Below are 144,179 nucleotides of genomic sequence, written 5' to 3'. Positions count from 1 at the left end.
TTGACTGTGATATTCCTGCTGCCAAGCCCACTGTCACTTGGAAAGAACCAGTTGCCAGGAAATGGAGCTCTGAAACAACTTGCACAAGAGAGGGGATCCCAGTGGGATGATGGATAGCTGATATCAGATCAGGATCCAATTGGGCACACAGCTCTGTGATTGTGGCCCTGTCTAGTCTATAGGTGAGTATTATGGGGGTCATTCTGACCCTGGCGGTAAATACCGCCAGGGCCGGGGTCGGCGGTAGCACCGCCAACAGGCTGGCGGTGCTCCGCCGGGCATTCTGACCGCGGCGGTACAGCCGCGGCCAGAAGCGGAAAGCCGGCGGTGTACCGCCGACTTTCCGCTGCCCATGGGAATCCGCCATGGCGGCGCAGCTTGCTGCGCCGCCATGGGGATTCTGACAGCCCATACCGCCATCCTGTTCCTGGCGGTTCACCCGCCAGGAACAAGATGGCGGTATGGGGTGTCGTGGGGCCCCTGGGGGCCCCTGCAGTGCCCATGCCAATGGCATGGGCACTGCAGGGGCCCCCGTAAGAGGGCCCCACAAAGAATTTCAGTGTCAACTGCACCCGTCGCACCTTCCCACTCCGCCGGCTCCATTCTGAGCCGGCTTCCTCGTGGGAATGGTGTTTCCCGCTGGGCTGGCGGGCGGCCTTTTGGCGGTCACCCGCCAGCCCAGTGGGAAACCCAGAGTGACCGCCGCGGTCTTTTGACCGCGGTACGGTCTTCTGGCGGTTCCCGCTTGGCGGGCGGCTCCTGCCGCCCGCCAAGCTTAGAATCAGGGCCTATGTGCCTATCCTCCAGTGTAGCCAAGTCCACAAGGGGTCTGTACACAGGCGCTTGTCTCCTCCTCCTATTCATCCGCAGTGGTAGGTATATAAGGGATACGAGAGTGAGTAGGCTGTCACAATTTGAACAATGGAACCACCACCTCTGTGTACAAAGAGCATTAATGTGCATTATTGTGCAGTGGGACAGTGGGAATGGCAATGTACGTGCAATCATCAGCAATTACGCAGTTATGGATTATCTGAATGTTGTTCACCACCATTAAATGGTGACCCAATGGGGATCAATGGCGGCGGTGACGATGTACACTGCCAAGGACGTGACCGCCATTTTCTATCTAAATCCTCACTTGATTCCTGACTTTCCACAGGGCAATACCTGCACTGTGTGTACTGCAGTGACCTGTGTCTGGAACCTAGCATGGACCATGTGACCGGGGAAAGGGCCCCTGCCTTCTCTTCGGAGGAGTTGGAGCGTTTGGTGGAAGGGGTCCTACCCCAGTATGGACTGCTGTATGGGCCTCCAGACCAACAGGTGATTACACCTTAAGCACAATGCATGTGACAAGGTTGCATGTAGATGTGTGTGAAAGCATCATGTCATTTGATGGTATGTCTGTTGGTAGTGTACATGGTGGGTGCCGGGTGATGTGTGTGCAAATGCAGATGGAAATAGGATTTGTGGGCCATATGTGTGACAGGCTGGATTGTATGTGTAATGGTGTCCTCCTGTCTGTATTGCCTCTGCAGGTCAGCGCCCATCAGAAGAAGGGATTGTGGCGTGCCATTGCCAAGGACGTGCGGACCATGGCGGTCTACAGGAGGCGGAGCACCCACTGTAGGAAAAGGTGGGAGGACCTGAGATGCTGGGCACAGAAGACTGTGGAGGCCTTGCTGGGGATGGCCTCCCAATGAGGAAGGGGTGCCTGTCGGAGCCTGACCCCTCTGATTGCTTGCATACTGGTGGTGGCCTACCCAGAGCTGGGTGGGCGCTTGAGGGCATCACAGCAGCCACAAGGGGGTGAGTAGAGTGGGCTTAACTACAATCATTGGTAGGTGGCAGGGGATCTGGGTGGTGGGTGTAAGTCAGTGGGTGCCCCTTAATGCCAGGTCAGACATTGCAGCGTGACCGAGCTCAAGGGTAATGGGAGTATAGCAAATTCACATAACCTAGCTAGGTTGTATTCCATGTCGGACAGGACTTAGTGGGTCCCAGGAGGGCTGCAATTCGTGGTGTCTGGCCCTCATCTTCCTGTGGCACTTAGCCAATTGATTGCCAGTGTGGTGCATAGTGCTCAATCCTGAACCCTCTGTGTGATGGTATTGTGTAAGCCAACTGTGGTGTTGGTGCTGTAATTGACCCTTTCCCTTTCTCTCTCTCCCCCTTTTTTCTTCTGTCATTCTGTCCATGTGTGCATTAGCATCATCTGGCGGTGCAGCAGGGGCACCAGCGACTGAGGGAGCTGCATCCCACAGGACCCAGAAGACAGAGTCCACCGACGCCAAGGGAACCAGTGGGACGGAGGGCGAGGGGAGCACCATGGTGAAGACAGGAGTTGACAACACTGACTCCTCTGACGGGAGCTCCCTGGTGGTGGTGGACACCTCTGGGACCACCCCAGCTGCAAGTACAGCTAACACCCCCATACCAGCACCGGCCTCCCAGTTGCCCCTCACTGAGTTGCCCGTGCCCGCTCACCCAGAAGGGTGGGCATCTCCTTCGTCCCAGGCACATCAGGCCCTGCCCTAGTGAGCCCTTCTGCCCTGAGTGTGAAGGCTAGTGACCTCCTGAGAACCATCTCTGTAGGGCAGTCAACCATAGGAAATGCCTTCCAAGGGCTGGCATCCCAGATGCATCAATTCAGTGCATTCCTGGAGGGCATCAACGGTGGATTGGCGGCCCTACGGAGATCGTTTCAGGCTCTGGCCTCCTCTCTGATGGCAGCCACTGTCCCTGTTCCTACCTTCCCCCCTCCAACTACCACTTCCCAGTCCCAGTCTCCTCAACACCAACTCATTCCATGCACATATACAGACAAGCATGCACACAAAACTTCAGACAAGAGTAGCACAGTCAAACACAGGCAACACATGTCAGGCCACAAGCACTCACACAAACAACAGACAGTTGCACACACAACAACATGCACTGCCTCCACTGTCTCCCCCACCTCTTCCTCCCACACAGTCACATCCGCACTCACACCTGCATGCACTGCTTCAACAGCCAGCACCACCATCACCACACCATGTAGAACACACACCTCACTAGCAGACACCTCCACAATATCCATCAACGTGTCCCCTTTGTCCTCTCCCACCCTGTTTGTTCCCTCTCCTAAGGGACACAAACGCAGGCACTCAGACACCCAACAGCCATTCACCTCACATCAGCACACTGCCTATGCACCTGCACCCAAGTCCAGCAGACGTACTCCTCCAACCCAACAACCACTCCCTCAACCTCCACTCCCATCTTTCCTCCCTCCTCCCTTATCCCACCCCACCATCCGTAAGAAGCTTTTCCTTGCCCAACTTGACATCTTCCCTTCCCCCCACCCCCCGTTCTGCCAGTAAGAGCAGGGTCCCAATGACCCAGCCCAGCACCTCAGCCAAACAGTCCACAGGGACAATCAAGGCACCTCTTAGTCGTGAAGGCGATAAAGTGAAGGATCCTTCTCCACCTGCCAGGAAAGTGAACGATCCCACTCCACCAGGCAGGAAAGCGAAGGATCCAACTCCACCAGCCAGGAAAGGGAAGGATCCCACTCCACTAGCCAGGAAGTGAAGGATTCCACTCCACCATCAGGAAAGGGAAGGATCCCACTTCACCAGCCAGGAAAGTGAAGATTCTCACTCCACCAGCCAGGAAAGGGATGGATCCCAGTCCACCAGCCAGTAAGGGAAAGGTTCCCACTCAAGCACCAAGGACAGGAGCGGTTCCCACTAAACCACCAATGACAGCAGCTGTTCTCACTCAAACGCCAATGACAGGAGAGGTACCCACTTAACCACCAATAACAGGAATGTTTCCCACTCAGCCACCACCTAAAGGCAAGAAGCACTCACCTCCAGCTGAGACACACCAGCCCTCACCTCCAGCAGAGGATGCCCAGGAGACACCTCCCCCAGCAGAGACAATGTAGTCCTCACCTCTAGCAGTGGCTGCCCAGCGGACACCTCCCCCAGCAGAGACAATGCAGCCCTCACCTCCAGTAGAGGCTGCCCAGGGGACACCTCCCCCAGCAGAGACAATGCAGCCCTCACCTACAGCAGAGGGCATGTAGGCCCCTCCACGGACTGTTGGACGAGGAGGCCCCTCCAGAAGCAGTAGGTGAGTTCCCCACCTCAGAGATTGTGACCTTGTACTCCCCAGCATTGGGAAATGGGCATGAAGCCCCCTCCAGAAGCAGTGGGCGAGTTCCCCACCTCAGAAACTGCGACCTTGCAATCCCCAGCATTGGGAAATGGGCATGGAGCCCCCTCCAGAACAAGTGGGCAAGTTCCCCACTTCAGCTGAGGTGCCCCCTACCCCCTTCCTCCTGAGGTGCCTGCCCACTTCCAACATGTTGCCCCAGCACAGTTTGGTGTGGAGAATGTCAGTATCAAGTTGGGGCTTGGACGGTGCCCCGTGGCCATGTGGGCCTTTTGTACTTTGGACTGGGCATTGGCCCTTTCTGGACAATTGTTAATACATATTATTTATTACTTTGGTACTTATGGTGGTTGTTGACATGCAAATACATTTTTAATTCTGCCTTACTGTTGTCCTTGCATTATTATGAGGTGTGTCCTATTACATTGTTTTCGTCTGCAGCTGGTTCTGTGTATGGTGTGTGTGTGAATGGTGTGTGTTGTGCATGTGTGTGTCACTCTCCATTTCCTCCCTCTCTCCCTTGTGTGATAGGCGGCTGTACTCACTGTAGTCATCTTCGTCGGCGATGGTGTTCCAGATGGAGCATGGCATAGAAAAACATCGGGAAGACCTGCAGTTCCTGTTCCATGACACCGTTGATCTTCTCTGTGTCTCAGATGGTGAGTCTTTGGTCTTCTGTGTAGTGTTTCCGCCAGGCTTTTGATGTTGTTGGTACCGCCAAGGAAATCATGGTGGTGTGCTGTGTCATAATATGGTGGGTGTTACCTTGTCTTTCACCTGACTGTTGATGGCTACCTCTGTGGTGAGGGGTGTTAATGCCCTGGCAGATGGTGTGGTACATTGGCTCTCTATCGGAGTTATCACCGCCATGGTCTTAATTTGGCAGTAATTGCCGCCAGCCTGTTGGGGGTATTACCACCACTTTAACAGTCACCGTCAATGTCAAAATGACCACCATAGTTACGAATATCTAAGTAACAATGTACCAAATCATTGAATGTTGGCTTTTTCCACTTCACAGGTGGCCAAGGATATGTTTTGCAGAAAATGGCCATAACCCCATTTCAAAATCCCCAGACGGATGGCCAGAAAAATTTAACTCAGCTCTGAACAAAAAGCGAAATCTAGTGGAGCGATTGTTTGTGGTCCTAAAGTCCTGTTTCTGTTGCCTGAACAAATTAGGCGGAGGACTTCTGTACTTGCCTCCTGTGGTCTGTGAGATCAGTTTTAGTCTGTTCAATATTGCATAGCAGCTGTCTCAAACCAAATGTGACATGGGATTCTGAGGCTGGAATCCGACCAGCACATGAAGAGGAATCAAATGCAGATATGAAGCACACAATGGCAGGTTGTGTGAGGCAGGACCAAATTGTTGCTAATTGTTTTCTCAAACTTTGTAGAATGAATAGTCACTCTGCCATGATTTTTGAGTGGTACAAATACATCACTTTCCAAACATCAAAAACTCTTCATTTTTGCAATATTTAAATTTGTTAGAAAATGTTGACCTAATCGCTGTCAAAAGATGTGAAGTTTATCGGACAACCATGTGACCTAATCTGGTAAATTTGTACAGGAAATAAACTGAAGTTCATATATGTGTGACATCAGATTCACAATCAGCACTCCGTCCATCATCCTTTTGTGTTGCTAAAGGTGCCCTAAGTGGGAAGGGTATGCCCAGACATGGGTCCCGTGCTCACTGTCTCACTGGATTCAAGCTAGCCCGGCTGATGAAGGGTGATACCCTTAAACCGGTCCCAGGATGCTTGTTTCCAGTCCAGGGAGGACCTGGCCTGGCAGTTCGGGCTGGATTGGTCCCATGAGTAACAGGGTCAAGACTCATTTGCATATGGCTGTGTCCAAACTGGAGTGGCATGGTGAGCAAAAGAACGATGGATTGAACCCAGATGTGTGACTGGGGGTGAGTGTTTGCATTGTTCAGAACTCCGTCCATCATCCTCTTGTGTTGCCACAGTCAACAAATACTGTTTGGAATGGCCATGCATATGAACCAACAGAAATACAACAGAAATACATGGTCATCAATGTATGGTTCTTAAAAAATATTATCCAATCACATCACCATGACTGTTCAGCTGTCAGTGCTTCGATATACAAGTTCTATTTGCATCATGGCTGTGTAACGACTGGAACTTTGTCTAAGCATGAAATACCTCTAAAATATGTCCACATGTGACCTTTCAAACATATGACATTCATAGAAAATCATGGCCCACTCAGATTGACACATATAACAATCAGCAGTGTACTGTAGCGATTGTCACAAAGATGCTATATGAGAAGGCATATTACCCAATGAGCAATATAGATGTGTGTGCATCCATCTGTACATATCCATGTTGAAAGTGATCAAGTAATGGATACCACACCAAGGTATGAGGACAATGTATAGTGCAAAATCTACACTAGTGGAGGAGTACACATAACATTAACTTAAAACGCACAAAGTACCACTATAGCTGTATCATGCAAAGACACTAATAATCATTGAAGTCAAAAGAAGACAAATGTACATGTACAAAGTTATACATATACCATGTTGTGCATACCTACTGACTCACAATCAATACCTATTGTATACTGGTAATCACACTCAACAAAAAAAAAGTTGAGATACAAGCAGTGGTATTACATTTAATCTGAGTGATGAGAAAGCTTGGGAATTCAGAGGATCAACCAAAAACATCACAGTCTTTCGTCTGACAACAAATCACATTTGCTAAAGTTACATATACCACCATATAGGTGCAGGTATGGATTTGGAACCACCACCAGATGAACAAATATTGCGAGACTACGTAATGTATCCTAGTTGTACAACTCCTCACCAGAGGTGCATGCGGGTAACATACTTCATTGTCTCAACCTTGTTCGCACTGTCTAAATTTGCGGCATTCAGTAGCATACTTGCAAATGAGAACATACCACATAGGTGTCCATATGTGCTGGATGGTGTACTTTTCTGCAACAAAAATAACCTGCCTGCAAGGCAGGCACACTTGTAACAATATGGAATGATGGTGCAAGGTAACCAAAACTGTAGCAGCCCTAGGAAAGGACAGGAATGCTACATATAAGTAAGAATATGGAGCATCCTGGCCCTTCCCATTTCACACACTGCAGGCTAGCAATGTGGTTTGCAATGTTGTGTTGCATGTATGTATTAAACATTTGGGTCTGTGTGTGCATGACTGTGCAGACACACAGGTACATCTGCAATATATATCCATACCCATATATATTACAGTTTTTAATTTACTACTAAACTATATTGCTGAAAACCATTTACACATATTATTGGATCCTTCCATTTGAAGGTAAATCAGACATCATAATCATACATGAGCTGGGTGGACCTTAGCTTTGCTGTAGTTTGGCCACTGCTTGGCCTGTTGTGTTGCTGTAGTTGGGCCACAGCGTGGCACTTCCCATTGCTGTAGTCGGTCACTTCGTGGCCTCTAGCAATGCTGTAGTTGGGCCACTGTGCAGGCATTTACTTTGCTGTGTAATTGCATGGCTATGTTCCTTGCAACAGATAGGCCACTACGTACGTAACATATGTGTTGTGTGGCTATTTGTGGCTCATTATATAGGCCATTGCTTGTCTCTTGGCATTGCTGCATAATAAGTGCTTCAGCATGCCTATGTGCCTTGCACTATATAGGCCACTGCACAGATAACATATGTATTCCGTGGCTCTTTGTGGCACAAGATATAGGCCATTGCGTGTCCCTTAGCATTGTTACATGTGTTACTACATGGCAATGTGCCTGCCGCTACATAGGCCTTTGCGTAGGTAACATATGTATTGCATGGCTATTTATGGTGCAATATATAGGCCATTGCGTGTCCCTTGGCTTTGCTGCACAAGTGCTACTGCGTGGCTATGTACCTTGCGCTATATAGCCCCCTGTGTAGGTAACATAGGTGTTGTGTGGTTATTTGCAAAGAAATATATAAGCCACTCTATAGATATAGCATCAGTCTTTGTGTTGTTTGGGTGGCAGTATAGCCTAAAGTAATGTACATTTGTGTAGCAATACCTCTTAAAAATCGACCCAAGTTATGACAATCTGCCTGTCACACCCAGAAAATGATGCAATTGGTGTGGCTGCATACCAAGAAGTGTAAATGCTACTTTTCTTTTTCTGTTAATGTCTGTTGGCTGGTGCTGGTGGTGTGAGGAGTGCTGTGTGATTTTGTTGGATTTTTGGCTGTTTCTGGAGGAATCTGTTTCTAATCTGTCCTTGTTAAATATATTTTGTGTCTAAGTGTTGTTTTTTGTATTTGTATTTGTATGTATATTGTCGGGTGTTTGTCTAATTTTGGGTAGTATTCACTTAGGTTTGATAGGAGTTTAAGGATATTTTCTTATTTTTTGAGTTAAGGATAGATATGGCTTGTGCCGTTGTGGTCATGTCTGGGAAGGGGAGAGGGAAAGAATTCACAGGGGGGAGAAGTTGGTGCTTTGATCTAGATGGTCATGCACTTTCTCCTCCAGATGCTGACTGCAGGAGGAAGGGTCGGCAAAGGTTACAGACCAAGGATTGTAAGGATCGTTGAGAGCAGGTGCAGAAGCACATGGCCAAGGTGGCCTCTGAGGAACGATCCATGTTACCGCTAAAGCATTGTTGGGTGAAAGTACTTTCCCACGAGGTTACTGTGCTGGACCTGTTGGGTTTGGATATTGGAGGCCCCAAAGGTATATATTAATGCAAGTAATAATGTGGATAAGGTAGTCATGGTAAATAACAGTATCAAAATGTAGTTGCAATGTGTGAATGCCTTGTGACACACAAGGCAAGACAGAGTGACACCATGTGGCAGATGGAACAACTGTCACACAAACCAGTACACCCGGCATAAATGCTGTGCTGCTTTACATGGAGCTAGCACTCTTGACACCAAGTAATGCAAAGCAGGTCTTTCCCAAATGAGGGTTACTAGTTAGCAATACCCAACACTGAATAAGGTCTGGGCTCATAAATGTAATAGAATTTATCATTTATTGCTGTTTCCTTCACTCATGTTATGCAAACACTGCACAATAGTTAGCTAAATCAGCTCCTATGGCTAGATTCACAATACAGATTATCATCCACACTACACAAGGTATGTATCTAGCTAGGGGCACATTTATCAATATTTCACGAAGCACAGCAAGTCACTGAGCTGCGCTGAATGAAAAGGCAGTAATATGTTGTATATCACATATTATGGTGCATTGCTCTCCTTTCCTAGTGCTGGCACACTTTGAGCTGCCTAGTGCCCATGCTGGGACCCTTGCATCATGGTGCAAGGGGGCCGGTGATGAAACTGCCCAGTAGTTCTTACTACATCACATACATGAGGCCTGACTATCATATGAGGTAAGACATTTCTGACCTTTCACCTCTGGACAGATCATCCCTGCAAGGTGACTAGCTGTGTTTCATGGTCTGAAAATGTATACATATGTATGTAAGGGTGTCTAAATGTGCTATTACACTGGTATGTCATAGTGCTTAGTTTAGATTTAGAAAGTGTGTGTAGTTGATCTAACTTTAAATGCCATTTTTCAATTCTGTTTTGCAAGGGGACATTGCTCATTTGCACAAGGTGAAATTGACAGCTTCAGCGATCCTGATGCAGAAAGTAAGTGTCATGACTACATGGTTATAGCTCTGTGACAAATATGGAAGATCCATGATAGTTGTAACAGTGTGATGTACAGGGAGGTATTCATCACCTACAATCAAATCACTCACATTTACTGAGCAAACACAACATCACATGTTTAAACAGATAGTAAAATAAACAAGGAGGCATGTTAATGTGATTGGACTTTCAATATAAGTGTAGTTAAATATGTCTGAAGTACCCGCCTTGAAATATGGGGATGCTATACCTGTAACAGTACCTGTGTGTCATAACTAACAACACTTTGCATAGACATACATGAGTGTCACCAGCTCAGCCATTACATTGTAATCATTGCACAACAGATAGATGCTGGAAATGTGCTAGTTACAGCTAACTTTCGGTGTACCTTTAAAATAAAAGCACACATCAAAATTACAATTGACATCACAAAATGTGCTGCTGCAGGGGTGTGAGCCATTTGCATGAAGTCAACACATTCCCTCAGTATTACCACTTACCTGCGGTATTTATGTTGTAATCCTATCTCAGGGGTGACTGACCCTCACACAGAGGTGTCCATGTCAGACCTATGTAGAATGGAGTGACAGTGGCCCCATTACGCTGATGCCCTGGAGGCTGCGCAGGTGTATGGCACCTAATGTATCACCCCAAGGTTTCCTTAAAAACAATAGCTTTCAGCCTGTCTAATGCACACCGTGAGAGTAGATATCCACATGGCAGGAAACTTGTGCTGTGGCCTAGCAACTGTATTGTGGATGGCAGCCTGTATATCTCAGTTATATATGCATGTGTAGAGCACAGAGTGGCAATTTCATTGTTTTAAAGCATATGTTACCCTAGTAGGCTTCACTGCATGGAGACAAAGTCAGTATCCTAATTTTGGTCAGCAGGACAAATGAACTAGAATACCCATTTATTGACGTATCAATGCCAGCTTCATGGGCAGTATCTAACCTATGTGGCATTTATGTCAAGCTTTCATGCAGTGAAACTTGGCAAGCAACTCTGCTGCACTGCGTAGAAGGGCAGGAATGCACAGTGGTTCCATGATACAGTGCACTCTTGTCCTTTCCTACTCGTGGTATAGATTTGCCCTGCCTAGCCCCAACAGACACACCCTTGCATCATGGTGCAAGGGTGACTGCAATGTAGGCAAAATAGTTCTTTGGCAGGTAAGAACACCTGCCTGCATAAATACGCTACCGGGAGGCTTTTTGCTCTTTTTGTGTGCTGCAGAATGAGGATGAGGTAACAGAAATGTGCAAGTAGATTCTTTCTTCTAGTTTAGGTTCACCTATTAACTTGATGCATTATTACACATTTCCAGGTCTAGCACTGATGCTAAATTTGTGTAGTTATCAAAATAAAGGTGCTGGTGGGGTGAGACTCCATCTATAGAATGACTCCCAGCCGCAGAGTAAGGCAAGTCAGCAATGTTTACTACCTTGCATAATTCCAGATTACTGAAGACAAGCAGAGCCACACAAGTTGCTATTACATACCTTTACTCATCTCACGTTTTACCTTGACCTTGCCCCCCCTTGCATGATGCTAGACCAACCGCAAAAGTGCATCTATCTGGTCCATAGGTATTATTTTCCATTGACACATCAGAATGAGTGGGGATCACTGGTATGAGTGAAATACATGGTTCTGTATTGTGCCTACGTTTTGTACACCTACTCTGACCTTACTTGGGTTAGTTTGACATATTGTAATTGGAGAAGTCATTGTAATGAAGGTATATTGTACATTTCTCTGTGACAAAAAAGATGTTGGCATAGGCTGGCACTTATGGTTGCTTAACAATGCCAGTTATATGTTATAATATGTGATTTACATATAATACTTACCCTATACGAGGTAAACTTTTCTTCATAGCTACATGACACCAGACATGGCAGAAACTGTGCTTTGAGACAGGCATGTGGTGGCGCATTTGAAAGACACCCCACTGGTTCCAAAGAATGGGCTGCAAATATAAGGCAAAGTTTGCTGGCATTTAGGAAGAACCAACATGTTCTCAGATGCAGAAGTCCCTCGCCACTGCAGCACCTCAGCTGCCAGTCAGCAGCTTTCGCCACTGCTGCACCTCAGCTGCCACTCAGCAGCAAAGCACATCACACCCCACCCCTGGGCCCTCAGGTGGACAGCTACTTAAAGCCACAGATCAAAACGAGAATGGAAGTTCAGCATGGCAAAAGTCCATGTTTTGCTTAATGAGGTTGCATTGTAAGGACTAGAGGATTGCCCAAATTGAAAAGGAGCAGATGCACCAGGGAGAGATTTTGTTGAAGTGCAAGGAGGCACTCCAGAGCATTGCTGCCAAAATGAGCTTCCTCCACTCTCCCTCTGGACATACTTTCACTGTTTTAAACAGTTAATTGTAGTATCTTAAGGGTGCAGAGCTATAGTTAGTGTTGAGTGTAGGTTTATGGAGAAGTGTGGCTCAATGGTTAGAGCAGCAGACCCTGAAGCAGAGATCTGGCTTAAGACCAGGGTTCAAGTCCCGCTTCGGCAGGTCTTGGGCTCAATTCCCCTTGACCAGATAATTCTCGCCTTGGTGCCTAATCTAATTCAAGGGTCCCACTCTGCAACTCTGGGCAGTAGCTTGCTTAATCTCCACAACGGCCCCAACAGTGCTTGGATGCCTGGCTTCACCCTGGGGGTGCTCAGGAGTGGGCGCCTCACAGGGAAAAGCCAGGAGGGGTTCCATAGCGGTATGAGTACAGTGCCTTGAGACCCTAACGGGTGAGTAGTGCGCTATACAAGTGCTAATTTACATTTACATAGGTTTAGGTTAGTTACAGTTAGGGTAGATGTATTATATTATTAGTATGTTTTTATTATAGTAGGTTTTTAAGTGGGTGGGGTTTGATGTTCGTTTGTGTTTTAACAAAGGAAAACATACAACAAAAAATATAAATTTGTTTAGGCTTCTATGTATAGGTAGTATATGGGTAGGATGTAGTTAATATTTGCATTGCATTGACCTATGTGTATTAAGAGAGGTGGGGGTTGATGTTTAACTAGTCATGTGTAAATAGTGGTTAAGATAGGTTAAGTGTCAGATAAGGTAGTATAGGTTAGTGTTAGTAAAAGTGTAGGTTACGTAAGGTAAGGTAGTGTTTTCAGATATTAGGTTTTCCATTTCAATAAATTAATCACTGTTCTCTACTTGGATGGTATTTATTTGTCTTGAGTTGGTACTGTTGTGTTAGGTGAGTACATCTGTTCAATTAGTCCTGACTGCTCTGTACAACTGTAGGTCTTCCTCACATTACAGTTATGTATGGACCCATTTCCATACTGTAGACACTGTAAGTGGGGCTGAGTATTTGATTTTACACACAGCACAACATAGGTTGTCTCCTTACTATAACGTCCTGTGTGAAAGGGAGAGGGCAGGTAAGTGTTGGATTTGACATAAAACTACAGATTGCTGATCCCTGCCTGCGCTGGGATGCGAGCTGCTAGCTAGCACTAATGCAGGCACACTTGCACAACACTGTTACTACAGAATGCTGCTCCCTGCCTGTGCTAGTGCACAAACCGCTGGATAGCACAAACATACTCCCCGTTGCACCATAAGCAAGGGGGTCTGCATTGTTGGGTGGTTTATTTTTGTAAAGGAAGTCACACATGCCTGGACGAAATCAATAGCCATTGCCATAAACTTCTTGCTAAGTGTGCTACATCATGCACCTCACTTAGAAGGAGGATAGCACAAGACGCTTTGCCCATAAATCTACTATTTTGCTCTCCCCTGGAGAGGCATCACATTTTTACAGGTTCCCTGGTTTGCCACTTATGCAAAATAGTATGTGCAAATGATTTAATATGTAGATATGTGAATGTACTCACACTCAGCAAAGGTAACATCACTCTGGGGCAGAGTAACAATAGTGTGCTGTTTTGGCTTGTTTTGCATTACTCTATATTTATCAGAATACACAGGGCCAGGCATGGTGCCCTTGCATGTCTTAGTTACTGCCATTTTTCAAGGTATTGGATTGCCCTTGTGCATCCTTGTATGGCTTAAGTACAATGCAAACCCATGAGAACTATAGACATGAGTATCTGGCTAGTATTGGTACAACCATCCAGAGTCATATATTGTTGATAAACATTTGTGTGAGTAGTGAGGTATTCACATTGGGTAATGATGTTGTCATATTTAGTTTTCGAACATTTATGTGGATCAGTGAAACAGTGTTTTGGCTCACATACCGCACACACCTCACACATCCCATTTATAGGTTGTAAATAGTTTTGCACTTTGCAAAACTCTCATTGTGTGCCCATCAAGAAAATGCGTCTTGTTGATTCACTCTAATGTTGCATAGGGAAACTACACATTGCTCATTATACTATGGCAATGGATGCCATTGTTGTAGAAGCACATGCAAGACTTCATGTGCAATTAACTTTAGGTCACTCTTCTTCAGCTTCAATGCAGAGTTTGTGTTTTTGATTCACATTATGTATGAAGCCTTTTGAGAACCAACCATACAAATCTCGTAATGGTATTTTTTTTTATTTTTTATTATAACACAGGTTCCGATCCTCAATTACATGTCACCAGTATATTTTTTACAATCAACACATAGGCCCTCATTATGAGGCTGGCAGTGAGTGATAAAGTGGCGGTAATACCACTAACAGGCTGGCGGTAACTAAAGTCAAATTATGACCATGGCAGTGACAACTCCCATAGACAGCCAATGTACCACACCAACCGCCAAGGAGGAAACAACACTCACCATGGCGGTAGCCATCAACAGCCAGGCGGAAGACAAAGTACCACCCACCATATTATAACACAGCACACTGTCACCTTTTCCGTATCAGTACCAACGCCATCAAAAGCCTAGTGGAAACACATCATACAAGAGAAAGGACTCACCATCGAAGACACAGAAAGAACAACGCCACCATGGAACCCGAACTGCAAGTTTTCCCGATGATCTTCTACGTTATGCTCCACCTGGAACACCAACGTGGACGAAGACGATGACGGTGAGTACAGCTGCCTAGAGCACAAGGGAGGGAGGGAGGGAGGAAAACGAGACTGACACACACACGCACAACACACACCATCCTCACACACACCATGCACACAACCAGCTGCACACGAAAAACAATTTGTCCCCGAAAAACGGCAGGATAATGCAAGGGCAACTGGAATGGATGAAAGTGATTGTAATCAAATCAACATCTAAAAAACTTATTTGATTTGTCAGATATGTACACATGTACAAAGGGCCCAAATGGCCACAGGGCACAGTCTAAGGCCCAACACAAATTCTGACCTCATCCGGATAGGTCTCTGCAGGGGCATCAGTTTGCAAATGGGCAGGCACCTCGGGGGAAGGGAGAGGGAGAACCTCAGCCGGATGCGGGAACAAGCCCACTGGTCCTGGATGGGGCTCCATGCCCAATGCTATGTCCTGGGGAGTGCAAGGCAACAGTCTCTGGAGTGGGTGACTTTCCCACCGGTTCTGGATGGGGCTCCATGCCCATTCCTCTGTCCTGGGGAGTGCAAGGCCACAGTCTCTGGAGTGGGTGACTTCCCACTGGTTCTGGAGGGGGCTCCATGCAAATTGATCTGTCCTGGGGAGTGCAAGGCCACAGTCAGTCTCTGGAGTGGGTTACTTTCCCACTGGTTCTGGAGGGGGCTCCATGCCCGTTGCTCTGTCCTGGGGAGTGCAAGTCCACAGTCTCTGGAGTGGGTGACTTCCCCACTGGTTCTGGAGGGGGCAACCTGTACAGCAGCCCCTGGAGGGTGGCCTACATGGTGTCTGCTGGCGGTGACGGCTGCAGTGTGTTGGTGGATGGAGGTGCCTCCTCGGCAGCCTCTGCAGTTGCTGATGGCTGCAATTCATCAGCTGTCAGTGGGGGCCCCGTGACAGCTGGTGGTGGTGGAGGTGTCACCCTGACAGCCTCCGCTGGAGTAGAGGGCTTCGTCTCCTCCATTACATGGGACGTGGATCCCTTACCCTTCCTGGCAGGGGTGGATGGCCTCTTCCCCTTCCTGGATGGAGGTGCAGCCTCCTTCCTCTTCTTGCCTGGTGGCGAAGACTCCTTCCCCTTCTTGCCTATAGGTGAAGCCTCTTTCCCCTTCTTTGATGGAGGTGTGGTATCCTGTCAACATCTGAGCAGTGCGTGCTCTATGGGCGACTGGAATGCAAAAACCCAGCACTTCCAAGATAACGTAATTCATGCATTAGTTCTGATGTGCTGTTGTTTAACCTTTTGCATTGCAGAGTTTAATCCTGAAGACTTATATTCAAGGTGCTTATAAATACTGTTCATTTGCAATGTATTGCTGCAGGTTTTCAGAGTGTGTCAGGGTGTGGTCCCTTTCCAGGGCTTTCTAGAAGCTTCCTCTGCAGCATGACTGGGTGTGGTTGTGGGCTGGGCCAAGACTCTATATAAGGGAGCCAGCCCAGCTCCACGTGCTCAATATTCAGAGGTCCCGGTGCAGAGCAGCAGCAACTTCCTGAGCTCCTGTTCCAGAGGCCTACTTTGATCTTCCAGGCCGTGCCCTTCACTTTGTTGGTGATTCTTGATCAGGGCGGTAAGACGGAGGTCAGGCTGGGCCTCCGATCCCGTTCTTCAAGGCTTTCGAGTTCTTGGGCCTAATTTTCATGATAAATGATTTTACCTTGTGCGTGTGAATGTGCGCTTGGCTTTTTCATGGCATTTACTAGGTAGCATTCGAATCGTCAAGACGCGCGATTCATTTCTTGTGCTCAATCCATGTTATTCATTGTGCGCTACCATTTCATGGCATTTACAAGGTAGCATTCGAATCAGCAAGACGTGCAATTCATTTCTTGTGCTAAATCCATGTTATTCATTGTGCGCTACCATTTCATGGCATTTACAAGGTAGCATTCGAATCGGCAAGACGCGCGATTCATTTCTTGTGCTTAACTCATGATATTCATTGTACGCTACCATGTCATGGCATTTACAAGGTAGCATTCGAATCGGCAAGACGTGCGATTCATTTTTTGTGCTTAATTCATGTTATTCATTGTGAGCTAACATTTCATGGCATTTACATAGTGGCATTCGAATCTGCAAGACGCGCAATTCATTTCTTGTGCTTAACTCATGATATTCATTGTGTGCAACCATTTAATGGCGTTTACATATTCTTGTGGAAATCAGCAATGTGCGCAATTCATGTTTCTGCATTTAAAAACTAAGGGCCATATTTATACTTTTTGACGCACAACTGCGCCAACGCAGTTGTGCGTCAAAAATGTTAACGCCGGCTAACGCCATTCCAAAGCGCCATGTGGGCGCCTTATTTATGGAATGACGTTAGCCGGCGCAGCTGACTGGTGTGCGTCAAAAAAAATGACCCACACCAGGCAGCGCCGGCGTAGGGGAAAATGGAGCTTGGGCGTCAAAAAATGGGGCAAGTCAGGTCTGAGGCAAAATATTGGCCTCAACCCGATTAGCACCATTTTTTTTTACTCCCAACCCCCATTGAAATGACCCCTGTCTTAGCACAGACAGGAGTCATGCCCCCTTGCCCAATGGCCATGCCCAGGGGACTTATGTCCCCTGGGCATGGTCATTGGGCATAGTGGCATGTAGGGGGGCACAAATCAGGCCCCCCTATTCCACAAAAAATAAAATAAAATACTTACCTGAACTTACCTTAAGTTCCCTGGGATGGGTCCCTCCATCCTTAGGCATCCTCCTGGGGTGGGCAAGGGTGGCAGGGGGTGTCCCTGGGGGCATGGGAGGGCACCTCTGGGCTCCTTCCGAGCCCACAGGTCCCTTAACGCCTGCCCTGACCAGGCGTTAAAAAATGACACAAAAGCGGCTGGCCGTAATTTTTTTTGACCCGCCCACTCCTGTGCGTCATTTTTGCACGGGAGTTTAAATAAGGCGCACATGCCTTGGAGTCATTTTTTAGACGGGAACGCCTACCTTGCATATCATTAACACAAGGTAGGTGTCCACGCTAAAAAATGACGCAAACTCCAAGATCTTTGGCGCTAGACGGGTCTAACGCCAAAGTATAAATATGGAGTTTGCTTTGCGTCGGATTTGCGTCAAAACAAACGACGCAATTCCGGCGCAAACAGAGTATAAATATGCCCCTAAGTGTTAGAATTCTAGCTGTTACATTCTATGTGCATAATAAGCCCCTTAATACAACTCCTATGGTGTTCCAGAAAACGTTCAGATTATTTCCTTGTCCTCATGCAAAAAGATTGTGTTTGATTCTGAAGACATAATGCTAAAGGGTTTTTATGTTTCTATTCCAATCCAATCAGTAACTTTATTTCGGCTAAAAGCCATAAAAGTGAACAGTAGAACACCATAGCATAATTGTGCAACATAAGAAAGAGAAAATAGCAAAGAGGTAACACAGTTTGCTTTAAGATCTCTGAATAAGTTATAAGATCGCATAGTTGTAAAAAAAACAGTGCAAAACATGCATTATTATTAAAATCTTAAAAACCCAAAATATTAAATATAAAATATTAGATCATTCTGTCTTGACTCCAATCAATTAAAACTTGTTATGTTGGATAAATATAATCTAAGACCAATATGTGAAAAAACACACGATTATAGCAATTCTCTAGTTCTTATAGCCCATATATTCTGCAAGTACCTCGCAGCTGGGGGAACTGTTTTGTCATTTGTATCAGTTGTTGAGTATAAGAAAGAGGAATTAGGCAAAGCACACCACAATTTACTTTAAGAGCCCTAGATAAGTTATAGAATCACAAAGTTGTAAGAAACTGAGCAAACAATCATTTTTCTTAAAATCTTAGGATCCAGAATAAAAATATAAAATATTAGGCCATTTTGTCTTAACTCCAACCAGTTAAGAGTTGCTATGTTAAATAAATAAAATCTAAGACTAATGTGTTAAAAGCACACTATTATAGCAATTCTCTGGTTCTTATGGCCCATGCACTTTGCAAGTACCTCGCAACTGGAAAAACTATTTTGTCATTTGTGTCAGTTATCAAAAGACGTAATGCTGTATTCCATTCCCTTATCCCAACTGACCTACATAACGGAGCAATCCACTTCTTCCTAGGTACCAAATATCTAGGACAGAAAAACATAAAGTGCGCGAGTGTCTCTTTTGTCATTTGACAATGATGGCAGTATATTAAGTTACGGTCCTCCATCCTCCATTGCGCTGTAAATGTCTTGAGCGGGAGGGTCCCTAATCTGAACTTGATGAATAATGTTTTAGTATAGGGAGGATTTACATTATCCATGTAGGCCTCAAATTTGGGGCTACATTTATGGTCTAGGAACTGTAAGGTCCGACTGCCATGATTTTTAGACCAAGTTTGAGCCAAGATGTTCTCCCAATAGCACCTTTTTACACGCTCTTTTACTTCCTTGGTCAAATTATGAGGAGCACTCCACACCTCCTCCATCTTGAGAAATTTACACGTATCTCTAATATGTCTAAACCAAGGGATCTTTAGTGCACTGTCACTTACAAGAAACTCATCTAATGCTACGTGGAGGGTGGACAAATTCTCCGATGACCAAAGACGAATCCAATACATGAGTGGTCTTAATGCAATTTCGTTATGGATCTCGTTTAGGGATAGGTCAAATCTCAGGGGGGTGAGAGGGGTGCTCATCGGCAGCCTCAACAAATTTCGTATAAAACGGTTTTCTACTGTGGTCAGACACCTGGAGTTAATGTGTCCCCAAAGCTCAGCGCCATAAGTTGAAGCTGCAACTGCCGCTGCTTTATAAACAGTGATGGCAGGTGATATCTCCCCTTCCAAAGTATTGGCAATTTTCCTCCCTATCACTGTTGCCCTCTGCCTAAGTGCTGTCAGACTCTTCCCGATCTGTGACGACCAATGTTGGTCATCACTTAGCCTGATCCCCAAATAATCAAATTTGCTGACTCTCTCCACTGGTTGGCCTGCTATAGTCATTTTCCCCCTAAACAGTTTATGCGGGTTAAAGGTCATGAACTTCGATTTTGTTGGATTTATTTCAAGTCCTCTTTTAAAACAAAAGTTATAAAAAGCATCCAATTCATTTTGTAAGCCCATGGGTGTTCTTGAGATTAGTAAAGTATCATCGGCGAACATTAAAATGGGGATGGGGGATCCAGCTAGCCTTGGGGCATCGTGGTTGCAGTGTAACAGTTGGTCCGCGGCACCATTGATGTAAAGGTTAAACAGTGTTGGTGCCAAAATGCACCCCTGACTAACCACCGTATTGACAGGTATGGCTTCCGTTAGATCGCCACTTTCTGACCAGCGAACATGAGCATAAGTCCCTTCATGCAGGTATCTAATCAATCTTAGTAGTTCTCCATCAAGTTGATAACTCTCCATAACTTTCCATAGTATCTCCCGAGGTACCATGTCAAAGGCAGCTTTTAGATCAATAAAGGCTACATACAAATGGCTCTTATTGAGTGACAAATATTTCCAACAGAGAAGGTTAAACCTAAAAACCTGGTCTATTGTACTCTTTCCTTTTCTAAAACCTGCCTGGGAGTCGGAGAGAATTTGAGAATCCTCTATCCATATCTGTAGTCTATTTAGTACCTGCTTGCTGAATATCTTTTGACTAACATCAATTAGACTAATAGGCCTATAGTTGGTAGGTTGTTCCCTCGGCCCTTTCTTATAAATAGGGACTATGATTGCTCCTTGCCACGTGGTAGGAAGTCCTCCCCCCCTCAATATCTCATTACTGAGCGCATTTAGATACAGAGACCAGGTTGTCGGTCGGGACAAATATAAATCACCTGGGATGCCATCAAGACCAGGGGCCTTCCCTTTACGTAATGATTGAAGAGCCAGTGTTGTTTCTTTTAGGGAGAAAAGGTCCAGGTCAAATTTGGGTGGTATAACTCGCCCACCCGTAGAGGTGTTTGCAAAAAGGACATTAGGTTTTAAAGGAGGAATAGCAGTACTGCTAAAATGAGGTTTTCTGTATACATTTGAAAAATGCATCACCCAAGTTTCTGGCTGGATTACAGGGTAGTTCTCCACACTTTGGGAACTACTTTTGTCTGCCACTAATTTCCAGAATAAATTAAAATCCTTCTCGTGAAGTGCATCAACCATCCTATTCCAATATCTGGTTACCCACTCTTATTTTGCGTTTTTAAGTACAATTTTGTATGCAGCCCTAGATTTACTTATCTCTCGGCAGTTCCCTTCCGTAAGTGCTCCCAATAGCTGTATTTTGGCCTGACGACAAGTGTTAGTGAACCACCTCGATACTCTAATCCCAGTCTCTGTCTGCCTCCTTACTATCTGGAAATGTGCTTTTAACCGGGTCATCAGAATGCTATGCAGATTGATCAGATCCACCAATATCATATTTGTATGCTTCAATGGGGAAAGCGTTGTTACAACTATTCTATAGATTAGTAGCTGGAAGTTTACATCATCTTCCACCCATTCCCATTTCACATTTTTACAATCATTAGTCCTGGTTAGGACACTATTTTGGTCCCATGTTGTCAATGTCTTACAGCTGAATAGAATAGTAGAAAAGGAGGTACTCAAAGCTTGATGGTCACTATCAATACGAGGGAGAACAAACATGTCAATAAGAGATTTCCAGAGAGCGTAATCTACTAGAACGTAGTCCAGGTGGCTAAAATATTGACCTCTCCTGTATGTAGGCGACGCCGGGGTATCTGATCTGGTGTTTCCATTTACTATTTTTAGTCCCTTCATTTTTATTTGATCTTCGAATAGTTCTAATGCACCTCCTCCTTTCATAGATGTGGCTTGCACCGGCCCAGATCTATCCCATGCATCTGCAAACTGGATTTCTCTTTGCTGGTTATCGTCTCTGCAACTCAATTGCATATTGAAATCTCCTGCGACAATTAAGCCCCGCCCTCCAGGAAGGCAGTTAAGAAAATCTGATAGCGTACTCATCTGAGCAGTCTGGGTCCTTTGGGTGCCAGGTCTGACATATATATTTACAATTATTATACTAACAGGACCCCTAGCAGTACTAATTTCAACCATGACGGCTAATAGATCCCTCGTAGGGGTTGCTATCTCCTTTCCCTTTGGAAACAAATCATGTTTTAGCCAGATTATCAAACCACCTGAATCCCTGCCTGATGGTGATGGAAGCGCAGTCTTCTGGAAGGTCCAATAACTTTCTCTGTTTATTGCAGATGAAGCCCATGTCTCCTGTAATAAAATAATATGGTGTTGATCTATAAAACTACACCAGTCAGGGTTAGCTGTCTTCTGAGTCAGTCCTGCCACATTCCAAGATAAAATCCTGATCGGTAGATCATGACCATCCCCCTTTTCTGGCAGCTTCTCTCTAGTCTCATTTAAACAAGGTATTACTCCCTGGACCTTCTCCTTTAGTAAGTTGCTACAATGCACTTTTGACTCCGCTCCCAAGGTATATAGTGTGTGGTTGTTTGGCATAAGAGGATCGAGACTGGGCATGCCATCTCTCCCGACCTTCACCGTGGGGGCTACACGTCAATCTATAGCTGAAGTTGGACTGTGCTTTTGGTCCCTTCTATAGGTGCATGTATGCTGGGCCATTATGGTATTATTTCTCTCTTGGGAAAACAGATTTGTCAGTGATTGGGGGAGTTTATGGGCAAGTGCCACTTGGGATAAGGCACCGGGTCTCACTCTTTCATCAAGTGCCAGAAGGCCCTTAACTAGGCTCTGGCTGGTCAATTTTAGCCCTATAAGATCTGTTGCTGATCCTACTCTTGTGTGTCTCTGTGCAGTAACTATGTCGTCCCTTATAATGGACCTGCACTTCTTTGTTCACCTTATCCAATGGATTACTTTATTTTTAAGAGATTCTCCTTGCTCTAGTTGACCATTACTTAGCTTGGGGACATTTATCATGTATATATCGTAATCACTATGTCTAATCTGACTTTGGGGGGTATTTCTCGGAAAGCATATAGGCCTTTTATCTAAGAGTTCATCCCTGTGCATCTCACAGTTGGCTCCCTTGTCCCAAATTTTATCGCATTTGTTAGAAACACCCGCTACAGGAGGTGCACTATCGCCCCGTGAATGATCTGAGTTAATACTCCAGCCCTTTGACCCCTACACCTCTTTGTCATGGATGTCTCGGCTATTAGGATTGGTTTTATCAAGGAGTTAGGGTCAGATTTTAATGATGACTTCCTTATGTCCCCAATTACCGCAGATATACCATCCAGCTTCTCATATATCATACGGGTAAAGGATGTAAGGTGCTCTCTAAGACTCAGAATTTCAGCTCTTATCTGTACTAACTGTGAATCAGCAGGGTGTTCCTTCTGAGTGGTTGAAACTGGTATTAACTCCTCAATTCCCCTTGACATAGTTCTCTCTAATTCAGATGGCTCCAATAAGGCAAGAGGTGAGAAGCGGTTATTACAATTTATAAGGGGGGACACACCATCTTGCCGTCTAAGCGGACTTAGTTTGGGGCTCTCTATTCGAGTATTTGAATTTTTTGTCCTATTAGATTCTAAATTAGAACCCTGAGATATAGGTATCTGTGATTCTCTATTCACAGGGGCGAAAAAGGATTTTATGTCATTCGAAGTGACAAAGGCATCTTTCCTACGGGATTTTGAGGGCTTAGTGGCTAACAGACTCTCCACTTCCTCTATAAGATCATCAATTTGGGTCAGTGTGCAATTTTCAGCCGCATGTCGAGGTACTTTCTTTGTCCCTCCCTGCTCGGTGGGATTGCTGGTGGCTTTCCTTTTCCCCATCCTGGTAAGTTGTTGTCCTCAGGCAAGTTGTTACAAAAGGAAGAAGGGGAGAATATAGGTGCCTCAACAGATATGTTTCAAAGGCCAGGCACCCCTGGTTGTAATAGCAAGACGGTGGTGGTTTTAGTTTGGCTTTATTTAGTGCTAAAAGTCAAATCCAATCGCAGGGTGATAAAGGAAGTTAAAAAAAAAAACGAAACACCAACACAGTACCTTCAGGCAGCCACGCGCTTGTGAGCTGCCTAATCCAGAAGTCTTTGGAAGGATGTCAGGGGGGTGGCCCTGCCCGGCCTCTTCCTGGCAATGACGGGCAAGGACGGGCCCGCCCTTGGCCCGGGCGCCGCCCGCGCGCATCCCGCGACGACGGGAGCGCGAACAAAATTTAAAAGGCTCCTGCCCCTAGCTCCTGGGTCCCGGCAGCACCAGTGCGCTTCCCGCGACGGTGGGAGCGCGAACAAAATTTAAAGGGCTCCTGCCCCTAGCTCCTGGCAGCACCAGCGCGCTTCCCACGACGGCGGGAGCGCGAACAAAATTTAAAGGGCTCCTGCCCCTAGCTCCTGGGTCCCGGCAGCACCAGCGTGCTTCCCGCGATGGCGGGAGCGCAAACAAGATTTAAAGGGCTCCTGCCCCTAGCTCCTGGGTCCCGGCAGCACCAGCGCGCTTCCCCTTATGTTTCTAGTCAATGTGTAACAATTCATTAAGAGGTTTTATTGAGAAGTTGTATTAATCATTCTTAATTTCTTCCCAGGTAACCGGACGTCTTGAGGCCTAGTTAATTAGTCCATGCTTAAGTTATCCATGGTTACAATATGACAATGCTTAGAAATCATAGTCTAGTAAAGATTAATATGATATAATTTTGATATTGTGTGTTTTAACCTTTTGCTTCCTACAGGTCTCCTTCCGAGCTCTTCCCTACCTAATCCCCTTTTCCCCACTTGGACTCTCTTAGACTCTGTGACATTCTAATCAGAGTATTGGAGCTGTCTTGTGGTGGACATGTTGGGAACGTGCGCAGACCCCGAGGATCTGGTGACTCTGACATATCCTTACCACCACGAGTAGGTGGTGCTACCACAGTCCCCGTGGACTGTTTGGCTGAGGTGCTGGGCTGGGTCTTTGGTACCAGGCTCATACGGGCAGGACGGGGTGGGAGCGGGAGGGAAGAGGTCAAGTAGGGAAGGGAAAAGCTTTTTAGGGACGTTGGGGCGGGAGGACGGTAGAGTGATGGGATTTGAGGTTGAGGGAATGGTTCTAGGAGGTGTGTGTCTGCTGGGTTTGGGTGCAGGTGCATGGGCTGTATGCTGATGTGAGGTGGATGGCTTTTTGGTGTGTGAGTGCTTGCGTTTGTGTAGGAGGGGGACTGACAGGGTGGGAGAGGAAAGAGGGGACTTGTGCATGAATGTTGTGGAGGTGTCTGACAGTGAGGTGTGTGTTCTGCTTAGTGTGGTGATGCTGGTAGTGGATGTTGATGTAATGCATGCAGGTGTGAGTTTTGACGTGACTGGGAGGGAGCTGGAGGAGGAGGAAGAGCGGGAGACAGTGGAGGCCGTGGATGTTGTAGTGTCTGCAATTGTATGGTGTTTGCGTGAGTGCTTGTCTTATGAAGTGTGGTGCTTGTGTTTGCCTGTGACACTCTTGGGTGTTGTCTTGTGTGCATGCTCGTCTGTATGTGTGCCTGGGATGGGTTGGGGTTGAGGAGAATGGGACTGGGAAGTGGAAGTTGGAGGGGGAATGGTAGAAACAGGGCCAATGGCTGCCATCAGAGAGGATGCCAGAGCCTGAAACGATCTCTGTTCGGCTGCCAATCCACCGTGAATGCCCTCTAGGAATTAAATGCATTGCTGCATCTGGGATGCCAGACCCTGGATGGCATTCACAATGGTTCACTGCCCTACAGAGATGGATGTCAGGAGGTCAATAGCCTCCTCACTCAGGGCAGCAGGGCTCACCAGGGCAGGGCCCAAGGTGCCTGGGGCGAAGGAGATGCCCACCCTTCTGGGTGAGCGGGCACGGGCAACTCGCTGAGGGGCTGCTGGGAGGGTAGTTCTGGTACAGGGTGGTGGCTGTACCTGCAGCTGGGGTGGTTACAGAGGTGTCCACCACAACCAGGGAGCTCCCATGGGAGGAGGTATCTGAGTCCCTGTTGTCTCCTCCAGTCTCCACCGTGGTGCTCCCCTTGCCCTCTGTCTCAAAGGTTCCTTCGGCGTCGGTGGACTCTGCCTCCTGGGTCCTGTGGGATGCAGCTCCCTCTGTCACCGGTGCCCCTGCTCCTCTGCCAGATGATGCTAATGCACACAAGTGCAGGATGACAAAACAAGAAAGGGGGGGGAGAGACAAAGGAGACACTGGGTCAATGACTGCACCAACACCACTATTGGCATAAACATCACCGTCACACACAGGGAACAGACTTCAGCACTATGCATTGCACTACCAGTGATATGGCTAGTCACTAAGACAAGATGAGGAGCACACACCACCAACTGCAGCACTCCTGGGACCCACAATGCCCTGGCTGAAATTGACTGCTAACAAGCTAGGTTACCTGTATTTGCCATAAACCCATTACCCTTCAGATGACCCACGCTGCAATGTCTGGCCTATCCTTAGGGGCACCCATTAACACACATGCAACACCTGGATAAGACCCCACCAGCCAAAATATATATTGATACCCACTGTACTCACCCTCTTGTGGCTGCTGTGATTCCCTCAAGCTCTCATCCAGCTCAGGGTAGGCCACCGTCAGTATGCAGGCCATCAGGGGGGTCAGGGTCTGACGGGCACCCCTTCCTCGTTGGGAGGCCACCCCCAGCTGGGCCTCCGTGGTCTTCCGTGCCCAGCATCTCAGGTCCTCCCACTGTTTCCGACAGTGGGGCTCCTCATGCCATGGACCCCCAGGGTCCGCATGCCCTTGGCCATGGCACGCCATATTCCTTTCTTTTGATGGGCGGTGACCTGCAGAGGCAATACAGACAGGAGAACACCATTAAACAAACAGTTGAGCGTGTGACACAAAGGGCCCACCATACCCATTTCCATCGACAATTACTGCGTCACAGATTAGATTGGCACAAAGTTTCCATTAACACTGTCCCAATACATGAGTGTACCATGTGGACTGTAGTTGTGGTTTTGGTGTTCCAATTGTGACAGAATACTCACTCTTGTGTCCCTTAGATACCTACCGCTGCGGATGAATAGGGGGTGGAGACATACCCCTGTGTACAGACCCCTGGTGGGCTTAGCTACACTGAAGGACCTGCACATTATACTCACATATAGACTGGACAGGGCCACAATCACAGAGCTGGGTGCCCAGTTGGAGCCTGACCTGATCTCATCCGACTGGGATGTCCCCTCTTGTGCAAGTGCTATCAGTGCTCCATTTCCTGGCAACAGGTTCTTTCCAAGTGGCAGTGGGCTTGGCAGCAGGAATGTCACAGCCAATGTTCTCAATCGTGGTGACAAGAGTGTTGTCTGCCCTGATAAAACACATGTGCAGCTACATTGCTTTCCCCCTGGTGGAAGATTTGGCCACTGTGAAGACTGGATTCTATGCAATGGGACACATCCCCGATATTATTGGGGAGACTGATGGACCCATATTGCATTTGTCCCCCCCCGCCAGAATGAACAGGTGTACAGGAATCGTAAGAGTTTTCACTCACTGAATGTGCAGATGGTGTGCCTAGCGGACCAGCACATCTCCCACATCAATGCTAAGTATCTTGGGTCGGTACATGATGCCTTTGTCCTTAGGAATAGCAGCATCCCAAATGTGATGGCCCAACTACAGAGGCACACGGTGTGGCTAATAGATGAGCCTTGGTCCCCACTCAGTGTATGTTAGTGTATGCCTCTGGTGTTTACTCCATAGGATTGTGTGTGGCTAAATGTTGTCCCTCAATACCTGCAGGTGACTCTGGCTACCCAAACCTATTGTGGCTGCTGAACCCTGTGAGGAATGCCAGGACAAGGGCTGAAGAATGGTATAATGAGGCACATGGACGAACCAGACGGATCATCAAGAGGACCTTCGGCCTCCTGAAGGCCAGGTTTAGGTGCCCCCATCTGGTAGATCCCTGTGCTACTCACCTGAGAATGTCTGCCAGATAGTAGTGGCATACTGCATGTTGCACAACCTGGCCCTCAGGTGCCATGTACCCTTTCTGCAGGAGGAGGAGACAGGAGATGCCCCTCTGGAAGCAGTAGACCCTGATGACATTGAGGATGAAAAGGCCGAGGATGAGGATTTGGACAGCAGAACATCAGTTATCCATTAGTACTTCCAATGACACACAGGTGAGACGGTGCAACTTCACATTTCTATGGCTATTAGTGTATTCTGTGTGGCTGCGGCATGATGGCATTAACTTCCTTTTACTTCTATTTACTGTCACCTATGGTTTGTCATTTTACAGATGTTTGTGCTATAACAATTGTGTACTGATGTGCTGACTACAGCCAGCTACAGGTCATTACTTCTGTGCTCTCACAATGTACAGTTCATTTGCAATGGATGTAACTGTTTCCATAAATACACATTTTCAACACATGACATACAAGTAGTCCAGTTGTGTTCAAGGGTGTTTATTGTAGTGCTAAGAAATTTAGGGGAAGGTGCAATGGAATAGGGTGATGATGGAGGAAAGTCCAGGGTATTGCTCCAGTCTGTTTGTAGCACAGCTCCAGTGTCCAAGGGGCCATAGGAAGGGGAGCAACTGCAGTTCAAGGTGGACAAGGTGACAAGTCCTGTCCACGATCCTCCTCCATAGCTCCATCTTCCTTGCAATGGATATTTGCTGTACCTGTGCTCCAAACAGCTGTGGCTCTACCCTGACAATTTCCACCACCATGACCCTTAACTCCTCCTCAGTGAAACTGGGGTGCCTTTGTGGGGACATGAGTGTTATGTGGTGTGTGTTGGTGAGAGTGTGTTGAGTAACGTGGTAGGGTGTGTAATGTGGGTGTGTGAAGGATGTATGGGTGTAAGTGATGTGTGTCTAGTTCTGTAAGTGGTCTTGGTGGCAGTCTGGTGGCAATGATTTGTAATTGTAAAGGGTTGTGGGTAATATCGGTGTGTGTTTTATAGTGGTGGAAGTGTGTGTGTGTGGTGTGTGTATGGGTGTCAGGTGTGTGTTTTTCGTATTGGCCAATGTGGTGTTGTTTTGTATGTGAGTGTCCATTCTGAGCGTGGCGATATGTACCGCCAATGGTTTACCACCATTAAATGTCCGCCGTGGTGATCCGTGGGTCATAATGTGGTGGGCATTGTTCTGTTGGCGTAACGGTAAGGGTGTTGGGACCGCCACTTTTGCACTGACATTTGGGCTGGCGAATTTGTGTATGTGGCAGTATTCTGTCACATTGGTGTGTGTGTGTCATAATATTCGCCACCACGGCGGTATGTTGGCAGCCGTCGGTGTGTCTGTAGGCGGCATTTACTGCCAATGTCATAATGAGGGCAATAGTGCCAAATGAAAATGTTTTGTGGCTCCAAACACATTTGGATAGGCATGTGACTTCCCATTTACATGTGTCTTTTGAGATAAGTGTGGATGAACAAATTACCATTACCAAATGTAACAGATTTTTGGAGCACAGGTGGAGAAGATAAACCTCTGTATAAACAAAGCACAGTGCTGGGTTTCAAAGAAGGGGACATGATGTCTTACATAGGACAGAAGGAGAAACTGGCCAGGGGGCATTCACAAATGTTAATCAGGAAGTTTTTCTTCAGAAACTGGAGCAATATACTGCTTCCTCCTCTGATTAATGTTCTGCCTCCCCTGGAAGTTGTGGTGTTCGCATGGTAGGCAGCTGAGTTATGTTACTAGGTTCAGGCACACAAACATCAGTGGCAGAAATTGTCATTCCCATGTTCCCAATAACATTTGTGAATGCCAGTAAGGCAGCATGGTAGTCCCTGGCAAGGGTTTGCTGGTTGGTCAACAAAGCAATGACATTGCTATTGAGGTCACTCGTTGGTGATATGAAGGAGTCAATATTGATCTCCAGGGACTGGATGGATTTATTGTTGGCTCCTAGCTGCCTGATAAGATCACTCATATCGGATATAGAAGGCTGGTGTTGTTTATCCTTCTGCATCATGACATCAGCAATGTCAGCTAGGAAGTCATCAATCCCATGGAGCCAAGTGTAGGTGCCTGTGATTTCCTTTGCCAACACTTATTAGGGCTAAGACACCTACAGACTCTTTCAAGAGTGCCTGCTTTGGTGTCCATCCCCAAGTGCACTTAGTTAGACATTTGCTGCTGGACTCCTACCACTTGCCATTGAAACGTAACTTGGAGGTCCTCAGAGTCCCCAGTGGTTATATATATTGTTGATTGCCCATGTCCAGTCTTCGTTGGCTCCTCTAGAGAATTCACAATGTTGTCTTCCTGTCACCAGATCCTCGGGGTCTGTGCACGTTCCCAACACTTCCACCACAAGACAGCTCCAATACTCTGATTAGATTTATCACAGAGACTAAGAGAGTCCAAGTGGGGAAAAGGGGATTAGGACGGGAACAGCTGGGAAGGAGACCTGTAGGAAGCAAAAGGTTAAAACACAACATCAAAATTACATCTCATGAAATCAGTACCATGCTACAACTCTAAGCTTCGTCTTTTCCGAAAAAAACATGAACAACCCTAGAACAGACCTAAAACTGACTAGGCTTTAGATGACCGAATACCTGAGGAGGAAACAGGAAAAGTTAAATAGGACTTTCAGATTCAAATACTTTCTTTAGCATGAAATCAGGAAACACTCTGAGCAATTTCTAAACAACCATATGAATCTCCTTTTAAGAATACATATCAGGAACACACAGCATTACATCTAGAACTCTGGTATTGTTGTGTTCATCTCAGAAAAAACATTGGAAAGTGAATTGCGCACATTGCAGATTTTTATATGAGTATTAAACACCGTAAAGGATTGTGCACCATGAAATCTCACAACGTAGATTCAAGGAATAAATCACACGACGTGTCAACTTGAAATGCTACCAAGAAAATGTCTTAGAATGGTAGCGCACAGTAATTTACATTATTTATACACGAGGAAAGAATTGCGCGTCTTGCCGATTCAAATGCCACCATACAAATGCCAAGAAATGGTAGCGCACAATGAACAACATGAAAAGCACTCAGGAAAAAAATTGCGCGTCTTGTCGATTCAAATGCCACCATGTAAATGCCAGAAAATGGTAGTGGACAATGAACAGCATGAATTACACACGAGAAGTGAGCCACCATGTAAATGTCAAGAAAAGGTAGCGCGCAATGAACAACAAAATTAAATGCTCATGAAACGAGTTGCACGTCTTGCCAACTCGTAAAACATCATGTAAATGTCAAGAAATATCAGCGCACAATGAACAACAATGTAATAACAAAGTCAAATCTTTATGGAATAAATTGTGCGTCCTCCCTATTTGCAAACCACCATACAAATGTCAAAAAATGGCAGCGCACAAGTAATCTGTTATTCATTTAAGAATTAAAATCAAGAATATGAAAATTCTCAATTACGGTGTTGGAAAATGTCCAAACACCGTCTTACCGCCTGGAAACAGTGATCATCAATGAGAGATGAGTGCAGAAGACTGGAAAATCCAAATAGGCCGCCGGGACAGGAGCTCAGGAAGAAGCTGCTGCTCTGCACCGGGACCTCTGAATAGTGAGCACTGGAAGTTGGGCTGACTCTCTTTTATAGAGTCTTGGCCCAGCCTAGAACCACGCCCAGGCATGTTGCAGGGAGTCTCTAGAAGGCCCTGGAAAGGGACCACACCCTAACACACTCTGAATGTCTGCAGCAATACATTGCAAATGTACAGTATTTATAAGCACCTTAAAAATGAATCTTTTGGATGGAATTCTGCAATGCAAAAGGTTACACAATAACATATCATCACAATGCATAAATTACATTATCTTGCGAGTGTTGGTTTTTTGCATTCTAGATGCCCGTAGAGCGCGCACTGTCCTGGTGTTGACACTTCCCTTGCCAATACTGGAGGGGAAGCTTCAAAAGTGCCCAAGAGCTGTTGAAAGGTGTCTTCATTCATGGGAGGCAGGATGATGTGATCAACAGGTTGGACATCACAGACAGGGTGATCTCCAGGAGATGTTGTGTGTCCCTTCAGAAAGAAATAGAAATATTTTACAAAGACTCCATGATTGAATATGACATAAGTGATTTGTCTTACATTCAGACAGTATTTTTCTTCACTTTCAAGTACAGAGGGCTATCAGGGACATATTTTTCTGTGAGTGAATATGTCTGCGTTGTACTGTTCTTGCTTTTCATGTGGCATCACATATACATTGATCACCCAACCTCAGTATTTACTAGCGGGCCTATTTGTGTTAATTTTACACAAAGCAAATCAGCTAGGCAGCTTGCGCCCTGCCTTGCATGAAAGAGTGAGTGCAAGAGAGGACCACATTTCACATGTTATGTTGCATTACTGTAGGAATGGTGCCTGCATTTGCTCTAGCCATCCGTTTGTGCCCCATCACTAGCCAAGCACCATATGTTGTTATACCTCACACATTCCTACACCCTACCTCTCACACAGCACAACACACTAAGCTGTCTTGTGGTACTGTGCATCATGCAATTTGTGCATTATTGTGCCCTAGGGGCCATATTGCAGAAACATACACAACACTACACAGCAAGACACCTTTCTGCAGTGCATGTAACGGGAAGACCGTGTATTTGTCATAATACACAATTTGCAGGGGAATCCTGTAATTTCCTAGCACACACATAATCATCTCCAGACTCCACAATAGAAAGGAAGGGCCATTTCTGAAGTGGATAGCCTCCTTCATAACTGGAAGCATGCAACAGCTCAAGCTTACTCCATTCCCTCAGAACCCAATGAGCACATCTGCAGAGTCCCACAAGGCTCTTCACTCAGTCCCACTATCTAAAAATTATACATGGTTCCTCTACCATGCATCATTCAGACCCAGGGACTCTACATCATCTCTTACACTGATGACATCCAGATCATACAATAACTCTCAAGAGACCAACACCACTGCCAGTTCAAGGTGCTATCCCACACTTACAAAACAATACACTACCAGCGACCCACCTAGCTTACCCACTATCTATACTTCCACCAACCAATCCTGAACCTCCACTCTGCATCACTTGCACTCACCCACCCCCCCAATATCCATGTAAGCAGGAAAGGAGTGGATGTTCTCCTACATGACAGGCCACACCTAGAACAACCTCACCAAGAACATCAGGACAGCTATGTCAAAGATAGATTTTGTGGAAGAAACTGTACAAATGTCTCTTAAAGTGATCCTACCTGCAGAGCATGCACCTACTCAACTCCTAGATACCCTCTTGGGTAAGAAGGTGACCATCTACAAAGCCACATTAACTGAATGTGTGTTAGAGTACACTTTTGGCTGCCTAGCCTCAACACAAGCACACTTGCGTCATGGTGCAAGGGGGTCTGCATTGGCACTTGCATATCTGCCAAGTTTCCAAGGTCCAGGTATGATGTGCTGCTCCAGTCCAGGTTTTTTTATTTTGTAGGCTGGGACTTGTAGTCCCGTTCTATATTCGAATAAATTATACTACAAGTCCCAGTATTCAAAGGAAAAACCTGCACTGGGGCAGCACATCACGGATAGACCAGAGAAATTTGGCAGGGCTGGACTAGGCTGGAAAAATTGGTACTGCCCAAGGAAAAGACAGTCATGAGAAGGATGAGTTAACATGTGGGGTATTCCTGCTCTTTCACACAGTGCAGCAAAATGTCTTGCTGCGTTGCACTGTATGACAATTTAAAAAGTACGATCCCTTGTTTTCACTCACCCTGTAGTTTTTACTGGTCCTCTACATCAGTACTGTCCTGGCCTTCCAATCCAGCTACCAACTCTATTTCAATGTGGGATGCCATCTGCTCCTCCAGTGGGTTCAACTCCTCGTAGACATCAGGTCCTCATGGCTGCCTTAAGATTCCTGGCCATTTTTTCTTTGTTCATGTGTTTGTAGTCACGCCATCTCTTACACTCCAGGACAGTCCTTTTGTCTTGTGTAATGCAGTTTATCTTGTCCACTGTGGGTTGCCAAATGGCATCCTTCCTTGCTAATGGCAATTTTTAGGTGACAAATGAGAGGTGTTCATTCTTTGTCATCTTACTGATAAGTATCTGGTTCTGTTCCTCATTGAAGTAGGACTTCCTCTTCCTTTTCCCCTGGGATGATGGTAGGTCTTCAGGGTAGGGATCGTTGCCCTCCTGGCCTATTATTGAGGCTCCTTCCATGCTTCTCTGTATTTTGGAGTATGGGTTGTGTGCATTGTGTTGCTTTTTCAAACATTTCCCTGATGCAAAGCACTCCTGCATGATACAATGCTGTTTTGCAGCATCAAAATGTAAGTTACAACATACAAATGAACTTTGCCTCAAGTAGCTAGTTCTTGTGTTGCATCACTATGCACCATTCTTGTAATGGGTGTATTTCAATTGTGGTTGCAATTAGTGGTGCTTCTCAGAACCTTGAGCCATTGTGCGCCTTCCCATAAATATGGCGTATCCAAGGCGCAGGGAAATGCCGCAACACAATGCAGAAATATCTGATGCAACATTGCACAATGCAACGTTGCGTCAGTAAGGATAAATATGCCCTCGCCTCTAATGCATTTCAGTACACTTCACAATGCCTCTAAACTGCATATCTTATAGATTAGTATGGGTCAATTATATATTACGACCCTTACGATTATATTTTTTATACAAAACTACTTCATACGATTGGTGATCTTTAGAAAATCACTTATAGCATTACCACTAGAGTGGTTGGTTCCTTTTACAATATATGAGTAAATACATCGATCCACAGTATATACACAACCCTCACATTTGGAAGCAACTCACAATCAAAATCCAACAACTTATGCTTATCCAGGCTACATGAAAGAAAAGCATGAATGGACCATATATGGAGCAAATGTGAATGATGTCATCAACAAGCTACAATGGCATATTTAGGCAGGCTCCTTTATGTGTGTAAATTTGAAGTTTTAGGGTGGTTTACATGTAGCCTTTTGATTACCTCAGATCACAGAAAGAGGAAAAAGGACACTCTATAACAAAGATGATATTAGGGGTAAACAAGTCCGACCAGTTAGGATAAGTTCACATGTCTGATGTTATGTGGTTGTGGCCTGCTGGAGCTAGCCATTTCTTTAGAAAGTCAGTCTGTATAATTCAGTTTTTAAGTATTTTTTCCTGAAAGAGAAGACTTTCACTGTACTCACTAAAGACTCCAGGACCAACAGCCGAATCAGGGTATAGTATCGAATATTGTGAAAAAGATGATGTGGTAACTTAATATTCTAGCCAATTTATCGAAGAGAAAAATATTGAAAGGTAAGTGCATATATGGAAGTATAGATTTACTATTCTTACTCCACATCTATGGGCTTTGAAGATATTCATATCTTCAAGATATTTAAAGTTATTAACAGGCAATCTATGCATCATCATCCGTTCATATTTTTGTCCTCAAAAGTTTGCCTATGATATTAAGGTGCCCTGATATTCCCTATTTGATATTCCATACTCACATTCTCAATCCGTTGTCATTGATTGATTCAAGAATAGACATAGTTAACTACAGTAGTTAAAATAATGAAGAGGGTGTTGCAACACACTGAAAGTAGTCAGCCTTTGGGAGGGATGAAGCAAATGTTACTCCACACCATCCCTCAGAGTCTCTTCTCTTTCACACAAATGATCCATCTTCACTGCTTGACGAAAAAGGAGCAAGCAGACACAGAGTGGGGGCAGTTAGGGTGACATACCCACAACAATAATGAAACAATAAAATAACCCAACAAATAATTGCCAATAAAATAGATGGAGGCAAATATTTATTTAAAGGCTCCAGTATAAAATGAATTAATACATTGGAATAAATGCAAGGTTATAATTGCAAGTAAATATTATGAGAGTGTACAATTAAAAAGGAAGAAAGAACAGTTTGATGCAGATTGGGGTAAGTGAGAGGTTGCAGCTGCTCACATGGATAATGAAAGGTTATGGAAGATAATCAAGGGATTCTGTAAGAGGATAGCCCCATCAAATATTTTGCGTTGCAGCATGCAGCATGACTAGTTAGCGAGTGGGTTTCCATTTCCATTCTATCTATAAAGCAAAGGAGGACAGGGTTTAACACAGTTACCAGCAAGTAGGCTGGAGGGAGCCACCCTTTTGTTGCTGTCAATCCCTGAAGGTACCCTGTCTATTAAGCAAAGCACAGGGTCAAGGCACCAGGGCCCAACCGTATGCCCGTTGATTTGATTAAGTGTTTAATATTTTCTTGAGCAATAGGCTATCTATGTCTGGGCAGTGTCTGTGATCATACCGATTTTCAAGAAGGGAGATTTAAATGCCCCTAGATGCTACAGGTGCATTTCTTTACTCAATAGTACTGTAAAGATTATATTAATGTGTGTTTTCGTGCTTCAAATTATTGGTTGAAGATAACAACACCATAAACCCCTGTCAGTATGGTTTTAGGGCAGGGCTGGGCACAGAGGAGCAGTGCTTGAATTTACATCTGATTTTGGGTAAATAGACTTGCCAAGTGTTGCACTCTATGTCTAGCGTTGATGGGCCTGCCTACCATCTTTGAATGCATCAGTCGAACAAAGTTGTAGCTGCTTTTGTTGGATTCAAAGGTTGAGGTTTAATTGGTCAGCTTTCTTTACACACTTGGCAATTTGGAGGAAATTGTGAGGCTCTTGCCACCTTTCTCTGGGAGTATGCCAAAGCTGTATCTTGGTCCCAACATTGTTTACTCCGTACATTAATGTCTCATTCCCCAATTAATGAATGCCTCTGATGATATCACTGTGATGGAAGCTTCAGGTGTCCCTGCTTTGCTATACACGGATGATGCAGCACTAATTGCCAGCACACCAAATGCCCATCATAAATTAGTAGGTTCTTCTGTATTGTTTTTGGGTGAATGAGAATTAGTTTTGAGCTTTAGCAAATTACACATTATGGCCAGTGGCCTGAGCAAAATTAAAAATTGTAATTTTCAAATTGGCAGTAACATCTTGACCAGGGCCAATCGTTTTCTGTATTTAGGGACGTTTTTGACTCTTCAGGAACTTGGAACCCCCAGGTTAGAAATGTTTGCTTTTGAAAACGTCTAGTTCAACAGGTCCAACATTTAAGCTGCTGCATCCGCAAGAGCGCACAAAAATGTTACCTTTAATGTCAATCTACGGAGTGCAGTGTGTTCCTGCTACTTTATATGTCGTTGATTTCCCAGTTTAGGACGGGATCAGTCTGGCGTTTATTATGTGTTCCTCTTGGGTCGGATTTGTACAGTAAGAGTTTGCCTCCTTGTTCATTTGATCACACATGTCTTCTAAGGCATTATTACGGTAAATTTTTTAAATAAATATTTTGGGCTGTATTTTAACTTATATTTAAAGCCCTTTTGAAAAAATAAAAGTCACAGCATTCAGACAGTGCTGAATATCCTTGGTTTATCTGCAACTTTTACATAATGTTGAGGTATGCGTCAGGTTTATCAGCTTTTTAAAAGCAGCAGTAAGAGCACATCAATCGACAGTGCTCACTCTATAAGAACGTATTCAAAGAGACACTATTGATCAAAAAAACAAGGTCTGAAGGTCAATCTACCCCCAGCCTTCATACTCTGCATATCAAGCACCTGTACATAGGTTACTACCTGGGGCACACAGTCTTCTATCTTATGTAGAAATTGTCATGCTGAGTCAAATTTGTATAAATACTTAAGGCTTTTTACAATACTTAGGGGGTCTTTATGAGTTTGGCAGACAGAGAAGGTCGTTCGCCAAACTCCTGCTGTCAGGTTACTGCCAGTGCAGTCCCCTTCTGTGGGCCCATTAAGAGTTTCCGGCTGGGTCACCGGGAGGAAACATAGTTTCCTCACCTGGCCCAGAGGGGAAATGGCCTACAACATTGATGCGGCTCATAAAAGAGCCAGCGGCTATGGTGTAGTGCGTGGGGTGCACCAGCAGCCATTGCGATTTTCACTGTCTGCAAAGCAGCCAGTGAAACTTGCAATGGGGCTGGCCAGGGGGGTCCAGCACCGTGCACCCTGTTTCCGCCAGCCTTTACATGACGCAGCTGCCGCATGTATTCTCCAGCGGAGAAGGGAGTCCGGATCCCCAGGGCAGCATTGCTTGTAGCACTGCCCTGGAGGATTATGACCACCAGCACCACCAGCCCCCCTGTGGAGGAGAACTGGCGGTCCGACCGTGGTGCAACCGCCACAGTTGTAATGTGGCTAATGGCTGCTGCATTGGCGGCGGTCCGACCACCACCGTGGCCCTGGAGGTCCTAAGACTGCAAGGGTCATAATGAGGACCTTAGTACCTACTAAGTAGAATCTAAGCCCTATTGAAAAGTTTTTCTGCAGAACCAAAAAACTTGTGTGGAACATACTGGACACAAGTTGGGGACTATCACCTGCACACAGGTTACTCCAAAATGCAAAATTTATAAAGTGTTCTATACCCCTACACACCTATGATGCATTATGAGCAAATACGTTTTGTAAACACTTACACCTGTTGGCTGGATATAGGCTGAACAAAATTAGATAAAGCAGTGACATGGTAGTTTCCTGCCACTGCGTATACTATAAAAAAAACTAACACACTCATTAGATGATGACATTGATGGTGTCATCAATGATGTATTTCGAGATGCCATCAGTGATGTCATAAATGATGTCATAGGATATGTTGTGATTGCTGTAATATGTGAGGTCATAAACAGTGTATGGTGGGGCACCAGTTATAGATAGCTCTACTAACTACAACTGGTAATGTTTTTTTTTAGTTCAAAACATTATGTTGGCACTGACATAACCACCTAACTATAATGCCACTTTATCCTTAGATTTTTTCAGTGAATTTCAAAGTTTAAAAAAAATGTAAAATAGAATATAATAATAATTCCTAACTATAAGGTCACCTTAACCTTTTTTTCAGTGAATTTCTAGGTTTAACTTTGTTACCAATGTAAATCCAATTTCTGCCGCGCATGACTTCTGGTCGCCGAGGCCCTGTGTCCCCCCCCCTGCAGGCAGCCAACCCCATGATGCACATGGCCTTTGGCCATGCTCATGGTGGTTGGCCATTCGGCCACAGCCCCTCCGAGAGCCTTATTTGATCCCGGGTACCCCATCCCCGGTACCAAATTCCATAATAAATGAGAGGGGCCATGTTCTTATCCTCCCCAAAACTTATTAGGCCCTGGGGACCCCATTCCCTGGGCCTGAATTTCATAAAAAGGGTAGGGGGGCACAAGGCCGCCTCCCCAAGCCTGATCAGGCCTCTGGGGACCCCATCCCTAGGGGCCACAGGTGGGTGCCCAGGGCCCACTCAGGCACCCACAAAGCTCATGTTGAAGGTCACAGGAAGGAGTCCCTGGGCCCTGCAGCCCCAGCTGGGTGGCCACATAGTGCAAGAGTCAGTCGTGGTGCTGCCCAGAAGGAGCAGCTAAATGTGCATGTTCTCTCTGGGCAGGAGCAATATCTGTTCTATTTAACTGCCTGCAGGAGTGGGCTGGAAGCAAGCTTTCCTTCGTTGGCCACACTAGTATAGGCAGGGAAGGCATGTTTGCTTCTGTTTGGTGGGAGATTTAATAATGGTCCCACCAGTTGGGCTCAAACATATTTCCCTGCCAATGCCTGTGTGGGTGAGAAAATACTGTGTCCCGGGGTTGGGCTCCCTGGTCACAGTAACTGAGCCAAGGATGGGGTCTACAGGGCCTTTCAACTTAGCTGGGGTTCAGGGACCTACAATGGTTTGCGGCCCCCTCCCCAATCTTTTTCATCAATAGGTCCCGGGGATGGGGTCGCGGTTGCCAGTAGGTGGTTATAGGTAGGACCTAGTTTCCATAGGAAAAGAGCTTTTAATTTTGCCAATAACTTTGGCACTTTTTGAGAAATCTTCACAAAATTATCAAAAGTTGTATGACAGTTCAGCTGCTGTCTTGAATGCTTTGGGGTGATTTATCAAGTGGAGGCCCCAAAAAAGCGGGGGTCCTTAAATGCATTTTTCTCCATGCAATTTTCCATAGGGATTTTGAATTTGGCTGCAGCCCGAACTAAGCGGAATTACACTAAGGGGCACATTACAACCCCAGCGGTAAAACCCACCTACAGCCCCGGCGATGGCCACCAAAAGACCATTTCAGCAGCTACCAGCCGTCCGCCCTACTATGACCACAGCCGGATTTCCGCCAGAAGCATGGCAGAAATCTGGCTGTGGCCATGCTGCCGGATGACGGTAAGGAGGCGCTGCTGCCATCTGCAGTGCCATGTCAGTAGACCTCCGCAGACCATATCATGACCCATGATACCACCTGGCGGTGTTCTGATGGCTGACGCTGCTGCTGGCAGCAGCTCCCCGTCCCATCTCCTGCTGGAGGACCCCCTCACAACAGGTAAGTCAGGTGCTCCGACAGGGGCGGGGGCTGGGGAGTGTTCTGTGTGTGTGGGTGTATGTGTGTATGTCTGTGCGTGCTTGTATGCAGGTGTGTGTTGCATGTTGTATGTGTGCGCATCTATGGATGTGTGAGTGCGTGTATTTGTGTTGTGTGAATGCTTGTGTGCCTGTACGTATGTCAGTGTGTGTGGATGTGTATGTGAATGGATGTTTGCATGAGTGGATGAATGTGGGAATGAGTGTGTGTATGCGTGTGTGCGTGTATGAAGGAAGGTGCGTGTTTGTAGTGGGGGGCTCTAGAGAGGAAGGGGGCTGAGGGGAGTATCTGAGGAGGGGAGGGGGGGAAGACCCCTATCAGTGATAGGTAAGGGATTCCCTGTCACTGATAGTGCCTACTGCCATGGTTTTCGAAGCGGAAAGGTTGCCATGAAAACCATGGCAGTAGGCGGGGTCATAATCCAGCAGGCGGGCAAGTGACGGCTGCCGGGCTGGAGACTGAAGTCAGTGTGATACATTGGGGGTTTAAACCGCCAATGTCTTAATATGGAGGAAAGTACCGCCAGCCTGTTGGCAGTACTTTCCTCCATATTAACGCTGACCGCTGGGTCATAATGACCCCCTAAATTTGGCAGAAAGGTAGCCCTTGGTCTAGAAAGAGCCCTTTTTTAGGTTGATCATAGCAGCGCTCAAGCACTGCTTTTCTGACGTGTTGGTATGTATCCAGGCTTTTAACAATGCCCACATCACGCCCATCACTACCATTTGTTCGTGGACTTGCCCTTCAAAAACTCCTTCGATGACATTGGTAAATGGCTTGAGTTTGTCCCTCCTTGGGGAGGTTTTATTACCGCCTTGGCCATCGCCCCTGTTACACAGCTAATTGCACTTTTGCCGATAAGTATGACTGCAAGGAAACTTCTTTTTCCCTTTGTGTGTCTCTTCATGCTGTTGCTCCTGGAGGCCTGTCGCTGTGAATTGGCTTGCTTATGTGAAACTGTTTTACTTTTAATTTTCTATTTATGTGGCAAGATAAGTCTGGTTAGGAGTTTACAGCGCTAACAGCTCTAACTCAAGCAAATGAGAGACCTGTTGCATTGCAAATGCTTGTGTTATTTTGTATGAATCCATTCAGTAGTTTTAGAGTTTGTATATCTGGGGATGCGGAGGATCTGGAGATCCCAGAGATCTCATTCTGAGATCTGATTTGCTGCCAACACTTCAACCAGGAAGTGTTGGCAGCCATTTTGGGACCTGGCCTCAGCGAAGTCCCCCAAAAAAACATGAAAAAAAGAAAGAAGGCAGGGTAGGAATACCCTAACCCCCTAGCTTTGGTGCTTAGGTTCCCTGGGACCCTGCCAGGGCAACAAAGTATTTTTGCTGAAAATCGTAGAGGATCCACAAATTTGGTGAAAATTATAAAAACAAAAAACAAGCGTGGCCCCAGGGAGAGCCAGGTGCTAGGTTCATGGGGCAATGTAAAATAAATTTAGGGGGAGCATGGGGCACCACTCAAAGGGCTCTTTTGAGTCCCGGGGGCTACCACCTCTCGAGGGCTTTCCCCAAATATTGGAGAGGGACTGTGTGGCCCCCTTCCATAGAGCTCTTAAGAACCCCAGGGACCACCACCCCCCAGGTGATTTAATATTTGTATGGTAGGGGGCCACATGGATTCTCCTCCTGTGGCTGTTAGAAACCCTGGTGACCACCTCCTCTCCAACATAGAAGAGGGGCAAGGCAGACATCCTGGGCCCCAGGAACCATTACCTTCACCGGGCCTGTAAATCAATTAAAAGTGTGAGGGGGTCATACCCCCCTCTCATGCCATATACAGCCCGGAGACCACCACCACCCTGGGTAGGCCCTATGATATTAAAGGAGGGCAATTGCACTGTTGTGGGTTTCCCTGAGTACCTAGGTTGGGCACCCCATTTTAGCTCTAGGTTTGTAAATTGTGCCCTTTTTACACACACACACACACACACACGTTCTATTAATTTTATTATTTTCATACATTTTACTATAGTCAGCTTTTAGCTTGTTGTTTTTATATTGTAATCCTTTTCAGAAAAGACATCATCTTCATCTACATCATCATCATTTAGCATTATTTCGGTAATAAAAGTACCATCAAAGCTCATCCTACAATACACACGTAAGAATAAATAAGAGCCATAGTATAAAACACTTTGGGGGTTATTCTAACTTTGGAGGAGTGTTAATCCGTCCCAAAAGTGACGGTAAAGTGACGGATATACCACCAGCCGTATTACGAGTTCCATAGGATATAATGGACTCGTAATACGGCTCGTGGTAAATCCGTCACTTTTCCGTCACTTTTGGGACGGATTAACACCTCCTCCAAAGTTAGAATAACCCCCTTTATCTAGAAAATGGTCAAAAAAAGAACAATTAAAATGCGAAGTGCAAAGTTCTAAAACATAATCAGAATAATGAGAATCCATCAGTGTAAAAAAACAATAATATAAAAGCCTTCACCCAATAAGCTAAAAATACAAAGAAATAAAAAGCACAATATGACAATTTTAGAACTAATATCAAATGTTCCCTATAAGAGTAGCATATCCAGTTTTGTCTACAGACTTAAGCTTGTTTTAATGTAATACATTGGGAGCTGCCCCTAGACATTTTGCTCTTACGTGCCAAATTGCATCTAAAAATCTAGCCAACGCACATACCACAATGCCATGGGTATTAGTTTTGCAGATCCTAAGAGCTAAGAGCTGGTTGTTAATGCCCATGGATCTGCATAGGGGTATAATCCATTGAATCTGCTGTTTAGCATTTGCGGGGCAATGAAATAACACATGAGCAATGCATTCAGATAACCCACAGCCCATTGGGCATAGGTCTTGTTGGATATCCTGTTGGGACCACCTGCAAGTAAGAGTGCGTAATGGTAACGATCCCAACCTAAACCTAATGTAAAGTGCACGTGCTCGAGGGGATAAAATCAAGTCCACATAGTTTTTGAATTCATAGTGGCATTTGACTGATATAAACCTATCTGTCAAGCTGGGCGAAGGCACCTCAGCTAGCTTACCTATTTTTGAGTTTAACCAATATGCATCCTTGACAACTTGTGCTGCATTTTTTGGAAGACCGTAAGGGTCTATCCAAAACTGGGCCAACCCTAAATTAGTCAAACTGTTTTCAACGTAATTACACCATGGGATTTTTCTTATTATATGTGTACTGAGCAGGGCATTCAGCCATGTTCTATATGGGCCGAGAATATCCCAGGACCAAATCCTGATCCAATACAATATTGGTCTTAGAGTGGCTATATGGGTGATGGAGTCTAAGTTTAGGTCCATCCGGATAGGCAGCGTGGGAGAACTAGTAGGTATTTTTAGCAAGGCCTTTATAAATGAATATTTGGCAAGCTCTAAGGGCCAGATGTAGCAAGCCGTTTGCATATCGCAAACTGCGAAAATCGCAGTTTGCGCCATGCAAACGGCCTCACCGTTGCTCATTCCCAAATTGGGAGTTGGTACCGACTCGCAATTTGGGAATGCGACTCGCAAATAGGAAGGGGTGTCCCTTCCTATTTGCGACTCGCATCGCAATTCAGAGTTGCTTTGTGACCGCGAATGCGGTCGCAAACCAACTTGCAGTTACCACCAGTGTCACACTGGTGGTAACTCATTCGAGTTACCCATGGGACCCCTTCCCCTTTGTGAATGTCGACAAAAATATTTTTTCAGAGCATGCCTACTCTGAAAAAAACGAAACCAAATGGTTTCGGTATTTTTTTCATTTTGCAACTCGTTTTCCTTTAAGGAAAACGGGGTGCAAAATGAAAAAAAAAAACTGCTTTATTTTAAAAGCAGTCACAGACATGGGGGACTGCTGACTACAGCAGGCCACCAAAATGCGACCCACCTCATGAATATTGATGAGGTGGGTCTTTGCGACCCCATAGCGAGTCGCAGACGGTGTCTGAGACACCGTTCTGCATCCGAGATTGCGACTCGGAAATTGCGAGTCGGACTGACTCGCAATTTCCGAATCGCAATCTCGGACTTTCCTACATGTGGCCCTAAGTCCCTAAAATTGCCATGCCCCCATAGCTCTGCTCCATACAAGGCACCCCCTCTAGTTTGTATTTAATATATGTCTATTGTGGGGGAGATTGCAAATCTAGGAGATCTGTTGGCAAATCTCAAGACACCCCCCTAGTTCTGTTTCAGTCTCATGTGTGCCTTTGATAAATGGGCCTGTCATTTGTGTGTGTCCTCTAATCTAACTCCCAAATAGTCAAAATCGGCGACTCTCTCTAACACTTCCCCATCCAATAGGATCGTCCTTCTTATTTTGCGTTTTTTGTCACCAAGAATCATGTATTTAGTTTATTAGATATTAACTTCAAGGCCATGGTCCTTACAATAGAACGTGAACTTCACAAGTAAATTAGCAAGGCCAGAGGCAGTTTGAGATAATAACAGAGTATCATCCGCAAATAGTGAACACAGAATCTTTGCCCCATCTAATTTTGGTGCATCATTATCACAGTCCAATAAGTAAGGAATACATGCATTAATAAACATTGAAAACAGTGTGGGGGCCAACACACATCCCTGCCTCACCCCTCTTTTAATCGGTATCTCGCATGTTACCTCCCCATTTACTCCCCATCGAATATTTGCAAAACTCTCAGTATATAAACTTTTTATTAAGTTTAATAAGGGGCTCGGAAAGCCAACTCTGTCCAATACCTCCCACAGTTTACAGCGCGGGACCAGATCAAATGCAGATTTAAGATCCACAAAGGCCACAAAAAGGTTCCCTGCGTCCAGGTCTACAATCTTCCATTTGATCGTGAGGAACCTAAATATCTGGTCAATTGTGATAATTTTCTGTCTGAAACCTGCTTGGAGATCACTGAGCACTTGAGTCTCTTCTAACCATTCTTTAACCCTTATCAGAACCTGATAGCAGAATATTTTTGGGAGATTTTCTGTAATTCGCAGGAGCGGCCCTACTCCCCTTTTTATAAATAGGTACAATAATTGCACCCTTTCAAGAGCGGGATAGATTCAACTAGCCAGGACAGCATTTGATACATTATTAACATAGAGGCCCCACATATCTAGATCAGATCTATATAAATCGGCAGGTATACCGTCTAGACCAGGGGTTTTTCCAGATTTTTGGGCTATGATGGCCATCCTAGTTTCATTCAGTGAAAACGGAGTCAGGCTATTGATGGGGGAGGAGTCTAATCCAGTTGCAATACTACTATTGATTTCAACGTCATACAGCTTTGTGAAATGGGCCACCCAATTTTCCATTGAGATATAACAATCTGGTCTAGAGTTTTCATTTCGCCCATTGGAAGCCACCAAGGACCAAAAACGTTTTGAGTGCTTCTCCTTAGCTACTGTCAGCAAATCCTGCCATGACTCTGCTTCCCAATTATTTTCACAGGTCTCTATTGCAAGTGCATAGTCACGCCAAGCACTAGTTATCAAAAGTCTATCTTTAGATTTGATTGCCTTTATCAAGCTGCTCTTGGACTCCCTACATGCTTTACCAAACCACCGATGATGGGGTCCAGCTACTGGACACTTGTTTTCCCTAACAGTTCTATAAAAAAGGTCCTTCAAAGTAGAAAAGAGATCCGTGTGCAAAGCCATGACCTCATTGGGGGAATATGAACAAGAATCCTCCACTAATTGGTGGGTTGATACTAAATCAAGCATGTTCTTCCACAATTTTCTTGAATTTTTGAAACAATCCCATTTCAGGACACGCCTATTTGAAGAAACTACTATATGGGAATAGTTTCATTGCGGTTTTGCACATCTATTCTTTTGGAAATAAGCCCATCGCATGTGACTAAAATTGGGGCATGATCGCTGTTGTACTGATTTCTTACGCAAATATCTTGAATAGTATGCCATATCCTCTCATCAATGACCACGTAATATAGTGTACTACTATAAAACCTTCTGAAAAACGTGGGTTTTGCAGGAGAATCCGAAGGAAAACACCCATTTCCTGGGCGAAGACCATGTGTTATCATAAGGTCTACAATCTGCAAAACCCTACTACTTAGTTTAGACTGCATCTTCAAAGAAGAAAAAGAAGGAATATTCCATGATGCATCTTCTAACTGCGTGATCTCAGAAAATGAAGAATTTGGTTCAAGTGTCGCATTTAGTTCCCCAGCAACAAAAATCAAGTGCAATGTTATGTAATCTGACACCAAAGCATTCAGCACCTGAATAGTTTTTGACAATTGGTAAGAGGGGCCTGGTCTGTTATAAACATTAACACACAGCAGGGGAAAACCTTGCTTTTGCTGAATGGATAAAGCCAGAATATCCTCTGAGTCCACAAAAATGTCTCTAATATTGCCCAGATCTGAGTTCCTTGTTCATATAACAAGCCCCCCTGCCGCTCTCCCCGACAGAGATGGTCTGGCTTCTTTGCAGAATGAGTTGAACCCCTGTCTAAAAACATTAGTAGTTGACCAAGTTTCCTGGAACAAACAAATATCAAATTTCTCGATAAACTCCCCCCAATCTGGGTCATCTAATTTATTGCGAATTCCAGCCAAGTTCCATGTCAGGAGCTTTGGGGTTAAAGTCTCCCGAGTTGTGAGGTCCTTCCCAGAAGATACCAAACTACATTGTCTAACATGGATATTTCTAGGTGATAATTTGACCATAGATACCTCTGGTACAACAGATGGAGACCCCCTAATCCTGGGGGAAGAGAACTCTAGATCTGGCACCCCCTCTACCTGTGAATGAGCAATACAAAACAATCCACTATTATTCCGGTCAATTCAAGACAAGGAAAGTCAATCAGTGTCTAGGGCAACAGGTACTTGTGCCAACCTCCTTGAAGTAGTCGTCACATTCTGACAAACGCGCTCCTTCTTATTAGCTAGGACAGGGGTCTCCTCAGAGGTGGTTAAAGATTTTTCTCTCTCAGATCGAGGACTATGATTTGGGGAAGGGAAGTTTAACCTTGTTGAAGAATCATCTGCAGGCCAACAACTTTTGAAACAGATATTTGAAGCACTTTGCAAGGGGTTCCGCATTTCTAAGGATAATAAGCCCCTTACCAACTCAGGCGCAGACAATACTAACTTTATTGTATCCAAATGGTCCTTGCTCTCTGTATAGCGCTGTGCAGATATTATATCTTAATGAATAATGGAACAGCATTGTCTGGTATGCCGTATCCAATGTGTGACCTTATTTATAAGAGACACACTATCTTCGTATGCATTAGGCGCTAAAGGAGGGACTCTGCACATGAAGATTGGGTATCCACTACCCTTAGACTGATATAAGGTTTGCACAGTAGGCGGTTCCCATACCACTTTGGTATGAGGTCAAGAAATCATTGGGGCACAGGGGTGACTTTTTGCGCTAGAAGGACTAATGAGACTAATCTGTGAGTCTATAGTGGCCTGGTCAAGATTGCTATTTGCACAGGATAAAGTCTTCTTCCTACGAACAAGTTCTTTAGTGGAAGTAGTATTAACGTTTGACTCTGGCTTGTGCACAAAAGCAGTTTCCCTTCGCTGACTGTTAGAGTGGAGGAGGGTCAAGACCTCTGCCATTAGTGTCTTTAGGTCTTTCACCTCTTCTTTTAAATCTGTGACAAGGGCAATCAGATCCTCCTGAGAATGGGATGTGATAGGATGATGACTTGTAAGTCGTACACTCGGATTAAAATTACCCAGTTCTTCTGCTTGGCCCTGGGACTCCAATGGTGAAAAACAATTAGAACAGGGGATGTCATGTACGGTCACACTACCTACAAAGGGTTCTATGGGCTTGTCTGGGATATACATAATTCCCTAGCACTTATATTTGTTCCTTCAGCCTGTGCTGTCAAAAGCCTCATGGTGACACCACTGTCGGGAATATTTCCCTTGCCACGAGATTTAGCTAACAGAAAAGGGGCAAGTGAACCATTTTTCAATCATTTCTGGGGGTCTTTTTTCTTTTTAGTCAACAAGGTCTCCACTTCCTCGATCAAATTATCAATTTCAGCAGTCACAAAACTAGATGAAATGTGTAGCTCTTGATGCAGTTTAGGAATTTTTGTCTGGGCGATGCCCGCAGGCGGACTACTCCTTGCCTTGTGCTTCCCCATTTAAAACAACTCAGTACTACAAAAAACAACTATGTGTCAAGTTCCAATAGTTTTGTGGTGCAATGCTTCAATATGTCGCAGGGATAACTCCTACCTAAGAGCCACGAGGGATTGCCCAGCCCAGCCTCTTGACGGTATCTGACGGGCGCAGACAGGCAGAAGCGCCCGCAAGATCCAATCCAGCCCCCAGGATGCCGCCGAGATCCCTGGGACACCGAGTCCCTTTTGTTGAAGACAGTGGCAGTGGCAGTAACAAGGCTGCTGGGCAACGCGGCGCGCTATAAGCCCCCGCGAGATCCAATCCAGCCCCCAGCAAGCCACCGAGATCCCTGGGACACCGAGTCCCTGTTGTTGAAGACAGTGGCAGTAACAAGGTTGCGGGCAACGCGGCACGCTATAAGCGCCCGCGAGATCCAATCCAGCCCCCAGCAAGCCACCGAGATCCCTGGGACACCGAGTCCCTGTTGTTGAAGACAGTGGCAGTGGCAATAACAAGGCTGCGGGGCAATGCGGCGCGCTCTAAGCGCCCGCAAGATCCAATCCAGCCCCCAGCAAGCCGCCGAGATCCCTGGGACACCGAGTCCCTGTTGTTGAAGACAGTGGCAGTAACAAGGCTGCCTGGCAACACGGCGCGCTATAAGCGCCCGCGAGATCCAATCCAGCCCCCAGCAAGCCGCTGAGATCCCTGGGACACCGAGTCCCTGTTGTTGAAGACAGTGGCAGTGGCAGTGACAAGGCTGCGGGGAAACGCGGCGCGCTATAAGCGCCCGCAAGATGCAATCCAGCCCCCAGCAAGCCGCCGAGATCCCTGGGACACCGAGTCCCTGTTGTTGAAGACAGTGGCAGTGGCAGTAACCTGAAAAGACATAGTTGTACACGTTGCACATTGTATCAGCACTTTGCATGCATTTCACTCTGTGCACTGCTCAAGGCTGTTGTGTTCGGTACATGATTTTCTAACTAGTATTGCTGCTCCAGGGGTTACGGGTAAACCCTTCAATTTAGACATAATATCACTTCAGGTCTGTTCTCAGAACATGATTCAATTTGTTATATAAACAACACATGGGCCTAAGGAGGGTAGAGGGAATTCCAATCATGGCTGTCCTGCGACATGCAGCATTTCCTTGACAGCTTTGCTGATCCTGGCACTAACTCTTTAGCCAACTGGAAGAACTGCCAGCAGGCAACAGGCAGACCCTTGCCCGTCTTGCAGTTATGGAGTCATGGCTCTTCCTATAGACCGGGATAGGCAGAACACCACTATGTGCTCAGGTTTTAGACATTAGGGTGTACGTAGGAATTTCTCGGTTTAATGATCATACCAAACTGGTGGGATTGTTTATTTTGTTCACTCTAATGGCAACAATAATCACTGTATTATGCTTCATGTGCCTAATCATCACAGCTCATGCTTTTATAATCAGATTCAATAGCTTTAATATTGAAACTTATTTTGTATCTCCTCGTCTGCCTTGGCATGTGTGAGACTTTGTGCAACTGAGAGAAAAGGCTATGATCTGATCACCACAACTTACTTGAGAAGTCAGAATGTCATGCTTTGAGGCTGCCACAAATCACATTCACTTTCCAGGTTTGGGTGAGGTGCTACAAGCTAGCATGAAGAAGGAAGGCTGACAGCTTCTAGATGGTGAGGACTGACTCAGTTACCCACACTCTGTGGTGCTGCTGCCCTAAACTATGCATTCTTCTCACCAAGGTAAGAGTCCTACAACAGCTCGGTCCCCCTCCTGAAGCCATTAATGGCCCTTGGGACTGCCACCCCCCAGGGTCAGCTCTTGCCACTTCCGAGGTGCCCACCCTCTAGGAGATAGCTGTTTGCTTCTGCTTGGCAGGAGTTTTGTCAGATCCTGCTAAGTGAGAGCAAACAGTAACTCTGCTCCCAGCAAGCAGGAGCAGAAAAACTTCTTCCGCTCACTGGGAGCCGAAGTTTCAAATGTTTCCCTCCCTACTGTGAAGTGGGCAGAGAAATAGATGAAATGATTGCTGCTGCATGCAAGAAGTTGCATATTTAACAGTTCTCTGCATGCTGGAGAAATGTTGGTTCCTGCAGGGGAACGGGAGCCAGCTGGGTCTGTGGGGACATTCAGGCTCCCCTCGTGGTCCCCATCAAAGCACATTGGGTGCCCTGGGTAGGGTACAAGTTGTAAAGCCCCAGGGGTTGCCCCCCTCTTTTAATTATTAGCCAGGCTCCAGGGTATTGCATCCCTAGGGAGAAAATTGGCCCAAGGAGGCGGCTGGCATGGCCCCCTCCCCCTGTTGATCATTGTCTGGACTCTGGTGGGTGGGGCCTGCTGAGCCAAAATTGGCCCAGGGAGGGAGGGGCACATGTTCCCCCTCCTCAAATAATAATTTGCCAGGCCTGAGGGATGGAGGTAATCGGACAAAAATTGGCCCAGGTAGGGGCGCCGCATGGCCCATCCCCCTTTTTATGATTGGCTGGGTTCTAGGGAAAAGGGTCCCCAGGGCTAAAATTGGCCCACAATGGGGGCTACATGGTTCCCCCTCTCCTTCTAATATTTATCTGGTCCCTGAGGGTTGGTGTCCCCAGGGCCAAAATCGGCCTGCCAGCCTGGAAAGGTGTAACTGCGCAGCCTTCCTCTCTTAAAAGGATTGGGTAGGGCCCATGGGATTAGGACTCCTGGGTGAAAATCACCCAGGGGAGGGGGACAATGTAGCCTCCCTCTCTCTTTCAATAATTGGCCAGGCTCTGGGTAATGGGAGCATGGGACCGCAATCGGGCAGGAAAAGGGGCCCTATGGAGGGATGGCCTGCAGCCAGCCCTGCGACCAAGCTTCACCACTCACAGCCAAAGGTCATGTGTGACATGGGGATGGGTGCTTATGGAGGGTTGACTGCAGGGACTGGCCACAGGCCAGGCCCTGCTTCCAATGTTCGGAAATGCGAGGTGGTGGTTGGATTAACGTAAAATAAATATGATTTCATGTTAAGAAAACACAGAGATTCACTGAAAAAACAAAGGTTACAGGAACATTATAGTTAGGAAGTAGAATTAAAAAAAACACAGAAATTAACTTAAAAAAAACAAAGGTTACAAAGACATTGTAGTTAGGTTCACATTTTACTTGCACAAAACTAGAAATTCAACAGTTATAGTTATGGCTTTCTCAAGTAACTTTAAATCCTTTCCTAAGGTAACTATATTTTGTGCCCTCGTCATGCACTGCTAATTACTTCAGATGTTATAACACTTATCACATCCTCTTTAACATAATTATTATTTATATCATTGTAGCGTTTTCAGTAAAATTATCGATGAAATGACTGTGCATGGTGGTTGCGCGAGTTATAGTTACCCTTGGGCACGAGTTATAGTTACTTGAAATTTTATACATATATATATTTTTTTTTCCACTGGGTCTTTTTGAGTTTACAAAAAGAAAACCGCACTCTGAAGTTGTTTGTTCGTTTTCATGCCTTTACGAGCTCAAAGGCAATCCCTCTTATTACATCACAAAATATATTAAACTTTCATCAATATGGGAAACTCTATTAAAAAATATACAATTTTTTTTTAAAGTTTCCTTACTTTTTCCTAATGCATTTGCAATGACTTCTGGTTAATGTAGTTACCAATTTTGTATGTTAAGTCAAACAATTACATAAATCAGAGTTAATTTATATTACCGCATTAATTGACCTCATATATCAGAAAGTACTTATCAATCGTATATATAGTTAGGCTAAAACCTCTGCGATCTCAGGATTTATGTCTACATTGTGTCTGTGTATCAAGGGATTTTTTTGTGCAAATGCATTAGGAAAAAGTAAGGAAACTTTTTTTAAAAATTGTATATTTTTCAATAGAGTTTCCCATATTGATGAAAGTTTAATATATTTTGTGACATAACAAGAGGGATTTAGGTTAGTTTTACCTTTTGTTTTTGTGGTTTCTGTTGCATATTGAAAGTGGTAGAGGGGTGCACAGGAAGTACATGTGAACAAGGTCTGGTTAGACCGAAACGCATCAGGGGATTCCTGAAAACAAGTGATTGCCTTTGAGCCCGTAAATTAAAGCATAAAAACGAACGAACGACTTCAGAGTGCAGTTTTCTTTTTGTAAACTCAAAAAGACCCCGTGAAAATTCAATGCGGGTGTCCTACCGAAGAACCGGCACCACCATGAAATGAAAGCGCGCCGCAGCACGCCATTCAGGACAACATTTTCTTAACATATATATATATATATATATATATAAATATATATATATATATATATTACTTTCTATAAAAAAAACAAGGCTACAGGGAAGTTATAGTTAGGCTCATATTTTAAACTAACGAAACCATAGAAATAAACCATTTATAGTTAGAGTTACCTCAAGTGTCCTAAGGTAACTATAGCTCTAGCCCCCGCCTTGCACAGTTTTTTTGTCAAAATTTTTATTACGAATATTACATTGATATTGATGTTATCAAAGATGTCAGGAGTGCTGTAATTTGTGGGGTAATTAGCAGTGCATGGCGAGGGTGGGAGTTATTGTTACCCTAGGGCCCGAGTCATAGTTACTTGAGGTAACTCTAACTATAACTGGTGAATTTCTATGGTCTCATGAGTTCAAAATGTGAGCCTAACTATAACGTTGCTATTTACTTTCATTAATGTCCCCGGGGAGATGGAGGGGTCCTTGAGCCTCCCACTCTTAAATACTGTCCCCAGGACTTGGCCTACCCACGGGCTTTATAAACATGACGCGCAGAATCCCGAGCTTAATTTTTTTGGGGGGAATTTTCACCGGTTCCATCCCAAATCGCGACTAAAATAAAATAAAATGCTTTTCAGTACTGTTGGGCCCCTTTGGGACCCTAGCACCAGAGCTAAGGGGTCAGGGTGTTCGTACCCTTGCCCCTTTTGTATTTTCTTTTCTTTTTTTTTGGGACTTGGCTTCAGCCGAGTCCCATGATGGCTGACAACACTTCAATAGCTTCCTTGTTGAAGTGTTGTCAGCCAATCAGTTCTCAGTATGAGATCTGGAGGGGTCGTGAATCCTTCATGTCCCTAGATATACAAATTTGTATTTTCTTTAATTTCTCTCAACAAAAAAGTTAGCTTTCTTGACAAGGACCTACGTTTCTGGCACATTTGGTGTAATTCGGTCTAGCAGTTTCAGTGCTATCACTGTTCAAATCTTTCCTATGGAAAAATTAATGGGGAAAAAGTGTTTTGAGACCCCCTTTTTTCTTGGCCCCCCTGTACCGATCACCACAAAAGATGATGATGTGACTGGTACATTTTTTGGAAAGTTTTGTAAAGATTTGTCAAGTGGCTCCAAAGATATAGGCAAGTAAAAAAACACTTTTTATATAGAAACTAGGTCCTATCTGTAACTACCTAGTGGTGACCACCATATATATATATATATATATAGATATATATATATATATATTTATTGAAAAAAAACAAAGGCTACAGGGACATTATAGTTAGGAAATTGAATGAAAAAAAAACCCTTACAAATTCACTGAAAAAACAAAGATTACAGGGAATTTATAGTTAGGATCACATTTCCCTTGTACAAAACCAAAGAAATTCAGCAGTTATAGTTACCTGAGATAACTATAACTTACTCTGCCACAATGCACTGCTTATGACCTCACATATCACATCACTAATGACATGGTCAGTGACATCACTGTTGACATCTCAAATTACATCACTGATGACATCATTCAGTGAGTGTGAGTGTTTTCTAAAAGCTTTTGAGTGTTAAGCATACATACCAAGGTACTACAAAAATTAACATAGTATGCTTTCTGTACTACTAATGAGTGATACTATTTCTAACATATATTATGTGAGTGGCTGTGTGACTCTGTATTTGCGTGTGAGTGTATGCCTCAGTACCTTTATGGGTGTGTAAGTGGGTGTGTAGGTTCCTGTATGGGTGTATAAGTAGCTATGTGAGTAGCTGTGTGGGTGAGTGAGTGGCTGTGTAAGCATCTATATTGGTGAGTGAATGGTTGTGGAAGTGCCTGTATGGGAGAGTAAGTGCCTCTGTGACTGGATCTATCAGTGAGTGAGTACTAGTGTGAGTGACTGGATGGGTGACTTAGTGGTTGTGTGAGTGGCTGTTTGGTTGAGTGATTGGCTATGTGAGTAGCTGCATGGGAGAGTGAATGGTTGTGTGAGTGAATGTGTGGGTGAGTGAGTAGGTATGTGAGTGGCTGCATGAGTTACTGAGCGACTTTGTAAGAGCTTGAATTAGTGAGTGAGAGGGTGCATGAGTGGATATATGGGAGTGAGTGGCTGTGTGTGTGGCTGTATTGGAAAGTGAATGCTAGTGTGAGGGGCATTATGGTTGAGTTAGTGGCTGTGTAAGTAGATGTATGGGTGAGTGAGAGGGTATGTAAACAGCTGTTTGGTTGAGTGAGTGACTGTGTGATTATCTGTATGGGAAAGTGTGTGGTTGTGTGAGCGGCTGTATGGGTGAGTTAATGGTTGTGTGAGTGTTTGTATAGGAGATTGAGTGACTGGCTCTATGAGTGAGTGAGTGCTAGTAAGAGTGACTGAATGGGTAGCTTAGTGGCTGTGTGAATGGTTGTTTGATTGCATGAGTAGCTGTGTGAGTTGCTGTTTGGTTGAGTGAATGGTTGTGTGAGTGCCTGTATGGGTGAGTGAGTGCCTATGTCACTGTATCTATTTGTGAGTGAGTTCTAGTGTGAGTGGCTCAATGGGTGACTTAGTGGTTATGTTAGTGGCTTTTTGGTTGAGTGACTAACTGTGTGAGTGGCTACATGGGAGAGTGAGTAGTTGTGTGAGTGGCTGTATGGGTGAGTGGATGGTTGTGCGAGTGCCTGTGTGGGAGGATGAGTACCTATGCAACTGTTTTGTGGGTGAGTGAGTGCTAATGTGAGTGGCTGTATGAGTAAATGAGTGCCAGTGTGATGGGCTGTGTGTTTGAGTTGGTGGCTGTGTGAATAGTTGTATGGATGAGTGAGAGGGTGAGTAAGTAACTCTATGGGTGAGTGATTGAATGTGTGAATGGCTGTATGAGTTAGAGGGTGCATAAGTGGCAGTATGGGTGAGTTAGTGGTTGTGTGAGTAGCTGTTTGGTTGAGTGAGTGGTTGTGTGTTGGGCTGTATGTGAGAGTGAGTGGTATTGTGACTGGCTGTATGGGCGAATGAATGGTTGTGTGAGTGCCTGCATGGGAGAGTGAATACTTGCGTCACTGGATGTATGGGTGAGTGAGTGCTAGTATGAGTGGCTGAATGGGTGACTTAGTGGCTGTGTGAGTGGCTGTTTGGTTTAGTGGCTGGCTGTGTGAGTGGCTGTATGGGAGAGTGAATGCTAGTGTGAGAGGCTGTAGGGTTGAGTTAGTTACTGTGTAAGTAGCTGTATGGGTGAGTGAGAAGGTCAGTAAGTAGCTCAATGGGTGAGTGACGGGTGTCTGAATGGCTGTATGAGTGAGTAAGTGACTGTGTGAGAGCTTGTATTGGTGAGTTAGTGGGTATGTGAATAGCTGTTTGGTTGAGTGAGTGTCTGTGGGAGTGGCTATATGGGAGAATTAGTGGTTGTGTGAGTGGCTGTATGGGTGAGTTAATGGTTATGTAAGTGCCTGTATGGAAGAGTGAGTGCCTGTGTCACTGGCTCTATTGGTGAGAGAATGCTAGTGTGAAGTGCTGAATGGGTGACTTAGTGGCTGTGTGAGTGGTTGTTTGGTTGAGTGGCTGGCTGTGTGAGTGGCTGTATGGGTGAGTGAATGATTGTGTGAGTGTCTGTATGGTACAGTGAGTTCCTATGTGACCGGTCTGTGAGTGAGTGAGTGCTAATGTGAGTGGCTGTATAGATGCGTAAGTGCTAGTGTGAGAGGCTGTATGGTTGAGTTAGTGGCTGTGTAAGCAGCTGTATGGGTGAGTGAGAGGTTGAGTAGGTAATTCTATGGGTGAGTTATTGGGGGTGTAACTGGCTGTATGAGTGAGAAGGTGCATGAGTGGCTGTATGGGTGAGTTAGTGGCTGTGTGAATAGCTCTTTGGTTGAGTGAATGGCTGTGTGAGTGGCTGTATGGGAGAGTGAGTTGTTGTGTGAGCAACTGCATGGGTGAGTGAATGGTTGTGCGAGTGGCTGTACGGGTGAGTGGATGGTTGTGTGAGTGCCTGTATGGGAAAGTGAGTTGCTGTGTGAGTGGCTCTACGGATGATTGAATGCTAGTGTGAGCGGCTACATGGGTGAGTGACTGAGCGTGTGAGTGGCTGTGTGAGTTTGTGACTGGAAAGGTATGGCAAGAGAAATTTATGTTTAAAAATACTCTTCATGGATTTATCTAAACAGCATGTCTATGGATCAAGAAGTGTTTTGAGACATGTTACGTCGTTCCACTGCAGTAGCTATTGAAAAAGAAAATAAAGATATGTTAGTATTTAATCTTCAAAGTTACACATCTATAAGAATAGTCATTGCTTATACTGTAAGGCTATAGCACAATATAGTAAAAATATCATTTTTAGTTTTTTACTGTTCTCACTTTTTATACTTCTTCATCATAAACAATGGTTAGTGTAAAGCATCGTCTTCGAATAGTGGGGTAAAAACATTGAATGAATTGTAAAAAAAACAAAGCTGCATGGTAGTTCACTACAAGTTAGTGATACTTTACATTGCACTCACTACAATTTATAAATTAGTGGCTTTTACTAGACTTACTATAGTAACTTAAATCAGCATATTTAAAAACAAATCCTATATGATTATATATCTGTTACAATATCAGAAATAGATATAAAGTACTGATACCATGCTGAATTCATCAATGATTAGAAGCTTTAGTTATTTCAGTACTCTTGATACCTCATGGCAAATGTCACAACATAATCTCTGATATTCTAGTTTACTGTCATGTTTATCAGGTAGCATTAGTAGTCAAAGTAGAATAATTAGTTTCATGTTATGTGCTGCAAATCCTGTTGGTGCTGTTACTACACATGGCACATTTGAATCTGTAGCCTTCTGTAGATAACCATTGATAACTTTAATTAGAAAGCTTTTCCGAGTGCCACCTTGACCAGTGATGTAGAGTACTATTGGTTTATATGAAGAACATTCCCATTTTCATGTCGAGGAGAAAATCCATGCTCTTTTTTATCTTTAACTTTGTTGTAAATTCCTCTCTGGTCATTGTTCAGTTGTCCCACTAACTGTTTGAAATCCACAGTTTCCCTTTTTGCCCGTGCATTGCCATCTCCACCTCATTCATAGCAATAGCTGCTTCATTTGGAATTACTGGTTCTCCAAGAAGATCTTGACTCGCTGGTGCAGAACCTTTTTTGCTTTGTGAACTCTCACTGGCCATTTCAGCAGCAATATTTCTTCCTGTTAAAACTCATCTTTTATCATTTGCAATTATGTTGGAAACACAGAACACAGAATACTGTCTTTTAGAGCACTGAATGCATCTTCATTACAGTCATAGTGTCCAAGTAAATCTGATTCAGCATGCCATGGTTTGAACAGTTTTAAAAATGTCAAGTAGAAAAGCTATTTTCTTTCTGGAGTTTGGCAGCTAAGCTTTCAGTTGTTGATTAGATTTCATTTGTTGCATCTCACCAAACAACCATCACATCCAAGGACTGCAAATCTTCCTTATTCTACTTTTTCAGTTACATTACTTCCATCTGTATAATGCTGAAGCACTTCATATAGAAACATGTTTTGAAGACGGGGAATCCTTCTTGGGTAGTATGCATCCAGGATGTTAGTCTTTAGAATATCTGTACTCTTGGGATCAAATTCTGCAGCATACTGTATTTCTGGAAAATAATGTAATACTCTATTTTGACTGCTTCCAAGGCCTAGACTTACCCACACAATTCCTCTAGACTTGGAGAGCAAACTTGCCAAGCTCAACCTATCTGCAAATTCATAAGATCCGATTTCACTGTGGGAAAGCATTTTCAAACTAAAACTGTACAATTTCTTGGTCCTTGCATATCTCTTTCGTCTCTGTCTTCTCTGACTTTGCTATATAAGAAGTTACAGAGGGAGCAACGGCAATGGAGTTATCTGCAACAAATTGTACATCCCTATTTGTATTCCATAGCTTCAGAATAACAGGGTTGTAGTCATTTATATAATTCAAAGCTTCTGTTATTCTGAGGTTGTATGTATTGTTTGGTGATTTCTGTGTTAGGTTGTGTCTGACTGCAGACAAAAAGCTGTTCACTCTTCCTTCTGAGATCACAGGTCATGGGAACCCAAAATGATCTTGCATGTGAAATTTTGCTTTTGATCTATATTTTCAACAACAGTATTTACCATACCTATGGTTTGAAATTGTAGAACTTGTTATTCTCAATCCCTTGTTAGCACTTTCTTTTGGGATGGCGTATGTTTACATACTTTTCTATGAAAGACAAGACAGATTCATCAGTGTCTGTTCCAAACTTCGGAATATCTTTTACCCATAACACCATGTGAATATGTGGAACACCTCTAGGTTGGTACTCTTTGAGCCAAAAAGTAATCAGTGACTTCACTAAGAGGAGAGTTAGTTTAGTTGCAGATGAAAGCCATCATTGCTTGAAATCGGATGCAGAACGGTGTCTCAGACACCGTCTGCGAATCGCTATGGGGTCGCAAAGACCCACCTCATTAATATTAATGAGGTGGGTCGCATTTTGCGACCCCATAGCGATTCTCTGCACTCACAGGGATGGTGGCCTGCTGGAGACAGCAGACCTCCATGTCTGTGACTGCTTTTTAAATAAAGCAGTTTTTTATTTTATTTTGCAGCCCGTTTTCCTTAAAGGAAAACGAGTTGCAAAACAAAAAAAATAACGAAACCATTTGGTTTCGTTTTTCCAGAGTAGGCAGTGGTCCATTGGACCACTGCCTGATCTGAAAAAAATTTTTGGGCAACATTCACAAAGGGGAAGGGGTCCCATGGGGACCCCTTCCATTTTGCGAATGGGTTACCACCAGTGTGACACTGGTGGTAACTGCGAATTGCTTTGCGACCGCATTCGCGGTCACAAAGCAATTTAGCATTGCGGTGCGAGTCGCAAATAGGAAGGGGACACCCCTTCCTATTTGCGAGTCGCATTCACATTTTGCGAGTCGGTACCGACTCACAAAATGTGAATGTGCATCGCAATGCACATTTTGCATGGCGCAAACTGCGATTTTCGCAGTTTGCACCATGCAAAATGCTTGCTACATCTGGCCCTAAGTGTGATAAACCTAATCTGCCTGTACTGTGTCCATGAGAAGTGCCACCCCAATACTTGTTACCTTGGAATGAGTTCTCTAGATCAGACTCCGTGGGGACACGAAGGCTGGGTTTGCATAAAGGCGATGTGTAGCATAGATAGCATCTGGTAGGAATCCCTCTGGTAATCTTGTATGTGTGAGACGTATTTGTACAGATTTTGTAGGACCCCTGACAGGTAATAGATAATGAGGCGTGCTTCAGACGGCAATAATATAAACAATTCCCTCCAAAATTACATTATGTTCCTGTCACACATAAGTGGGAAAGGGACATGATGTGAATACCCATGTAGCTCACTTTACTTTGATGCTGATAGTGATGCCTTCACAGATTTGCACTAACTTTAAACAAAGCAGTCATTTTGAAAGAAATAAGACATAATTAAATAAATAGGCCAACCCAGAGCTGGCTAAGTAGGTTAAAAGTCACTAGATGACGGGAGCACAGGCCTGCAAGCCAGAAGGCTAAGCTAAATTCCTGATTTTCTTTTAAAACTAAATAGGATGCACTACACTCCTTTCACTTCTTTAATTTGAAAGAGATCAATAGTATCTCCAATAATCTCTTTAGAATGTAGAGGATAAATACTATAGTGTTTGTAAATTTCTTCTGATATGGAACGATCTATCTTTTTTGTATAGTAAATGTTATTTTATACCAGATATAATGTTGCTTTTTTTACTTTACTAACATTTACTAACTCTTACCATATCTTTTTGCTCTTGGTAGAAACACCATTGACTAGAATTGCAAGTCCTTCTTCCAAATCTCACTGCACCTCTACAGTTTTAATGTTCTGCTTAGCATCTAATGCAAGTGCACAACCTTACCATTAAGACCTTTCTGGAGCTCAGCCAGAGGTAACTTTCCTGTCTTTGACTCCATATGGACTATAGCTCGAAATGAATATGTACATTGTGTAAGTATAGATACATAAACATTCAAATCTTGAAGGTCTCCTGCAATTGAAACTAGTTCTAACCTGTTATGCACAGCTCTAGCTGGGATTTTATTGTCCTCTAAATTATTTATAACAATACTTACATATAATTTGACGTATGGAACAATCGAAGCCTTACTTCACAAATAAATAAGCTGCAAACTCTTGCCACTTATTTCAATTGTCTTCTTCAGTATTCAAATACACAATAACATAACCAGTTTGACTTTTGTAGTGAGTGCATCGACAACATATACAAACATAGGCCCTCATTAAAACATTGGCGGTAAATCCCGCTTACCGCCGTGCAGGAGACCACTAACACACCGCCGCGGCCGCAGAAATGCGCTACATCTGTTACGACCCACAGCTCAGAATCCGCCAAAATCTAGACACCCACACAAGTCCGCCACACCAAAGGTCAGTGATAACTGTCGATAACCAAACCTCCACCGTCACGCCAACAGGAATACACCCACACTATCACGACCCACGAATGCACGCAGCGGTCTTTCAACTGCGGTATTCTATTGGCGGTACACACCGCTGCGCTCAAAATACACACACATTTACAAAACACAACCACATTGGACAATTCCAAATCACACACCTGATACACATACACACACCACTCCTGCACAACCAATACAATATAAAACACACACCCACATCACCCACAAACCCTTACAACCACAAATTTGGCAGAAGCAGAGAGACAGCAAAGCAAAGACCACACCAGCATACAGAGGCACACACCACCATCACTCACACAACATCCATGTACAAAACACCAAATACCCCTAAACATCACCCCACGCATCACAACACACACCACCTCACACATCACCCACACCACTCCATGGCACCTCAAAGACACCCCAGGTTTTCTCAGGAGGAGCTCAGGGTCATGGTGGAGAAAATCATCCGGGTAGAGCCACAACTATTCGGATCACAGGTGCAGCACACCACCATATCTAGGAAGATGGAGCTATGGTGCAGAATCGTGGACAGGGTCAACGCAGTGAGACAGCACCCAAAAACATGGGATGACATCAGGAAGAGGTGGAACAACCTACGGGAGAAGGTGACAAGACACCACATTGCGGTTCAGAGGACTGGCGGTGGACCCCCACCTGCTCCCCCACAACTAACATCATGGGAGGAGCAGGTCTTGGCTATACTGCATCCTGAGAGCCTCGCAGTAGTAGCTGGAGGAATGGACTCTGGTAATTCAAATCTTTCACTACTTCATCCCCCACCCTACCTGCATGCTATAACATACCCCCTACCCTCGCCCTCACCCCATCACTTCAACTCCTCACATATGTCCCACTATCACAAACCACACATCCCAACACCAAGCCCTGCATGCAACGCATGGACACCCATCACCAATGCATGTCCACGACACATACCCACACAGACCCCTAAACAATTATCACACAAGGTCCTTGACAAGAATGTAAGCACTGGAGTACAGGGTCACCCACCCATTGCACACCATGGCACACACAGATGCAATAATCATGCCTTTACACCCCTGCAGGACCCCTACCCAACGTCCCAGGACAGGAGGTTCGAGACATGTCCACTCACAAAAGAGGCCCACAGTGATGACAGCAGCTCTGTCCAACTGGATCTAGATGACCAGCCCAGCCCATCTGGGACCTCGAGACAGTCGGTTCCCCTCACACAGTCACAGGCCACCACAGAGTCTCCCCCCTCGAGAAACACCAGCACAGCACCCACCCAGCGGGCCCATTCCTCTGCCCCCAGAACACGTCAAGCAGCAGTGTGTCCACCACTACAGGGAACCCAGGCTAACCCACCACCCCAACAACAACAGTGACCTGGGGGCAGTGGCAGTGGGCACACGGTTCAGGGGACAGAGGCCCAGGAAAACCGGGGAACTGGGAGGTCTACTGTGCGACAAGGGGAGGACAGGCCCAGGGAACCCACTCTCCACAAGGCCCTCTCCAACATCATGGGAGCGTACCAACATTCCCAGGAGACAATGGCAACGGTAATGGCCAAGTTTCAAGAGACCCAGCGGCTGCAGGAGGAACAGTATTTGGGGTTCAGGGAGGACCTCAAATCCATCAATACCACCCTGGGCACCATTGTAGGGGTGCTGAAGGACCTCGTGAACACCAGGAGGGACACTGTGGCACAACAAGGGGCCCCTGACACTAGCCTGGACGATGAACTGCCCACCACCTCCGCCGGCGCTAGTGGACAGGAGGCACCGCCACAGGACCACGACACCAGCACCCCAACCCCTGCAGATGGAGAACCACCCCGCAGGCGGTCCCTGAGATCCAGGACAAAGACAGAGAACAATACCAAGACCGCCGGCAAGAAATGAGACCACCCTGAATGTCATCCTTCTGTCCCACTTTGTCACCCTGTCCATCCTTAAACTGCTCTAGCTCCACTTCCTATGCCCCTTTGGACAATGCACCTGTGAGACCAATAGACTGGACTCTGCCATGGCCATTCCTCCACCATCACCCCTGACCATTTTACAACCCCCTCCACTATTTAGCACTTAAATAAACACCCTTGAACCACAAAACAATCTGGAGTCAGTCTGTGCTTTCACAAATGTGTATTTGCAATAACTGCGGGAAACAGCAATGTCCATACTATTGTCAACATACCTATGTCACACATCTCTAGTCCATGAGGTAACATAGCAGAGGTCACACAGTGGGACCCACATCTGTGAAATCGAAAGGGAAAGTGACAAATTAGGGTCCATACACTGGGTGAAAGTGACAGACAGATGAGAAGTCGAACAATTTTATCAGATGTAGGAGGCAGTGATGTCTTCTTACCTGTGTCTCACTGGAAGTATTGTTGATCACGGTGTTTCTGTTGTCTATGTCCTCTTCTTCTGCCTCCTCTTTTTCACTGTCCACAGTGCTCCACAGCTGCCACAACACCTCCTTCAGGACCATCCTCCTGCAGAAAAGGCACCTGTCATCGCAAAGCCAAGTTGTGCAGCATACAGCAGGCCACGATGATCTCACACACCTTCTTTGGTGAGTAGTAAAGGGAACCACCTGTCATATGGAGGCACCGGAACCTGGCCTTCAGGAGGCCAAAGGTCTTCTCTATAACCCTCCTAGTTCGCCCATGTGCCTCATTGTAGCGTTCCTCTGCCCTTGTCCTGGGATTCCTCACTGGGGTCAGTAGCCATGACAGGTTGGGGTAGCCAGAGTCACCTGCAAATGTTGAGGGACAACTGTTAGACACACACTAACCCTTAGGGACAACCCCAGACAACTATTCACACTGTATAGGGTCCTTGTCCTCACCTATTAGCCACACACGGTGCCTCTTGAGTTGCCCCATCACATAAGGGATGCTGCTATTCCTCAGAATGTAAGCATCATGCACTGAGCCAGGAAACTTGGCGTTCACATGGGAGGTGTACTGGTCAGCCAAACACACCATCTGCACATTCATAGAATGGTAGCTCTTCCGGTTTCTGTACACCTGTTTACACCTGCTGGGGGGTACCAAGGCCACATGTGTCCCATCAATGGCACCTATGATGTTGGGGATATGTCCCAGGGCATAGAAGTCACCTTTCACTGTAGGCAAATCCTCCACCTGAGGGAAAACGATGTAGCTGCACATGTGTTTCAGCAGGGCAGACAACACTCTGGACAACACGTTGGAGAACATAGGCTGGGACATCCCTGATGCTATGGCCACTGTTGTTTGAAAAGACCCACATGCCAGGAAATGGAGTACTGACAGAACCTGCACTAGAGGGGTGATTCCTGTGGGATGGCGGATAGCTGACATCAGGTCTGGCTCCAACTGGGCACACAGTTCCTGGATTGTGGCACGATCAAGTCTGTAGGAGACTATTACATGTTGCTCTTCCATTGTCGACAGGCCCACCAGCAGTCTGTACACCGGGGGATGCCGCCATCTCCTCACCTGTCCCACCGGACGTGCTCTATGGATGAGAACAGCGATCAGAGGGTCAGCCAACACTGAGGTATCAAAAACACAACTTTATTGCACACAATTGTCAATCCGCTAAGTGCCTGTCTTAGTGTGTATGCCAGGCCTAGATATGTGTGACGCATTTAAAATTAATGCCATGTGGCCCCCTGAAATGGCAGCTGCCTGACCTGTAAGGTGGGACAAGGGGATATGAGTTAACTGCGCTGGCGTTGTACACCATCACGGTAGGCGGTCGAAGACCACAGCGGAATCCTGCATTGGTTAACATTGGACCCCACGGGTCCCAGGAGCCAATGACGATGTACGCCGGCAGTGACGGTACGCACCGCCGCGGACGTTACTGCCATTTTCTCTCTGTTCACTCACTTGATACCTGATCTTCGACAGGAGAGGACCTACACTGCAAGTGCTGCTGTGACCTCAGTCTGGAAGCGACAATGGCTCAAGTGTCTGGGGAAAGGGCCCCTGCCTTCACATCGGAGGAGTTGGAGAAACTAGTGGATGGGGTCCTCCCCCAGTACACTCTACTCTACGGTCCTCCAGACAAACAGGTGGGTACACTGTGAGCATGCTATGTGGGCAATGTCTGTTTGGAGTGGTGTGGATGGGAGATGGGGGGGGGGATGAGGCGTCCATGAGACGACCGTAAGTGTATGTGCGTCAGGGCAAGGGTGGGAACGTGGGACAATGACTGTGACGGTCCGGATGGTTAAAGTTTTTCCTTTTCCCCTGTACTATCCCTGTAGGTCAGCGCCCACCAGAAGAAGGACATTTGGCGTGCCATCGCCAAAGACGTCCGGACCTTGGGGGTCCACCACAGACAGAGCACCCACTGCCGAAAAAGATGGGAGGACCTTCGCCGCCGGAGCAAGAAAATGGCAGAGTCCCAGCAGGGGATGGCCTCCCAACGTGGGAGGGGTGCCCGTTGCACCATGACACCCCTGATGTTCCGGATCCTGGCGATGGCGTATCCGGAGTTGGATGGGCGCTTGAGGGCATCACAGCAGCCACAAGGGGTCGTCACATCCATCTGACTCTGCGCGCATTGGCGGTGTCTGGGTGGGGGAGATGGGCAGTGGGTTCCCCTAGGCTAGGGCGAGCTTTGTGGGCAAGGACCCTTCGTGAGGCAGGCTAAGTGGCACCCCAACCCCACCAGTAGTAAGAGCCATCTACACCTAGTCAGGCTTCTGTGCAGCAATCGGGCATAGGCCATGTACCCCATGTCCCTGTGATAAATTAGGGAACTCTAAGTGCATGGCGTAGTGCAGAGGGCTGCTGTGTGTGTAGTGTCCGCCAACGGTAGCAGTGTTGCATGCACTGAACATGTCTTTCTACTTTCTTTCCCCTACCTTTTTTGTGATCTCCCTGTTCTTGTGTGCATTAGCATCATCAGGCGGAGGAGCTGTGCCACCGGAGCAGGAGGGAGCTGCATCCCACATGGCCCTGGAGGGCGAGACAACGGAGTCAGAATTCACCAGTGGGATGGAGGGCGAGGGGAGCTCCACGGTGGGGACTGGAGCAGAGACCAGTGACACCGACTCCTCCTCTGATGGGAGCTCCCTTGCGGTAGCGGGCCCCTCTGTGCCCCCGCATCTACAGGTACAGCCGCCCCCCCCCTACCAGCACCGCCCTCCCAGCAGCCCCTCAGCTTGTGCCCCGTGGCCGCTCACCCAGGAGGGTGGGCATCTCCTTCGCCCCAGGCACCTCAGGCCCTGCCCCAGTCAGCCCTGCTTCCCTAAGTGAGGAGGCCATTGACCTCCTCAGATCCCTCACTGTTGGGCAGTCTACCATTCTGAATGCCATCCAGGGTGTAGAGAGGCAGTTGCAACAGACAAATGCATACCTGGAGGGCATTCATTCTGGTCAGGCAGCCCAACAGCGAGCATTTCAAGTTCTGGCCTCAGCACTGATGGCAGCCATTGTCCCTGTGTCCAGCCTCCCCCCTCCAACTTCCTCCACCCAGACCCAATCCCCAGTACCTCAGCCTATCCCAAGCACACCATCAGACCAGCATGCACACACATCAACACACAAGGGTAGCTCTGGCAAACATAAGCACCACACATCCCACAGGCACTCACACAAGTATCATACCAATGCACACATACCAACATCCACTGCCTCCACTGTGTCCCCCTCCTCCATGTCTCCCTCCTCCCTCCCTGTCACGTCTCCACTCACAACTGCATGCACTACATTTTCAGCCACTACCTCCATCACCAGCACGCCCATCACCACACACCGCTCACGTGCAGTCACCACTCCCACTACCATTCACACATCCCCTGTGTCCTCTCCCAGGGTGTCTGTGAGCCCTCCTCCCAAAGTACACAAACACAGTCACACACCCACCCAACAGCCATCCACCTCACGACAGCCTCCAGCCCATGCACCTTCACCCAAAGTCAGCAAACGGACACCTCCTACAACCACTACTTCTTCCTCCACTCCCAAACCCCCTCCATCTACCTGTCCCAGTGTGACTAAGAAACTTTTCCTGTCGAACCTTGACCTCTTCCCTTCACCTCCCCCACCCCTTCCGTCCCCTAGGTCCCGCCTTCCCAGGTCCCAACCCAGCACCTCAGCCACCACATCACCGGGCACAGTGGTGCCAGAAGTAACCGGCTTCTGGAGTGCCCCAAGTAGCAGGGCTGCCAGTCCAAGGACATTCCCCCACCTCCAAAACAGAAAAAGTTGTCCACATCCTGGAGGCAGAAGGCCAAAACACCTGCCACCAAGGGCTCAGCCAAGACAACAGTTGGGTTTGGCAAGACAGCTGCGCCACCATCCAAGGTGGGGAAGGGCCTGAAAAAGAAAGGCAAGTCGCCGCCAACCAGCACGGCGGACAAGACCGCCACCGGCACCGCTACATGCACCGCTGCCACCGCCACCAGCACCCAAGATACTGAGCCCTTCACCAGCACCGCAGACACTGTGCCCTTCAGCAGCACTGAGGTCAGTGAGCCCACCACCAGCACCGCCGCTCGTGACACCGCCGCCAGCACCGAGGTCAGTGAGCCCCCCACCAGCACCACCGCTTATGACACCGCGGCGAGAACCGAGGTGAGTGAGCCCCCCACCATCAGCGGCCACGCCACATCCTGAGCCAGTGGCACCACCGCAGACATGGCTGCCATCCCCAGTGGTCATTCGTACGAGTCTGGTGGTCAGTTCCAGGGGCCTGGGCAGCTTCCATGTTGCACCACCGTCAGTGGAGTATCACATCCACTACCTCAGCCCTTGACAGGATGAAGCACTCTGGGCACAAAGCCCCCTCCAGAACCAGTGGAGAAAGGCATCCACTTGGGAGACTGTGGCTTTGCACTCCCCAGGATAAAGCAGTGGGCAACCACCCGCTGAAAAGACTTGAGAGACTGTGGCTTTGCACTTCCCAAGATAAAGCAGTGGGCAACCACTACCTCTGTCCTTGGCAGGATGAAGCACTCTGGGCACAAAGCCCCCTCCAGAACCAGTGGAGAAAGGCATCCAGTACCTCAGTCCTTGGCAGGATGAAGCACTCTGGGCACAAAGCCCCCTCCAGAACCAGTGGAGAAAGGCATCCACTACTTCAGTCCTTGGCAGGATGAAGCACTCTGGGCACAAAGCCCCCTCCAGAACCAATGGAGTATCACATCCACTACCTCTGTCCTTGGCAGGATGAAGCACCCTGGGCACAAAGCCCCCTCCAGAACCAGTGGAGAAAGGCATCCACTTGGGAGACTGGCTTTGCACTCCCCAGGATAAAGCAGTGGGCAACCACCCACTGAAAAGACTTGAGAGACTGTGGCTTTGCACTTCCCAGGATAAAGCAGTGGGCAACCCACCCACTGGAGAGACTTGAGAGACTGTGGCTTTGCACTCCCCAGGATACATCAATGGGCATGGAGCCCCCTCGTGGAGCTGGCGTTGTGCACTCATCCGGCTGAGGTGACCCCCCCTTCCCTTCCCCCTGAGGTGCCTGTTTTATTTCAATCTGATGCCCCTGCAGTGTTCTCTCCGTTTGGATCGGGTATCTTGTGTGGGCCTCGCCCATGCATTTTGGGCCTAGTGGTCCATGGACTATATAGGTGCAGTACCTGGACTCGAATTCTTGCTGTACATATTTGTTAATAGTGTATATAAATTTTTGAGTAATGGGTTTTTCTTGATAACATTAGTTCAAATTATTTCCTTTTGTCCTTGCGTTCTTCCAGGGGGGTTTGGGGCGGGGGGGGTAATGTAACATTTCAGCATGTATTTGTGTGTGTGTTGTTGTGGGAGAGGGTGGGGTGGGGGTGTTGCATGTTGCGTGTGTGTGTGTCACTCTCTTTTCCCTCCCCCCTCCCCTGTGTCGTAGGTGCAGTACTCACCGTGGTCATCGCCGCCGTCGGTCGTGCTCCTGGTAGAGGAGCAGGAAGACAATCGCAGGGAGGATTTGAAGTTCCGGCTCCATGGCGTCCTGGTTCCTCGTTGGTTGTGTAGAGGTGAGAGTTTTCCCTTCCAAGTCCTGTTTCCGCCGTGTTTTTGTTCGCGTTGAATCCACCCCGGGAAAGGTGGGGGATTGGCCTGTCATAATAGTGTGGGCGGTACATTGTCTCCCGCCTGTCTGTTGGCGGTGACCGACATGCTGTTTGTTTGTAACGCCGTGGCGGTCGGAGTGTTAAAGTGGCTATCTATGTTGTCGGTTTCCACCACGGTCATAATTCCATTTTTATTACCGCCAGCCTGATGGCGGTTTTACCACTGCTTCACCACCGACCGCCAGGGTTGTAATGAGGGCCATAGTCCCGTTTCTCTGAAGAGACTGTTTTAAACTTTCAAATCTCTTCATGAAAGTTATCAGTAGTAATACTTGTGTCCTGTTCCTCTACACCTACACATACCAAGGGCCTCATTTACAAGGCCCTAGCTCCACTGCAGTATCTACAAGGTGACATTGAGCCACTTTTCTGGCTTAACGCAGCCTTGTAGGTATGGGCCGCCCAACACAGTTTTCTGTGGCTAAGGGGCATGCAATGGGTGTTGTTGTAGACGTTCCCACACAACACCCATTGTTTTTTATCACTGCCTCATATTTATGGGAAATTGTAAACCTGATGCAGCACCAAAAATTAACACCTCCCTAGGGGAGGCGTTAGAGTGGTGCAACGGGGGGAAATACTTTTATTTCTCCTTATTTGTTTCTCTTTCCATGTGTGCTGCATTCTGCAGCAACATAGAAGGAGCAAATCCCACCTTTGCGTCATTTTTTGGATGCGGCAACCCACCATGCGTTAATCATATGCAAGGTAGGCGTTCCCGTCCAAAAAATTACTTAAAAAGCTGTGCGTCGTATTTATGCTTTCGGACAAAAATGCCGGGAGGCAGAGCTGGAAAATGACGCACAGCCCGATTTGCGTCAGAAATTAACGCCAGGGCAGGTGTTAAAATGGGGCAAACACACCTGTATTTAATCAGAACACACAGAAGCAACAGCAGAGCAGCAGAGCAGCAAAAGGGAGACATGGAGGTGATTCTCATCCAGCGTGCACGCAGACTCAGAGCCCAGCAACAACAACAGCATCTACCACAAAACCAGCAGGGACCCCAAAGGCAGCGCAGAAGGCAGGAGAGGAAATTCCGCACCAGAACAACCCTTCGTGGCCTCAGGGAACATGACATCATCCAGAGGTATAGGTTGAACTGGCAGGCCATTCAGCAGCTGCTGCGAAACATTGAGCCACAGTTGGCACCCACCTTGCTGACACCCCGCACCATCCCAACAGAAATCAAGCTGCTTGGCGTACTTCACTTGCTGGCAAGTGTCTCTTTTCAAACAACTGGTGCCCTGGTTGCCAGAATATCACAGCCATCATTCTCTGCCTTTTTGCCCAAAGTACTGGATGCCATCATTGGACTCACACCCCGCCACATCTGCTTCCCTAACACACTGCAGAAGCAGCAGGAAACAAAACAGGGGTTTTACCTCATTAATTGCTTCCCACACGTCCTTGGTGCAATCGGCTGCACACATGTACGCCTTGTGCCACCTGCTGCAACTGAACACCTCTACCGCAACAGGAAGCACACACATTCCATCAATGTGCAGGCCATTGTCGATCACCAAGGATTGACCACCAACATCGTGGCAAAATATCCTGGGAGTGTCCATGACTCATTCATCTTCCATCACTCTACCATCAATCAAAACTTCCAGGATGGACGGTATGGCAATGGACTACTTGTTGGTAAGTACAGAAACCCAGTTATATACACACAGCAGAGCAACCATCTAGGACACACAACACATACACCACAACAGCAACATGTCGACAGGAACACACTGAGGTCGTGACATCGCTAGCCATGTTTCATAGGTCAGCATTGAACCTGTCACACATCTGAAATGAGTGTACAGTCTAATGTTAAGACGTCAATGATCACAACGTTTGGAGTGGTTTGCCTAATTGTCACCTTGCAAAATGTAAGCGTCTCAGTTGTGTTTAAATTAATCCATTGCATAAGTCTAAAGGTATGGGATGTCCAGGGTACATAGATGTGAATGTGTTAACAACACTGTCAAAATGAATCTGTGTATGGAACTATCTTCTCACCCCCAGTGAAGACACAGGGACACCTGTATCACAAGTCACAATGCTAGGGAGTGCACACTGTACTGCAAATCCCAAAACATACTGTTGACAACCGGTCAGCAGCCAAACACTCGTTCAGCCAAGGAAACAACACAATGCAGATGGTACATCCTACAAGCCTATGAAGCAACACAATAACACAAAAGAGTCACAGACAACACAAGACAACTACTGCCATGCAAGGTGATATTAATGGGGCAAGCTACATCAACATGATCCCAATCATTTTCTCTTTCAGCTGATCAGGGGTATGGATCCAGCCATGGATAATGACACCATTTGGCAACCCAAGCACTGCAGCAGAGCGTGCCTAAAATGACGCACATAGGAGGGCACGCAGCATAGTCGAGAGGACCATCGGCATCCTCAAGTCGAGATTCAGGTGCCTCGACATCACTGGTGGTAGCCTCCTATATTCCCCTGAAATGGTCTGTAAGATCATTCTAACATGTGCCATCCTGTACAACATTTGCATAAGAAGGAACATTCCCCTCTTGGAACCAGAGCCACACATGCCTGAAGAGAAGGAAGAGGAGGATGGTGGCCTGCAACATGAGGGGGAACAACAAAACACGGCTGCTGGATTGCGTAGGTGCCAACATATTGTGAACAATTTCTTTTAAAAATAATCACCATCACCACTGTATTAACTAATGTAAATAAACACCGATAATAATCACCATATCATGGTCTGGCTAATCATTTTTGCTCACCTTTATCTCTAACTATCAGAATAACAGTGTAGCCTCATGGAGCATAGCTGATATACCGATCAGGACACAGAAAATCCCAGAGCAATTGTGATGCATATCATACAACAGTCACATACACAAACACTGTAAATGACATATATCCTGTACATTTCACCTTTGAAGGGCAATAGCAGAGGTCCACACCTATTTCACACATACATGTTGGAAACATGGTTCATCGCAGCATATGGCACATAACTAAGACACCATCATTCAATAAGGGGAAAACAAGCCTCAGACATGAGGCAGTTGATGTGCTATTGCATTGGTGATAGGAATGTATGACCAAACCCTTGACAGCAATAAGTCCAACTGCATCTAATCTTTGCAAGGACTATCTGTGACTAGAGTTCCATATAAGCAGAACATAGACAGCACAAGTGCCACACATATGACAAGCATTGCGCACATGACATTCCATGTACATGTCAGCCCATTTCCTAACTCCTGACACACCCGTGCTCCTGGTCACAACCCACCTGTCTGAAGAGGTCCCTGGAATAGTAATATGTGTTCCCCAATATTCCCTCCTCTACACACAGACAAACAATAGTAATCCTGTGTGCTACACCCTTTCCTATGTTATGCCATTGTCATAGTACATCTGACTGCATGGATGACAGGTCAATTAATACACTGTCTTGTAGTTACTAAGCCCTGTTAGCACCTGTAGATTTCTTCCCATGTGAAAGGTACGGTTGGCCATTTGAATTCAATACTCACATACAGGACTTGTGAGAAACAGATGCAGCACACACCTGTGATCAACTCCATGCACACCACCCATCTAAACATGCACTGCCCCTGCTGATGCCTGGAACAGCATAGAAGTTGCCATTTTGTCAAATACACCGTAATGCATTGCTAGTAATTAAGCCGTGTAACACAGCCCTTGGGTTCATGTGTCACCTCCAAAAACACAGGACATACACAGTTTTCCATGTCAACTGTCTTGTTCTTCCTCCGACCAGTCTTAGTCAGACCACTGATTATGTAACTTGTGAAATTGCATCCTGTCAGCCTGACTGGCACCTGTCTGTGCTTTACACTAAAGATTCCTTGTGGCTACTTATGTACCACACTTGCTTTACCAAACCTCACATTCCTCAGAGGGTATTTTGTCATGTGCTTCATCAATGCATACCCAAATACATTGTATATCATCATCTGCCTTTTAATTGTACCATATTTGTTAAATTGTCTTTGAATACCAAAATCATGGCCCATCCCTTGTCTGGGTCTCATGTATGCATGAACGACAAAGTGTGACAGTGTACCAGGGCCGTATGCAGGGATTGGGTACGGTACCTCCAGCAGAACCAGCTACCTCTGATAATGTCCATGAAAAGTCCACACATGTTAGGACCCTGACAGTTCACACGCTGAATCACATTGCTCACAACATATTGAGGGGCCGTGCGTGGTGAATAGCTGCGAGAATAATCAGCACAGAGGCTATGATGTTCCCAGATGCAGTGGGAATTTAAGAGGCCAACCTGTGTACAAATGTTGCAATGACACCTGCCGGAACATGACACCTGAGACGTTATCTCACTCAGCACACCAAGGTTGCCCTGTTGACAGTCTCATAACACGTCTTCGGTGACAGGGTGGGACCATCCCCATGTAGGTTCTCATGTCCTCATCGACTTTACTCACATTGATCTCCGAAGGATACTCAGTAGATACAGGAATAGCTGCCACTGACTCATGATGAGACCTGGACGTAACTGTGACAACATACACCCCTAAAAATATACAGGATCAACATTGGACCACACACATGAACAAGACACCTCTGTGCAATTGGTCACTGGAAAAATGTGGACACGTGCTGCCTCGTCTGCTGGTCCACCACTGCCACTGGAGAGTTGTGGCTCAGTCATATGACCACAACTGTGGCGTCATATTACATTTGTGGTTCACCTTTGGCTGTCTGGGCCAATGACATGGTACCCACTTCGTCTATGCATGTGCCTGACTCACTGTGGGTTCACCAACAAGTGCCTAGGAAGCAGTTACCAAAAATCTAGGACATGGGATGGCCAACTTGTGGGCCATTGACATGAACAAGCGTCTGACATCTATCTGGTGCATGCTTTTTCATGTGTGGTGTCTACGTTACCCAAAATCTTGGAAGTGCACACAACAGATGTTGCTACATGTATGATTAGCACATGTCCTCTCTCATTTCCACAATGACTTGCATCTAAGGTTTGGACACATTGACTTCACATTCATACAAGCATATTTGCAATAATGCATCTTGTGATGCACACACACTGGGTCGACTAATACATTAGTAGTCACTGCACACACATTGAGCCATAGGCATTGAGGTATTGTACTCATGTGCGTCACCTTGCTATCCTCTCCTGATGCCAAACATGCCCAAATTGTGCAATACATATATGTAGGCCACAAATATGGCCATCTAGTGCATCCGCCAAGCGTCAAAATCCTGTGAAGGAAGTAGCGGGTCATGGTCTGCTGCAGTATGATGTCTCCCACGTGAACATACACCATCAACACCAAAGTGGGTGCAATCAGCCTATCTCAGTTGTGTCCCAAATGTAACATTACATTAAAATGGAAAAAATACCCAAAACCAGTTCATGCCCTGAAATTTTGACATTTTTATTGTTATGCGTCATATTTTTTCACGCATACAGATTGTGCGCCATATTTTTCGACGCACAGGAGTGAAAATTAGGCCGTATCCAAATAATTGTAAAGACTATTTACAATTATTTGAATGCGGCCTAATTTTCACTCCTGTGCGTCGAAAAATATGACGCACAATCTGTATGCGTGAAAAAATATGACGCATAACGATAAAAACGGCGGCCTTTTTATGCAGGAAGTGATGTAATAGGATATCCTGTTTACAGATTATGTACAGTGGGTGTACTTTCACTTTCATTTTGCAGTCTGTGATTCTTCTAGACTGTGTGGCTGTGGTCAGAGTGTTGTCCAGTGATTTTGTGCTTTTGTGTCCTGTGTACTACATTACTTGTTACTTTGTGAAATCAATATTGTTGTTGTATACTGTCTGAGTGTGTTTTGTTTACAATTGTCCGATATTGTACTGTATTTGTTGTTTGTGGGAGTCTGTTGTGGGTAGTGCTAGTTTGGTGATAGTTGGGCTCTTTTAGTTGTTAATTTTACTTATTTTTTGAACTTCAACTTTCCCCCTTTTCTCCTTTCTTCTTCTTTATCCCCTATTCCCCTTTTCGGTGCTGAGATGTTAGGTAGACCACGTCTTGGCAGGATGGGTGAGGAGGAGCTTGGGGGGTTTATATGGCTGGTGTGCCATTTCCTCCCACTGGTGATCGAGGCAGGGGGCAGGGTCATACAGGGGCATCACACTGAGGCGCGACTAATCCGGTGGGAAAAGGTGCTGCATCACTTGCAGCGCGTGTATGGGAGCCAGAGGAATGACCACCAGCTGAAGCACCACTGGGCTGACCTCATCACCAGGGAGCAAGATCTGCTGGACCACCTGGGAATAGTGATTGGTGGCCCTGGTGGGGAGTACAAATCATGTAAATCTGCACAATTAAAAGCTCTGTAGTGACATCAGATGATTTGTACAATATCTGCCTGCTAAGTTGCTGACTGTGTGGAATGCTGCAGAAACATACAGGGTCATTGATGGACTATGTGAAGGACCACAATTGCTAGCTGTCAGGAAGCACGTGCTCTGCAAACTTACAGAATACTTTTGCTTAATGTAATTTGGTGCGGCCTTTGTGTCAGACAGCAACACAAAATAGGAGCCAATCATGTCTATATAGGTCACATTTGCCAGTGAAGTATAGATTTACTAAAATATTGGCAACCTTTGTTGACGCAATAGCTAGACTGACTTTAGAAACATTACATGATGCAGAAAATGAGTGCTGGCTTCATGTCAATAGATGATAGCAATGTGGCCCAGACATATGTCTCATGTGTGTCTGGTGAGTGTGTAAGGAAAGCGTTTTTTTAAGTTCTATGAATGTTAGGGATTATTGTGGCCCTTCATCATTTTGGATGCATGTCAGATCTGGATTTGAAAACATTGGGAAAAGCTGTAAGGTGCCCTCAGCTAACATCTTACACTGGTATTTGGAGTTTGTAGTTCCACATTCCAATTAGGGATGGCAGTCCAAAGGTATGCACATGGGTTCATATCTCTATGTTTGATGCAAATCACCATTGCTGGGCCACATCAAATAAAGAAACTGTAACAACATGAGGGCTTACAAAAGTCCCTGCCCCTCTGTACATTGTACCTATGTGTCATAAATGTGTCATGGCCACATAGGCTTTTTGACTGGTAATGCAGTCCTCAAGTAACCAGGCTTTGGATGTCTCTCTTGGATGCACATGATGAGACGATTACACTCCATTATTATTTCTGCTCACTAATGAAGGAGCATGTTTGCCACCACATGATAGTTAGGGCCACTGCATGCGTGCAGATATGTGTGTAATTGTCACAGGAGACCCATGCTATGTACATGTTAGCCGTGCTATATCGGATGCAGTATCATCATGTCTGAATGGCTTTAATTACTTATGACATTTTACACATAGTATTTGTCTTTGGAATTGTTGGTCAGTGCACAGATTTTGAGCACATTTCTTCCTTCCATGCCTTACAGGTGGACCGGCACAATACACTGTGGGAGAGGTGGCTTAATTTGAGGACCCCGACAACTCCAGTAAGTGTTGATACGTCTGTTATGTGTTGTGTTTGCTGGTGATGTGTGATGGACTCCTGTGTATTGAACACATAGCAAGGTATGAAGCGCTGGCCCATCATTTGTCTTGTTCCATGAGTGGGATTTCATTTTCTCACCATCTAGGGATTGTAGGTCATTCCTGTAGGTCCCGCAATGAGAACTGGGGTGAGTCATGTGGATAACACTTATATCAACAAGAGTTGCACTGGAACTCATCTCAGATTTAGTCTGCCTGTCAGACCCACATTCTCCCAGATTGGGACTGCAAAATGCTTACCCACAGACTTCTGCTTCCCTATTTACCAAAGTACTTATTAAAATGTAGGTTGAACTTCCTGGCAGCATGTAGCTCCACATGTAGTGCTACAAGTATGTGGCACTTTAGTGCAATGGCCTAGGTGTGCATGCAAATCATGATCATGGGTGTTCTTGCAACTTTGTGTCTGTTGTAAGTCATGCCTTACTGGAAGTATATAATGTGGACAAAGGTCTGCATTTCCTGACGTGTGTGACGCTAGGTTCGGTCAAGGGTTTGCTGTCTCCTATTTGTTGATAGACCTTACCTGTGGTGTGTGTGTAGAGCCAAACACATGTCCAGCTTTCTATAGACTCCTGGGTGTCCATGTTGTTTGGAATTGTTAGTTGTTTCTCCACCCCTCCACCCTCAAACACAGGCATGGGTTTGTGAATAGTGTACCTAGGACTGATGCTACCAGTATGTTACACAGACATGTAAATCAGTGAATGTTTGCTCGGAACCTAGTATACACACTCAGGTATAGCACATGAGTACTATACTAGCAAGTCCATTTACAACTTGCAGATCATGTGGCTTTAGATTTCCATCCCGTACACTGACATTTGTAGCCCTGGCATTGGCGGAGGATGTGCAGCATGATTGTTAGCTGACAACTGGCAGAACTCTGATGCCAAATTAATGCCAGTTGTTACCCATCTTGTAGGGTTTGGATGTGCTATGTATGATATGACCTTTGTAGGCTGCCCTGCCATGTACTTCCTCAGGGACATTCAATGATCTGTATGATGATATGAGCTGTTACAAGTACTGTAGATGTACTGTCTGATTTACTTCTTGTGCCATTTCACACAATGCAGTTCCTAATGTAAATTGTTTGCCTTTGTCTTCACAGCTGCAAACATGACACCCATCCAGGTCCGTGAGTTCCAGAGGCAGGCAATGAGGTACCAGCATATCCTGCTGGTAGAGTCGGGGTTCAGACGGATGGCCGGAAGATACCGGAATGAACGGGCCTCCGGAGCATGGAGGGCTTTCCCACAGGGTGGCCCTACTTTGCCCACCACAGCCACCACCAGCACAACCACCACTTCCACCCAGGTGGCACCACCCACAGCTGGGACTGTTGTCCCAACATCTGCAGTTGCTCCAGGCCCTAGCAGTGGAACACCTTCAGGGCAGCCCACAGGCATAGACTCTACACGCCCACACATCCTCAGCTGGTACCCAGACTGCCCCAGCAGCTACAGTTGACCCTGCAGCTTTTCAGGCAATGGAAAGAAACATGGACTGTGTCCTCCGGAAAATTAGTCACCTGCAGCGGGATGTTCGCCATATGAACAGGCGTGTGCGACCCATAAAGCGGACCCTCCGGAGGGCCAACCTCTAGACTTTTAAAAAATTGACATGATTCCCTCCCCTCCCTCCTCTTTCCTTGTTCTTATACTTAGTGGGCTTAGGGGGCCTAGTGTTAGGTTAGTATAGGCTGTTAGTTTAGTTAGTGTTAGTGGGTGGGGTGTGGGCGGTCCTGATTATTTCTATTTTTTTATTTTTGAGTGTATGGGTTGGTGGGTGGGGGAATCTATGTTGGGGTTCTTGTGTGTTTACAAAAAATAAAAATAGAAAAAAATACAAAAAAATATATATTTGTTTAGGATAGGATAGTATGTGTTTAGGTTAGTATCTGTTGTCCTCCATGTGTCCCGTCTCATAAGGGGAGTGGGGGACTGATGTTTAGAACATTTCATTACATGTGATAAGTAAGTTTAGCTTAGGTTAGTTAGGGACAGTTGTGGGTAATGAGTAGTTAGGGTAGATTAGGGTAGGTAAGACTTTTCCCCCAGTTTCCTCTTCTATTATTACAGTTTGATAAATATATAGTGAACCCTTTCCAGATTGTGTTAAATGCTTGTTGATCAGGGCCTTGGCATAAGTGTACATGAATTTTGTTCTATTACATTTGTGTCCTATGCTACGAACAAATCCCAACTGAGCTGTACGATTGGCAGCTACCCCAGAGCTACCTTGCAAAGATTCCACCATTCATTGCAACCACCAATAACAGTTAATATGGATCCCAACGTGTTTTTGTCAATAGGTATGTTTTCAAAGTCACAAACAGTGCTTCCAGATTTGGTACTGGGGGAACTGTTTTAGGTCTGACTGCAGTGTGATGTTCAAGGACACCCTTATAAGGTTAGTGGTCGTAAGCACTCTTGTAGTATCGTCTTCATGACTCACATAGGTAATTTTCGACACTGTTCAGCATGATTACATATTTGGATGGAAACTCAGACACCTTAATTCATGCAGTTTTTTGAGTGTTTGCTTAGATTTGTGGGCACTGTTATATGTGTTAGTATTGCATGTTTACTACATTTTGCTGCCACTATTTGATGACTTAGATATCCCTTGAGGAAGCATTATTCTGTCCAACACAGCATGATGGTGTATGTTTTCTCACTTCATCAGATATTATCCTCAGGAAGGGCAGAGTATGATGTAATCCTGGCCACTGTGCAAAGTTATCTGACTACATAATTTCAGGACAGTTGTATTGACAAGCTACGTAATTTGACAGGAGGCACATTTCAGTTATCTTCTGCACAGTTGATGTGTCACATTACACAGAGACAAAATTGTTGTGTAAGTGCTATTTATTGAAAAGTGCTGTAGTGCTATATGTACTCTGTCCATGATTGTGAGTCCATTATAGTGACATCTTCCATTGTGATCCTACACAAGTGGTAAAGGAAAATGCCAATGAGTAAGTGAGAGACAATCACTGGGCAGGATGACAAGATTAACAGTGGTTTGCAGAACAGTAATTGAGTACAGTTGTTGTAAGACTGGCATGTTACAAAGCACTGGACCTTGGTAATAGTTGGCCATGTGGCAGGGACTAGTGCTTCCAGGTACTTTTCCGTGTGAAGGTGATCTGTTCCATGTCTTCTTCTTCTGATGTGTGTGTTGCCTCCTCTGTTCTTGGTGGTGGTGGTTGTGAAGGGTCAACACACACCTCAGTGTTAGAAGACGTGGAGTCAGACATCCCGGTCGCTGCTGCCTGTAAAGGTCTTAAAGGCAGTACTGCTGCAAGGAGGATCTGCCTATTCTTAAGAATAGCAGCCACATCATGATGGTAGGCAGCCAGGTCGGCCCTGAGGGGTTCAATGTTGCATTCGTGCATGAGTTGACAGGATTGCTGTTGTAGATGTTGAGTCAACTGTATTACAGTTGTGCTGATTTCCTTCAGCCTTTTTTCTACTTCCTGCAAGATAGTTGTTCGCCCTTGTATTGCTGCTGCCTTTTCTTCAGTTGACATCATGCACGAACGCACCCCCTCTAGGCTGGCTGCCATAGTTTGCATCGCCACCCGCACCTCATTGGCCAGCTCCCGCTGTACTCCAACTACAGTTCTCTCAATGCTGGTGCTGTGTCGTCTGAGTCCTCAGCTGTATTGGAGCTGGCAGGTCTTACAATTGGGGTGGTGGGTGGATCCTCTACGATGGCTGCTTGTTCTGTGCTCCTCCTTGTGACTGAAGGTGGGGTCTGGAGGGTTCCAAGGACATCTTGGATGGTCTGCTGGGTGATGTTTGTCAGCTCGTCATCCATGTCATCAGGGTATTCCTGGACAGGCATATCCACAGGAGATCCATCGTCCTCTGAAATGAAATAGGGTTCAATTAGTGTGTCTGTGTTGTGGCATTTGTGATGTGACATGTGTCAGAGTCACCAGATCCTCGGGGTCTGCGCACGTTCCCAACACGTCCACCACTGAACAGCTCCAAGACTCTGATAGATAAATCACAGAGACTAAGAGAGTTCAAGAGGGGAAGAGGGGATTAGGAAGGGAAACAGCTGGGAAGGAGACCTGTAGTAAGAAAAAGGTTAGAACACACAATATGAAAATTATATCTCCTAAAATCAATACTAAACTATGATTCTAAGCATAGTCATTCTGAAAACATGAACAATCTAAGAATTAAATTTAAAATGACTACGTTTCAAGATGGCCGGATACCTGTAAGGGAATCAAGATGGATTAAATGAAAACTTTCTTATTCAAGTACTTTCCTTTACATGAGAATCAGAAAAACATTCTGACTAAATTTTAAACCAGTCATAGAAATCCTTTTTTGAGAATGCATACTAGGACCATACAATATTGCATCTAGAAACTCTGATCTTCTGTGTACTCTTAAAATGTTTCAACACAAATTGCACATATTGTAGCTTTATATATACATATATAGTAAACACCATAAAAGGATTGTGCACCATGAATAACACAAGATGGATTCAGGAAAACAAATCACATGACTTGTCAACTCGAATATTACATGATAAATATCTTAGAATAGTGGCATTCAGTAAACAACATGAATTAAACTTGAGGAGAGAATTGTGCGTCTTGCCGATTCGAGTGTCACCATGTAAAATGCCAAGAAATGGTAGTACGCAATGAATATCAAAGTCAAATCATCATTAAACGAATCGCGCGTGTTGCTGATTCGTAAACCACGATGTAAATGCCAAGAAATAACAGCTCACAATGAATAACAAGATCAAAGTACAATGAAACGAATCGCTCGTCTTTTGCCGATTCTTAAGCCACCATGTAAATGTCAAGAAATGGTAGCGCGCAATTAACAACAAAGTTAAAACACCATAAAACGAATCGCGCATCTTGCCGATTCTTAAGCCACCATGCAAATGTCAAGAAATGGTAGCGTGCAATGAATAACAAGATTAAATTATCATGAAACGAATCGCGCGTCTTGCCGATTCGCAAGTCACCCTGCAAATGTCACAAACACTCAAGCGCATATTTCACACGCGCAAAGTACTCTGTCAAATCCTAAAAGAATTAGGCCCAAGAACATGAGAGTTCTCGATATCGGCGTCGGGAGGCCAGCCCAACCACCGTTTTACCGCCCAGAACAAGGATCTCCAAATGATGAATGAAAGTCAGATGTCTGGAAGATCAAATAGGCCACCGGGACAGGAGCTCAGGAAGTTGCTGCTGCTCTGCACCGGGACCTCTGAATAGGAAGCACTTGGAGCTGGGCTGGCTCCTTTTTATAGAGTCTTGGCCCAGCCCACAACCACACCCAGGCATGTTGCACTGAAAGTCTCTAGAAGGCCCTGGAAAGGGACCACACCCTAACACACTCTGAAAGCCTGCAGCAATACATTGCAAATTAACAGCATTTGTAAGCACATTAAAAATAAGTCTTCAGGATTGAACTCTGCATTGCAAAAGGTTAAACAACAACATATCAGCACAATGCATAAATTATGTTGTTTTGAGAGTGCTGGGTTTTTGCATTCTAGTCGCCAATAGAGCACGCACTGCCCTGGTGTTGAAAACATGCCTGCTTTGTGATGAATTCACATTGTTATCTTGTTTCTTGTTCATTGCTCCAGTCTTTCAGATGGGCATTCTCCCAGGCCTATGGCCCACCTGCATGTCACATGTATTGTATTAAGTTATTAGACTTGTCAGCATCATCTCCTCTAGTGTTGTTTTAGGCCATATAATGAATTGCCACCTTCTTGTCCCACTCAAGCCTCCATATACATCCATTCTCATGGTGAGACCTTTCACTGGCTGTGGGTGTTCTGATGGCACTAGCAGCACACTTAACAATCTGGACCTGCCCCAGTCTGTGATCTTTCACATCCACTTATATGTAGTTGAAATGTAGCGTATCCTAGGCACAGCATTGTTATGGCACGATATGGATGTTAGCATTGGTAATGTGTACAGCTGATGTTGGGGAAAGTGTGGTACATTGGATTGCCCTGATAGTCGTAGCAGTGTCATATTTCCTCCTCTGACTGTGCAGGTTTATTTCAGTGACCAGTTACATGTGTCCTCCCCCTCAATGCTGTTGTCTGAGCAGTATGACATTTGGGATGTTGCATTGTGACCCAGGCACAGGATGGACCCTGACATATGCAGCATGGGTGTGTCCTTAGTGCTGTGTAGCTCCTAATGTTGATGACATTGGCTGATGTTTGCGGCAACTATGGGCATTCACAATTGACAGGACTGGAACATTTGTTTTGTTTCAGGGGATTGTTGAAGTTGTCATCCTCAACTCTCTAATTTAGGTGTGTATGATCCATGGGGACGTTAATGCCATTGGCTACTTGAGCTGCACACAGAGCGGAGGTGGTAGTGGCAACTGTTGTCACTGTTGCATTCCAGTTGTCGGTATGGCTAGAGGTTGTTAATTGGGCCCTAGTTATTGTAGGGGGTATAGTGGCTGACGTGTGACAGGATGTCAGTTTGACGTTGTGCCCTTCCCTCCTGGCGTGGCTTTACCTTTGCTCCATCATTGGCATGGCAGCATGCCCCCATGGGACTGTTGTTAGTGTAGTGTAATGGTGTGCCCCAGCTTCTCTCTGTGCAGGCCATGCCCCCGTGCCATACCCTTTTACCCATGCCACTCCATGTATATGATGACTTCCATGCATTTTGTGGTCCGTATCCCCCCCGCTTACAGTTAACATTTGTGCAATTTAATTCCCCATGCGACTTACCTTGCATGTGCGTTGTCTCCTGGTAGTCTGCACTGTCCTGTCCTTGAATCCCTGTGATGATCTCCTCAGGGATGATGGCTGCGACCATCTCCTCCATGTGGTCCAGGGCCTCCTGGTGTGCTGGACTCCCACCTCCAGTCTGCAGTGCTGCCTTCCTGTTCCTGGCCATCTTTTCCTTGCTCCTGCGCTTGCAGTCATGCCAGCGTTTCTTGCACTCAATGACTGTTCTGCGTACTTCTGCCACACTGTTAATCTTGTCAACAATTTGCCTCTCTCCTACTGTTGGCAACTTTGAGGTGACAAGCAGTTGGTGCTGGTGTTCTGTCACCTCTTTAACCAAAATTTCCTGTTCCTCTGCACTGAAGCAACACTTTCTTCTTCTTCTTAAAACTGTCCTGGGTCTTGTGAGGGTCCTCCTGACTGGTTCCTGGTCTGTTGTCATCTTCCTGGGGTCTGTACAGGCATCTGGGATCCATTTTGGCTCTCCTCTGCTGAAATGGCTGTGTTCGCTATTATGTAAAAAAACGGCGCATATCCGGTTTGCGTTTTCGTAAATCGACCCACAGTCATTTCCGCCGCGTTAACGTCGTTTTGCTTTACGAATTGACGCTGCGGTGTGCATAAAAAAAAATGACTTACACCTGTGGTTTGCGCCGCCGTGCATCAAAGTATAAATTTGATGCCCAGACAGCGCACAGAAATGGCGTTAGCCAGCGCAGTTTTGCATCAAAAAGTATCAATATGGGCCTTTGTTGCACTTACAGAGGTTCTGGGAGCAGGCTGCAGTTGATCTGAGCTCAGAAGAGTCTGAAGTTCTTGCAGAGGATTCCTGAAGGAAACTTGCAAGCAGAATCTGAAGAGAACCCACAGGAGAGACCCTAAATAGCCCTTAGATGGGGATTGGCTACCTTATCAGATATGGACCTATTAGGAGGGGTCTCTGATGTCACCTGCTGGCACTGGCCACTCAGAGCCCTCCAGAGTGTCCCCATACCTTGCAAAGCAAGATGGCTGAAGTCTGGGACACACTGGAGGAGCTCTGGGCACCACCCCTGGGGTGGTGATGAACAGGGGAGTGGTCACTTCCCTTTCCTTTGTACAGTTTACCACCAGCGCCAGAGACAAGCGGTCCCTGAAATGGTGTAGACTGGTTTATGCAAGGAGGGCTGTTCTTAAAAATGTAGTTTCAGCCACCTCCAAGGCATTTAAATGAACATGCCCCCAAATTTCTGCTTTTTAAATTGCTGCAACGACCGCATTAGCCCTCTAAACCTCAAGGAGGGGACATGGTCTTATTAGAAAATTTCACGTCTGCAGGCCTATGCTTCAGTATAAGGGTACTTTTGATGACCTGCTCTAGCCATGAATATGCACAAGGCGAATACCAAGATAATCAAAATCTATCACCTTCTCCAACCTCTCTCCTTCCAATATTATTGAACCTTTAAACCCTTTATGATAGCAGATGTACTTATTCTTATTCAATTTAGTCTTATCCAATTTAATTGCCAGTCCATGGTTCCGACAGAATCTATTAAAGTTACACAGTAAAGTTTCTAGGCCCCTGGTTTTTTTTTACACTTTAAGGTATCGTCTGCAAATACAAAAGTGGGTATTGCCCAAATGCGTTCTCTTGCAAGCAGCTTTCTTCATTGAAGAAAGGATGTCTCCATTCACTACTGAAAACTTTGCAAAAGTTAGTTCTATTGAGAAGTCTTTTCTTTTGGCTTTTTCTCCTCGTACTCAACACTATTTTATCTAGTATTTTCATTCTGTTTAGTATCAAAATAAATAGCTTCCTTTTGAGAGCAAAGGCCTTATCGACTACACCTTTAGCACATTCCTTTTAAATGACAGGTTCTCTCTTTCTTTTATACATCATAATAGTTCTCATTAGATTCTGAAGTACTCTGCTATGGAACATTTTCACTCGGATTTCCTTAAACTGGTGCTGCCTCGTGATTAAACTCTGTGCTTCACTGTAGGATTTTTTACTTGTCATATCACATACTTTTTCTCCTTTCTTAGTTGATCTCAAACTTTGTTTTTTATGTGCTTCATTTTACTGTCTTTCAAGTTGACGACACACTATTTTAAGAAATGTCTTTAATCTCTGACCAGCAGCTCTTTTCTCTTTCACCACTTTTTCTGCACGGACCACTGCCTTCTCTGAAAAAATTAAAAGAAAACATTTCATTTCTTTTTTTCGAAATGCATTCTGTTTTCCTTTAAGTAAAACAGGCTGCATTTAAAAAAATAAATACTGCTTTATTTAAAAGCAGCCACAGACATGGTGGTCTGTTGACACCAGCAGGCCACAATCCCTTTGAGAGCCGCCATTCCCAATGGGGTCACAAATTGCGACCTACCTCATGAATATTCATGATGTAGGACATTTGCGACCCCATTGCGAATCGCAGACAGTGTCATTGACACTGTTGTACATCCGGTTTTGCGACTCGCAAAATCGTATCTTCGTATATGTGGCCCAATATTTTGTATTGCCCCCACAACATTACATCAACAGTCCAGCTCTTATGTACATACTACCCTCAGGCTTCTGTGCAAGACCAAAAACACCTCACCTATATAAACATCTTGTAGGACAAAGGGCACGAGAAGAGGTTCCAGACAGGGTTTCCATCCACGCTGCATGCCAATTTGAGGCCGATCTCAGCCTTTTTGTCTCTGTGGAGCCTGATCTGGAGGCTGAAGGCCTGACCTTGAACCAAGGTAAGGGGGTGCGGTGTGTTGGACACTGCTTGGACAGATTTGGCTTACATCGCCATGCTCTCGCTAGGAGCTAGAGATTAGGTTCTAAGTAGGAATTGTATATCCATGTCATCGAGATATGTTGGGGTTGGTTATATTCACATCTCTGATTTTCACAATCCTGATTTTGTTATTCCTCATTATCCTAATCATTGCAGCTCGTGCATTTTTATCGTAGATTGCATTATTTTCAGTAAATGTATTGAAAACTATCCTGCATCTCTTTCCGTGCCTATGTGTGTGTAAGAGACTTGTGTGTGGAGATAAAAAGGTAAGGCTTGTTTACCACAATTTCCCTGAGGGGTTTTCAGAGTTCCATTCGCAAGGCTTTCACAAATCTCCTTTACCGTTTGGGTTTGGGTGAGGTGCTGCTAGAGAGCCGGGAGGGTTGGGCCGACAGCAGCCAACTGGTGCGGGAGTGACTCAGTTGCCTATAAGCCGAGGCGCTGCCACCCCAAGCATAGCAATCTTGTTGTTATACGAGAGTCCATATGGCATGGTGCCACCATCGATGGTGTATGCACTAATTTTACTATTCTCCTAAGTATCTCTGTCTCACATACACTGAGGGTACCCTAAGTACCATTATACAGACACATCTGTGGTCTTAGGGACATTCCTCCTCAGCTAAATAGGGAGCACTTATCTAGACTATAGGCTGTTCAAGGTTAAACCTTGTGAGAAAACAGTGCCGATTGCAGAGGCCTCCTGACTTTTTGCCCCCATTTTTTCATTTTTTGCTGGTGTTTTCCTGACTCTGATGGTGCCCTGGGTACTGACAACCAGCCCCAGGATCTGTGCTCTGTGTAAAATGAGTATGCAAATTAGGCTCATTATGATTGGCTATGTCAACCTACCTATAGGTCCCTAGTATATGCTAGGGTATGTAGGTTTAGGGACCCCAGCATAGGTAGTGCACCCATAGGTGAACTGATGAGGTGTCCAGTGTCATTTTAAAGACAGGCCTGCCTTGCTGGCTTCTTTGAAATTAAAGTTACATGCAAATTCGACTTTGGAATTAAAAGTACTTTCAAAGTCTTAAACTACCTTATTTTTACACATAAGTCACCCCGAAAGTGTGCCCTATGTGCCCCTAGGGTTGGATGCCATGTAACTATAAGCAACCTTATGAAAATAGTTTTCTAAGCCCTGGTGAGGTAAAACAGCCAAATTTGTTTTTCACTCATTGTAGTGAATGGACTCCATAGGCTAGAACGGGGAGACTGTATTTTAATTTATAAAGTCTCCTTAAGTGTCAGATAACTTAGGTTTGGTATCACATTCATTGTTATAATAAATCACACAACTTCAATTGTTGGATTTAATATAACTTGTTCAGGTAAAGAGTTTTAAACTTTACTTAAAAAGTTGCCAACTTCAGCCCTGTAGTGCTTTGCTCTGATTGACCAGTCTCTGTCACCCTGACCAGGCTGCCTTGATGAGCTGTGAAGTAGCCTGGTTGAACAACACAAAGGAATGTGCCTGTGGGAGAAGATCTTCCCTCAGCAGATGGGGAAGCAGGAAGGGGGAGGGTTGCCAAACTGGTCTTCAAAGGCAGGAAATGACATTTGGAGCAACCCAGCACCTCCCTCACATCCTCAAACCCAGACAATTAGTTGCCCCACTCATTAGATTAGGAAAGGGCAGGAGAAGGGTGTGTTTAAGATTTTTAGCCACACCAGTGGGTATGCTCAACCAGATGTAACCTCCAAAAATCACTTTCAGCCATGATGAATTTTTGAGGAATGTTGCTCCCTGGGATTGATTTTTTCCCAGGAAGTGGTCATCACAGGCGGAAGGACGCTGCACCTGTTTGGAGAACCAGGTCCACCCTGTTTTTCATCTAGGAGCGAGGATAAAACTGGCAGACCTGTACCCACACCTCAATTCCCTACCAGATCCCAACAAGGAAGAACATCAGAAGAAGAAGGACTGCCTTGCTGGACCCCTGACCTGCACCTGGACACTGCACTCTGAAGGACTGCACCAGCTGCACACTTGGGCTTCACCACTAAAAGAACTCTGCCTGTGTTCTACTCCTTCAAGAATGGGATCCCTGTTTGCTACGGGTACAAAGGAGCTGCCCAGAGTCCCCTGCATCAATTCCTGCAAGCAGAGCCCAGCTGACCAGCATCCAGTGGCCATTTGAGGATTTTGACCAGGTGCATTCTGGGAATTGTAGTCCCAACTCCCAAGGAGCAACTCAGAGCTTCTGGAACCTTGGATCAAGTTGTGTGCACTCCAAGGACCCAAAGAGGACCTCTGGAAGAAGATCCAGAAGTTTGGAGACGTTTGGAGCAACTCCATACGTTGAGGAGGTACATTGTGGGAGTTGTAGTCCTAGACCCAAGAGGCAAACCAGAGCCTCTGAACCCTTGGCCGGTGCTGTGGACCACTTTCCTGAATCAAGAAACACTTCTGAATGTAAGTGTGACAGTGTTACCTCGTGGGTGGCATGAACTCTGGACTTTGTCCCTTTCCAGTGTGACCTTTTAACCCTTTGAGTGCTAGTTGCTTCTATGCGCTAGAAAACATTAATTCTTTAAAAATTCATATCTCCGGTTCCACTTATCTGATTTTAATCATTTTTATGTCATTTTAAAGATAACAATATAACCTATTGTCATACATTGGTGTCAGATTTTTATTGTGTTTTCTGTTTCACTTATTTACTATTTTGTGATTTTTTAATGCTTTACACATTTGACTCCTAAGTTAAGCCTTGCCGCTCATTGCCAAGCTACCAAGGGTTGAGCTGGGTTTAATTTATTGAGACCTAACTGGACCTAAGTGGAGGTTAGTGGACTATTGCTAAGTGTTGGTACATACCTGCCCTTACTAATAACCCATTTTCCAACAAACCTTAAAAGAATTTTCCCTTGTTGGTGTTCCCAACCCTAATACATATTCTTTAATATGACCAACGTAATAAACATCCGGAGAACTGCAGACATCCGGTCACGCAGTTTCTTTTAGCTCATGGCTTGATAGAAGAGGGCGGGGATGTTACACTCATCGTGGAAGCCCATGATGCATATAGAACAGAAATATTTTATTCTTGGGTCACCTTTCCTGAAACAGATGCAAATACACATATATTTCATGCATACAGAATAGCAAATGTACCACACACAATACTTAGTAATACCTCCCTGTTATCAAGAACATCAAAACCTGTTTAATGGTGCCCTACCACATGTAATACAACCCGTGAGATTAGGGGCCATATTTATACTTTTTGACGCAAAACTGCGCTAACGCAGTTTTGCGTCAAAAAAATTAGCGCCGGCTAACGCCATTCTGAAGCGCCATGCGGGCGCCGTATTTATTCAATGACGTTAGCCGGCGTTAGCCGGCGGCGCTGCCTGGTGTGCGTGGAAAAAAACGACGTACACCAGGCAGCGCCGGCGTAGGGGGATATTGTAATTGTAATTGTAATCGTATTTATATAGCGCTTACTACCCCTGACGAGGCGTCGAAGCGCTTTTCGATGAGTAGCACGCTACTCCGGTACCCAACAAGAATTAGTGATGGATTAGTATAATTTAATAAGGAGTACAGTTTTAGTATTATTTTGAGTTAATTTGAGTTGCAGATATGAGAGTTTGTTAGTTAGATTGACTGGAGTAATGGAGGGGTGGAGGAGGAAAGAAATCCAGAAGTGTTAATTGGGAGTTTATCCTTCATTTACTCAATCCAAAGGCTTGAGATGAATAATAGGGGAGCGGAGGGGAAAGAGGATGTGGATGGGTTAGGGAGAGCATAGAAGTAGGGTGAGAAGAATGCAGGAGAATTTAGTAGGGTTGTGTGGGAGGTCACAGAGGTAGAGTGAGGTTTGGTGAGTTAGATGTGGAGGTGGAGGGGAAGAGCTTAGGCAGAGATATTTAGGAGATGAAAGTGGTCGAAGGGATTTGGGATGAGTCCGAGTGAGAATGGAGGATAGTTTGATAGAGACATGACATAAGAGTGATGGGTAGATAAGTGTGATAAAAAGAGAGCAGAAATTCATAGATATCAGGAGCCATGCAATGATCCACAAACATGCCAGGCACAGAAACAACATATACACATGCATACACATATATATATATTGAAAATGTCACTTACCCAGTGTACATCTGTTCGTGGCATTAGTTGCTGCAGATTCACACGCCCCGCACAGTCCGCCGCCCGGCGCCGGGCCCGGAGCACCACAAGCCGCCCCTCCTCGAAGAAGTCCCCCCCGGCCACGGGACCGAAGGACTCCTCCCCCCCCGGCTCCACCGCGCATGGGCGTCGACTCCATCCCAGACTGACTTCCCCGCAGAGGGTGAGGATGGAGTTGTTTGCTATAAATAGTGCCCATGCAATGGAGTGAATACGTATGTACATAAAAAGTTTATAATAATTATTTACAAATGTACAAATGTTTAAGATTTAAGATGTACTTCTAAACGGCTACAGGCTTCCCGGGGAGGCGGGAGGGCACATGTGAATCTGCAGCGACTAATGCCACGAACAGATGTACACTGGGTAAGTGACATTTTCAGTTCGATGGCATATGTTGCTGCAGATACACATGTTTCGCATAGACTATAAAGCAGTTACCTCCCCTAAAAGCGGTGGTTTAGCCTGTAGGAGTTGAAGTAGTTTGGAATAATGTTCTTAGTACAGCTTGGCCCACTGTAGCTTGTTGTGCATTTAGTACGTCTACACAGTAGTGTTTAGTAAATGTATGAGGCGTAGACCAGGTTGCAGCCTTACATATTTCGCTCATAGGAATGTTTCCTAGAAAGGCCATTGTAGCACCTTTCTTTCTGGTTGAGTGTGCCTTTGGTGTAATAGGCAATTCTCTTTTGGCTTTAAGATAGCATGTTTGAATACATCTGACTATCCATCTAGCAATGCCTTGTTTAGAGATTGGATTTCCTATGCGTGGTTTTTGAAAAGCTATGAACAGTTGTTTTGTTTTCCTGATTAGCTTTGTTCTGTCAATGTAGTACATTAGTGCTCTTTTGATGTCTAATGTATGTAGTGCCCTTTCAGCCACGGAATCTGGTTGTGGGAAGAACACTGGCAATTCTACTGTTTGATTTAAATGGAATGGTGAGATTACTTTTGGTAGAAATTTTGGATTTGTTCTTAGAACTATTTTATTTTTGTGTATTTGAATAAATGGTTCTTGTATGGTAAATGCCTGTATTTCACTTACTCTTCTGAGGGATGTGATTGCAATGAGAAATGCGACTTTCCAGGTTACATATTGCATTTCACAGGAATGCATGGGTTCGAAAGGTGGACCCATGAGTCTTGTTAAGACGATGTTAAGGTTCCATGAAGGAACTGGTGGTGTTCTTGGTGGTATAATTCTTTTTAGCCCTTCCATGAATGCTTTAATAACTGGTATTCTAAATAGAGACGATGAATGAGTAGTTTGTAGGTAAGCAGATATTGCTGCGAGGTGTATTTTTATAGATGAAAAAGCGAGATTCGCTTTTTGCAAATGTAGTAAGTATCCCACTATGTCCTTTGTAGAGGCATGCAATGGTTGGATTTGATTGGTATGGCAGTAGCAAACAAATCTTTTCCACTTAGATGCATAGCAGTGTCTAGTGGAAGCTTTTCTAGCTTGTTTTATGACCTCCATACATTCTTGTGTGAGGTCTAAGTGTCCGAATTCTAGGATTTCAGGAGCCAAATTGCCAGATTCAATGATGCTGGGTTTGGATGCCTGATCTGTTGTTTGTGTTGTGTTAACAGATCTGGTCTGTTGGGTAGTTTGACATGCGGTACTAGTGAAAGGTCTAGTAGAGTTGTATACCAAGGTTGTCTTGCCCATGTGGGTGCTATCAGTATGAGTTTGAGTTGGTTTTGACTCAACTTGTTTACTAGATATGGAAGGAGAGGGAGAGGGGGAAAAGCGTATGCAAAAATCCCTGACCAAATCATCCATAGAGCATTGCCTTGTGATTCGCGGTGTGGGTACCTGGATGCGAAGTTTTGGCATTTTGCGTTTTCTTTTGTTGCGAACAAATCTATCTGGGGTGTTCCCCAAATTTGAAAGTACTTGTTCAGAACTTGGGGGTGAATTTCCCATTCGTGGACTTGTTGGTGGTCTCGCGAAAGGTTGTCTGCTAGTTGGTTTTGGATCCCTGGAATAAATTGTGCTATTAGGCGAATGTTGTTGTGAGTCGCCCACTGCCATATTTTTTGTGTTAGGAGACACAATTGTGTTGAGTGTGTTCCTCCTTGTTTGTTTAAATAATACATTGTTGTCATGTTGTCTGTTTTGACAAGAATGTATTTGTGTGTTATTATGGGTTGAAAGGCTTTTAACGCTAGAAATACTGCTAACAGTTCTAGGTAATTGATATGAAATTTTGTTTGGTGTACATCCCATTGTCCTTGAATGCTGTGGTGATTGAGGTGTGCTCCCCACCCTGTCATGGAAGCATCTGTTGTTATAACGTATTGAGGCACTGGGTCCTGAAATGTCCGCCCTTTGTTTAAATTGTTGCTGTTCCACCATAGAAGCGAGAGGTATGTTTGGCGGTCTACCAACACCAGATCTTGAAGTTGACCCTGTGCCTGTGACCATTGTGATGCTAGGCACTGTTGTAAGGGTCGCATGTGTAGTCTTGCGTTTGGGACAATGGCTATGCATGATGACATCATGCCTAGAAGTTTTAGCACAAATTTTGCTTGTATCTTTTGGTTTGGAAACATAGCACTTATTACCTTGTGGAATGCTTGCACTCTTTGTGGACTTGGAGTGGCAATTCCTTTTGATGTGTTGATGGTTGCCCCTAGATATTGTTGTGTCTGACACGGTTCGAGGTGTGATTTTGTATAGTTGATGGAGAAACCCAGTTTGTGAAGGGTTTGTATGACATATGTGGTGTCGTTTGTGCACTTTTTTACTGTGTTGGTCTTGATTAGCCAATCGTCTAGGTAAGGAAACACATGTATCTGTTGTCTCCTGATATGTGCTGCTACTACTGCTAGACATTTTGTGAATACTCTTGGTGCAGTTGTTATTCCGAATGGCAACACTTTGAATTGGTAATGTATTCCTTTGAATACGAACCTTAGGTACTTTCTGTGAGAAGGGTGTATCAGTATATGAAAGTACGCATCTTTTAGGTCTAATGTGGTCATGTAATCTTGCTGTTTGAGCAGTGGAATGATGTCTTGTAGTGTGACCATGTGAAAGTGGTCCGATATGATGTAGGTATTTAGGGCCTGATTCTAACTTTGGAGGACGGTGTTAAACCGTCCCAAAAGTGGCGGATATACCACCTACCGTATTACGAGTTCCATAGGATATAATGGACTCGTAATACGGTAGGTGGTATATCCGCCACTTTTGGGACGGTTTAACACCGTCCTCCAAAGTTAGAATCAGGCCCTTAGTGTCCTGAGATCTAATATTGGTCTTAATGTTTTGTCTTTTTTTGGAATTAGAAAGTACAGGGAGTAAACTCCTGTGTTTTTTTGTTGTACTGGTACTAACTCTATTGCATCCTTTTGCAGTAGTGCTTGAACTTCTAGTCCTAAAAGTTCTAAATGTTGTGGTGACATTTTGCGTGTTTTTGGAGGGATGTTTGGTGGGAATTTGTGGAATTCTATGCAATAGCCATGTTGGATTATTGCTAATACCCAATTGTCTGTTGTAATCTGCTGCCAAGATTGGTAGAATTGGCTTAGTCTTCCCCCCACTGGTGTTGAGTGAAGGGGTTGTGTGACTTGAAAGTCACTGTTTAGGTGGAGGTGTTTTTGGAGTCTGGAATCTTCCCCTACTCCTTGGGAATTGACCCCCTCTATATCCCCTGAAACCTCCTCTTTGGAATGAACCCTGATATGGTGTGGTTCTTGTTTGTTGGCTGGTGGTGTCTGTGGGTTGGCCACGAAACCCCCCTCTAAATGGAGTTTTTCTAAAAGAGCCTCTGCTCTGCGGGGAGTAGAGTGCGCCCATGGCTTTGGCCGTGTCTGTGTCCTTTTTAAGTTTTTCAATGGCTGTGTCCACTTCAGGGCCAAAAAGTTGTTTCTCGTTGAAGGGCATATTAAGGACAGCCTGCTGGATTTCCGGTTTGAAGCCTGAAGTGCGGAGCCAAGCGTGTCTCCTTATGGTGACAGCAGTGTTGACTGTTCTCGCTGCAGTATCGGCTGCGTCCATTGAAGAGCGGATTTGATTGTTTGAGATCGTTTGTCCCTCTTCAACTATTTGCTGCGCCCTTTTTTGGTATTCCTGTGGAAGATGGTCTATGAGAAGTTGCATCTCATCCCAGTGTGCGCGGTCATATCGGGCCAGCAGCGCTTGAGAATTTGCGATGCGCCACTGGTTGGCTGCCTGTGATGCTACTCTTTTTCCTGCCGCATCAAATTTTCTGCTTTCTTTGTCCGGAGGTGAGGCGTCGCCAGATGTATGGGAATTTGCTCTTTTGCGAGCTGCCCCTACTACTACGGAGTCAGGTGGTAACTGCGAAGTAATAAACACTGGGTCTGTGGGTGGTGGTTTGTATTTCTTATCCACCCTTGGGGTGATGGCTCTTGATTTTACGGGCTCTTCAAAAATGTGTTTTGCGTGCCGTAACATCCCTGGTAGCATTGGGAGACATTGATATTGGCTATGTGTAGCCGAGAGGGTGTTAAATAAAAAATCATCCTCTATAGGATCGGAATGCAGTTGGACATTGTGGAATTCTGCTGCCCTAGCCACCAGTTGCGAGTATGAGGTACTGTCCTCTGGCGGTGACGGCTTTGTGGGGTATGAATCGGGATCATTGTCCGGCACTGGGGTGTCATATAGGTCCCAAGCGTCTTGATCCTGATTATCTTGACTTATGGTAGTTTGCGCTGGTGAGTGCATTTGTGGCGGTGTTTGTGCCGGCGATGCCTGTTGTGGTGGAGAGGGCGGAGGCGTGACTTTTTTAACCACTTTGGCTTGTGGTTGTGCGTCATCCTTGAGAAGTCCCATCCTTCTTTTTCTCATTATTGGGGGAAGGGTTGATATCTTCCCTGTGTCTTGCTGGATGTACAGTCTCTTTTGTGTGTAGTCTGATTCTACACTTTGGAGCTCTTGTCCAAATCTGTGCATCTGGCCACTTATTCCTTGTTCCTCTGTGTAGGATGGAGGTGTGGAACTTTTCGGCGCCGAGAGAGAATCTTTTTTCGGCTTCGGCACCAACAGAATTTTTGTGGCTTTCGGCAGGGTGTCTCGGTGCCGATGTTTTTCGGTGCCGGCATCTTGTTTTTGTCTCTCGGAGCCGCTATCTCGGCTCCGAGGTTGCTCCATGGCGGTCCCTCGACCGGAGTCGGGTGTCTTCGCTATGGGCGTGCCCTTTTTCGGCGCCTTCGACGGCTCGCCGGTTTTATGAGTCGAGCCATGGCCTGTTGGCAGTGGCGTCCCCTGGGCTTTTGTCTTCTCGATGGTTTTAATTTTCGACGTCTTACTCACTGTTTGTTGCTGTTGTTCGACGTCGGAGTCTCCGGATTCTGATTCCGGAACCGAGAATGTTTCCTCTTCGTCGTCGAAACGTTGTTTTGTCGGCGTGGACGCCATTTGTAGACGCCTGGCTCTTCGGTCCCGGAGTGTTTTTCTGGACCGGAAGGCTCGACAGGCCTCACAGGTATCCTCCTTGTGCTCGGGGGACAAGCACAAGTTACAGACCAAGTGCTGATCTGTATAAGGATACTTACTGTGACATTTTGGGCAGAAACGAAACGGGGTCCGTTCCATCGGCTTCGATGTCGCACGCGGTCGGGCCGACCAGGCCCCGACGGGGGATCGAAAGCTACCCCAAAGTCTTCCGATGATCGGTGTCGATGTACCTAACTATCCCGATACCGAACGGAACAATACCGACGCTTTCTTCCGAGATTCTGACTAACTTTCTGAACCGAAACACGGAGCGAAAAGGAATACGTCCGAACCCGACAGCGGAAAAAAACAATCCAAGATGGAGTCGACGCCCATGCGCAACGGAGCCGAAGAGGGAGGAGTCCCCCGGTCCCGCGACCAAAAAAGACCTCCCCGAAGAAAAACAACCTGCAACACTCCGAGCCCAACACCAGGCAGCGGACCGCGCGAAACATGTGCATCCGCAGCAACACATGCCATCGAACATATATTTATACACACACACACATGAATAAAACACACATATGCACATACAATACATAATTAGAATCATGGGTAAAAAATACTTAGTCAGACAGGTTTAAAAGAGTGTGTGTGTGTATTTTATTGTTATTGGTTTAGTTTCTGTAAAATGAGCATCGTGGCCTACCCAACCGGAGTATTTTCTACGAGTATGTCAGTAAGCGTTACCTAGCATGTTTTATACGCCCCGTTTATATTGTACAGTAAGAGTACGTGATGGGCCACGGGGTAAAAAACGTCTCCAGCAAACCTTGTGTGCCATTGGCAATGTGATTGTTACTAGTGCGTCTTTGTGGATATGTCCTCGTGCTTCTGAGCATCAACAACGCACCACCGGAATCGGCGGTAAACGCAGTGGGGTCGTTTGGAAAGCTGTCCATCATCGTGGTAAAAGGCGGGGAATTCCTTTACCTACTTCGAGGGTGGGCGGGGCGTGGCTCAGCGGGCGGAGCTTACAGGTGCTTTATAAAGGGAGAAACCTTCTACTCTGTGTCTCCAGCAGAGGAAGATAGAACCTGCGCGTCACAGTCAGATACAGAGTACGCTCTAGTACATCATCAGTTCACCTCCAGGATGGATTCTAGATCTTTTTCTGCTATGGGATCTCTGAGCGCACAGCCTTGCTTTATCTTTGCCAAACCCAAGAGTTAGGGTGGCTTGTCCTTTCCAGAAGCTGAGCTTCAACTGCGGCACCTGCTGCGATTATATTTGTAAGTGCTTCTTTTGAGGTTTAGTTTCTGTAAAATTGAGCATCGTGGCCTACCCAACCGGAGTATTTTCTACGAGTATGTCAGTAAGCGTAACCTAGCATTTTTTATGCGCCCCGTTTATATTGTACACTAAGGGTACGTGATGGGCCACGGGGTAAAAACGTCTCCAGCAACCTTGTGTTCCTTTGGCAATATGATTGTTACTAGTGCGTCTTTGTGGAGATGTCCTCGTGCTTCTGAGCATCAACAACGCACCACCGGAATCGGCGGTAAACGCATTGGGGTCGTTTGGAAAGCTGTCCATCATCCTGGTAAAAAGGCGGGAGTTCCTTTACCTACTTCGAGGGTGGACGGGGCGTGGCTCAGCGGGCGGAGCTTACAGGTGCTTTATAAAGGGAGAACCTACTACAAAAACGATTTTGTGTTTATATTGTACACTAGGGGTACGTGATGGGCCACGGGGTAAACGTCTCCAGCAACCTTGTGTGCCTTTGGGAATGTTATTGTTACTAGTGCGTCTTTGTGGAGATGTCCTCGTGCTTCTGCGCATCAACAACGCACCACTTGAATCGGCGGTAAAACGCAGTGGGGTCATTTTGGAAAGCTGTCCATCATCCTGGTAAAAAGGTAAAAGGCGGGAATTCCTTTACCTACTTTGAGGGTGGACGGGGCGTGGCTCAGCGGGCGGAGCTTACAGGTGCTTTATAAAGGGAGAACCTTCAACTCTGTTTCTCCAGGAGAGGAAGATAGAAACCGCGCGTCACAGTCAGATACAGATTACGCTCCAGTACATCATCAGTTCACCTCCAGGAAGGATTCTAGATTGTTTTCTGCTTTGGAATCTCTGAGTGCACAGCCTTGCTTTATCTTTGCCAAGCCCAGGAGTTAGGGTGGCTTGTCCTTTCCAGAAGCTGAGCTTCAACTGGGGCACCTGCTACGTTTATATTTGTAAGTGCTTCCTGTTGAGGTTTAGTGTCTGTAAAATGAGCATCGTGGCCTACCCAACCGGATTATTTTTCACCTCAACCCGATTTGCGCCATTTTTTTCCACTCCCAACCCCCATAGAAATGACTCCTGTCTTAGCAAAGACAGGAGTCATGCCCCCTTGCCCAATGGCCATGCCCAGGGGACTTCTGTCCCCTGGGCATGGTCATTGGGCATAGTGGCATGTAGGGGGGCACAAATCAGGCCCCCCATGCCACAATTTTTTTTAAAAAAAATACTTACCTGAACTTACCTTAATGTCCCTGGGATGGGTCCCTCCAGCCTTGGGTGTCCTCCTGGGGTGGGAAAGGGTGACAGGTGGTGTCCCTGGGGGCATGGGAGGGCACCTCTGGGCTCCTTCCGAGCCCACAGGTCCCTTAACGCCTGCCTTTTCCAGGCGCTAAAAAACGGCGCAAAAGCGACCGTACGTCATTTTTTTTGACCCGCCCACTCCCGGCGTGAATTTTGCCCGGGAGTGTAAATACGGCGCACATGCCTCGGAGTCAATTTTTTAGACGGGAACGCCTACCTTGCATCTCATTAACGCAAATTAGGTGTCCACACCAAAAAATGACGCAAACTCCATGGACTTTGGCGCTAGACGCGTCTAACGCCAAAGTATAAATATGGAGTTAGTTTTGCGTCGGAATTGCGTAAAAAAAAACGACGCAATTCCGGCGCAAACAGAGTATAAATATGCTCCTAGGTTCTTTAAGTAATGATGGAATGACATGCCCAATACTTTGTACATACATGCAACATCTCAATGTATGGGCTATGCAAGTAACTGAAGTACACTTTACAATGAGCTAGTAGCAATTTATAGACGTGCAATACAATTTGTAATGCAGACTTTCAACACCACCACAGCAAGGGCTGCTCCAGCTGTTCATTATTTGGCCGTTCCAGTAATTCATCCACAAACAGTCCACTCAAAAATGGGAAAAGAACCCACAGAGCTGAAGAAAATGTAATTCTGGATTGCACACAAAACAAATCAGCTGGAAGCAGTGTTTCCCCAGATGAGACCCCAAGACCAAAATAGAATTCTCACAATGTGCTTGCCTGAGGTATCGTTCCCTCAAAAGAGGACTGCAACCCTTGGGACTCAGTCTTCACTGCAATTTACACAACTGTTATACTTGGCATCCTTAGCGTGGTCTCCTCTAACTTTTTACCTCTCTTTCCCAGGTTGTTCATGTGTGAAGGACTCTGTTTTTGCTGTTTTGCAACTCTGGGCACTTTACCACTGCTATCCAGTGCTAAAGTGCAAGAGTTCCTATGTAAAATATATATGTATTTGGCTTTCCATGATCGGCATGTATGATTTACTGGTAAGTCCCTAGTACAGTGCACTAGAGGTGCCCAGGGCCTGTAAATCAAATGCTACTGCTGGGCCTACAGAACTGGTTGTGACACCCACATTGGTAGCCCTGTGAAAATGGCTCAGACCTGCCTCTGCAGTGTCTGTGTGTGCATTTGTAAACTACCAATTCGACTTGGCAAGTGTACCCACTTGCCTGACCTAAACCTTCCCTTTTCTTACGTGTAAGGCACCCCTAAGGTAGGCCCTAGGTAGCCACCTGGGCAGGGTGCAGTATATGTTTAGGGTGGGACATGTACTAATGTATTTTATATGTCCTGACAGTGAAATACTGCCAAATTAGTTTTTCACTGTTGCAAGGCCTATCTCTCGCATAGGTTAACATGGGGGTTGCCTTTAAATATTATTAAAGTATAGGTTCCCTTTGGGAGTAGATGGGCATATGTCGTTTGGGGTCTCTGAACTCACATTAAAAAAACATCTTTTAGTGAAGTTGGTTTTGAGATTGTGGGTTTGAAAATGCCACTTTTAGAAAGTTGTCATTTTCTTGCTTAAACCGTTCTGTGACTCTGCCTGTTTGTGGATTCCCTGTCTAGGTTAGTTTGACAGTTGGGCTTTTTGCATCTCTCTCTAGACAGTAACACAAAGGGAGCTGGGGTGTAGCCTGCATATCCTGATGAGCCATCTGTGCTAGGAGAGAGGGGAGGCGTGGTCACTTACACCTGAAAGGGCTGTGCCTGCCCTCACACAATGCAGTTTCCAACCCCTGGTGTGTGTCTAAGGCCTGGCCTGGGCAAGGCAGGATTTCACAAAAAAGAGAGACTTCCCTTTGAAGTAGGCCTACTTCAAAGGCAGAAAGAGGTATAAGTGGAGCACCCAAAACCCTTGAAGATTAGATCACTTCCGGAATAAAGAGGAACCTGTGCCAAGGAGAAGAGCTGAAGAGCTGAGAAGAAGTGCTGCCCTGCCTGTGACTGTGCTTTGTGGAGCTATCCTGCAGTTGCTGCTTCTGCCTTTGAAAGGGGACAAAAACTGGACTTTGTTGTGCATTCCTGCTTGTGAAGAATATCCAAGGGCTTGAACTGAGCTTGCCTTCTGTTGCTGAAGTATCAGGACCATCAAATACTTCCCCTGCCAGCACCTGGACTCTCTGCTGAGACTCCTGAACTGCCAAGTGGTGCCCTATCCAGTTCCTGGGCCCTTGAAAGGTGAAGCTGGCAGACAAAGACTGAAAATCCACGCACAGACTGCTGTGCGGGAACATTTTCGATGCACCTTCCGTGACCTGGATGATAAACGACATGCCACTGGCTTTGCGGCTGAAATCAATGCCCCACCTGCATCGCGGCTGGAAGATCGACGCAACGCGCTTGGAGAAACGACGTGCAACACCCGCCAGTGGAGGCTGATAATGATGCAAACCCCACGCAGCGTGGTTTTAGGATACCGTGCATCGGGGAAACAAAGCAAAGCCTGCCCAGACCTGAGGTGTCTGTCTGGATCGATGCATCGCTCTTGTGCAGGAGAGATGAAACAACGCATGCCGACCCAACCGGAGGAGGAACAACGCACGGTCTTGCTTTTGAGTGAGAAATGGACTCGCCCGTGCAGTGTTATTTTGACGCTACCCAGGTACTTTTGTACGCTACCAATGTTCTCACTGTTTTCTAAAGGATTTAAGACTCTTATTCTTTGAAAATTCATAACTTGACTTGTGTATGTTGGATGTTTGTCATTTTGGGCTTGTTTTGTTTAGATAAATATGACCTATTTATCTAAACCTGTGTTGTGTCATTTTGTGGTGTTTTCACTGAATTACTGTGTGTGTTGGTACAAATACTTTACACATGGTCATGCCAAGCTACCAAGGGGGGTGAGCGGGGGCTAACAGAGGGTGATTCTCCTTTAGCCTGACTAGAGTGAGGTTCCTTGCTTGGACAGGGGGTAACCTGACTGCCAACCAAAGACCCTATTTCTAACATTGGTGATCAGCGGTTGGCATTGGACTTGTATTTGTACTTGACATACAGTGATTATGTGTACACTACTGTTTTCAGTGCAGACCACTACGTGACCACATACAGCTCGTTTTGGCTTTTTCTCTTTTGGATTGTTTTTTTCCTACATATTTTTGGTGATCCTTGATTTACTTTTTTTTTAACTCCATTGGGAACTTGTTTTCTGCCTTTGGAACATTGCACTTTTGTTGACTTTTCATCATGTACCAATCTGGAGATGCATCAGTTGGAGCTGCTTTTGACTTAGGGAAACTGGAGAGCTATACAGTGGCTCAGTTGAAGCGGCTCTGGGAAAATCTTGCCTGTCCCATTAAGGGCTCCACCAGGAAGGAGGAGCTGCAAATGGCACTGAGGGCCTGGGTGACAGCCAAAGAAGCTGAGGGGCACACAGAGGAGGAGGAGGATGAGGAGGAGGAAGAGCAATCTATACACAATGGTATAGTTGGTGGGCCTGTTATGTCCAGGGAGAGGGTCTCCAGGGCAGGCAGCAGTGTCTCATCTAAGGATCTGACTCCTGAAGAGGTACAGGGCAGACAGGCAGAGAGGGTCCATCAGCTGGAGTTAGAGAAACTAAAAATGGAAATGGAAGAGAGAAGGTTGTCCATAGAGGAGAAAAGGATGCTGCAGGCTCATGAGCTCAGTTAAGGGAGCTGGATCAGAGGAGCCAGTCTAGCAGAGATGGTGGCAGCAATAGCACAGTGCAACCTGAGAGGAGACTGCACATTCCTAAGGACCTTGTGAAGGATTACAAGAAGGAAGATGACTTACTGTTGTGGTCTAAGGGGTATGAGTCTGCTACCCATATGAATCTGGTGCCTGAAGCTCATTTGGGGCGGTTCTGTGGAAGCACTTCGAGGTAGAGGAAAGGGACACTTTGACATTCTTAAGGGATCTCCAGGGGCTCACCTACCCTATCATGATGGACACCCTGAGCACAAGATATGGTCTCACCCCTGAGCAGTACAAGGGCAGGTTTAGGTCCTATAAAAAGAAGGAATCACAAATATGGTTGGAATGTGTTGATTCTTTCTGCAGGTCACTGGATGGTTGGGTGAAGGGCAATAAGGTAACAACGTATGATGGGCTTTACAATTTAAGTGATTGGGAGCACTTGTACAGTTTAAGTTTTCCAGAGCTGCGCCAGCACCTAAATGACAGCAAGTTGACTGACCCCCAGGAAGCTTGCACAGGAAGTGGACTGCTGGGAGAGCACCATGGTCCAGAAGAAGTATGTGGGAGATCTCACCAAAGGTGGGTAGGGTCCCTCTCAGAAGAAAAGGGGGGTGAGGGTAAACAGGGTGAGTTCTCTAAAGGGCCCAGACCTATTTCCCAGGGTAAGACTTCCCAGCCCCCCAGTGAAAAGAAGCCATGGTTCTCCAAAGGAAAACCTGTGGAAGGGGGTAACCCACGCAAGTGTTATGCATGTGACCAGCTGGGTCATGTGAGGAGGGGGGACCCAAATGCCCCAAGAGTACACCAACACCCACTGGTGTGCAGTACCAGGGTTTGGCTAGTGTAGCACTTGGGGAAGAGTTGGTTCCAGGTGGGTGGGAGGCAGCTGAGATGACCCTTGTCTCACTAGGGGCAGTGAGATAGTCCAGAGAACCCTAGTGCCTGAGAACACAAAAAAGTACAGGCAGTGGGTGACCTTTAATGGACAGAGGGTGGAGGCTCTGAGAGACACAGGAGCTAGTGTGGCTACAATGAGGAGTCACCTGGTGTCTGAAGAGCTGATAGATCCCCGGGTACTTCACCAAGTAGTTGTAGTGGACAACTCAGAGCACCTGTGCAAAGTGGTGCAAGTCTCTCTTTGAATGGGGGGAGGGAAGTCTCAGGTTCCTTAAAGGTAGCTGTGAGTCCAACCATGCCTGTGCACTTTTTGCTTGGTAATGACCTGGAGGGTACCCCTTGGACGGAGGTGGAGCACAGGTCACACTTGGAGATGTTGGGTCTGCCTGGGTGGGTATGCATATCCACCAAGTCAATGGCAGCCCGTCAGTGTGGTCAAGAGCCCCTGGAGCCTGAAACAGTGGCCCAGGGGACTGCCAAAAAGAAGAAGGGCAGGGGTCGCGGGAAGCCGGCCCCAGAATTTCTCACAGTCTGGGAGGAGGCAGAGCCTGAGGTTGACGCCCCGGAGCCAACAGGGGAACAGGTGGGTGAACTAAGGGAGGTCCCTGAGTTGTCGCAGTCGCAGCAGGAAGAGGGACCCACCAGGGAGGCATTCTACGAGGCACAGAAGACATGCCCTACTGTAGTGGGTTTATGGTAGAAGGCTGCAGACCAGGCTGCAGACCAGGCTGCAGACCAGGTGGCTGGCAAGGAGCCATGATCTCACCTGATCTATTGGGAGGATGGCCTTCTGTATAGTGAGCCTAAGGTTGCTGAGCCTGGGTCAGCCCGTGTGCTGGTGGTATCCCAGTGCTTCAGAGCCTTCCTACTGGGTCTGGCTCATGATGTGTCTTTAGCTGGACATTTGGGGCAGAACAAGACCTTTGAAAGGCTTGTCACCCATTTTCACTGGCCCCTAATCCTCATGTACTCAGATGCTCATTGCAGCTCTTGCCAGACTTGTCAGGCAAGTGGCAAGAGTGGGGGGAAATGTAAGGCTCCCCTCCAACCTTTTCCAGTGGTTAATACCGCCTTTGAGAGGGTCGGTATTGAAATTGTGGGGCCTCTGGATCCTAAGACAGCAATGGGCAACTGGTTTATTCTGGTCTTGATGGACCATGCCACCCAGTACCCAGAAGCCATTTCTCTGAGGTTTATCACTTCCCCTGTGGTGGGTTGTGCAGTGATTGTTTTTTTTTTACGCATATGGGGTTCCCCAAGGAAGTGGTATCTGATAGGGGTACCAACTTCATAGCCACGTATATGAAGTCTCTGTGGCAGGAGTGTGGGGTAACGTACAAGTTCACCACTCCTTACAACCCCCAAAGCAATGGGCTGGTTGAGAGATTCAACCGCACCTTAAAAGGCATGATCATGGGCCTGTCAGAGGCCTTGAGGTGGAAGAGGGACGTCCTCTTGCCATGCCTTCTGTTCTTCTACAGGGAAGTGCCTCAAAAAGGGCTTGGACTTAGTCCTTTTGAGTTACTGTGTTGCCACCCTGTTAGGGGACCCTTGAGTCTGGTGAAGGAGGGCTTAGAGAAAGCCCCCACTAAAACTCCCCAGGATGTATTTAGCTACATGCTGACCTTCAGAACCCAGACTGCCCTCTTGCAAAAGAGAATCTGGAAGCAAGCCAGGCAGACATGAAACTGTGGTAATGACCAGAATACCACTCTGGTCGAGTTTCAGCCAGAGCAAAAAGTATGGGTGATCGCACCAGTGGAGCCTAAGGCACTCCAGGTCAAGTCGACTGGGCCACTTGAGGTGGTGGAGTGCAAGAGTGAGGTCACCTACCTGGTGAACTTGTGGACTCCCAGGAACCCTTTAAGAGTCCTGCATGTGAACCATCTCAAGCCACACTTTGAGTGGACTGAATTGTCCATACTCCTAGCAATAGATGATGGGGTGGAGGAAGAGAGTGAGCCTCCAGTCTGTTGGAGAGAAAGATGGGTCCGTGGAGGGAGTGAACCTCTCCCCCTCCCTGACCTCAGAACAGCAGAGGGACTGTCACCAGGTATTGGGTCAGTTTGCCTCCCTGTTCTCACTGGTCCCAGGGGTTACACACTGGTGTACCCATGACGTCGAACTGGGGACAGTCCACCCATTAAACAGAAGGTTTACAGGGTGGCTGATAAGGTCAGGGCTAGCATCAAAGATGAGATGTCTAACATGTTAGCGCTAGGGGTGATTGAGTTTTCTAGCACTCCTTGTGCCAGCTCTGTGGTCTTGGTCCCAAAGGCTGCTGCTCCTGGTGCCACCCCAGAACTCCAGTTCTGTGTGGACTACTGGGGTCTCAATGCAGTCACTAAAACTGACGTGCACCCCATCCCCTGGGCTGATGAGCTCATAGATCGGTTGGGAGCTGCCCAATACCTCAGAACGTTGGATTTGACATCTGGGTATTGGCAGATTGATCTAACTGAGGGGGGCAAGGAGAATTCAGCATTTTGTACCCCAGATGGACACTTTCAGTTTCATTTGGGATGACACATGCCCCTGCCACATTCCAGAGATTGGTCAACCAGGTGTTGACTGGGCTGGATGGCTTCAGCGCAGCATACCTAGATGACATTGCAGTGTTCAGTACAACTTGGGAGGAACACGTGCAGCACCTCTGCAGAGTGTTGGAGGCCCTGAAAAAGGCAGGCCTCACTACATGGTACCCCAACACTTGCCAATTTACTGGAAGTGTTAAAACAAATTCAAAATGACCATGGGACAACCCCAGCCCTCGACTTGAGAATGAAACTGATGCACAGTTTTGATACAGTGCTCTCAATTATTTTAAGCAACATTAAAGGGAAAACAGCAGCGTTGACCATTCGTCAGCAGCTCCGGGGGATTCCACAAGTGGAACATGAGTTCAAACTGGCAAAAATGTTTTCCGAAACCTATTCTAGTTTAGGACGGGGTAGTTTGAGGGCCAGACCAACTAAACCACAAATGAATAGTACTACCACTGAGGAAGGTAGTAAGAAAGCACCAGTGGATTCTAAAAAAGCTGTGATAAACAAAAACAAAATAAAGACAGAAGTCAGAGAGGAGAATCTGTGCAGCCAGAGACCTCTGAGAGAAGATATAGGTGGTCATTATGACATTGGCGGTCAGGTTACCACCATGCTGGCGATGGTGGTAGTACTGTTGCCAGGCCGGCAGCAAATAATGGCCATGGCAGTGATCCCTCTCATAGACAGCCAATGTATCAGACTAACCGCCAGTGCGGTACAGCCACTGAACACAGCAGTAGCCACCTATAGGCAGGCAGAAGACATAGATCCGCCCACCATATTATGAAATAGCACACCACCAGGATTTCCGGGGCGGTAGCAACAACACTAAAAGCCTGGCGGAAACACATCATTTAAAAGGAGACACTCCCCCCCCAGGGACACAGAGGAATCCGTGGTTGCCATGGAACCGGAACTGCAAGTCTTCCCGATGCTGTACCATGCCATGGTCATTCTGGAGCACCAACACTGACAAAGACGAAGTTGGTGAGTACAGCCACCTAGCATACAAGGGAGAAAGAGAGGATGGGGGAGTGACACACACATGCACAACACACACCATAAACACACACCACACACCACACACCCAGAACCATCTGCATAGTAAATAAACTGGAACAGGACCCAGGAGCAAAGAAGTCCAGGACAGATACCTCTGTTCCAACCACTGTAATCATGTTGGATGACAATGCAAAATCAAAAAAACATACAACTGCTTATGTACATGCAGGCCCGAAGGCCAGTTCAAAGTCTCTAATGCCCACAGGGCAAAGTCCAAGCCCCAACTTGACTCCTGACAACATCGGGAATCCACTGCTCAGGGGCATCATGTTGGAAAAGGACAGGCACCTCAGGGGTGGGGGGTGCATCTCATTGAGAGTGGGCTCCTAGCCCACTGGTTCTGGAGGGGGCTCCTTACCCACTGGATACTGAGGGGGCTCCTTGCCCACTGGTACTGAGGTTGCTTCTCACCCACTGGTTCTGGAGGGGACCCTTGCACACTGGTTCTGGAGGGGCTCCTTGCCCACTGGATACTGAGGGGGCTCCTTGCCCACTGGTTACTGGGAGGCTCCTTGCCAACTGGATCTGGAGGGAACCCTTGCCCACTGGTTTTGGAGGGGACCCTTGCACACTACTTCTGGAGGGGCTTCTTGCCCACTGGTTACTGAGGGGGCTCCTTGCCCTCTTGTTCTGGAGGGGTGTCCTTGGTCACTAGTTCTGGAGAGGTGTCCTTGGCCACTGGTCCTGGAGGGGTGTACTTGGCCACTGGTTCTGGAGGGGTGCCCTTGACCACTGGTTCTGGAGTGGTGTCCTTGGCCACTGGTTCTGGAGAGGTGTCTTTGGGCTTAGATTTTGATGGGGCCTCGGGCTTTGTTTTTGTTCGGGCCTCCTTGGGCTTTGTTTCTGTAGGGGCCTCCTCGGCCTTTGCTTTTGTAGGCGCCTCCTCGGCCTTTGTTTTTGTAGGGGCCTCCTTTGGCTTACTTTTTGTAGTGGCCTCATTGGGCTTACTTTTTGTAGTGGCCTCCTTGGCCTTGGTCTTGGGAGGGGTCTCCTTGGCCCTCGGTTGTGGAGGTGGCTCCATGCTTTTTGTTGTCTGTTTAGGAGGGGGTGGCACTTTTGCCCTCCATTTTGGGGGCGAAGGAGTGTCCTTGGGGCAGGGTGGGGGGCCGGCATCTCACCTATGTGCCCCTTAGTGGCTGCTGGAGACTTGGGTGTGGTACAGTGTCAGACTGTGTGCTTGAGGTACTGTCCTGGGGGTGGACCTTCCTCTTATGGGCAGGACGAGGGAGGGGGCAGGAAGAGGTCAAGGCGGGAAAGGAAAAGCTTCTTAGGGCCAATGGGGTGGGATGTGGGAGGAGGGATGGGGATGGAGGTAAAGGGAGTGGTTGTAGGAGGAGTAGGTGTGCTGGACTTGGGTGCAGGTACATGGACAGTGTGCGTGTGTGAGGTGGATGGCTGTTGGGGGTCTGATTGTGAGCGTTTCTGTGTCTTTGGAGGGGCAGGCAGGGTGGGGGAGGACAAACAGGACGTGTGGATGGATGTTTTGGATGTGTCTGCAAGTGAGGTGGGTGTGCTGCATTTGTGGTGATGGTGGTGACTGTGCATGTGGTGTGTGGGGTGCATGTCTGCGGGTCTGCTGTTGTAGTGAATGTGGGCAAGGCTGTGTAGGTGGCAGGTTCAGGGACTGTTGATGCAGTGCATGCAGGTGTGTGTGTGGATGTGATGGTGAGTGAGGAGGAGGAGGGGAAACAGTAGAGGCAGTGGATGATGTTGTGTGTGCATCTATCTGTTGGCTGTGTGAGTGCTTGTGGACTGAATTGTCCCACCTGTGTTTGTCTGTGTGAGTCTTGTGTGATGTTTTGTGTGCATGCTTGTCTGAATGTGGGCATGGGATGGGTTGGGGGTGAGGAGACTGGGACTGGGAAGTGGTAGTTGGAGGTGGGAAGGAAGAAACAGGGACACTGGCTGCCGTCAGTGAAGAGGCCACGGCCTGAAATGATCTCTGTAGGGCTGCCAAGCCACTGTGAATGCCCTCTTGCAAGGCATTGCATTGCTGCATCTGGGATGCCAGCCCATGGATAGCATTCACTATGGTTACCTGCCCTACAGAGATGGATCTCAGGAGGTCAATATCTTCCTTACTGAGGGCTGACTGGGGCAGGGTCCTGAGGTGCCTGGGGCAAAGTAGATGCCATCCTCCTGGGTGAGCGAGCACAGGAAATCAGTAGGGGGCCACTGGGAGAGCGGTGCTGGTACGGGGGTGGGGGCCATACCTGGAGCTGGGGTGGTCCCAGAGGTGTCTGCCACCACCAGGGAGCTTCCATCTGAGGAGGAATCAGAGTCAGTGTTGTCACCTCCTGTCTCCGCCGTGGTGCTCCCTATGCCCTCTATCCCAATGGTCCCCTCGGCATTGGTGGATTCTGCCTCCTGGGTCCCGTGGGCTGCAGCTCCCTAACTCACCGGTGCCCCTGCTCCTTCACCAGATGATGCTAGTGCACACATGGACAGGATGACAAAAGGAGAGAGAGGGGGGAGAAAGAAAGGGAGCACAGGGTCAATCACAGCACCAACAGCACAGATGGCATACACATCACTGTCACACACTGAGACTGAGAATGGGCAGTATGGACCACATTGGCATTCCATTGGCTAAGTACCACAGCAGGTAGGAGCCAAACACTGCCAGCTACACACCCACTTGGACCAACTAAGCCCTGCCTGCCATGGAAAGCCAGCTACCTAGATATCAAAAACATGCATTTTACCCTGTTAACCTAAGCTGGACCATGCAACAATGTCTAAACTGGCATATTGTGGCATCCACTGACTAGTACCCTGCACCCAAATCCCATGCCAGGCAACAGAGATGGTTGTCAAGCACACTGTACTCACCCCTTTGTGGCTGCTGTAATGCCTTCAACTGTCCATCCAACTCAGGATTGGACACCGCCAGGATGCGGGCCATCAGGGGGGGTCAGGTTCTGAAGGGCACCTCTCCCTCATTGGGATACCGGGCCCAGCTGGGCCTCCACGGTCTTCCCGTCCCAGCATCTCAGGTCCTCCCACTGTTTCCTGCAGTGGGTGCTCCGCCTGCTGTAGACCCCCAGGGTCTGCACTTCCTTGGCGATGGCATGCCACAACCCCTTCTTCTGATGGGCACTGACCTGCAGAGGAAACACAAACAGTGGGACACCATGAACAAGACAAACAAGTCTGTCACACATATGGCCTACAAACTGCATTAGCCCCTCATCAGGCACGCACATGACTCGTACCCCTGCATTAACACTGCCACCAGCCATACCCCCCCAATGACACACTGCTGGTACACTCATACATCTACATGCAGCCATGTCGCATGCAATGTACCCATGATGTATGGCGGCCCATACATCTGCCCCTACAGGGGTAGGACCCCATCCTCGAACCTCTCCAACTTTTCCGACGTGAAGGCTGGGGCCCTTTCACCTGTCGCATGTGCCATGGCAGGTCCCAGACACAGGTCACAACAGCACACGCAGTGGAGATATCGTCCTGTAGAAAGTTGTGAATCAAGTGAAGTGGTAGAAATAAAATGACGGTCACGTCCACCTCGTTGAACACCTTCACCACCAGCTTTGATCATCATTGGTTCCCTTACTCCATAGAGGGCCATGTTAGCCAATGAGGAATTGCACAGCGGTGCAGAACGCCTCCCACCATGACACGAACGCCGGTAGAATGAGGTCACTTCCACCGGTCCCTGCATACAGGACAGGTGGTTGCCATTTTCTAACGCTACTACACAAGTACAGATTTAAAAGTGCGTCCTTTAGTCAAATGTACTCACCTATGCAATTCCAATGTCCAACATACAAGCATGCTCTGTGTACACTGCAGTAGTGTGTTCATGGTTTCTGATGTCAGTCCAGTCTTACTTTTGGGTCCCTTAGGTACCAACCACTGTGGAGGAATAAGAGGAGGAGGCAAGCACCCATATGCAGACCCCTTGTGGACTTGGCTACACTGGAGGACAGAAACATTAAACTCACCTATCTTCTGAGGAGGGCCACAATCACAGAACTGTGTGCACAATTGGAGCCTGATCTGCTACCTGCTATCTGTTGCACCACAGTAATACCCTCTCTTGTGCAGGTACTCTCAGTGCTCCATTTCCTGGCAACTGGCTCTTTCCAGGTGACAGTGGGCTTGGCTGCAGGAATGTCACAGCCAATGTTCTCTACTGTGCTTGCAAGGGTTTTGTCTGCCATGCTCAAACACATGTGCAGCTACATCGCATTCCCCCAGGTAGATGATTTACCCACTGGGAAGGCTGGACTCTATGTGATGGGACATATACCACATGTAATTGGGGCCATTGAGGGGACCCATATTGCCTTAGTCCCCCCAGGGCCAATGAACAGGTGTACTGAAATTGGAAGAGTTTTCACTCACTCGTTGTCCAGATGGTGTACATTGCTGACCAGTACATCTCCCACGTCACTGCCAAGTATCCTGGGTCGGTGCATGATGGCTTTGTCCTGAGGAATATCAGTGTCCCACAGCTGATGGCACAACTACAGAGGCACAGAGTGTGGCTTATAGGTGAGGCTGAGTCCCCACGCAATGTATGTCAGTGTATGCCTTCAGGAGTCATCCCCCATGCCATTGTGGAGGACTAATGTGTGTCCCTCACTTCCTGCAGGTGATTCCGGTTAGGCAAACCTGTTCTGGCTCCTGACCCCTTTTTGGAATCTGAGAACAGGGACTGTCAATACGTACAATGTTGCTCATGGGCATAACAGGAGGATTGTTGAAAGGACCTTTTGGATCCTGAAGGCTAGGTTCAGGTGCCGCCATCTGACAGGTGGATCCCTATGCTACTCCCCTAAGAAGGTCTGCAGGATTGTTGCTATGTGCTGCAAGTTGCACAATTTGGCCCTCAGACGACATGTGGGCTATCTGCAGGAGGAAGGGGTAGCAATGCAGCTGTGGCAGCAGTGGACACTGAGGACAGTGAGGAGGAGGAAGGGGAGGAGGGTGTGATCCAGCAGTACTTCCAATGACACTCAGGTAAGGCTGTTGAACTAAACATGTCTCCATTTTTGTGTTGTGCTGTGTGGCTGTAGCATAATGCTAGTCAGTACCTTTGCATCTCTCCTGACTGTCACCTATACCTTCCCTTATTGCAGATGTTGTTGTGGTTACAACAGTGTAATTCTGTGATGTGTACAGACTGCTGAGAGACATTTATAGGATAGATCAACATATTACTGGACATTTACACAGGTTCATGCAGTTCATAACAGTTATATACATTGTACATTACCTTGAGATAAAGCACTATTACTCAAGTTCTGTCCAAGGGTGTTTATTAAGAATTGTTATACAATGCAAAGTGCAATAGAGTTGGGTGATGTTTGGGAATAGTCCAGTGTAGTGGGCCAGTCTGTTTGTGGCACAGGTCCAGTGTCCAAGGGGCCAGAGGAAGGGGAGCAATAACAGTTCAAAATGGACAAGGTGACACAGTGGAACACAAGGGGGACAGTCAGGAGGGGCTCCTTTCCTGGCAGTGGTCTTGGTCTTGGCAACTGTCTCTGGTGTCTGTCTGGGTCACAGGGACAGTTTGCGGGGTGGTTCACCTTCTGCAGGGGGGGGTGCTGGTGGCCTGTGGGTCTTGGGGCAGGGCCTCCTGTCCACTGGCTGCACCAGATGTGGAGGGCTAGTCAGTACACTGGCTAGTGGAAGGGGCCCACTGGTGTACTGTATAGTCCCTCATGATGTTGGCCATATCACCCAGCTCCCCTGCAATGGAATCAATGGTGGTGTTCAGGGCCTGCAATTCTAGCTTGATCTCCTCGTGGTGTTCCCTCTGCAGCCGCTGGTTCTCCTGCATGATGTTTATCACCTGACCCATCTTATCCTGGGATTGTTGGTAAGCACCAAGGACATTAGTAAGTACCTCCTGGGCAGTTGATTCCCTTCGCCTGTCTTCTCCCTGGTGCACAGCTGTCCTAAGACCGTCCCTCTGTGCCTGTGTACCCTGAATGGTGTGCCCACTGCCGCTGACCCGAGGACCCTCATTGTCTTGCCTGTGAAGTGTGGACTGGGGTCCCTGCACAGGTGGGCACACTATTGATTGACATGTCCTGGGGACAGAAGTCTGGGGACGTTGGGTCGCTGCTGTGGTGTTGGATTCTGAGGGGAGAGGCTCTGTAGTGGACTGGTTGTGGGATGGGGTGGCCAACTGACCAGTGGTCCCTGATGGGTCAGGGAGTTCATCCAGATCCAGAGCTCCAGAGTTTCTGTCATCACTGGGGGAATGTTCTGGTGGGGGACTGGGTAGTTGTGGCGCCTCCTCGCCACTGAGATTGGCTGGGGCGCATGTGGGGATGTAAGTGGTACATTATGTGACATGTGTGTGACATATTCTGCATCACTAGTTTCCCCTAAATTATCTCTGTTGCCCTGCCACCTTTGTGTATGGTGATTGTAGGAGGCTGGACTGGCTTGTAGTGAGTACCAAGGGGTACTTACACCTTGCACCAGGCCCAGTTATCCCTTATTAGTGTATAGGGTGTCTAGCAGCTTAGGCTGATAGATAATGGTAGCTTAGCAGAACAGCTTAGGCTGAACTAGGAGACGAGTGAAGCTCCTACAGTACCACTAGTGTCATATGCACAATATCATAAGAAAACACAATACACAGATATACTAAAAATAAAGGTACTTTATTTTTATGACAATATGCCAAAAGTATCTCAGTGAGTACCCTCAGTATGAGGATAGCAAATATACACAAGATATATGTACACAATACCAAAATATGCAGTAATAGTATTAGAAAACAGTGCAAACAATGTATAGTTACATTAGGATGCAATGGGGACACATAGGGATAGGGGCAACACAAACCATATACTCCAAAAGTGGAATGCGAACCACGAATGGACCACAAACCTATGTGACCTTGTAGAGGGTCGCTGGGACTGTAAGAAAACAGTTAGGGTTAGAAAAATAGCCCACCGCAAGACCCTAAAAAGTGAGTGCAAAGTGCACTAAAGTTCCCCAAAGGACATAGAAGTCGTGATAGGGGAATTCTGCAGGAAGACACAAATCAGCAATGCAACAGTGATGGATTTCCAAACGAGGGTACCTGTGGAACAAGGAGACCAAGTCCAAAAGTCACAAGCAAGTCAGAGATGGGCAGATGCCCAGGAAATGCCAGCTGTGGGTGCAAAGAAGCTGCTACTGGACAGTAGAAGCTGAAGATTCTGCAGGAACGACAAGGGCTAGGAACTTCCCCTTTGGAGGACGGATCCCACACGCCGTGGAGAGTTGTACAAAAGTGTTTTCCTGAAGAAAGACTGCCAACAAGCCTTGCTAGCTGCAAATTGTGCGGTTTGGGTTTTTGGATGCTGCTGTGGCCCACGAGGGACCAGGATGTCGCCAATTGCGTCTGGGGACAGAGGGAGCATCGAGCAAGACAAGGAGCCCTATCAGAAGCAGGCAGCACCCGCAGAAGTGCCGGAACAGGCACTACAAAGTGGAGTAAAGTGGTGCTCACCAGAAGTTGCACAAAGGAGTCCCACGCCGCCGGAGGACAACTTAGGAGGTCATGCAATGCAGGTTAGAGTGCCGTGGACCCAGGCTGGACTGTGCACAAAGGATTTCCGCCGGAAGTGCACAGAGGCCGGAGTAGCTGCAAAAGTTGCGGTTCCCAGCAATGCAGTCTGGCGTGGGGAGGCAAGGACTTACCTCCACCAAACTTGGACTGAAGAGTAACTGGACAGTGGGAGTCACTTGGACAGAGTTGCTGGATTGAAGGGACCTCGCTCGTGGTGCTGAGAGGAGACCCAGGGTACCGGTGATGCAGTTCTTTGGTGCCTGCAGTTGCAGGGGGACGATTCCGTCGACCCACAGGAGATTTCTTCGGAGCTTCTAGTGCAGAGAGGAGGCAGACTACCCCCACAGCATGCACCACCAGGAAAGCAGTCGAGAAGGCGGAAGGATCAGCGTTACAGAGTTGCAGTAGTCGTCTTCGCTACTTTGTTGCAGTTTTGCAGGCTTCCAGCGCGGTCAGCAGTCGATTCCTTGGCAGAAGGTGAAGAGAGAGATGCATAGAAACTCGGATGAGCTCTTGCATTCGTTATCTAAGGAATCCCCAAAGACAGAGACCCTAAATAGCCAGAAAAGAGGGTTTGGCTACTTAGGAGAGAGGATAGGCTAGCAACACCTGAAGGATCCTATCAGAAGGAGTCTCTGACGTCACCTGCTGGCACTGGCCATTCAGAGCAGTCCAGTGTGCCAGCAGCACCCCTGTTTCCAAGATGGATGAGGTCTGGAGCACACTGGAGGAGCTCTGGGCACCTCCCAGGGGAGGTGCAGGTCAGGGGAGTGGTCACTCCCCTTTCCTTTGTCCAGTTTCGCACCAGAGCAGGGCTGAGGGGTCCCTGAACCGGTGTAGACTGGCTTATGCAGAAATGGGCACCATCTGTGCCCATGAAAGCATTTCCAGAGGCTGGGGGAGGCTACTCCTCCCCAGCCCTAACACCATTTTCCAAAGGGAGAGGGTGTAACACCCTCTCTCTGAGGAAGTCCTTTGTTTTGCCTTCCTGGGCCAGGCCTGGCTGGACCCCAGGAGGGCAGAAACCTGTCTGAGGGGTTGGCAGCAGCAGCAGCTGCAGTGAAACCCCGGGAAAGGCAGTTTGGCAGTGCCAGGGTCTGTGCTAGAGACCCGTGGGATCATGGGATTGTGCCAACTATGCCGGGATGGTATAGAGGGGGCAATTCCATGATCATAGACATGTTACATGGCCATATTCGGAGTTACCATTGTGAAGCTACATATAGGTCTTGACCTATATGTAGTGCACGCGTGTAATGGTGTCCCCGCACTCACAAAGTCCGGGGAATTGGCCCTGAACAATGTGGGGGAACCATGGCTAGTGCCAGGGTGCCCACACACTAAGTAACTTAGCACCCAACCTTTACCAGGTAAAGGTTAGACATATAGGTGACTTATAAGTTACTAAAGTGCAGTGTAAAATGGCTGTGAAATAACGTGGACGTTATTTCACTCAGGCTGCAGTGGCAGGCCTGTGTAAGAATGGTCAGAGCTCCCTATGGGTGGCAAAAGAAATGCTGCAGCCCATAGGGATCACCTGGAACCCCAATACCCTGGGTACCTCAGTACCATATACTAGGGAATTATAAGGGTGTTCCAGTATGCCAATGTAAATTGGTAAAATTGGTCACTAGCCTGTTAGTGACAATTTGTACAGAGAGAGCATAACCACTGAGGTTCTGGTTAGCAGAGGCTCAGTGAGACAGTTAGGCACCACACAGGGAACACATACATATAGGTCACAAACTTATGAGCACTGGGGTCCTGGCTAGCAGGGTCCCAGTGACACATAACAAATATACTGAAAACATAGGGTTTTGACTATGAGCACTGGGCCCTGACTAGCAGGATCCCAGTGAGACAGTGAAAACACCCTGACATACACTCACAAACAGGCCAAAAGTAGGGGTAACAAGGCTAGAAAGAGGCTACTTTCTCACACAACACCCCCCCCCCCAAAAGAAGGACAATAAGGCTAACCTTGGCCAGTTGAGACTTTATTGTCTAAGTGGTGATAAGTAGAGAGTAGCTCTGCAATAGACTGGTTACTCCCTTTATCATCCACTATATGGTTACTTCCCTGTGGGGATGTAAACCACCCTGTTTGAAGTTTTTTAGCTATGCAACAATGTGAAGATGTATTTTCAGAGTTTCTATCAGTAAGTTTTTGTTTAGAGTAGTGAGAATTATCCACTGAACCTATTTGTAGTGATGAGAATGCCAGACAGGGATGCTGTCTCAGTAAAGCCATAGCTGGGCAAAAACTTTGTCCATATGGCTGGAAGAGAGAACAGGGATGCTGTTTCTTTTGAGTTGGAGCAGGGCAGGGATGCTGTCCTATGAGCTCCACACTAGGGCAGGGATGCTGTCCTAAGTGTTGTGAGGCAGTGCAGGGTTTCTGCACTAAAGTTTCTCTGGTAGGGTTGGAGGGATGCTCCATGTTAACTAAAATGGTGTTGTTTTTCTCACCAATGTTAGTTATCCCACAGAGAGGTACTTCTACCTCAGGGAGTACAGCTATGCCAGCTGATGATTCCCTTGGAACAGGTGCCACCCCAGGAGAGGTTTCTCCTACCACAGGAATGATATCCTGATTAGCAGGGTGGTTAGGGGATTCTGTGATACCCTTTTTATCTGTTGATGGAGAGGGATCCTGAGATTTCAGGCCTTCTCTCCTTTGCTTTTTCATTTCAGTAGAAATGAGAGGGAACAATTCCTCTGGGATGCCCAGCATGGCTGCATGGGCATAAAACTCTACATCAGCCCAACCTGAGGCCTCTAGGCCATTACCTAAGAGTCAATCTACAGGTAAGCTAGGTGATACAACCACCTGCTTAGGGCCAGTAACTCCACTCCAACTAAACTGAATTATAGCTAAGGGAAGAAACTTAGTGGAGTTATGGACATCAATAATCTTATACTGTTGTCCAATGATGTGTTGCTCAGGATGCACTAGGTTTTCAGTCACCAAAGTGATACTGGCACCTGTGTCCCTGTAGGCCAAGGCCTCAACACCATTTAATGAAACTGTCTGCCTGTACTTATCCATTGTAAGGGGACAAGCAGCCAGTGTGGCAAGGCCAATGCCACTAGGTGTGACAGAAACTGTCTTGGGACTGACTACCCCAGTTTCTATGATGGACCCATAAGTGAACCCAACTACACCCTTAACTTGACTGTTGCCAGCAGTCCCACCACTAGTACCACTACTGCTAGGGGCACTAGAGCTTGATGTATTAGTGGTGGTAGGCTCAGAGGGTTTACCTGGACAGGACTTATTCCCTGGCCTATGGCCTCTGTTTTTACACACAAAGCACCAAGGCTTTTTAATGTGTGCAGGTTGAGAAGAAGAGGAAGAATTTGTTGTATCCCCACCCTCTGAAGAGTGTTTAAGATTTGAAGTGGGATCTTTGGTTTTACCCTTATCCCCATGCATATCTTGAGATTTTTCACCATCTTTCTTCTTGCCATCCTTGTCACCACCTATATGAACTTTTCTGTTCACTCTTGTTCTGACCCATTTGTCTGCCTTCTTTCCCAATTCTTGGGGAGAGGTCAGATCTGAGTCCACTAGATACTGGTGCAACAAATCAGACACACAATTATTAAGTATATGCTCTCTCAGGATTATGTTATATAGGCTTTCATAGTCAGTCACTTTACTGCCATGTAACCACCCCTCCAAGGCCTTCACTGAATGGTCAACAAAGTCTACCCAGTCTTGTGAAGACTCCTTTTTGTTTTCTCTGAACTTCATCCTGTACTGTTCAGTGGTTAAGCCATAACCATCTAGGAGTGCATTCTTAAGAACTGCAAAATTATTGGCATCACTTTCTTTCACAGTAAGGAGCCTATCCCTACCCTTTCCACTAAATGATAGCCATTGGATAGCAGCCCACTGCCTTTGAGGGACATCCTGTACAACACAGGCCCTCTCAAGTGCAGCAAACCACTTGTTAATGTCATCCCCCTCCTTATAAGGGGAACTATCTTGTGCAGATTCCTGGAATCATGCTCTTTTGCAGGATGACTATGGGGAATACTGCTGCTGCCACCATGGGTTTCTAAACCCAATTTCTGTCTTTCCATTTCCACCTCTAAGGACTGCCTATCCAAATCCAGCTGTTGCTTCTTGAGCTTCAGTCTGGTTTGTTCTATTCTCAATCTATTGAGCTCCCTTTCTAACACTCTGTCATCAGGGTGGGTGGGTGAGGCATGTCTAGAGACAGAAGTATGTTGAGATAAAACAGAAGGAGACCTGGCCCTAACAGATGGCACCTTAACAACGTGGCTAACAGAAACAGCACTTCTACTATGATGAGAAGGGATACTCTTACTGTGATGTGAGACCACACTATCAGTATGGTGTGACTCTACATCAGTTCCAACTATGCTAGGTTGTCTGCTAGGGGGCAGGCTTGGAAGTTTACCTCCCACCTCTTTTGCTAGGGGTGCCCCAGAATCAGAGTGGGAACCATCAGCTAACTTTTCAACAGTAGTGCCAGCTCTGGCCTTATCCTGTTCAACAAGCATATTCACTAACAGTTCTCTAGAAGGATTCTTCCTTACACTTAAACCTCTATCTATGCAGAGACTCCTTGCTTCTTTCCAGCTAAGGTTATCATAAGCAAGTTTGGACAGATCAACAGTTTGGCCTGTGCCAGACATTTTAGACAGTGTTTAAGTGACAGAAAAAGTGAAGAAAAAGTTTTTCAGAACTTTTGGAAAGACAGAAAAAAACTTTTTAAACTTTTTAAGAACTTTTTGAAAGTTTAGAAGTACTTTTCAGCACTTTAGAAAAGAAGTGAGAAAAGAAATGCAAAACTTTTTGGTTAGGTGTACATACACTGAACTTGTTTTGTATATTTTTCTCTTATGAAAAGTACAATGACAAAAGTGGTAAGTAGTTACAGAGCACTTATCCCACCACTGCACAACCAATGTAGGAGGCTGGACTGGCTTGTAGTGAGTACCAAGGGGTACTTACACCTTGCACCAGGCCCAGTTATCCCTTATTAGTTTATAGGGTGTCTAGCAGCTTAGGCTGATAGATAATGGTAGCTTAGCAGAGCAGCTTAGGCTGAACTAGGAGACGAGTGAAGCTCCTACAGTACCACTAGTGTCATATGCACAATATCATAAGAAAACACAATACACAGATATACTAAAAATAAAGGTACTTTATTTTTATGACAATATGCCAAAAGTATCTCAGTGAGTACCCTCAGTATGAGGATAGCAAATATACACAAGATATATGTACACAATACCAAAATATGCAGTAATATTATTAGAAAACAGTGCAAACAATGTATAGTTACAATAGGATGCAATGGGGACACATAGGGATAGGGACAACACAAACCATATACTCCAAAAGCGAACCACGAATGGACCCCAAACCTATGTGACCTTGTAGAGGGTCGCTGGGACTGTAAGAAAACAGTTAGGGTTAGAAAAATAGCCCACCCCAAGGCCCTACAAAGTGAGTGCAAAGTGCACTAAAGTTCCCCAAAGGACATAGAAGTCGTGATAGGGGAATTCTGCAGGAAGACACAAATCAGCAATGCAACAATGATGGATTTCCAAACGAGGGTACCTGTGGAACAAGGGGACCAAGTCCAAAAGTCACAAGCAAGTCGGAGATGGGCAGATGTCCAGGAAATGCCAGCTGTGGGTGCAAAGAAGCTGCTACTGGACAGTAGAAGCTGAAGATTCTGCAGGAACGACAAGGGCTAGGAACTTCCCCTTTGGAGGACGGATCCCACACGCCGTGGAGAGTCGTGCAGAAGTCTTTTCCTGAAGAAAGACTGCCAACAAGCCTTGCTAGCTGCAAATTGTGCGGTTAAGGTTTTTGAATGCTGCTGTGGCCCACGAGGGACCAGGATGTCCCCAATTGCATCTGGGGACAGAGGGGGTGTCGAGCAAGACAAGGAGCCCTCTCAAAAGCAGGCAGCACCCGCAGAAGTGCCGGAACAGGCACTACAAAGTGGAGTGAAACGGTGCTCACCCAAAGTTGCACAAAGGAGTCCCACGCCGCCGGAGGACAACTTAGGAGGTTGTGCAATGCAGGTTAGAGAGCCGTGGACCCAGGCTGGACTGTGCACAAAGGATTTCCGCCGGAAGTGCACCTAGGCCGGAGTAGCTGCTAAAGTCGTGGTTCCCAGCAATGCAGTCTGGCGTGGGGAGGCAAGGACTTACCTCCACCAAACTTGGACTGAAGAGTCACTGTACTATGGGAGACACTTCGACAGAGTTGCTGGATTCAAGGGACCTCGCTCGTCGTGCTGAGAGGAGACCCAGTGTACCGGTGATGCAGTTCTTTGGTGCCTGCGGTTGCAGGGGGACGATTCCGTCAACCCACGGGAGATTTCTTCGGAGCTTCTAGTGCAGAGAGGAGGCAGACTACCCCACAGCATGCACCACCAGGAAAGCAGTCGAGAAGGCGGCAGGATCAGCGTTACAGAGTTGCAGTAGTCGTCTTCGCTACTTTGTTGCAGTTTTGCAGGCTTCCAGCGCGGTCAGCAGTCGATTCCTTGGCAGAAGGTGAAGAGAGAGATGCATAGAAACTCGGATGAGCTCTTGCATTTGTTATCTAAGGAATCCCCAAAGACAGAGACCCTAAATAGCCAGAAAAGAGGGTTTGGCTACTTAGGAGAGAGGATAGGCTAGCAACACCTGAAGGATCCTATCAGAAGGAGTCTCTGACGTCACCTGCTGGCACTGGCCATTCAGAGCAGTCCAGTGTGCCAGCAGCACCCCTGTTTCCAAGATGGATGAGGTCTGGAGCACACTGGAGGAGCTCTGGGCACCTCCCAGGGGAGGTGCAGGTCAGGGGAGTGATCACTCCCCTTTCCTTTGTCCAGTTTCGCACCAGAGCAGGGCTGAGGGGTCCCTGAACCGGTGTAGACTGGCTTATGCAGAAATGGGCACCATCTGTGCCCATGAAAGCATTTCCAGAGGCTGGGGGAGGCTACTCCTCCACAGCCCTAACACCATTTTCCAAAGGGAGAGGGTGTAACACCCTCTCTCTGAGGAAGTCCTTTGTTCTGCCTTCCTGGGCCAGGCCTGGCTGGACCCCAGAAGGGCAGAAACCTGTCTGAGGGGTTGGCAGCAGCAGCAGCTGCAGTGAAACCCCGGGAAAGGCAGTTTGGCAGTGCCAGGGTCTGTGCTAGAGACCCGTGGGATCATGGGATTGTGCCAACTATGCCGGGATGGTATAGAGGGGGCAATTCCATGATCATAGACATGTTACATGGCCATATTCGGAGTTACCATTGTGAAGGTACATATAGGTAGTGACCTATATGTAGAACACGCGTGTAATGGTGTCCCGCACTCACAAAGTCCGGGGAATTGGCCCTGAACAATGTGGGGGCACCATGGCTAGTGCCAGGGTTCCCACACACTAAGTAACTTAGCACCCAACCTTTACCAGGTAAAGGTTAGACATATAGGTGACTTATAAGTTACTTAAGTGCAGTGTAAAATGGCTGTGAAATAACGTGGACGTTATTTCACTCAGGCTGCAGTGGCAGGCCTGTGTAAGAATTGTCAGAGCTCCCTATGGGTGGCAAAAGAAATGCTGCAGCCCATAGGGATCTCCTGGAACCCCAATACCCTGAGTACCTCTGTACCATATACAAGGGAATTATAAGGGTGTTCCAGTATACCAATGAAAATTGGTAAAATTGGTCACTAGCCTGTTAGTAACAATTTGTACAGAGAGAACATAACCACTGAGGTTCTGGTTAGCAGAGCCTCAGTGAGACAGTTAGGCACCACACAGGGAACACATACATATAGGTCACAAACTTATGAGCACTGGGGTCCTGGCTAGCAGGGTCCCAGTGACACATAACAAATATACTGAAAACATAGGGTTTTGACTATGAGCACTGGGCCCTGACTAGCAGGATCCCAGTGAGACAGTGAAAACACCCTGACATACACTCACAAACAGGCCAAAAGTGGGGGTAACAAACCTAGAAAGAGGCTACTTTCTCACAGTGATGGATTGTGGGATTGTCAGTTTTGCATGCTGTGCATGCTGTGTTGGTGGGTGTACATGCAGGGCTGGAAAGGATGTGCATGCAGTGGGTATGGCATGCAGGGCTTGGCATTTAGGTTTGTTAATTGTCGTTGTGCACTGTGTGGGATGGAGTGGGGTGGTGGGAGTCAGGGTGAGGGGTTGAGATGGCATGGGGGGGTGATAGGTAGTAAATATTGACTCACCAGTGTACAGTCCTCTGGCTACTCCAGTGATTCCCTCAGGATGCAGGATTGCCAAGACTTGCTCTGTCCCACCACAAGTCCTCCGGATGTCGAGCTGGTGCCTTGCTTCAATGGAACGCACCTTCCCCCGTATGTCCTTCCACCTCTTCCTTATGTCGTTCTTGTGCGTGGATGTTTTCCCACAGCGTTCACCCTGTCCACGACCCTCCACCATAGCTCAATCTTCCTGCCAGTGGATATTTGCTGGACCTGTGTTCCAAACAGCTGTGGCTCTACCCTGACTATTTCCTCAACCATGACCCACAACTCCTCATCCGTGAAACGGGGGTGCCCTTGTGGGGACATGGGTTTTTTGTGGTGTATGTAGGTTGTGCAGAAGTTGTGTGTGATGAGGTAGGGTGTGGGGAGTGTGGTGTGTGGGATGAATAGGTAGTTGTGATGTGTGTGTGCAGTTTTCTTTTGTGTTAGCATTGCTAAGTGTATCCGTCTTGTCGTGTTAGCAAAGGATTGTGGGTGATGTGGGAGTGTGTTTTATAGTGCTGTTGGTGTGTGTGTATTTGTGTCAGGTGTGTTTTTTTTTGTTGTGGCCAATGTTGTCTTATTTTGTATTTGGGTGGTTTTATCTGCCACGGCGGTGTGCACTGGCAATGGTTTACCGCCGTTGAATGTCCGCTGTGGTGATTCGTGGGTCATTATTTGGAGGGCATAGTTTTGGTGGCGTAACGTATGGGTTGTAGTTCCAACAGTTTATCACCTTCAGTGGGTCTTGCGGACTTGTGGTTGTGTTTTTTTTCTGTCAGTTTTGTGTGTACGTGTCATAATCTGGCAGATGGATGTTCGCCTCTGCGCCGGTATTCGGAATTCACCACCAATGTCATAAAGAGGGCCATAAGCTCTGAAACAGAGAAGCTTTAAAAACTCCTGATAGATTCCAATATACTGATACACGCCCCTCCCGTTCCTTTCAGGGACACACCGGACAAGCAAGGTGAGCAAGTGGGACAATCAGAAAGGCAAAGTGACTACAAGAAGTCAAACAAAGACTCATAACGTTCCTTAGAAGCTTATAATGAAAAAGAATGCAAAACTCCTCAACAGAAGCCCCAGTTGAAAAAGAAAAAGGTGTCTGCAATTTCAATCGAAAATGCCAGCCATGTTGAGAACATTGTTGAAGAATGGGATGTGGGCAGTGACTCTGCTAGACTACACAGCAGGGGTCATGATTTGTCACCAGAATGTTATAGATCATCTGGGTGTGATAGCAACTAACAGCTTTTATTGTCATTGAGACAAGGGACAGGTGCATTTCCCCACCTGACAGGGTTTATGAATTAAAAACCCAAATTGAGGAAGAAATAGAGCGCACCATTGAAATAATAATTTGAGGAAACCTAAACTGTGAAATTCTATTGGCAGAAAAAGATTGGCCACCTGAATTTGTCTGCAAGCTCCCACATGGGGAAGATGTCATTTTTGTAGGAAAGTACCATCTTTCTTGGCATGGTTACCCCCATTTTCTGCCTGATGTCAGTGTGCTTGACTGTGTTCACTTGGATCCTGCTAACCAGGACCCCAGTGATTATGCTCTCGCTTCTCTAAATGTGGTTGTTACTATAAACACAGTATTTCACCCACAATTGGCACACTGTTGCCCCCTTATAAGTCCCTAGGATATAGTTCCTAGGTATCCAGGGCATTGGGGTCCCTGGGGATCCCTATGGGCTGCAGCATATATTTTGCCACCCATAGGGAGCCTATGCAAAGGCTCCTGCAGGACTGCCATTGCAGCCTGCGTGAAAAGGTGCAAACACCCTTTCACTGCCATTTACACTGGACCAGGTCACATAAATGTTACCCTTATAGCAGGCACTCCAGCCCTGAGGACAGGGTGCAAAGTACCTGTGTGTGAGAGCACCCCTGCACTAGCAGAGTTGCCCCCATGACCACCAGGACCATTTTCCCAGACTTTGTGAGTGCGGGGACACCATTTTACACTTGTACTGGACATAGATCACTACCTATGTCTAGCTACATAATGGTAACTCCAAGCATAGGCATGTTTGGTATAAAAAATGTTGGAATCATACCCCAAGGCTTTTGCAAGCATTGGTTGTATGATTCCATGCACTATGGGGGCTCCTTGGAGGACCCCCAATATTGCCCTAGCAGTCTTCTGAGGTTCCAGGCAGCCCCATCTGCTTCCACATCACAGACAGGTTTCTGCCCTCCTGTTGCTTGAAAAGCTCGAGCCCAGAAAGGCAGAACAAAGGATTTCCTTTGGGAGAGGGGTGTTACACCCTCTACCTTTGACAATAGGTATTACACGCTTGGGAGGGGTAGCCTCCCCAAGCCACTGGAAATGCTTTGAAGGGCACATATGGTGTCGTCCTTTCATAAACCAGTCTACACCAGTTCAGGGACCCCCTGTCCCTGTTCTGGCGGAAAACTGGACAAAGGAAAGGGGAGTGACCACTTCCCTGTCCATCACCACCCCAGGGGTGGTGCTCAGAGCTCCTCCAGAGGGTCCCTGGGTTTTGCCATCTTGGATTCCACGTTGGCAGGAAACTCTGGGAGCATCTGAGGGGCCAGTGCCAGCAGGTGACTTCAGAGCCCTCCCCTGATAGGTGCTTACCTGGTTAGGTGACCAATCCCCCTTTCAGGGCTATTTGGGGTTTTGCCTTTGGGTGGCTCTTCAGATTGAGATTGCAAGACTCCAGCGGGAATCCTCTGCATCCTTCAGTTCGACTTCTTGCTGAAGAAACTGGATCTGGACCCTCCAGGAACTCTACAAGCTGCAACAAAGAAGCAAGATGCCTTCTGCAACACTGTATCTTCAGCTCCTGCCAGCAACAGGAACTGTTTCCCAGTCGTGCGTCCTCTGAGGACAGCCCATCTTCCGAAGAGCAAAGGAATCTCCCTTGGGTTGAAGGAGTCACTCCCCTGCTTCAGCAGGCACCAACTGCAACAACGACCGACTGCGTGGATCCCCTCTACTGAAGAGCTTCATGGAACCTGCATCACAGGTGGTAGACTGAAGTGGTTGCAATGGTCCTCACATCCCACTGTCCAACTTTGGTGGAGGTAAGAGCTTGCCTCCCCACGCAAGACAGTACCCCCATGCAGCTTGTGTTTTGCAGCTGCCAAGGCTTGTTGGCATCCTTCCTCCAAGTCCTTCATGCATTTTGTAGCTCTGGCCTCCAGCACTCTATCCTGTGGCGCACAGCTTCCTGAGTGGTTCTCCAGCGGTGTGGGAGCCTTTGTCGTAGTGTATTGTGGGCCTCTTCTGCAACTTTTTTGTCCCTGTGCTGTGGGACTCCTGTGTCTGCTGCCTGGCCTTCTGTGTGCTCTCTGAGTTGCAGAGAGCCCCCTGGCTCTCCCACCTTGGTAGAGTCCACCTAGTCCTTCCTGGTCCCCGGCAGCATCATTTACCCCTAACCGCGAGCTTTGCGTGTGCCAAGGCTTGTTGGCAGACTCCAGTGAAGCAAACCAGACTGCAATCCTCTTCCGGCGTGGCATCAACCATGAAAACGACTCCGTCTTCTTGGGTGCAATACTTACTGTTCTTCACCAGTAGTTCTTCTTTTGCACATTCACCGGGGTTAACAGCGGTTCCGTCTTGGACTTGGCCACCTTCTTCCACAGGTCCTCAGGTCCAGGAATCCACTGTTGGTGTCTTGCACTCTCTTCTGGTTCTTGCATAACTCTTCTTCTCGTTTCTGTGTGTGTTCTGGGAAAGTTACTGTGATTTACTCCTGCTTTTTTGGGCACTGGGGTGGGTTCTAGTTCTTACCTTTGGTGTTTTCTAGTACTCCCCGCTCCCCTCTACAGACTACACTTGCCTAGGTGGGAGACGGACTTTCACATTCCACTTTCTTAGTATATGGTTTGTGCTCCCCCTAGGCCCATTTCTAACTATTGTGATTTTCACTAATTGCAGTTTGCTAACTGTTTTTACGCCTGTTTCTGCATACTAGTGTATATAATTTGTGTATTACTTACCTCCTAAGGGAGTGTAGTCTCTATGGTATTTTTGGTATTTGTGTCACCAAAATAAAATACCTTTATTTTTGTAACACTGAGTATTTTTTCATGTGTGTGAGTACTGTGTGACTACAGTGGCATTGCATGAGCTTTGCATGTCTCCTAGATAAGCCTTGGCTGCTCATCCACAGCTACCTCAAGAGACTCTGGCTGCTAGACACTGTGTACACTACACTAATAAGGGATAACTCGACCTGGTATAAGGTGTAAGTACCATAGTTATCCACTACAAACCATGCCAGCCTCCTACAATTTTGCCTTCTGTCTCAGTCCTGGTTCCAGACATTCTAAAGTAAGCCTATGCTTCTGATTGGGCTCGGTGCAGGCTCCCGAGCTGTCCCGCAACCATGTAGGGTAGAATAATAATCCCCCCTAACCTGTAATACCATCAAATATTCAGCACCACCTCAACCGCAATTTCCTATTAAACATGGGGCTAAAGCTCCAGTGAGAGAGAGTCTTAGACAACTTTAGTACCATGGAGTTAGTGAGCACTTCGTCTCTGCAATGAATAACCCGTTATTCCCTGTTGCAAAACCAGATCATTCCGATAGAATAGTCTTAGATTACAGACATGTAAACAGTCCCACATGCACTTATTCAATGCAAAATGCACACAGCACAGCACTAGTTAACAACATATGCCCTCATCAGGACCTTGGCGGCAAATGCCTCCTACCACCATGGTGATGGCCGCCAACATACCATCGCCGTGGCTACCGACCATCCATGGCATTATGACCGTAGACGGAATACCGCCAGAAGGCTGGCAGAATTCCATCTACGGTCATGGTGGCGGACGGTGGTAAAGTGGAGCTGCTGCTAGCAGCAGCGCCAGCCAGCAATACACCGTCTACCTTGTCATGTTCCATTCGCTTCCCGTCTCCTGCTGGAGGATCCCCTGCAAGCAGGTAAGTCGGGTTCTCCGACAGGAGAGGGTGGTGGGGGGTGCTGTGTGCGTGAATGGGGGTGTGTGTGACTGTGTGTGAATGCATGCATGCGAGTGTAATGCGTGTAAAACACACTGACATATAGGGTTTTCACTATGATCACTGGGGTCCTCTGTGAGAAAGTAGCCTCTTTCTAGCATGGTTACCCCCACTTTTGGCCTGTTTGTGAGTGTGTGTCAGTGTGTTTTGCCTGTCTCACTGGAATCCTGCTAGCCAGGACCCCAGTGCTCATAGTTTGTGGCCTAATGTGTCTGCTGTCAGTAGTGCTTAACTGTGTCACTGAGGCTCTGCTAACCAGAACCTCAGTGCTTATGCTCTCTCTGCTTTTAAATTTGTCATAATAGGCTAGTGACTTAATTTACCAATTTCAATTGGCACACTGGACCCCCCTTATACGTCTCTACTATGGTACCTAGGTACCCTGGGCATTGGGGTTCCAGGAGTTCCTTATGGGCTGCAGCATTTCTTTTGCCACCCATAAGGAGCTCAGACAAACCCTTTCCTAGGACTGCCACTGCAGCCTGTGTGAAATAGTGCACACATTATTTCACAGCCATTTTCACTGCACTTCAGTAACTTATAAGTTGCCTATATGTCTAACCTTCATTTAATGAAGGCTAGGTGCAAAGTTACTGAGTGTGAGGGCACCCTTGCACTAGCAAAGGTGCCCCCACATAGTTCAAGGCCAATTCCCAGGACTTTGTGAGTGCGGGGACGCCATTACACGTGTGGACTACATATCGGTCAATACCTATATGTAGCTTCACAATGGTAACTCCGAATATGGCCATGTAAGGTGTCTAAGATCATGGAATTGTTCCCCTCATTCCAAATATGGTATTGGGGAGCCAATTCCGTGCATCCCGGGGGCTCCACCATAGACCCCCAGTACAGTCAAACCAGCTCTCTGAGGCTTGCAATGCAGCTACAGCTGCTGCCACCTCAGAGACAGGGTTCTGCCCTCCTGGGATCTGAGCAGCTCAGTCCCAGGAAGAGAGAACAAAGCATTTCCTTTGGGAGCATGGTGTTACACCCTCTCCCTTTGAAAATAGGTTTTACAGGCTGGGGAATGGTAGCCTCCCCCAGCCTCTGGAAATGCTTTAAAGGGCACAAATGGTGCCCTCCTTGCATAAGCCAGTCTACACCGGTTCAGGGACTCCCAGTCCCTGCTCTGGTGTGAAACTGGACAAAGGAAAAGGGAGTGACCACTCCCCTGTCCATCACCACCCCAGGGGTGGTGCCCAGAGCTCCTCCAATGTCTCCTAGACTTCAGCCATCTTGTTTTCCAAGGTGCGGGGACACTCTGGAGGCCTCTGAGTGGCCAGTGCCAGCAGGTGATGTCAGAGACCCCTCCTGATCGTTTCATACCTGATAAGGTAGCCAATCCCCCTCCCAGGGCTATTTAGGTTCTCTCCTGTGGGTTCTCTTCAGATTCCACTTGCAAGTTTCCAGCAGGAATCCTCTGCAACTACTACTTCATCCTCTTACCTCGGATCAACCACAGACTGCTCCAGGAACCGCTGTACCAGCAACAAAGTATCCAGAAGGGCTACTTTTCCTCAGCAACTTCAGCTCCAGCCAGCAACTACAACAGTTTCCACGGTGTGAAAGCTCTGGGGACTCCCTGTCTTCACCCTGCACTGGAAGGACCGAAGAAATCTCCTGTGGAGTGACGGAGTCACTCCCCTGCTCCTGCAGGCACCTTCTAAGACGATGACTGGTTCTCTTGGACTCTTCTCCTGGCTACGAGCGTGCTCCTTGAGACACAGGTGGTGGACCCCTTCGACACAGACTCTCCTGAGGTCCTACCGTCCCAATTTGGAAGAGGTAAGCAGTGTCTCTAGTCATCGCCTGACCGCAGAGGAGAGGAGGGAGGAGAGTTTCAACTGCAATTGGCAAGGCTAAACATGGAAGCAGAGGAGAGGAAGGCTGAAAGACAAGCCAACCAAGCTGAGGCTGCAGCTGAGAAAGCCTTTGCTGAAAAAACTACTTCTGTCTCTAGAACTGAGTCTGAAGGAGCTGGACCTCAATTCTAGGTGAGTCCAGCAGTGATGGTGGCAATATACATGCAGGACCTGCTGGAGAAAAGAAGGTTTGTATGCCCAAAGAGGTGGTGCCAGGTTATGTGGTAGGAGATGAGAATGACAAATGGTTTGCTGCATATGAAGATGCACTAAGGGCCCATGCAGTTTCTGAAGATCAATGGGTGGTGGGTCTGTGGAAACATGTTCCAGCTATTGGGAGGGACACACTCCTCACATTAGACCCAAAGGATCAGAAGACATACCCGCTCATGAAAGCCATTTTAATTGCCAAGTTTAGGCTGAACCCGGAGAAGTACCATCAGAGGTTCAGGGGCAGCACCAAATTCTCCACACAAACTTGGGTAGACTTCTTTGGTTTTTCCAGTAAGGCATTGAAGGTATGGGTGCAGGCAGTAAATTAAATGATTATGTGGGTTTGTATAATTTGATCCTGAAAAAACCTATGCTAAGTATTTGCTTTACAGAGTTATGCCAGCACTTAATTGACAGTAAGCTGAATGATCCTAGGAAACTTGCTGAGGAGGTGGACCTCTGGCCTAGCACCAGAGTGTCCAAAAAAGTATCTGGGGGGGACATCTACAGTGTTAGTCAGGTTTCCCATCAGAAGAAAGAAGGGGGAGAAAAATTTAAAAATAAGGAGTTCTCAAAAGGCCCCCAAAATAATTCCCAGGAAGGTAGTGGTTACCAGTACCAACCTGATTCTGAAAAGATGCCAGGATTCTTTGACAAGATGAAAGGGAGGTTTGTACCCCAGCGCATAGAGTGCACAAGTATGGTCCCTACAAGGGTGACTCCAAATGTCCAAAGATGGCACAGCCCCCACTGGAGGGCAGACACCTGGGTTGGCTAGCGTAGCGCTCAGAGAGGAGGTAGTCCCAGATAGCTTTGGGGAGCAGATAGAGGTAATACTAGTGTCCCTGGGAGATGAGGAAGTGGTGCCAAAAGCCCACAAATACTTCCAAGTATAGGCAGTGGGTCACCATTAATAGGCAAAAGATAGAGGCTCTGCGTGACTCAGGAGCCAGCATGACTACTGCTGGTGTCAGCAGAGCAGGTCATCCCCTATACATTCCACTAGGTCATAGTTCCTGACAATTGTGAGAGTAACCTACCGGTGGCTCTGGTTCTCTTTGAGTGGGGGGCGGTCTCTGGTACTCTGAAAGTATTTGTGAGTCCTGCCATGCCTGTATATTGTCTGTTAGGCAACGACCTTGAACACACTACCTGGAAGGAGGTAGAGCTCAGGTCTCACCTGGAAATGTTAGGTTTGCCTGAGGGGGTCTGCATGACTACAAGGTCCATTGCTGCCCGGGAAGCGAGTCAAGGGCATCTGGAGGCTGAAACAGTGGCCCAGACAGCTGCAAAGGAGAGGGGCAAGGGGTGCGGGAAACCGGTCCCAGAAGTTCCTGCAGTGGTTGACTGAGTCTCTGAGGAGGAGGCCCCTGAGCCAACTGGGGAGGACATTGCTGCCCTGGGTAACCTGCCTAAGCTTGCTGACTGGTGAGTTGAGGTTGGAGCAACCAGGGAAGAATTCTGCAAAGCGCAAAAGATGTGCCCCACTCTTGAGGGGCTGAGGCAACAGGCCGCAGCCCAAGCAGCAGATGAAGCCTCTGTTCGTCACCATATCTTCTCTACAGTGAGCCTAAGGTACCAGAAGCTGAGGAAGCACGTGTACTGGTGGTACTCCAGTGCCATCGGGCCTTCCTACTGGGTCTGGCTCATGACATCCCCTGTCCGGACATTTGGGGTAAGACAAGACCTTCCCAGGGCTTGTCACCCACATTTATTGGCCCAGAGTGTGGGTGGCCTCAGACGCTTTCTGTAGGTCCTGCCCAACCTGCAGGGCTAGTGGGAAGACAGGGAAAAGGCTCAAGGCCCCCTGGTCCCACTGCCCATCATTGGCACCCCCTTTGAAAGGGTGGACGTTGACGTCATTGGTCCCTTGGACCCCAAAACTGACCGAGGCAACAGATTTATCCTGGTTTTGGTGGACCATGCCACCCACTACCCAGAAGTGATCCCTCTGAGGACAGTGACTGCACCTGTGGTGACCAGAGCTCTAATGGGTATATTTACCCGTGTGGGATTCCCAAAAGAGATTGTGGCCCTCATTACAACATTGGCGGTAAATCCCGCTTACCGCCGTGCAGAAGACCGCCAACACACTGCCGCAGCCGCGGAATTCCGCCACAGCAATTATGACCCACAGTTCTGAATCCGCCAAAATCTAGACACCCACACAAGTCCGCCACACCCAAGGTCAGTGATAAACTGACAAAAACAAAACCTCCACCGTCACGCCAACAGAATTACGCCCACACTATCACGACCCACGAATCCACTCGGCAGTCTTTCAACCGCGGTATTCCATTGGCGGTACACACCGCCGTGCTCAAAATACACACACATTTACAAAACACAACCACATTGGACTATTCAAAATACACACACCTAATACACATACACACACCACTCCCACACACCCAATACAATATAAAAAACACACCCACATTACCCACAAACAATTACGACAACAATTCACGAATGAAAGCCAGAGAGAGACAGCACCAGCAAGAACAACAGCATCCACAGGCACACAACACCATCACCCACAGAACTTCCACGCACCTCACACAACACCCCACTACACATCAGCACACTTATCACCTCACACTCCACCCCACACATCACCTACACCACCCCATGGCGCGGCAAAGACACCCCAGGTTCTCTCGGAGGAGGAGTTCAGAGTCATGGTGGGGGAAATCGTCCGGGTAGAGCCACAGCTATTCGGAACACTGGTGCAGCACACCTCCATTGCTAGGAAGATGGAGCTATGGCGAAGAATAGTGGACAGGGTCAACGCAGTGGGACAGCACCCAAGAAATCGGGAGGACATCAGGAAGAGGTGGAATGACCTACGGGGGAAGGTGCGTTCCGTGGTCTCAAGACAGCACCTGGCGGTTCAGCGGACTGGCGGCGGACCCCCACCTCCTCCCCAACAACTAACAACATTGGAGGAGCAGGTCTTGGCGATTCTGCATCCTGAGGGCCTCGCAGGAGTAGGTGGAGGAATGGACTCTGGTAAGACAAATCTTAACTATTACATACTCCACCCTACCTGCATGCCAGCACATACCCCCATCTTCACCCTCACCCCCAGCACTCCAACTCCTCATAAATGTCCCAACATCACAAACCACACATCCCAACACCAAGCCCTGCATGCAACAACAAAGCATGGACACCCATCACTAAAGCATGCCCACTGCACATACCCATCCACCCCCCTAAACCATCATCACACGATGTCCCACACAGGAATGCAAGCACTGGGGTACACGGTCACCCACCCATTGCACACCATGACACACACATATGTATTAAACATCCTTTTATACCCCTGCAGGACCCCTACCCAATATCACCGGACAGGAGGGTCCACACATGTCCACACCACCAACAGAAGAGGCCCACAGTGATGACAGCACCTCTGTCCAACTGGATCTAGATGACCAGCCCGGCCCTTTGGGGACCTCTGGACAGTCGGTTCCCCTGACACAGTCACAGCCCACTACAGAGCTTCCCCCCTCTTGAAACACCAGCACAGCACCCACCCAGCGGGCCCATACCTCCGTCCCCAGGACACGTCAATCAGCTGTGTGTCCACCACTACAGGGAACCCAGGCTAACCCACCACCCCAACAACAACAGGGACCTGGGGGCAGTGGTAGTGGGCACACAGTCCAGGGGACGGAGGCCCAGGAACACAGGGGAACTGGGAGGGCTGCTGTGCAACAGGGGGCGGACAGGCCAAGGGAACCCACTCTCCACGAGGCCCCCTCCTCCATCATGGGAGCCTACCACCACTCCCAGGAGATGATGGCAACGGTACTGGCTAAGTTTCAGGAGACCCAGCGCCTGCAGGAGGAACAGTATGTGGGCTTCACGGAGGCACTCAGAACCATCAACTCCACCCTGGGCACCATCGTAGGGGTGCTGAAAGAAGTACTCAACACCAGGAGGGACACTGTGGCACTACAAGGGGCCCCTGACACTAGCATGGACGATGAACTGCCCACCACCTCCGCTGGCGCTAGTGGACAGGACGCCCCGCCACAGGACCACCACACCAGCACCCCACCCCCTGCAGAGAGCAAACCACCTCGCAAACGGTCCCTGAGATCCAGGAACAAGACAGAGCACGATGCCAAGACCCCCGCCAAGAAATTAGACCACTCTGATTGTCATCCTACTGTCCCACTTTGTCACCCTGTCCATACTTAAACTGCCCCAGCTCCACTTCCTATGCCCCTTTGGACAATGCACCTGTGAGACTAATAGACTGGACTCTGCCATGCACATTCCTCCTCCATCACCCCTTACCATTTTACTACCCCCTCCAATATTGAGCACTTAAATAAACACACTTAAAGCACAAAACATTTCTGTGATTTCGAAATAGTATATTAGAAATTACAGTGGCAAAATGTTCATTCAAATGTAATGTCAACATACCTATGTTACACAGCTCTAGTCCATGAGAAATCAAAGCAGATGTCACACAGTGGGACCCACATCTGTGAAATCGTAAGGGAAAGTGACAACTCAGTGACCATACACTGGGTGAAAACGACAGACAGTAGAGAGGCAGTAGTGTTTAAGTACATGTAGTAGGCAGGTCTGTACTCTTACCTGTGTCTCACTGGAAATATTGCTGGATCACTGATTCCCTGTTGTTCATGTCTTCTTCCTCTGCTTCCTCGTCTTCACTGTCCACAGGCTCCACAGCTGCCACAACACCGCCATCTGGACCATCCTCCTGCAGAAAAGGCACCTGTCATCGCAAAGCCAAGTTGTGAAGCATACAGCAGGCCACGATGATCTGGCACACCTTCTTTGTTGAGTAGAATAGGGATCCACCTGTCATATGGAGGCACCGGAACCTGGCCTTCAGGAGGCCGAAGGTCGGCTCGATCACCCTCCTAGTTCGCCCATGGGCCTCATTGTAGCGTTCCTCTGCCCTTGTCCTGGGATTCCTCACTGGGGTCAGTAGCCATGAAAGGTTGGGGTAACCAGAGTCACCTGCAAATGGCGAGGGACAACTGTTAGACACGCACTAACCTGTAGGGATATCCCCAGACCCAGACAACCATTCCCACTGACTAGCTTCCAGGTGCTCACCTAATAGCCACACACGGTGCCTCTGGAGTTGCCCCATCACATAAGGGATGCTGCTATTCCGCAGGATGTAGGCGTCATGCACTGAGCCAAGGAACATGGCATTCACATGGGAGATGTACTGGTCTGCCAAACATACTATCTGTACATTTATCGAATGATAACTCTTCCGGTTTCTGTACACCTGTTCACTCCTGTGGAGGGGGGGACCAAAGCTACATGGGTCCAATCAATGGCACCTATGATGTTGGGGATATGTCCCAGGGCATAGAAATCACCTTTCACTGTAGGCAAATCCTCCACCTGAGGGAAAACGCATGTGTTTCAGAAGGGGAGGCAACACTCTGGACAACACGTTGGAAAACATAGGCTGGGACATCCCTGATGCTAAGGCCACTGTTGTTTGAAATGACCCACTTGCAAGGAAATGGAGCACTGACAGCACCTGCACTTGAGGGGGATTCCTGTGGGATGGCAGATAGCTGACATCAGGTCTGGCTCCAACTGGGTACACAGTTCCTGGATTGTGGCACGGTCAAGCCTGTATGTGATAATCACATGTCTTTCCTCCATTGTCGACAGGTCCACCAACGGTTGGTACACCGGAGGATGCCGCCATCTCCTCATATGTCCCAGCGGACGGTGCCTATGAAGGACAACAGCGAGCACAGAGTCAAACAACTCAGAGGTACGTACCCACAGTTTACACAGAACACCATTCATACTCAAAAAGTGGCCTGTATGGGTGTTGAGTCTAGGCCTAGGTATATGTGACGCAGTTGAAAATGAAGCCATGTGGGCCCCTGAAATGGCGGCTGCCTGACCTCTAAAGTGGGACAATGGGATGTGAGGTAACTGCGCTGGCCTTGTACACCGTCGCGGTAGGCGGTCGAAGACCGCGGCGCAATGCTGCATTGGTTAACATTGGACCCTATGGGTCCCAGGAGCCAATGACGATGTACGCCGGCGGTGACGGTACGCACCGCCGTGGACGTGACCGCCATTTTCTATCTGTTGAATGACTCGATACCTGATCTTCGACAGGAGAGGACGTACACTACAAGTGCTGCTGTGAACTTGGTCTGGAAGAGACAATGGCTTGAGTGTCTGGAGAAAGGGCCCCTGCCTTCACATCGGAGGAGTTGGAGAAACTTGTGGATGGGGTCCTCTCCCAGTACACGCTACTCTACGGTCCTCCAGACAAACAGTTAAGTACACTGGGAGTATAATGTATGGGCTATGCCTGTGTGGAGAGGGCTGGATGCAAGAAGGAAGGGGGGAGAGTGCGGCGTGCATAAAACAACGGTGAATGCATGTGCCATATGGCAAGGGTAGGGATGGGGGCCAATCACTTTGACGGTACAGTTGGTGATAACTTTCTCTTCCCCCTGTACAATTCATGTAGTTCAGCGCCCACCAGAAAAAACATATTTGGCGTGCCATCGCCAAGGATGACCGGACCCTGGGGGTCTACCACAGATGGAGCACCCACTGTCGGAAAAGATGGGAGGACATTCGCCGCTGGAGCAAGAAGACGGCAGAGGCTCAGCTGGGGATGGCCTCCCAACGTGGGAGGGGTGCCTTTCGCACCATGACCCCCCTGATGTTCAGGATCCTGGCGGTGGCCTACCCGGAGTTGGATGGGCGTGTGAGGGCATCACAGCAGCAACAAGAGGGTGAGTACACTCTCATTCTGCTGACTTTGTGCGCAGTGGAGGGGTCTGGGTGGGGGAGGTGGGCTGTTGGAACTCGCCCTAGTCCAGGGCGAGTTCCGTAGGCAAGGTCCCTCCGTAAGGCAGGCCATGTGGCACCCCACCCCACCTCTGTAGAGTGCCAAGTACACCTAGTCATGCCCCTGTGTCATCTATGTGTGCCGATGTCATCCATAGCCTTGTAGGCCATTTCCCAGGAATTGAACAGTGGAGCCCAAGAGCGTGGCGTAGTGCAGGGGGGTTCTGTGTCTGTCGTGTCCACCAACGGTAGCGGTAATGCATGCACTCAACATGTCTTTCTTCTGTCCCCCCCCCTTTTTGTGGTCTCCCTGTTCTTGTGTCCATTAGCATCATCAGGTGGAGGAGCAGTGGCACCGGGGCACCAGGGGGCTGCATCCCACATGGCCATGGAGGGCCACACTATGGAATCGGACTTCACCAGTGGGACGGAGGGCGAGGGGAGCTCCACGGCGGGGACAGGAGCTGAGACCAGTGACACAGACTCGTCCTCTGATGGGAGCTCCCTTGTGGTGGTGGCAACATCTGTGCCACCCCTATCTACAGGTAAAGCTGCCACCCCCCATTCCAGCACCCCCCTCCCAGCAGCCCCTCAGCCTTCGCCCCGTGCCCGCTCACCCGGGACGGTGGGCATCACCTTCGCCCCAGGCACCTCAGGCCCTGCCCCAGTCACCCCTGCTGCCCTCAGTGAGGAGGCCATTGACCTCCTCAGGTCCCTCACTGTTGGGCAGTCTACCATTTTGAATGCCATCCAGGGTGTAGAAAGGCAGTTGCAACAAACAAATGCATTCCTGGAGGGCATTCATTCTGGTCAGGCGGCCCTTCAGCAAGCTTTTCAGACTCTGGCCTCAGCACTGATGGCAGCCATTGTCCCTGTCTCTAGCCTCCCCCCTCCAACTTCCTCCACCCAGACCCCATCCCCTCTACCTCAGCCTATCCCAAGCACACCTACAGACCAGCATGCACACACGTCAACACACAAGGGAAGCACAGGCAAACATAAGCACCACACATCCCACAGGCACTCACGCAAGCATCACACACATGCAGACACACCAACATCCACTGCCTCCACTGTTTCCCCCTCCTCCTCATCTCCCTCCTCCCTCCCTGTCTCGTCTACACTCACACCTGCATGCACTACCTCTACAGCCACTACGTCCCTCTCCAGCACACCCACCACCACACCCCGCTCACGTGCAGTCACCACCCCCACTACCATTCACACGTCCCCTGTGTCCTCTCCCAGTGTGTCTGTGATGCCCCCTCCCAAGATACACAAACGCAGGCACACAGCCACCCAACAGCCATCCACCTCACGACAACCTCCAGCGCATGCACCTTCACCCAAAGTCAGCAAACAAACACCTCCTACAACCACCACCTCTTCCTCCACTCCCAAACCCCCTCCAGCTACCCGTCCCAGTGTGTCCAAAGAACTTTTCCTGTCCAACCTTGACCTCTTTCCCACACCTCCCCCACCCCGTCCGTCTCCTAGGTCCCGAACTAGCACCCCAGCCACAACATCACCGGGACCAGTGGTGCCTGTATTCACCGGAATCTGGAGTGCACTGGCCACCAGGCCAGCCAGTGTGGCACGGAGCAACAGCACAGACAGTCCCCCACCTGTGAATCATCAGAAGTTGGCCAGTGCCCGGCGTGAGAGGGGGAAGACTCCAGCACCCAAAGCCGCTCCCAGGGGTCCTGGTGGGAGTGTGGAGTCAGCTGTGACACCTTCCAAGGTGGGGAAGGGCCACAAGTCTGGGAAGAGCAGCACGGCAGAGAAGACCGCCATCATCCCCGCTGCCCAGGAGGCCACCGCCAGCACCAGCCCAGGACAGGACTGCCAGCACCAGCCCATCTGCCCACGACAGGACAGCCAGCACGAGCCCACCTGCCCAGGACAGGACCGCCAGCACAAGCCCCGCTGCCCAGGAAAGGACTGCCAGCACCATCCCAGCTGCCCAGGACAGGCCCGCCAGCACCAGCCCACCTGCCCAGGACAGGACCGCCAGCACCAGCCCACCTGCCCAGGACAGGACCGCCAGCACAAGCCCACCTGCCCAGGACAGGACCGCCAGCACCAGCCCAGCTGCCCAGGACAGGACCGCCAGCACCAGCCCACCTGCCCAGGACAGGACCACCAGCACAAGCCCACCTGCCCAGGACGGGACCGCCAGCACCAGCCCAGCTGCCCAGGACAGGACCGCCAGCACCAGCCCACCTGCCCAGAACAGGACCGCCAGCACAAGCCCACCTGCCCAGGATAGGACCGCCAGCACCAGCCCAGCTGCCCAGGACAGGACTGCCAGCACCAGCCCAGCTGCCCAGAACAGGACCGCCAGTACCAGCCCAGCTGCCCAGGAGGCCACCGCCAGCACCAGCCCCGCTGGGACATGAAGGCCCGCCAGCACAAGCCCCGCTGGGCCATGAAGGACCGCCAGCACAAGCCCCTCTGGGCCATGAAGGACCGCCAGCAAAAGCCCAGCTGGGCCATGAAGGATCACCAGCAAAAGCCCCGCTGGGCAATGAAGGACCGCCAGCAAAAGCCCCACTGGGCCATGAAGGACCGCCAGCACAAGCCTCGCTGGGCCATGAAGGACCGCCAGCAGCTGGGTCTCTGCAATGGAGACCACCGCCTCAAGCAACGCTGAACAGGGCACCGCCGTCTCAAGCACCACTGAACAGGGCACCGCCGTCTCAAGCACCGCTGAACAGGGCACCGCCGTCTCAAGCACTGCTGAACACCGCTGAACAGGGCACCGCCATCTTAAGCACCGCTGAACAGGGCACCGCCGTCTCAAGCACCGCTGAACAGGGCACCGCCGTCTCAAGCATCGCTGGACAGGGCACCGCCGTCTCAAGCACCGCTGGCCCATGAGCGGCAAGGGCACTCACGCTACTGAGTCCGTCACGGGGTGAATGAAGCACTCTGGCCACCATGCCCCCTCCAGAACCAGTGGGGAATGTCATCCTTTACCTCTGTCTTTAGCAGGATGAAGCACTCTGGGCACCATGCCCCCTCCAGAACCAGTGGAGAGATGCATCCACTACCTCTGTCCTTAGCAGGATGAAGCACTCTGGGCACCATGCCCCCTCCAGAACCAGTGGAGAATGTCATCCACTACCTCAGTCCTTAGCAGGATGAAGCACTCTGGGCACCATGCCCCCTCCAGAACCAGTGGATAGATCCATCCACTACCTCTGTCCTTAGCAGGATGAAGCACTCTGGGCACCATGCCCCCTCCAGAACCAGTGGAGAGATCCATCCACTACCTCTGTCCTTATCAGGATGAAGGACTCTGGGCACAAGGCCCCCTCCAGAACCAGTGGAGACTGTCATCCACTTGAGAGCCTGTGGCTTCGCACTCCCCAGGATGTAACAGTGGGCAAGCCACCCACTGTAGAGACTTGAGAGACTGTGGCTTTGCACTCCCCAGGATGTAACAGTGGGCAACCCACCCTCTGTAGAGACTTGAGAGACTGTGGCTTTGCACTCCCCAGGATGGAATAGTGGGCAAACCACCCACTGTATAGACTTGAGAGACTGTGGCTTTGCACTCCCCAGGATGGAACAGTGGGCAAACCACCCACTGTATAGACTTGAGAGACTGTGGCTTTGCACTCCCCAGGATGGAACAGTGGGCAACTCACCCACTGTAGAGACTTGAGAGACTGTGGCTTTGCACTTCCTAGGATGGAACAGTGGGCAACCCACCCACTGTATAGACTTGAGAGACTGTGGCTTTGCACTCCCCAGGATGGAACAGTGGGCAAACCACCCACTGTATAGACTTGAGAGACTGTGGCTTTGCACTCCCCAGGATGTAACAGTGGGCAAGCCACCCACTGTAGAGACTTGAGAGACTGTGGCTTTGCACTCCCCAGGATGTAACAATGGGCAACCCACCCACTGTAGAGACTTGAGAGACTGAGGCTTTGCACTCCCCAGGATGGAACAGTGGGCATGTGGCCCCATCTTGGATTTGGCATCGTGCACTCAACCGGCTGAGGTGCCCCCCCTTTCCCTCCCCCTGAGGTGCCTGTTAAGTTGCTCTTTATGCCCCTGCAGTGTTCTTTCTGTCATGGTCGGGGATCTTGTGTGGGCCTCGCCCATACCGTGTGGTCCCAGTGTTCCACGGACTTAATTAGAGCACTACCTGGACTACTATGCTTGGTATATATTTTGTACATGGTGCATATATATATTTCTGCCTACTTGCTTTTAATATATTACAATGGTTACACTCATTTTCTATTGTCTTTGCATTCTTCCGGGGGATTTAGGGGGTGTAACTGTGATGTATTGATATGCATTAGTGTGTGTGTTGTAGTGGGTGGGGGTGGGGGTGTTGCGTGCTGCGTGTGAGTGTCACTCTCTTTTCCCTCCCCCGTGTCGTAGGTGCAGTACTCACCATGGTCTTCGCCACTGGCGTTCGTGCTCCTGGTAGAGGAGCAGGAAGACTATTGCAGGTAGAATTTGGAGTTCCGGCTCCATGGTGTCCTCGTATCCACTGTGAATCCGCCCCGGAAAAGGTGGCGGATTGGCCTGTCATAATAGTGTGGGCGGTACATTGTCCTCCGCCTGTCTGTTGGCAGTGACCGCCATGCTGTTTGTTTGTACCGCCGTGGCGGTCGGAGTGTTAAAGTGGCTGTCTTTGTTTGCAGTTTCCGCCACAGTCGTAATAGCTAAAAAAAATCCGCCGGCCTATTGGCGGTCTTACCGCCGCTTTATCACTGTCCGCCAGGGTTGTAATGACCACCTGTGTCTGACAGAGACAGAAACTTTATGTTGGCATACATGAAATCCATGTGGGATGCGTGTGAGGTGACCTACTGGTTCATCACCCCTTACCATCCTCAATCCAATGGTCTTGTGTAAAGGTTCAACAAGACCCTGAAAGGCATGACAACAGGCCTACCGGAGGCCATGAGACGTAAGTAGGACGTCCTCTTGCCATGCCTTCTCTTTGCTTATAGAGAGGTGCCCCAGAAAGGGGTGGGGTTCAGCCCCTTTGAACTACTCTATGGGTACCCTGTCAGTGGACCCCTAAGCACAGTGAAAGAGGGGTGGGAGAAAGCTCCCAGGATACCCCCCCCCCAGGATGTGGTCAGTTACATGCTGGCCCTCCACAACCAGATGCTACGCTTCTGGAAGAAGGCCCAGAGCAACCTCAAGGCCAGTCAAGAGGTGATGAAACAATGTTATGCCCAGAAGGCCACCCTGGTAGAATTCTCACCTGGAGACAAAGTTTGGGTAAATGAGCCAGTAGAGCCTAGAGCTTTCCAGGACCGCTGGACTGGCCCCTTTGAAATCAAGGGGTGAAAGGGGGAGGCCACTTACCTAGTGGACCTCAAGTCCCCTAGAAACCCTCTAAGGATGCACCATCAGAACCAACTGAAGCCTCATTTTGAGAGGTCTGAGGGCAGCAGTCTTCTGATGACAGATTAGGTTATGGAAGAGGAGAGTGAACCTCTCCCCGACCTCCTCTATGTAAAGGAAGGAGATGGGTCAGTGGGGGGTGTCAATCTCTCTGACTCACTGACCTTAGATCAGAGAGGAGACTGCTACCAGTTATTGGAATAGTTATCTTCCCTGATCTCCCTCAACCCTGGACTCACACACTTCTGTGTCCGTGACATTGACAAAGGAGACAGTACCCTTGTAAAGAAAAAAATGTACAGAGTGTCAGACAAAGAGAGGACTATCATCAAGGAGGAAGTTGCAAAGATGCTGGCTCTTGGGGTGATTGAGAAGTCCTGCAGTCCCTGGTCCAGCCTATTGGTGTTGGTTCCCAAGGCTGCCGCTCCCGGTTCCAAACCAGAGCTTAGGTTCTGCGTGGACTACCGGGGTCTCAACTCTGTCAAAAAGACAGAGGCTCACTCCGTCCCCGAGCTGATGAGCTCGCAGAAAGGCTAGGCGCTGCCAAGTTCTTCAGTACCTTTGACCTCACGTCAGGGTACTGGCAGATCGACTTGAGTGAGGGGGCTAAAGAGAGATCTACCTTTTCTACTCCTGAGGATCATTACCAGTGCAGAGCCCTTTGGATTGAAAATGCCCCCGCTACCTTCCAACGGTTAGTTAACAGGGTCCTAGCTGGCAAGGATGCGTTCTGCACAGCACACCTAGAAGACATTGCCGTCCATAGTTCCAGCTGAGAGGAACACCTGCTCCACCTCAAGGAGGTGCTTCAGGCTCTTCAACAGGCAAGCCTGACCATCAAGGCCTGTAAGTGCCAATTTAGGCATGGTTCCATGGTGTACTTGGGACACCTAGTAGGTGGTGGCAAGGTGCAGCCCCTCCAGGCCAAGATTGAGACAATCAAAGCCTGGCAACCACGTGGAACTCAGACTGAGGTGAGAGCCTTCTTTGGCCTCACCGGATATTACTGCAGATTTGTTAAGGGCTATGGCACCATGGTGGCACCCTTAAGAGAACTCACATCCAAGAAGCAACTTAGGTTGGTGAATTGGACTGAGGCTTTTCAGGAACCCTTTGACTCCCTGAAGGAAGCCATGTGCACAGCACCTATGCTGAAGGCCCCTGAATACTCCGAATAATTCATCGTGCAGACAGAAGCTTCAGAACATGGGATAGGGTCAGTTCTGGCACAGCAGAATGATGAGGGCCTCAACCAACCGGTAGTCTTTAATAGCAAGAGAAGATTACCACAGGAACAGAGGTGGAGAGCTATTGTAAGAGAAGCATTTGCTGTGTCTGGGAACTAAAGAAGCTGAGACCATACCTGTTTGGGCATCACTTCTGGGTTCAGGCAGACCACAGGCCCCTCTGATGGCTCATGTATATGAGGGTTGAAAATCATAAACTCTTGAGGTGGTCCATTTCCCTACAGGGGATGGACTTTGCAGTGGAGCATCACCCGGGGACTGACCACCCCAGTGCTGATGGTCTCTCCAGATACCTCTGCCTTAGGGATGAGAGCTCCCAAGGGGGTTTGTAGCTCTCCCCACTTTCAGCTGGCGGTGCACATGTGAGACCTGACAGCCTTAGGGTGGACATCCCTCAACTTTTTGCCTGTCTCCCTCCACTTTTCTGACATAGTTTTTTTGCTGATTTTAGGACTCTGCACACTTTACCACTGCTAGACAGTGCCCAGGGCCTGTAGATTGAATGCCACTAGTGGGTGTGCAGCACTTGTTGTGCCACCCACATAAGTAGCCCTTAACCATGTCTCAGGCCTGCCATTGCAAAGCCTGTAAGTGCAGTTTCACTGCCATTTTGACTTGGCATTTAAAAGTAATTGCCAAGCCTTAAACTCCCCTTTTTTACATATAAGTCATCCCTAAGGTAGGCCCTAGGTAACCCATAGGGCAGGGTGCTATGTAGGTAAAACACAGGAGATATACCTATGTGTTCTATATGTCCTGGTAGTGAGCAGGATGGTTTTTGCATCAAATACTGTGGGGATTGTGCAGTTTTTTAATGCCGTCGGTTCTGGAATTGTCAGTACCTTCCAGGCCATGTTTGGAGACGGATTCCATATAATTTTGGCATTACTTGGCGGAAAAACTCTGCTTCTATTTTTGATATGCATTGGCAATTCTCTCTCAGCGAAGCGGAGTGATGGAGCCACCACCAGCCCAGCTTAGCCATGAATGCATGATACAGTATTTCAGAGCTTCCTTGCTTAGGGAGCTGGATTGGTCCAGCCACTCTTCCATTGCGTTTGGTGCTTCTTTGAATTTGCACCTATAATATGTCTTGCCATGCAGCCTGTTCATTCACGGAGGTGCCCCTTGAGATTGTGGTTGATTCGCAAGGCATCCCATGAGCCACCACTTCTGGATCTACTGGTCCAACAACATCTGGCACAATGTTCACTCTGCGCCAGAGCCTTCTGCACACTTCTGCTTCATGGATCCTTCTGCCAATATATTGATCAACTTGTCGCCTGCCAAAGTGGAGTCCTTTTTGGTCTCAATCTCCATTGATGACATCGGAGATTTCTTGCAAGACCATAATTATTGTTATTATAATTATTGTTAAAGTTTGA

This window comes from Pleurodeles waltl, chromosome 5 (assembly GCF_031143425.1).
Source record: "Pleurodeles waltl isolate 20211129_DDA chromosome 5, aPleWal1.hap1.20221129, whole genome shotgun sequence".
NCBI lineage: Eukaryota > Metazoa > Chordata > Amphibia > Caudata > Salamandridae > Pleurodeles > Pleurodeles waltl.
This window is presented reverse-complemented; position numbering follows the sequence as displayed.